The following is a 103,793-nucleotide window of genomic DNA, read 5'->3' on the forward strand; positions in this document are numbered from 1 at the left end:
ATAAAAAGTTATCATTCAAAACTTCTCGACATGCTTTCCTGGCATCATTTCATCTAATGATTATAATTCACTTTTTGTCTGTACTGTCTTGTAATGTAAGTGTAGTGTTTCGTGTATCATTGCTGTAGATTTGTGTGTGTGTGTGTGTGTGTGTGTGTGTGTGTGGTTCTGTTCTTACATCTTTATATTGCTTCATCTCTTTGTTTAAAAAATATGAAAATGATTACCACTAATGTATTTTTTTAATGCTTACCTTGGTCAGCTAGATTTTAAGAACATTTTTAATTCCTCGTTGGCTGCTTCCCTTCAGCTTATCATGTATTGTATATTCCATATAGATCTGTTTTTACTCTCTGCTATGTCATGATTGTTTATCAACGGTCATTCTTTGACTTTTTTTTTAATGCAGAACAAATAAATTCAATTCGATTCAAAACTCACCTATTGCGTAATCATACCGCTTCAATAGTTTTTATAAAGTATATTTCTACCGTACTGCTTTTTCATCCAAGTAGTTGACTGTGATAGTGGTACATGATTGTCGAGTGTTTCTTAACGTAAGAGTTGTTGCGGGTCAGTGGTGAGGACCACGGACTTTCAATCATAGAGGTCCTAGGTCCGTGTCCCTGACAGCAATTGCACCCCTATAGGCAAAACCCTTTATCCTCATTGCAGAGTCGCCGCCGGTCCCTTAATTGCTTGCTTGATGGCATTCATGACTTCGTTATGCCATGTGAACTACAGAGTAATCCAAATTCATATACATTCTATAAGAATGCATCAATGGTGGACAAGGGCGCCGAAAGTGTGGGGGGAGGGGGAGGGGGCAGAGGGAGCACTTGCCCCCCCCCCCCCCTTAAAGGTATACAAAGAATTAATCAAGTATTTAAAGACCATAGCGAACATTAAAGGCACTTTTCTTGTATAAAAATTTTCAATCTCACACCTGACAATGGGCACTTACACTAAATTATAAGTAAATTTAGTGTACAGATGGTAGTCTCACGTCCTTCGACGAGTGTACCCCCTGAAACATACCTTTAGTAAACCCTTTCAGTTTTCCTTTTCTTCTAAGCTTTCTAGCAATAATTATAAGAATATTTTTCATTGCTTGAACAATGCGATCATGTTTAAGCTTTCAATGAATACATTTCAGACTAAAACCGAATGACAATGTGAAAATGGCTCAACAATGCAAATGTGTATAAATAAATGTTTGCGAAAGCATATTGCATGACAAATGTGACTGCCATTATTCTGAGTCAATAATAGCGTAATACAAAATCTGATTGATCAGACGTGAAAATCTATATACTTTTCGAAGCGCTAGCTCGTGCACTCTGCTCGTACTTAGTAAAATTAATAGTTTTCGTAAGTTATGATCATAGTCCTTTGCAGTGATTTTTTTTTTAATCATGTTTAATTCCCTATACAGAAATGTGTTTTTAGATGCTCTATAAACGCGATTTTTATACTCTGTTTTTAGTCCCTACCGTACCTCCCCCCTAGCTCCCACACCCTCCCCCAGCTCGGCCGCTTCGCTCCCTCGCCTAGGATCTCACACCATTGCACACCGTCACTGTAACGAGCCCCCGTCGAGATTTTGCCACCCCCTCCCTCCCCCAAAAAAGCAAAACAAAACAAAACAAAAACAAAAACTATAAGTGTTCTGGCGCGCTTGATGGTGGAGGAAAAAGAAATCTTCGCCCAATAGAGCCTTCCCTATATACACGTACACCACAATTATGTTTTCATATTTGAAGGTGGAGGCCAAGACGACAGCATTTCATTGAGAAAAAAACAAATAAAACAGGTCAAGCCATAATTGGTGAACTCGTGACTTGTGACTCCAGTCAGTGATATAGTGGAAGTAATAATCAGGTCAATAAAGCTTTCGTGCATAGCATACAGAGAAAGAATGTAATGATTTGTTTGTGTACAAAATAATCGGAAATATTTGCAGTAGTTTAGCATAATGTCTCCCCCTCTCGCTCTCCCTCCCCCCCCCCCCTCTCCCACTCTTTGTGTGTGTGTGTGTGTGTGTGTGTGTGCGTGTATGTGTGTGTGTGTGTTCATGCTAATTGGTTGCTTCTCCATCTCCTTGTACTCAATTCTGAATATAACTCTAAAGGAAAATTAAATTCTTGTTGTTGGTGTGGGTTTATTTTTCAGTATTCGATAGTTCCCTTTTAACTACTTTGCATCATTCCTGGACATTGGCCCGAATTCACGAAGGTGGTACAAATGAAACCATTGTTTAAACCATGGACAAAAACCATGGAGCGCCAAGTGTCACATGGAATATTTCGTTACGAAATCAAGTCCTTCCGTCGATGAAATGATTATTTTGTAACGAAACGGCAACATTTTGCAACTAGATGAAAATTTCGTCCACGAAATGATAATTTTGTTAACGAAACGGTCATTTTGTCGACGAAATGACCAATTTCGTAACGAAATATTTCGTGCTACACTTGCCGCTACATGGTTTTTGTCCATAGTTTAAAGCCATGGTTTCATTTGTACCACCTTCGTGAATTCGGGCCTTTGTGTATAATCTAGCTGCGTACGGGAGGGAGAGGGGGATATAGCGCACTTAAAGAATCGTGTTATGTCGAAATGGGAATACCTCTCTCTAAAGCGTTGTCACTGTTGTAAGTGACTCCATTTCCACCATGGGTCTCATCAAATTATGTCGTCCTGTTTGGGTTGGTGGAAGGAATTTGGATCCTTTGGCACTATGTCACGCAGCATTGTGATAGACGATCACATAAGAAAGTACATCTTTAGGTGCTAATTTTCATTAGTCCTCATCCGGTGGAGTGCAGTGGAATCTCCTTCCTCCACAAACCACAACAATCTTTAAAGGGATGATGTAGTATTGGCTGAGGTGAAGATTTAGCTTTTAACTTTTTACGAGATACTTAGAAACACTACATAAAATGTTAAAGAGCATACAATTATACGAGGAATTTAAAGTTTATTTGATGAAAATCAGTTTTGAAATGGCTGAGATATCTGAGATAAACTTTGAATTCCTCTTAAAATTATATCCTCTTTCATATTTCATAAGAGGTTTCTCATTATCTCAAAAATGATCATCAAAAACCCAAACTTCCCAACTATTCTGATGTTAGAGGAAATAATCTGAAGTTTGACCATCCCAGCTCTCGTTTGAATAGGACTTTCCTATTTTTCTTGATAATCATTTACTACACATTCCTATGGAACGATATTCAATGACTCCATCATTAACATCATCATGCTCAATGTCATCTTAATCGTCACAATTGTAGGCCTATTCAATCTTTATATTTATTTATTTATTCGTTCCGTGTTAATTTAGCGGATTTGCTATGAAGAATTGCATTGTATGTGATAGCAGTTTGAGGAGGGTTTGTACTGTGGAGCATCATGGCATGCCATATTATAAAGCAGCCTGTGATTAACTGATACACCCCCACACAAACACAATCCGAACAACATGCTCTGCCAGATACGCATCGACACCAACACACTAAACCCTCTTATTCCAATCGTCCTAAAAATCCGGTTGACATAGTATATAAACATGCTACCCATAGTCATGATAGTACTCGAACAGTTAATGCACTTCAAACAATTCCTAACAACACATGTACTCAAACACACTAATAGTCCAGGCTAGGCTCCATAGAAAGTGCACCTATCCTTGTTTTTTTATACATACAATTTTTGATGGTTTCTTGTCAATTCGAGGGTGCTGATTCCAAATCCTATTGATGCCACTAGCATAACCTTGAGCATTTTCGGCAAAATGCAAAAATCCAAAATGGCCGCCAGATATGCTAATTTGGCCATGATAATCCCAGTTATGTCAATTTTATGACCAATTATTGAATATTCCATCAAAGTTTTTTAAAATTTTGTTCCTTGAGTAATTCTACTTCCACATGCAAGAAATTTTTCATTTGAAGAGGTACATTTAGTATTTTAAGCTTATTTTCAATTCAAAATGGCCGCCACTCCTATACACATGTACTATATGAATGGCAGAAAAAAAAAAATATGCATAGAACTAGAAGACGAATTTTCAGTCACATACCTACGCTTTTATCAAGTTATGCATGTGCCAATGCAAATCTGATGAGTGCCACTAGCAAAACAAGCAAATAAACAAGCAAACAAACAGAAAACTTATTGTATTTAGGCTTCTTATATTCTTCTTAATACAAAACTTCAAAACGGATGCCACTCATATACCCCTGCACAATATGAACGGCAAAGTGTACATGGAAATAAACAAATCTTCTTTTTGTTTCTGTCACTCAGGTACACTGCTTATCAATTTGTGTGCTGATTACAAATCAGAAGGTTGTTGGTAACAAAAGCTGTTTTATTTTTTGACGCAAACATCCAAGTTTGCTACATCAATCTGAATTTTTCCCTAGGAATTTGGAAAAATCCACCAAAGCTTGAATTGACGCCAACATCAAGATTGTTTATCAGAAATTATTAGATATGAACATTTGATACTTACTTGCCTTGATATGTTCAACATCATAATATTCACTCTGATTTCATGAATTAAAAGGATTCTGACACAAATGAAATTTTCAATTACCTGTCCTGTTCTACGTTATCTAAAAGCGATATTATACACACTTTTCAGTTCCCTTATCCGAGAAATAACATGAGGCAGGGGAAAGTGGAAAAAAGGGACCACCTCACTTCCTGTCGTCAAATCTCTGAAATGAAAACAATGCCCAAAAGTTTTACATGTTAACCCACATGAATTATATGATATGGTAGATGAATGTTACTACCATTTTTTTTTTTCGGAGTGAATGATGTCAAGGGAGACTCTGAGATCTGTACACTGCTGCCTCATTCTGAAAACAGTGTTATAACAACTTCACACTGCTTGTCTTTAATCTTCATTACTTGCAGATTCAGGATTGCTCTAGGTAACCAGACCAGCTGTGTTAGGACTCTGAATGATGGCCTCCTTAATTGTAGCTGTAAACTAACTCCACTAGAGCTGTTTTTAACATATACATGGTGACATAACATTCACTTCACGTAGGAAGTTTGCAGATGATCTTGCCTTTACGTCTCATAGAAAGTCCTTGGATGACATGAGCCGAGTACTGACCCATCTCAAGACAATAGAGGAGTACTTCACCTTTTGGAGACTTTACCCCAACCTTTATAAGATTCTCATCAGACCCATGCCTTCCATCTTAGTAACCATCTTGCCAACGCTATGTTCAAGGTAGCCCTCTGTGGCAAGCCTTCCAAGCATAGGCTAAGGAAGTCTACCCTCCTTCACTGGCACTCGATCACTCTCCCTCACGCTGGAAGGAAAGGATGGCAAGTGTCACCAGTGCTAGCCTTTTGTCAAGGCCCTCTCGCTGTAATGGGCGAGCGAAGCGAGCCCAGCCGAGCGCGCCAGCGCGAGGGCCTTTTGAGATCTGCTTCACACATTATTATTCATGACACGTGAACCCTTCTGAATACTCATTTTAATGGCTTCCGGTCAACCAATGGAATGGCGCGCTCCACGCATCCTCAGCCTTGGTGGTCATGCCTGTTCGCATGCATCACTGACCACCCGAGGAGGTCTGCCACGGAACTCTACACACTCTGTGTGTAGAGTTCTGTGAGGTCTGCGGCAGCGGCGTGCATTCGCTCTATTCAAATCGGGTTCGAGCAGACAGACACGCTGATTGGACCCCGACTTTTGCTCCCGAAATCGGGGAGCAAAAGTCGGTAATTAAAAAGGGCTAACAAAAGGATGCGAAGCAGATCTCAAAAGGCCCTCGCGCAACCCCACTCAGCCGGGCTCTCTTCACCATACAGCGAGAGGGCCTTGACAAAAGGCTACACCAGTGCCGTCAACGCATACGCTGGAAGGAAAGGATGGCAAGTGTCACCAGTGCCGTCAACGCATACCCTGACCTTCCAAACACAATAGCATGGGGCATTTCATGAAGCGTTTTGTCTGACAAATTTGACAAATTTGCTCTCAGCCAATCAGATGCAAGGATTTTAGTAGCTTGTAACAGTTTGTCAAAAAGAAAAGATGTGACAAAACACTTCATGAAATGCCCCCTTGAACAACCTGTCATCAATGCGTCTGAAATCCCACAAGCCTAGATTTCCCTCCCGTAACTTGAAACTTTGACCCCAAAACAGGTTGGTGCAGATGCCGGTCTGATGTCATCTCTGATACCACCCAGGTTACCTACAACTATCTCTTGCCTGGCAACAAAACCATAGGGCTTTAACGGGTGGTGATCAAGCAAGTCTTCATGTCTTCATTCTGTTTCTATGGCAAATAATCGCCCTCTGACCCCTGAGGAAGTGCTGAACATCACCAGATGTGGTTGCAATTAAAGCAATTGCAGGACTAATATGCATCTCTAGCCTGAGAATTCTGCAAATTTGGGGCTGATGTCGCCTGCTGCCAAACATCCAATTAATAGAAATGACAGTTTTAGTTTTAAGACAAGACTGAATGAGATCATGATGTCAAAGTGTATATTATCAACACCTGGGAACTGTGAGAAAACTGAAAGAGGTATCTCACATTGTTCCTTGGTTGATGTTTAATGAATAGTTTGTACGGTATTGCGTTTAGACAGTTTATGCCTTCACCAGTTTTTGTTGTTGTCTTAATTCAAGAAGAAAATCAAGTTTGCTCGATAATATCAAGGCGACACTTCTAAATTATATCATACCAAAGTGATGGAGGTTATGATCCATTTCAAACTCGCATCAGGACTCCTCCCTCCCCCCAACTCCTTGCTGGAAAAAAAAAAAAATCTACAATGTAAAGGGTTTTCAGTTGTGTCATTAATGTCCGATGTGTTTTTGTCTGCACCCATGTATCTCTGCACTTATTGTAAAGGATTTTTCTGTGCTTTGTTGATATGGTTTTAGGGGAATGCATATCAGAAGCTTTGCTTTCTAGCTTCCCCTTCATTTTCAACATTATTTGATAGATACCATGCACATAGGGTTCTTAATATATTGCGTTAGTATTACATTTTTATATTCAACTTGGATGTAGAATATGATGGTACATTGATTTCTTACGAGACGTTTAGTGAACTTATATTCGTTGTTGAGACAAAATGAAATATACTAGTATAAGAAATTGTGTTTACATCGTAAGGTTTATGAATATCAAATGCTCAAATATACATGTAGGCCCATTTTATTGTAAGTGACACCCAACATATTTGTATTACACATGCAACACTTCATGACAGCGTAGGTACGGGACTGGAAATAGAGTAAATTTGTTCTAAATTTCCATGCATATGTTTTGCCATTCATATAGTACATAAGCATAGGAATGGCGGCCATTTTGAATTGAAAATAAGCTTAAAATACTAAATGTACATTTTCAATTAAAAAATTTCTTGCATGTGCAAGGAGAATTACTCAAGGAACAAAAATTTAAAAAACTTTGATGGAATAATTGGTCATAAAATTGACATAACTGGGATTATCATGGCCAAATTAGCATATCTGGCGGCCATTTTGGATTTTTGCATTTTGCCGAAAATGTTCAAGGTTACGCGAGTGGCATCAATCGGATTTGGAATCAGCATCCTCGAATTGACAAGAAACCATCAAAAAACATTGCATATATATAAAAAAAAAAAACAAGGTTGGTGCCTTTTAGCCTGGACTTTAATGCATATTTAGATGTAAAGTTGCAAATTGATGAAGACGTGACACGTTTTACATTCATGATGAAAGACAACAATGATTGAAATATCAAATAAACTATTTACCGGCAATTTCTCGTCGATGCCAGCAACGCCCATAACACACAATGGGTTGATCGGTGCCTTTCGCCAATCAGGGGCCCGTTTCATAGAACTTGTCATCAGTGACAAGTTGTCATAGATGTGACATGCTACGGAAATCCTTGCATCTGATTGGCTGAGAGCAAATTTGTCATAGAAATGTGGCAGTTGTCACTGATGACAAGTTTTATGAAACGGGCCCTGCAGGGAGTATGTTTTCTGAGCTAATTATGCCGGGTTTCCACGCTGTAGTTTGAGCTGTTCTTTCTGCCGGCGATGAAATAGTTTCTGTACATGTACCAAGTAGTCCTACATTGCTTTCTTCACCACAAACGAAGATGTTTAGAAAGACTTCATGAATTGACCTGAACAAATGTTTCTCACCGTCTTCTTTATTTCTTTTTTCCTTCAAATCAACATTATGTAACTGGGTTGTCTAATAGCTTCTAATGGACGGTTGTGATAGCGCCACACTGAATAATGGAATACATGAAAACATGAATAAAATAGCAGAATAAGTAAAGAGGTGGAAAAATGAAAGATATAAATTGAGTGGAACAATAGCGACAATCGAAATATTTATTAAGGTCAAACATAGCTCAAAGTAATGTGCTCGGTATTGTTCTAAATAACTCACATCCAGGGAAGTAATCGTGCTAATAGTTCACAAAACGTGGTTACAATCACTCATCTCAACTGCATAGAGATCAGTGGTTACAATCCATGCTCGGCGCGTCAATCATTCTCTGTCTGCAATGTTGCGCATGCGTGTTGAGTGTATAAAATGAATGTTACCGCGGGAGCGTTTTGAAAGAAGGGTTGTCGGGGTATTAAATTTCGGAATAACTTCATGCATTTTCACGAGAACAGCACTCCACTTCCCCGTACTTTACACTACAGGCGCTTTATAGCAACCTCAGGATATTCAATACTTCCGATATTGATGTTTGTTTCTGTATGTTTCTTTTTTTGTTTCTGTATGTTTCTTTTTAACATCGTAAGTTTAGAGTGACCTGGGGCCCGTTTCATAAAACTTGTCATCAGTGACAAGTTGCCATAGATGTGACAAGCTACTGAAATCCTTGCATCAGATTGGCTGAGAGCAAATTCGTCATAAAAATGTGGCAGTTGTCACTGATAACAAGTTTTCTGAAACGGGGCCCTGCGCTATTCTTTCGCCAAGTCAATGCGCCAGTGCTTATTTCAGTAATACATTACACGTGTTTCAAGTTTAACTTGCGTTCATTTTTCGAACATTTGCTTTGCGACTTCTGAGTAGGTTCTGGGGTACTCTGGCTTGGCGTTTACCCTGAATGAAGACTCGCCATTTGCATTTCTTGCTCTCCGCTGCTATCTGGTGGTAGACGTACTGGTTTTGAGGGTTGTCGACGCCGTGGACGACGTACGGACGATGACATGGCTCGATTGCCAGCGACGACGAATTCGTGGTCGATGGGTTGACGAAATTTGAAGAGTCGACTGGATAAACCCCCGCGAGAGAAGCTAGGACGCCGAGGTAAGCATCTTCTACTGGGAACGGGTGTCTCATGGCTGCTTTATGTACCACATCACTGAGGGTATGGTATGAAAGAAGGTATCCGAATCCACTAGCGTAGGGTGGATAGCGCATATGTGGGTAGTCCTGGCGAGAAACGTACCACCTGTGTGTGGGGTTGCGATGGACCTCGGCGTTCTCGATTTTGCATCCGACATACAGATGATTCTTTCTCCACGCCGTCGAGTCTCGGAGGGCTAAGTCACCTGCGATGACATCAGGGTCTACAAAGCAATCATCATCCGTCTTCAGGTAATACTTCGGTCGGCAGTGGCGCCATACCCATGACATTCCGTGCAGAACTTTTAGCGATAAATTGCGATAGGTATCGACATAATTTCCGATCAGTATATCGCCATGAATTTTGCTCTCCGATTCGACCGATTCTAATATCGATCCATTGAGCCCCCCTCTGCCGATGAGGAAGAACGTCCGGTACCTGGGAGGGTTGTCTTTTAAGGAATCTTGTCCCCAAGTTCCACGTATGGCACTTCGACGTACCACATTGCCAGGTGACGATACCACCACGATATTCAGAAGTAATCCTCGCTCGCAAGCCGGAGACAAATCGGTGTCGGTGTCCTCGTGATATTGGTCCCTCAAGACATCGAACACCGTGTCGTTTGCATTCATACTGTCTAGAAAGAGCATGTCATCGTCAATGCTCATTCCGCCAACAGACGATTCGTCAAATAAAGTCCGATCAGGTGCGACATCGATGTTTGCCGTTCTGTAAACACTGACCATGACGACGAGCAGGAGAAAAGACGAAACAAATCGCAATGGGTTGAAGAGCAGTCTTAGGAGTCTCCATCGCAAATTGATGGGAACCATATTCCTCTTCGTTTATCAGTCCGACAGATTCGAATTTTTTCGGATAGCTTGGGCGAAAAGGAATCTTGAAAAATCACTGGGAGAAATAATTACCGTTTTGTAGAAAATTTAACTACACACGTCCGGGCCTAGAAAATGTTTCCTTCAGTCTGTTTGCTTGTCGGCTCGTTGCTGTCATTTCAGACAAAATCATCCTCTCACTGGCACGAAATTACACAATTCCGGTGCTCACTCGGTCTTTCACTTTGAGTGTTATACAAAGATAGGCCACGCGAGAATACAGCACTGATATAGTGCTAATAATATTGCGTAAAGCATAAACGATTGAGGTTTACTCGTATACCATTCACCGTGAAGAATCACATCATCGTAAAATCCATGCACAAAAACACGCGAGGTGTTGGGATATGTTTCAACATCATGACCAACGTTGCGGGATCAACTTAAGGCGGTAGCCTTAAAGCACCATATTATGTAAAATAATGCAACGAAAATTCCTGAAAGATTCGAGTTTCGTGAAGGTTTCAGTGCGATGTTACATGCTCACGTGATCCCCTGCTGGTAGGGACATTATACTCTCTAGTACGAAGTAAAGCTGTATGCAAGAAGATGCGTCAGCGTGTTAGGGAGCCGCCGTACTCGAATATTTCACTTCCGGAAGAATCGGTGACTGGGAAGAGTGTTGGATTGCACAGATTACACTATTTCAGCATGACATACGTCGTTATACACAGTGGAAAAGCCGAAGTGAATGCGACGACAAAATCTTGCATACGAAATGTGCAGGACAGGGCAAGCACGTTCAACCGTGGGCTCGATTGGGCTATTAACGATGAAACACCGTCCCGCCAGCGATTAGCCGGCTTCCTCTGGATGCTAACATACCTAGAAGGGCACGAGAAGCTTTAATAGTCGTATGACCCTAGGAGCTCAAAAGGAGGGCGTATAAGAAGGTTTATTGTGCGTGTGCCTTCTCTCTTAAGGAGCACGTGAAGGCGGTTTCCGCGACTTTGCACAAACCAAGCCTAGTGGGCAGAATCGGTGCATCATTAAATTATTAACACTTCAAATAAGATCGAGTGGCACATAAGTCTCACGGCTACACAATTGTAACTGCGAGTATTTTACAAATCATAATTGATGAAGCACTGATAAACTTAACCCCTCCCCCCCACCCATCACCCCCCCCCCCCAAAAAAAAAAAAAAAAAACAAAAAACAAAAAACACCAATATGCTGCGTAATCATGCTTTCCTTGAAAGGTAATCAGGAATTAAAATAAGAGTGAAAATAGATTCGCAATTACGAGGGGATAATTCTAATTTTCATGTAATAATGATAACATAAAATGGAAACCATAAGGTTCCTATCTGTAAACAAAATTACCCAGTTACATCAACCCACTTTCATGTATTGTGAATAAATAAGTAAACGCGTTAGTGAGTCAAAAGTGAAAATGATGATGAACGACGCGTGTGGGAATGATTTTCTGCAAACGTGTCTAAATATAACAGATCCTCTAAAACCACGAAACATAACAATTGAAGACAACCGCAGCTGTGTAAAGGGTAACCGTGTTACGGGACATGAGTCAAACCCATCACGAGTCTCTTGCCCACCAATGTGTGCCTAGTGCACGGGAAGGTGAGATAGGGGTTCGGTGTCTGGAAATAAAACCCCGAGGATAATCGAATAAGGAACAGCTCCCAGACGGATGCTACGTGCCCTTGGGTATGCAGGAGATAGAGCTGAGAATTATTCGTTGACTCCCGAGTGATACAGGCAAGAACTACAGGGCGAAGACGGGCGGCGGCACAGCGAACGACAAAGAGCATGATGTCACTTGAGGGTGAAATTTTGCCACTTTTGCTGCAACTCTTTGCTAAGACTTACGCAAACATGCGGCATTTACAACTCCAGCATATTTCCCGACATTACTGCAGAGACATCTCGGGTCGATCTTGAATAACGGACTTCATTAATGTTGTTTTTGCACACTCCTTCCTGCCCTGATCCTGAGGTTTTCTGCAACTGACTACAATCATTGTTCCAAATCTATTGGAACTTCCTTTTTGTTAATTAAGCCTTGCGCATGTAGCATGTTGCATGTACTGTACAAGTAGGCCTACGGGAGAATCTCCTGTCTCCTACTTTCCCTCGACAGAAACATTGTTGTAACGCAATTTCCTCATCTTTACACATTTCTTTCATTCTACTAGGGTGATATGCACACTATTAAAAAACATGGAGTGAGATAATAACACACACACACACACATATAATATTTATAATATACATACTCCATGCTATTTTCTCATATAAGCTATAACTCAGAAATATTGGACAACACTATACAAAGATAAATATGATTAGTTTACATGAACTCGATGTTATTTACTCATATAAATTGCAACTGAGAAATACTGGGCAACACTACATAAAGATTTTTGTTTCTTGATATTTATTTATGAAACACATCAATACCTCTTTGTGATGCCAGTTATGTTTTGATCGATGAATAATAAAGTCAAAAGACAGTCCATGAAAAAAAAAGGCAACTGCAATCTTTTGGTGAAAATTTTAAACATACACAAGGTGGGATTACACACAAAAGAAAAAATCTTGCACATACCCTAGTGATGTAATAAATCAGGTGTATATGTACATCATATATATGCATTTATATATAAAACACAATATATTTGTGTAATTACACTTTAAGTTTCTAGACCGAGAATGACACAGAGACATGCATTTATGACAGTCCATTACACTGTGAAGCACAGTCAATGACCATGCAGACATCAATTCTTGTCACGAAAAATGCATTTTTCACATAATGCAAACGTAGGAGATCTTCAACTTGAAAGTTTCAGAGACTTTTTGTAAAGTCACTTCTCATCAACAATCCACCATGAAAGGATGTACAGTACATCTAAAATATGAAATCATACTGACAAAAGGCACAGAAATGATCACAAGAAACTGTTCAGTAAATGTTTCAAGTATTTGCATAAATCCTGGTAATTGTTTATCATTTAAGTTTATTTCTAATGGCTTTCAGATATCAAGAGTGTCACAACATTATTACTCTATACTTCATTTGTTTTTACTGCTCTGGCTTTTTTTTTCTCAAACCATTTCATCAAAACATTTATTCTGAGTTGCATTCCCCTAAAAGAAATGATAATACAAATGTGGGATTTGCTTCACTGTAGGACCCACTGCCCCATAGTGTAGATTGGTGAAATTTGCTGGTTTCAACTCGTGTGCAGTATTGGGTATTAGTTCACACTATGCCAAAACCCAATTCGTCAGATATAGACGTATCATTGTCATATCGATACTTGTGTCTTCAAGTTGCATTCTCAAACACATCCAATGTCATATATTTCACAATATGTAACTTAGCAGAAGATATCAATTCATCTTTGAATTTAGGGGGGGGGGGTTAAAAAAATACTGGGCCAATCACACTTGCAGTAAGGTCAATGTCTTTTTAGGGGAGAGGAGAAGCGTGCCTATTCTGCTTGAGAACTATCATGTCTGTACCCAATCTATTTCATCTAACTCTGAACTTACCAGTTACTATGACAACACAAGTGCAACAGTCTGTCTTGCATCAACTCATCACTGAAGCCACATATCTCCAAAGATATCCAACAAAGATATTCCCATATCAACAGTTGTACTTCATCACACTTACTAAATATGTCTATCTCAAAGTCGTTTGTCATCCAACCATGATCAACAGTAAATGAAAACCATACAATGGCAAAGTAACAATGCTCTGCTTATGATGTAGGTGATGCAATAATTGACATTCCTGCTCTACAACCAAGTGTAGGATTTAGAAAACAAAACAAGAAAAAAGGAAAAACTAGATATATCGCTACGGCGACTGATATGCCTCCGCCATAATGCATGGTTCTCCTAATAGGTCTATACGATGTAGTACAATGTCTTGGCAATGTGTGATGACAGTTTCACACAATTGGCAAAATATTAAAATGACAGGTTTGCCACAAATGTGCTGAATGTTCACTTTCCTAGAACTAGGTTCAATTGGATGAATGATTAAAATGTCAGAGTGCAGGTATTTGGGGAACTGATGATTTTTACTTGACTTTTGACCCTTTTATAAGTTTATGCATGGAGTAATTTTCAAGGTATTGAGAAAAAGTATAATTTCAGTATCAAATGGGAAAATAGCATTATCTAAACCTGGCCTTTGACCTTTGACCTCACAGTTCCAAAGAGAATCACTGTTAGGTTGAACATGCATAAATATGTAAGTTTCATGATGATACCTTGAGTTACTTTTGAGATATGGAGGAAGAAGTGCAATTCAGCACTTTCACTTGACCTTTGACCTTTGACCTTTTGGCAAGAAACTTTCCACAGAATATATATTGGGTAATACATGCATACATCAAGTTCAAAAAAAAAACAAACCAAAAACCTTCAGGCTTGCATAAACATAAGGAAAGTAGTGATATTTTGAGGAGTTGACCTTGACCTTTGACCCCCTGACCTTTGAACCATGACCCCCAACTTCCCTACATAATCACTGCCCATTGGAACAAGCATATATTATACTAAGTTCCATGAAGATACCTTGAACCATTTGCGAGATATGGAGAAAAACATGAATTTTCAACATTTTTTTTTCACAAAATAACCCGTGACCTTTGACCTTTGACCCTGTGACCCTAAAATCCAAACAAAGTATTATCCCCCCAGGATATACCCTCATACCAAGTTTGATGTAAAACCACCACACGGATCTTGAGATATCGACAAAAAGAAAACGGGACGGACGTACGTACGGACGGACGGACGGACGACCCGAAAACATAATGCCTCCGGCCATTTCGTTGGCAGAGGCATAAAAAAAACCTGCGAGAAATCTTGGGCAGTATCGAGTGTAATCGCTGCAACAGTTGCACATGAGCACTTGAATCGTGCTGTCATATGATGCCAAATGACATATCAGTGACAATTCATGCTGAACCACAGTTAGGATATCCATCCTTTTGGATTGTTTGTTTGTTTGTTTGTATGTTTGTTTTTTAAAAGTTGCACATGTGGAAGTCTCATGAAACCATGAAGAGCCTGGAAATCATACTGCAGACCGGTACCTTTGAGGTCGTATATGATGGTGACAGGCTGTGCAGATCAATTGTACATACCCTGAATCAACCCTCCTTGCACTTTATTCCTAACTACCATTCACATTTTTCGAGAAAACTCACACATCACCACAGTTATGTTAAATGGGGGTTCTTGCCAGTCTGTCTCTCCCAGGATCGATGATATACAGTATCATACGCTGACAGCAATTCAAACTTGGAACTACATCTCCTGTGTTACTAATACGCAGCACAAAATACACATAGCAGATGGGGTTTACATAATACATTGTATGTCACATGGCATCGTCACAGTTCTTGTTTGGTTTGTTGATTCATGCGTGCGTGCTTATACATGTAACTTTAGACATACATACATACACACACACACACACACACACACACACACACATACATACACATATACATAATAGATTACGTACCTGTACAGTGTATCTTGTAAACAACTCTATCATTTTTACACCATTTCAAAAAGGCATGGGTTTTGGCGTTGGCTGTTCATGGAATCTAATGACGTGACTATTGATACATTAAGCTACTCAATTTAAGGTAATCTTGCAGAATTATTAAATGACTCTTTCTTTTCCAAAAGCAGGCAAGCTGTGCATCAATTCTACAGGAAACTGCAGTATCGCAGAGGCAACCAGTTAAAATCAGCGGCACCCAGCACATGTAATGCGTTGGCGTTGACATCTTTGAGATCGTGCCCAATGTTTCAGGTTGAATCATGTGGTACTACATGGCAGCCATGTTATAATGTTATAACGAGGACCTAAAATCCACGACAATTGCCTTCTTACAGAGACCATGGTTTCTCACTATCTTGGGGTAAAAAAAAAAAAAAAAAAAATATGATGAGGTGGGATCTGCAAAATTACCTTGTTATAAGAGACATTAGTCTATACATCTGACCTCTTTATACTGAGATTCCACCCTTTGGTGTATGTTATAGGCTCACAATACTATTGCACCACAAGTGATGTTATCATACAACTTCTTGTACATTGAATCAAATATATAATGTGGTTACAAAACAGGGATTGCACATTTTTAAATGCAGAAGACACGTTGAATACTTCGATGAGTGCAAATAATAAAAGCGATGAATGCGCTGAAAGAAAACAATAGCACGACAATTGCTGCTATGGCTACTACTGTGCAATCTATAACATATTTTGCATACTTCCTCACAATGCAATAATATATGAATAGTTAGTGTGTATTGCATATGATATATAGGTTAATATTACATGTCTATGACTGAATTAAAGAAGCAGTTTTCAAGCACCATTTTGTGACAATACTCTGCGGCCCAATTGTGGCACGTGGCAAAATCGGTACACAAGGATAAATTGATCGTTGGGAGACATTCCCAACTGGTACACATATATATCTGAGGCAAACATGAGCAATTCAGCTTCCAGAATGCCATCAGTACATTTGCAGGATACAATTATTATGGATTCATAAGATTACCTGGTACATAGTCATGTTCAATACCAATACATACTCTGCATTACTTTTGAGCATAGAGGAGTGTTACTATATCCATAAAAGGCCTAAATGATAAAGACAAACATTGTCATTACTTGACATTTGAATCAATATCTAAACAGTATATTATCTCTGGGGTGACAACACTTTGTATCTCAAATTCATGGATTTTCAGGAGAGAAAAAAAAATTGTCATCTTTTTGCAACATTTTTGCAAAATATAATCAAGTGTGATGTCAAATAATGTACAACAATGGATTTAAATTGCATTAATAGCTGTTCTGTTTTAAAACTCACATCAGTGATTTTGATGCTCACAATATATGTATTTTTTAAAACAAAATGTTATGCCAACTGAGCTCATAAGATCTTGTCACCCCCGAGATGAATGTGCATTTTACACATTATCTGTTTGCATAACACTTTTTGCTATTAGGTGGTGGATTTGAAAAACTGAATTTATCCACAATTCAACTGGTTAACACTCTGGCTGTTGTTGTTTGTTTGTTTGTTGTTTTTCGAGGGGGGGGGGGGTAATTGTCAGTTCTTGGAGAGGGATGGAGGTATGGTATGGCACTAACCAATGGCAGATAAAGGGAGGCCATATGCTCTAACAGAGCACAGTCTCTCCCCTACAATGTTTTACTCTTTGCAGATAAAATTCTGTTAACTCGTTGAGGACGAGTCCTGAGTTTACTCAGGAAGGTGTCTGTGGGAAATGTGTGTTGTAGCAAAATCAGTCCATCCTCAACGGGTTAATATACAGGTGATTCATCAATTTTACTCACCTCATTCTACAGTGTAATTCAAATGAATGCCTCGTTCATCAATTTCTTGCTATACATCCATGAATGTTGCATCAACACGGAGAATCAAGTTGCAACCGTCAGTCCAAAACTGTGTGACATGTGTGACGCCTCACTGCAAATTTTTATCAATCATCAGCATTGATGTAAGAGTCTTACTTCAGACCATGTCATTATTATCACCCTGCAAACACTCAAGTGTCATTTATATTGATAGGGATTCAAAATGAGAGAAAATATTTCAACTGTAAATAATTTCTAGAACTTGTACCTATGAAAATAGTTTGTGATGATGACACATACATAACCTTTATCAATTATTTCACTTCTAGAACAACATTTTTATTTATATTTTTAAACACAAGTTTTCATGCCAAAAAAAAAAATCAACAAAAAATACCCAGGAAAGTAATTTCAAGAATCATTTAAAGCTTATTTCAAACTGTCATATATGGCCTTTCTCAGGGTAGATAAAGTTTGGACTTGGGCCAGGAGTTTGTGTAGATTTTCATACAATAATCATTCAGCCAAGGGGTAACTTCAAGTGTGCATTCGTGTACAAACTCTTTTTTTTTAGGGTACTGAAAAATAGCATTTGACTTTTCCAGTGGGAGTTCTAAACTAACTAAGCATAGAGAAAAACTACTGTATGCTCAAACAATCACAGCTGCATGCATATATGCTCACATTGTGCATGGACAAGACAACAATCACAATCCACTATAACACACTTGATAAACACATCAGTTCTTCCTCTACATCATGCAATATATCATGGCATACGAAACATACATTTTGAAGAAATACAGCTCAACAATAGACTGTCCAATGAAGTGCACCTTCAGATACATCACACAGAGATCATTACACGTCTCCATGTCTATTGGCAAAGGCTAAACATCGAAAGGGATGAAATGTAGCAATGGTGCTTTTTGTATCAATGTATCACATACAAATTACCATTACAGGACAATATTAGTTGTGATTGAGACTTGTAGTTAAGATACAACTCTGCCATACTGACCTTCACACACTTGTGTAGAAACCATGATTATTGGTACATTCTAATGGTATGTGTGATATCTGTCTCTGCATATCCAGTTTGCAAAAAGATTCAGATTTTGTTCATGTAACACCAGAATGCTGAACAAATGTCTCCAAACATCATGCACAGAGCATGATGTGGACAATGGCCCATGGTACGTGACTTCCGTACAGTGTGCATGTGAACATATGCACTAGAGAACAGTACAGGGTATTGACAAAGAATTACAGAACGCACAGCTGACAGACATGATTTATTCACTATAGTTGGTATCTATAACAGACCTTTTTAGGGTTCTCTCAACATTTGCTGTCAAAAAAGTTGGTTATTAAAAGAAAAAAAAAACTCATTACAGGGAAAATATTTTTTTTCCTAACATTGAGAAACATACTACAGAAATGGACTGAGCAAATGCCATTCCTGTGAGAGATTTTCCTCACTTTGGACATGTTAAAAGATTTTAACAACTTCCTGTACTAAATGTACATGTCAAACTGTGTTCAACTATTTAAGCATACCACTATCAACATACTGCAGATTGGCTGCAGCTAATCTATGCTATAACATTTTGCCATATAATGACACGTAACAAACTTGTATAGAGAAATAATTTCTTTGATGTGGAAAATATGCAGGTATCAACAAAAAATTTTAAAAAGGGCAAGACATACATTAGAATCATTTGTTCATCATCTCATGACACTCTGTTTTGAAAAAAGGCACTGAAATAGAATCAGACTGATTTGTTTCAATAGCTCCTCTCAGCATTGCATAATGTGGCAGTCACTGCATAACATGTGTCCTCCCTCACATAAAGAAAGGAAGAGACTACACTGAGGCATCATTCTTTGAAGGAGCTTCAGGTCTATTCCCTGCTACTGGTATCTTCACCTCCAACAACTCACTCTAAATCTGAGCTTTGCATGGTATCCTTCACAATGAGGCACCACTACATATAATAAACGATGCTCCTCTTCTTCAGAATCCTATGTGCGATTCTCACATACACTAACCTGCACAGGATGAGACCAGCACTAGACATATCATCTCAGGTCACCACGCATCTCCATGCAGATTCTGGGGAGGGTGTAGCCGTGCCCCTGTTGAACATGAAAGTGACTGATGAGCAGGTCTCTCCAAAAGAGCAATTGAGGACACCAGCCATCTTCATTTATGCTGATATTTTTCCCCAAAAGCTCCTTCCACAATAAATTCAGCATCTGAGCAGGAGCTCCAGCCGAGAAAATAAGCAAGTGCCCCCAATTTCATTTGGATGGGTCCACAGCCCTCTTTGGTTGGGTCCCTCAAGCCAATGTGAACCCCTGGGTGTGTTCTATGGCTGTGAGCAGCTTTTCCTTGAGGACCTCCTTGGTGGTGTACATGGGCAGGTCCAGGAGGTTGAAGCAGGTGTGAGCTACGGGGTAAAACTCCTCACCCCCTTTGACTGGTTGGATGATCACCTGTAAACTCTTCCAGCCTTGGATTGGGATGTGATCGTTCCCTGTCAAGAAGACTGAAAAAAAAAAACAACACCAACAACCTGATAACAAAGTGCAAACCAAAGTCATAAATGCACACCCCATTGCCGGTTCAATAACAAACTCCAATCTTAGGAGAAACAATAAACACTTAAAGCCTACGATGTAATGCATACTGAGAATATAAATAATTCCTATATATCATAATGCATCTGAATAGTGCACAACCAGAAATATTCATGGCATGAAAATTCTGTGAATAAGGACCTACACTTGTATGGCCTTTTTCCAGCATTAAAATTTTGCAAATTGCTGACCATGAAAAATTAAATGTACAATGTATTCATAATACAAAGATTTCTTGAACACACACACTGAGCACTGGTCAATGAGAAACACAACAGAACTGAATACACACTACTAAACACACACAGTTCGAAAGTGCAGTTGCAATCTTATTTGATCGCACGCTACATGTTGTAGATCGAACTGTTCTAGCAGCAGCACAAGTCCACTTACTTCACGAGCATTCAATGCATTGTCTACACTTTTGCATGCATTTTAAATTTGCGAATATTGGCTCCTCACCAAGTTTGTGAAAGTTTCATGTACATGAAAAATTTCTGGTTTTATAGTTCATGTGATGAGTAGGCCTACGGTGCACTCCAGTTATAAGGAACGCAGTTAAAACGAAATTCTGGTTACAATTAAATAAAAATCCAGGTCGCAAAATTATGTATAGGCAAAAACCTTGAACAGAGAAAACAGATTAAGGGTCTCCACTGTAATACAAAGCTCATAATTCACAGAATGGTCATGTCTCAGCAGGAATGCAAGTTAGAATGAAAAAAAGAGAGCCTCAAATACAGCTACATGAGGCTACTTTGTACATGAAAAGGCCTGAACTTTGATACTACCTGGGCCTGAATTCAGGCTTTTGCCTGATAACTGGTATCCCTGCGTCAGCTTGATGACTAATGATACTCCATGCATCCTACATCCAACTATATCCAACTACCAGCTGGTTCCATGATAAATGCGCATCTACACATTACACAGTTTAACACGCCAACATGATTCCTTTTTCATACTGTACCTAAAAATTTCTTCTTGGCTTCCAGCGGCATCTCTCGGAAGACTTGCCAGAAGAATCTGATAGTTCGATGGCCCGGGTAATACTGTCCCTTGTACTCCACACTCTGTAAACACAAAACAGATAATCGACACTGTTACACCCTGGAGGCTTTGCGTGGAAGCTGCAAGAGAAGTCACACATAGAATTGAGCTCTACACCGAAACACCTTACACTTCAGTGCCTGGTTACTGCAATAATGGTTAATGAGTTACTGTAAAACATGATATATTCGTGGCATGAAATATTCGCGAATTGGAGCAGATGGCCTCCTTCGCGGCATGAAATTTTCGCAAGTTCCCACTGGCATTCAATGCACATAGTGTAGACAAGAACTTTTGCATGCATTTTATTTTCGCGAATCTTGGCTCTCGCAAAATTCGCTAATTGAAATGCATGCCAACATTCCTCATTTTACAGTACACTTGCCTGTTGGGTACATACAAATCACTGAGACTTTTTAAATATTGTTATTATTATTATTGTGCTTACAGGAGACCTCCAGCTGATTTTCAGACTTTTACACTTGAACAACTACAAATTATTCAAATTCATGAATTTCTTCCGTCGAGATGTTTTCATTGCAACTGATTGACAAATTGCCCTACATCGACGTAAATAAGCACTGAATTGATCAGTGTTTTTAGTAGTAGCCATGATAAAAAAATCATGGGCGTACATACTCGAGCAGGATTCGAACCTACGACCTCCTGATCACCGGACAGGCGTCATCTCCACTAGACCACCGAGCTTTCGCCCGACAGCAAGTGTTGGTTCTAATCCTTATAGCATGCAGCGGGTACTGCTTTGTTATTCAAATTCATGAATTTCTTCCGTCGAGATGTTTTCATTGCAACTGATTGACAAATTGCCCTACATCGACGTAAATAAGCACTGAATTGATCAGTGTTTTTAGTAGTAGCCATGATAAAAAAATCATGGGCGTACATACTCGAGCAGGATTCGAACCTACGACCTCCTGATCACCGGACAGGCGTCATCTCCACTAGACCACCGAGCTTTCGCCCGACAGCAAGTGTTGGTTCTAATCCTTATAGCATGCAGCGGGTACTGCTTTGTTATTCAAATTCATGAATTTCTTCCGTCGAGATGTTTTCATTGCAACTGATTGACAAATTGCCCTACATCGACGTAAATAAGCACTGAATTGATCAGTGTTTTTAGTAGTAGCCATGATAAAAAAATCATGGGCGTACATACAATCAGTTGCAATGAAAACATCTCGACGGAAGAAATTCATGAATTTGAATAACAAAGCAGTACCCGCTGCATGCTATAAGGATTAGAACCAACACTTGCTGTCGGGCGAAAGCTCGGTGGTCTAGTGGAGATGACGCCTGTCCGGTGATCAGGAGGTCGTAGGTTCGAATCCTGCTCGAGTATGTACGCCCATGATTTTTTTATCATGGCCACTACTAAAAAACACTGATCAATTCAGTGCTTATTTACGTCGATGTAGGGCAGTTTGTCAATCAGTTGCAATGAAAACATCTCGACGGAAGAAATTCATGAATTTGAATAACAAAGCAGTACCCGCTGCATGCTATAAGGATTAGAACCAACACTTGCTGTCGGGCGAAAGCTCGGTGGTCTAGTGGAGATGACGCCTGTCCGGTGATCAGGAGGTCGTAGGTTCGAATCCTGCTCGAGTATGTACGCCCATGATTTTTTATCATGGCTACTACCAAAAACACCGATCAATTCAGTGCTTATTTACGTCGATGTAGGGCAATTTGTCAATCAGTTGCAATGAAAACATCTCGACGGAAGAAATTCATGAATTTGAATAACAAAGCAGTACCCGCTGCATGCTATAAGGATTAGAACCAACACTTGCTGTCGGGCGAAAGCTCGGTGGTCTAGTGGAGATGACGCCTGTCCGGTGATCAGGAGGTCGTAGGTTCGAATCCTGCTCGAGTATGTACGCCCATGATTTTTTTATCATGGCCACTACTAAAAAACACTGATCAATTCAGTGCTTATTTACGTCGATGTAGGGCAGTTTGTCAATCAGTTGCAATGAAAACATCTCGACGGAAGAAATTCATGAATTTGAATAACAAAGCAGTACCCGCTGCATGCTATAAGGATTAGAACCAACACTTGCTGTCGGGCGAAAGCTCGGTGGTCTAGTGGAGATGACGCCTGTCCGGTGATCAGGAGGTCGTAGGTTCGAATCCTGCTCGAGTATGTACGCCCATGATTTTTTATCATGGCTACTACCAAAAACACCGATCAATTCAGTGCTTATTTACGTCGATGTAGGGCAATTTGTCAATCAGTTGCAATGAAAACATCTCGACGGAAGAAATTCATGAATTTGAATAACAAAGCAGTACCCGCTGCATGCTATAAGGATTAGAACCAACACTTGCTGTCGGGCGAAAGCTCGGTGGTCTAGTGGAGATGACGCCTGTCCGGTGATCAGGAGGTCGTAGGTTCGAATCCTGCTCGAGTATGTACGCCCATGATTTTTTTATCATGGCTACTACTAAAAAACACTGATCAATTCAGTGCTTATTTACGTCGATGTAGGGCAATTTGTCAATCAGTTGCAACTACAAATTAGTTATACTGAATACATAGTTTCAGAATTTACAGTGATTGGGATAAGGAATAAGAATGTTTTCAAAATTTGAAATTGCAATGAGCAAGAATGATGACATAGTAGCCTCACCATTAGAATGCATGAGTTGGGGCTCAAGGAAGCAGAACAAAAGAAGGCAGCAGGCATAGATTCTACACAGGTGAACTTGTCAAGCAAGTGGTATTGTAATGGAAGTACACTGCTACATTTCTGAAATATGTGAGGCTCCCATGTCATCAGCACTGTTCAGTGTAATTTGATTACCAAAAACTTTTTTTCAGAGTATTTGGTGTCTCTGCTCAAGGACCACAATCAATTCCACAAATCTATGCATGGAACTGTCACTCTGGAATGCCCCTTAAAGGCAAAATGAGCTGGGAGGTGACTTGAACCAGTGGCTTGGGATGCCCCGGGTCTGACCTTTTCAAACTCGTCCCAGTCGTAGTTCTCGTCTCCCACCACCATGGCCATGAGTTCCTGGGGGTGGAAGAGATCCAAGACATGGCCTCCGCAGACTTCTAGGAAACCCTCGCTGAAGGCTGTGAACTGTTGACCCACAGAGGTGTTCAGGGTGTAGTCGACGTAGGCATCCACGTACTCTTGGCTGTGATAATGGACAGAAAGATTTCACTGCACTCAAGGCTGATTTACACATACATGTACATGTAGCTAGCCTCCTCTGCTAAGCAACATGCAGACATTGACCTTTCACAACTTGTAATAATGACTTTGCTCAAAGGCATAGGTACAAACACTACTCTTACTCGAGATAAATGTGTGATGGAGGATTTGAAATACAGCATGAAAGAGGCAGGTCAAAAGGGACCAATTTACTCATTTCACTCTGGAACAAAATCATTTTTACAAGCATCTGTTGCATCACTGCAAATTCAGTCAATGAAACAAATGACACAGATCTGTTCAAAAGGAAAAGATGAACACATTTTGAGAGATTTGACCATACCACCATCCACAATTTGTTCTATTACAGTCTATCCTTGGGAAGTTTAACAATCTTCTCAGCTTTAAATAGACCGAATGCACATAGAGATACAAAAGGATTAAAGTCAACAAGAATAACTGCATGATGTATCAAATAAATTTTGGACAGACATTTTAACGACAGAATGACAAAGTCTTTGTCTCTCTTACACGACATAACGTCATCTGCCTGCAAGAAGGGCCTGAACATGAAATTTCAACCCAAAAATCACATTCTGATTCGTGACATAACGACTCAACGGAGTTTTGAAAGCTCTTTCATATGATGAAACCATCATCGATTTGTGATATTTCGAGCACACAGGTCTTTAAAAGGGCCCTACTGTCCTGCAGGCAATGATCATATGTACTATAATACTCATGTCTCTTGAAATTACATCTGATTCATATCACATTGTGACCCTAAAGCTTTGCTCAATACTGCAAGCACCAGGGTTTTGAGCAGTACAGCCAATACATCAAGACAGATACTACAGCCTCTAGTATCTTCATGGAATTTTGCAAGCATTGTAATGTCAATCCAAGGGAATAAACTCTTTTCAGAGACAAAGAAATACAAAGGAGATACATGTGAAAATGCTATCATGATAATTTTCCAAGACTAGGGGGGGGGGGGGGGGGGTAAGGGGAGAGCAATTTCACTGTAAGTTTGATGGATGCCAGTTTCACAAAGTGCGAACTAGAGATTCTTTACTGTTATTTATAAACACATATCTACTGATATTTAGAAGATAGAAATTTAATTTAGTACGATGCAAGATTTACACTAAGACACTTCAGGCAAAAATTTACATGTGTGTGTGCTTGCGTGCGTATGTTTCTATGTGTTTGTGTTTGTATGTGTGTGTCTTGTGTCCATGAGTGTGTGCCCAAGATCGAAACTGTGACTCCACCACATTCTTTGTGGTAGCAGAGGAAGCCTAGTACAGTAGTGACTTGGTTTAGGATGGAGTGCTCAATTACCGGTTCTTGGCCGTTACTTCTTTCTGCCCTCCGTTGGGGACGAGGTCCGTGGTCTGCACCTGGCCAAAGTTGTCCTCGTCGATCTGGAAGACGAGTGGGAAGGTGTCGCTGAAGCTCTCCTCATCTTCGTAGTCCAACATGGCCTGCAGGTTGTGGGCCACTTGAGGCTCTAGCTGCTTGAAGTCCTCTAGGGTCGTCTTCCTGGAGAGGCAAATGGCACGAGACCTTGAAAAATCACCAACTGCATCTAAAGACACTGATGCACATCCATCACAACAGCACTAACTGGGCAAGCAGAACAAATAATTAGTTCACATAGCTTACCACACTGGCAACTACTGTAAAAGGAGAAATATTCGCTGCATGAAATTTTCACAAATTGGAGCCGACAGTCTTTTTTGAAGTATGAAATTTTCGCAAAGTTTCACAGGTATTCAATGCATACAGTGTAGACAGGAACTTTCGCATGCATTTTAATTTCGCGAATATTGGCGCTTGCAAAATTCACAAAATCAAAAATGAACGCGAAAATTTCTGGTTTTACAGTGCGTTGTATCTACAAGCCACAAGGAATGGAATGTGTTAATTCCCTGATCATACTAGATGGCTACAACTGCAAGTATAATTCCAGAATCTGAAAGGTTATGAGCACTTTGTCATCAGTGCGGGTAGCGAGTGCTCATTCTCTTTTCATGCCAATATCAAAACTTCCTTCTGGCGTGACTGATACAGTATAAGTCATCCGCACGATGGATGCAAGTGATACCTACCTCTTGAGAAGTTTCTTGTAGAGGGCGAGAGGGAAGGGCAAGGAGATAATGATGTGGTTGTAGATGGCAAGTCCACAGACCAGACCAACCAGGCGGAACATGACAGGGTCCTCAAATGACTGTGGATGGAAAATGAACAGTTGAGACAGCAGGTTGTTCAGAGTTTGGCGGTGACACTACATTTGCTCCAGTCTTATCTTCTCCTAGGACTTAAAGGGATGGTATAGTTTTGGTTGAGATGGAGCTTCAGGTTTCAAAGTTTTTCGATGATAATTTTTTGCCATAATGAAAAACCTCTCATGAAATATAAGAGCATAGAATTCTAAAGGGAATTCAAAGTTTATTGAGTGAAAATTGCTTTTGAAAAAGCTGAGATATCCAAAACAAAGCAATCCTAATAAATGGTAGGACCCACATTACATTAAGATTGCTTTGTTTTGCTTTGTTTTTAGATATCTCAGACATTTTGATACCAAATTTCATCAAACAAAACCTGAACTCCTTTTAGAATTGTATTCTCTGTATCATTTCATAAAGTGGTTTTTAAGTATCTCACAAAAAGTTAAAAGCTGAATCCTCATCTCAACCAATAGTAACTATACCATCACTTTAAAGATAGGGTTAGGGTTGCCATAGGATTTTAGGTTTATCTTGATGTGAAGATAAGGAGTAGGGTTAGGGTTATGTTTGTGGGTAGAATTTGTTTGACATAGCGTACAGATATTTCATGGAAGCAATATTGTCGCAGGAGCAAATGTCATGGAACCATGTTTGGCATCAGAAACGAGCACAGGAAATGAGGGAATTTATATCTCAGTTTTGTGTCACAGATGTGTAAGTGATAAAACATATATGGTGTTAAAAACAATTATAAATATTTGTTGCAAACATCTCACAAATTGAAAAGATGTGACTTGTATTTCTATAGTTGTCAACATTGATGGAGATCTGCTCAAAAGAATGCATTATTTCATTTCATTTCATACATAACATATATTTGGCACCAAGTATCTGCACTGACAGCCTCCTTTTTCAGCTAAACATGAAATACAAAACAGCAAATTTCAAAATGACCCATGTGCCCATAATATTACTTTTTTTTTGATTTCTTGAAAGAAATGGCCTTCTCATATTTCTCGTAGAACATAACAAGACAGAAGGCACACCTCCACAGCATAGAACGTAATTCTTACGATGCTTTGAAGCTAACAAAATAACAACAAATGCCATGTTTATGCAACCTTTGATGCCCACAACATTAAGCTGGGCCATCAAGTTGACATTCCACCTCAGAGAAACCATAAATATTTACATAAAAATAAGGATCAACCATCAACTGACCTGTTTTGAAAGCATTCCAATGTACATATGTATTTCAACAGACATGGTATTTGATACTAATTCTAACCAACTGATTTCAACTCACATTTGTGCATCCTGTAGATTTTCATGGATAACTGATACAGCATCACCCTATCAATTTCTATCCACGTGTATTAACGATTCCTTCAATGGTAGGAATTTCATTCGTCACTGCCCAAGTGTAGTGTTTTGCATCTTTATACTCTTCTAACTGTACATGTATGTCTACAAAATGGATACAAGGAACAGGCAATTAATGAAAATGAACAGCCTTACCTTGTTGTTGAACCATATTTTGCCTGAATCTTCAAAGTACCTGAACATGCCATACTTTGGATCTAGAATCTCCCTCATTATCAGCATGAAGAATTCCTGCAGAATGAACAAAAGCAAATGTAAACAAATAAACAAAGGAAAGCATGATTTCAATTACACTTTATAAACTTCTCTTTACACAGATAGCACATCATTCAAGCTTTTCTAACCTATCAAGAAACACAAGAAACACTTCTTCTAATTCATATAACAGTGTCTTTTTCTACAAGTCAGCACATGGTAAGAAGAGTATAAAAAGGTATTACATATAAGAAGCAAATGATTTGCATGCTTTTGTTTTTCGTGCTAGCTTCATATGTTTCCATTTTCCCACTTTTATAGTGATTAGATATTTTAATGAGAGGCAAGCTCTTAAGAACATGTATCCCACCTTCCGGACACCCCCTGCATCCACCGCCTCCTCCCCTATGAAGACAACTTTCAGGGGCTTCTTGAAGTCACTATGGAAACACTTGCTGAGTTGGTTGATCGTCGATGGCACAATGGTCTTCCGGTTGATGCACAGCACCAGGCATGGGTTCACGGGGTCAATCTGAGAGGAAATCATCCTCTCAAGATTCCTCTGACGCACCTCCTCGATTGCAAACTGCACACACACACACACACAAAAAAAAAAAATACAATTCAATTCAATTCTATTATATATTTTGAATCAAATTTTAATTCCAATTTCACATTTTTGGGCCTATACGGTTTTCAAAAAATAAAAATAAAAAGTGTAATACTAAAAAATATGTAAACAGATAAGCAAACCTCTGAAAACAATCCTTTCTGAAACAAAAAGTCATCTCTTGGCTTTCATTGCACATTTAACATTTAAAGAATACATATCGTCACTGGGGGGACAAGACCTTGTATCTGAAATTTTGGAGAAATAGACTTTCTTGGATTAATTTCAAGATAATCAGTTAAGTGGCATCCTGTCCAAATCCTAGCTCTCTTACCCCAAAATAGAAACCAACACAGCGTGCCAAAGGAAAGACTATCGGATTTGATACAGTGCTTTGGCTGCCATGTTTTTTGCTCTCCTGAACATTTGACATTTTGTAGATACGATGTCTTGTCGCCCCAGCGACGATATACTACAGAGTATGTTATAGAGTCACAAACACACACAAGGTCACTATAATGTCCTGTGAAATTGTAAGACCGGTAACATGACAGAAAAAGCTAAACTTAATCTACAAAAACAAATACACTTTAATAGTAACAGGGAAAACACTCTTGTATCCCATACCAACCACCATGAGAAACAGTGAAAAGATTTCACCTTGAGAGGAATACTGACCTTCATTTGAAGCAATGCATCGATGTGAAGAAGCTGTGTCTTTGTGTTGGTGTCAAAGACGAAGGGATAGTCACAAAATGTGAAGGAATGCACATCCTGGCAGAGACAGAGTGAGAGCAACAAGGGGCATTCTAAGTGAAGAGTTTCACTTATTCACAGAAAAATTGAAAATTAGACTTCATTTGTGACAAACTATCTCAAGGATTTTCTTCTCATAAAGCAGTTTTGAGTGAACATGAAAATGCCACCAGCTTTGTTTACATGTCTAGCATTTAAGAAAAAGTGCACAAAGATGGAAATCATTACTAATTGGAAGTAAAAAATAGCGATTTGTCAATTATTCTGCTTACCCCACGTAAATACAATGAAATGAGATAACACTCAAATTTCTCGTCACTTTTTAAAGCAAAACTGAGCTATTGCCTTCCCTTACATACACCAGGCAAATCTTTCCAGTAAATTTATGTTATATCATAACTCTGGATCAGTAAATTCTAAGTCTACGGTGTAGATTCAGACGGCAATCATGTATATCTTTGATTAGAGTACACCTACATGTCCTAAATCTCCGGCATAAGTGTGAGTAATACCCCCACATTTATTTTTTTTTTAAAAGCCCAAACAAGGAAAAGTAGAAATTACGCGGTGCGTAATATATGTCCCCGCCGGAAGTAGCATTTAGTAGCACAATGTACAATATAGGTAAAAAGATCAAGGTCAAAGGTAAAAGAAGTCAAAGGTCAAAATTTTGAAGCCCTCACCTAGTGCCATCACATAAGGCAAACGGAATCGAAATCGGGTTAGAAATGGGGAAGGAGTAGCATTTTGTAGCCAATGTACAATGTAGGTAAAAACTCAAGGTCAAAGGTCAAAGAAGTCAAAGGTCATAATTCTGTGTAGAAGTTTTGAAGCCCTCACCTAGTGCCATCACATAAAGCAAACGGAATCGAAATCGGGTTAGAAATGGCGAAGGAGTAGCATTTGGTAGTAATATGTACAATACAGGTCAAAAATCAAGGTCAGAGGTCAAAGAAGTCAAAGGTCAAAATTCTGTGTAGAAGTTTTGAAGCCCTCACCTAGTGCCATCACTTAAAGCAAACGGAATTGAAATCGGGTTACAAATGGCGAAGGAGTAGCATTTTGTAGCAAAATGTACAATATAGGTCAAAAATCAAGGTCAAAGGTCAAAGAAGTCAAAGGTCAAAATTCTGTGTAGAAGTTTTGAAGCCCTCACCTAGTGCCATCACATAAAGCAAACGGAATCGAAATCGGGTTAGAAATGGCGAAGGAGTAGCATTTTGTAGGCAATGTACAATATAGGTCAAAAATCAAAGTCAAAGGTCAAAGAAGTCAAAGGTCAAAATTCTGTGTAGAAGTTTTGAAGCCCTCACCTAGTGCCATCATATAAAGCAAACGGAATCAAAATCGGGTTAGAAATGGCGAAGGAGTAGCATTTTGAAGCAAAATGTACAATATAGGTCAAAGGTCAAGGTCAAAGGTCACAACTGAAATTCTGTATAGAAGTTTCAAAGCTCTCATGTAGTGCTATCATATAAAGCAAACAGAATCAAAATCGGGTTAGAAATGGCGAAGGAGTAGCATTTTGAACATTTTGATCACACACGGACGCACGGACGGACACACGGACACACAGACACACACACGTACGGAGCCCGTTTCATAGTCCCCTGCTCGAACTCGTTCGGCGGGGACAATTACACAATATCTGTCACACTTGTGTTCTCAAGAGTGGCAATAATTCATCCCAGCACTACACAATATTGTTGGCCCTCCTTGAATTATTTCCACTGGATGCATTGCATCCTCATTAGCGTTAGATAATAGGCCCAAAAAGTTGATTTCATAAAAACAACAACAACAGAAACATGCACTGTTGCCTCACTGATACAACAACTGCCACAGTCTTAGTTTCAAGAATTTGAAAGCAAGTCACGGCGACGAGTTTCTTACCCCTGAGCCGACCGTTTTCTGAAGGAAAAGGAGAAAATGCTCCTGGATGTTGATGTATTTCCCAATGTCTGGGATGTAGAACATGTAGTAAGGAAGAATCTCGCCATGATTGTTGTTAACCTGCAGAGAAATCCAAATTTGAGAGACAAAAATGGCATACATTTAATATTAAAAGCAACAACAGTGAGAGCCATGACAACACAAGGCATCAAACATGAATTTCAATACAGTGCAAATCATTCACTGCTAATACCGTGTACACCACATACTGCATGTTTGTTAATGTCTTTATTAACCACATTTTGGCATTCGACTTCTTTAGAAGTTGGAATGGGAATTGGAAATGTTTCCATACAGTCTGCACTATTAATGCTGCAAGCAACCTTCAAGGAAAAGACAACAATGAAGAGAAAGAAAAAAAGCAAGGAAAGATGAATGCACATAAAAGGAAATATATAAAGTATCGCACACAGACACACACTATATATACATTCAACACAATGGCAATTCCTGAGTGCCTAGGATTCAATGCTCAATTGTGCAATAAAAGGTCCAAGGATCAAAGAATGCTTCATAAAATCATATTCATTGTATACACAAAGAGTTGTGTTCACCCCCATTACATTTACAGGCTCAGGTAAAATCAGACTGCAGTGCTCACACTCAGTGGTGTCTCTCTCTGCTTTGCTATAAACTTTTATGATCTTCACAATCTAGCATGGCACATACATGAAGGGGGGACATATCCTCTTCATATAGGAATCCATTCTGAGGGGTCGGGATACAAATTTTTTAATCTATTCGAGCTATTCCCACTAATCTTTTGTAGAGCACATTGGTATTGCAAAGGAACAAAAGATACCAACAATGGGCATCTACAGGTATGTTGCATGACTATCACCAGGTATAGACTTTTGATTCTGCCTTCACTAAACAAAAAAATGGAGGCAAATTGTGCAAATATGATTTCACACGAACAAATCTATAAACAAAATAGCTGAGCACCACAATATTAAGGGTTGAAAATTAAAGACATGAGGGTATAATGCAGCACCGCTACATCTTCTATTAATTCCATATTCTCTTCATGGAGATTGTGCAAGCCATTTGATGATTTCCAGGTTCATGTGCCATCAATCAAAGACCAACCAACTTCCTCATGAGACTACAGACTGTCTTCATTGTTCTTGCAAATCTAACCTGTTGAGAACGGAAGGACAGACGGACGGAAGGACGGATGGACGGACAACCCGAAAACATAATGCCTCCGGCGACACTTAGTGGCTGAGGCATACAAAATGATACACATTTAATAAATCAACCTGGTGGTCCAACTGTATTTGTAATGAGGACCCACACAATCTATGCTCCTCAATCACAGAAAGAGTTAGACCAAGCCTAAAATAGCAGAGGATACAATGAGCTTTCCTCAATGGCTGTCCTCATGGTTCTTGCCATTTCAACAAGTTGTTCACTGGGGGTGCATCTTCAGAAAAACGACACACATCTAATAAATCAGTCTGGTGGTACAATTGTATTTGTAATGAGGACACACACAATCCGTGCTGGGCTCAATCAAAGCAAGAGTTTGATCAAGTCTCAAGTTACAGACGATACAATGAGCTATAATCATGTATGTTACAAGTTACCTGGCAACAGCACACTGCTCCTATACAGCAGTACAATGTCAAGGCACTCCAAGGAAAATTTCAATACATTACTCCACACCCCCTCAGTACAATTAGGGGAAGTCCCTGCTGCACCCTAGGTGTGTATTTAAGAAGAACTATGATACAAGGTCCTGACAGGAACGGAATACATTGCAATTATTGAACATTCTCAGAAGCCAGGGCAGATATTGAAATCAATCCGTTTCATGGACTCAACTCTTCTTTGAGAGCTGCTGCATGACATGAATATTTCATCCACCTTCAACATCTGCAAAGTGTGACATAGCAAAGGGTAAGTCCGAGAATACCGACACATTTTCTCCACTTTTTGCCGCTTTCATTAGCTGCTTTTTGGAAATTATTACCTAGCAGGAGTGTCAACTCACCCTTTACAGTCACATGAAAGATTTTTATGCACTGCAGGCAGCATTTTTTTTTTTTTTTTTACTTTCCAAGATTGAAAAATTCTGACTAAAATGGTAACATGTACAAATATCTCCAAACACAAAATGAGCAAAGCTTGCAAATAATGTAGCAATTTTGGGTCAGAAACTTCTGGCTGGCTTTGGGGTGATGCTAGCTGCAAATTAATAATCAATGAAACAACCCCTTTGATAACCAATGCAATCATGAAAAACAAAGGTTTTAAAACTAGTGGAAATGGGAGCATTGCTAATTTGTGAGTGTGCATTCATAAGTTAAATAGTTGCTTTTTTTTTCAAATGAGAATAGAAATAATGATAGTAATATTAATCAACAATGCTTACATAGTGCATAACACATAGCAGTGTATGTCCCCATGCAATCCAGAATGAAGGAAATGGCCAATATCAGTTCAAATCTTTGCATGATATGATACTATGTTGGAACTTATTTGTCAGAACATTGCTTTGCATGCTAGATTCTTTAAAGTGGATTCAAAATAATTAAACAAGCTAGCACTTGCACTCAGTGTAACTTGATCATTTATTGATCACTAAATCCATTGTTTCAACTTTACCACAGGCTATAGGTAAACCCATCTGTCACTTGTATCCCTCATCCTTTGACCTATGACACGTCATAAGGCATATCTCAAACCCATGAGTAATTTTCCTATCATAACTTAAACTTTCAAAATATCATCTTCCACATGTTACTAGCATAACCTCACATGGCAGTGTTGTTGTGTTACGCATTCTTCTCCTTTAAACCCTGACCTTTGATAGTTCTACCCTTGAATCATTTTTATAACTTGTTCCATTACATATGTTGTATGCTTGCCATATTACTGTTGTTGACCTGTACTGGTAGACACAGGACAGTACGACTATGACAGGAAATTTTCTGATTGGGAATCTTTTGACTTTCTGTGCATGGAACAGCTCATCTCCTTGTCGACATGGGATGTGGTTCATCAACCACTGTACCAGCCACAGTCCCAACATGCAGCACACCCCTTCCCAACATTTCCAATCCCTCAAGCCTCTCCCTGACCCCATCAAGCCTCCACATGGAGAATGACAATGATGTCCAGGATAGGGATGAAACCAATGTCGAGGACAGGGATAATAACAATCACGATGTGGAAGAGGCACGCGCGGCGATTATGAGAAGGATGATAGCCCAAGAAATCTTAACACAAGCATTGATGCAAGAGCTCCTCAGGCCCAAAATTATCATTAAAGAAGAAGTTGTTGTGATACCAGCTGTGAGGAGAAGTGGACAGATCACCGAAGTCGAGGATGAAAACTAATCTGGCATGAATACATTACTCAGAGCAACAGCCAGTATGGACATGAAGTGTGATGCTACACAAACTGCATCAAGTAGTCGTCATGGCAATGGAAGAGTAGAGATTGACACTGACTCAATACATGGTGATGATGATTATGATCACAATGCTGACGAGGCATGCAGGGAGATTAAGGGAAAAGCCACTGCATACAAACTTCTGAAGATATACACACTGTAGGAGTATTATTGCAAGCACTTCCCAGGCCCTGGTGGGTGGCTGATTGATACATTTTCTGAACAAATGATGCACATTGCCTCAATGAAGATGATGAAATTGTTTTTAATGGGCACTATGCTTGAAATTGACGCCATTAACAGTGGGTGATTTCAAGTGCAGTGCTAGTGCTAGTGCTAATGCTATCTCAGCATTAGCACTGACGATAAATCCGAACTTGAAATCAGTCGGGGTTGGGAGGTTGACCTCAAAATTATGACATATAATTTCCGGATGCTGGTGCTCAGCTCGGTGTTGAACGTCGTCTGCTGAACTGAGCCACCGTTTGTGTTAGCAATTTACATGCTTTTTCCCCACTGGCTAACAATAGCCCCTAGGGATTATCATCTTTGTCATTTCAAGTTCAGTGCTTTGTTAGCGTTGCACTACGAGACCCACATTCACTTCCATAATAGATGCACATTTTACATGCAAAGTCTATGCTAGTGCAATGGTTGCCCATCTGTTGATATTTGACACTGTAATCACACGCAATCACTTCTTTCATCGCGCAATTCCCGCGGACTTTGCGGTGCTGTGATTCCAACACCCAGTGCTGGGGATCAATAATTTTGATCGGTATCGTTGCGTTAATCTGACTGTGGGTGTTATAGCTCGATTTAAGGCCATTGTTTGCGAGATAGCACGAGCACTAGCACTAGCACTAGCACTAGCACCATACTTGAAATCACCAAATGACTATGGAAATGGTAACAATCATTGCAATGCAACTCAAGAGTGATTGAAAATCTTCATCAATCATGTAAAACATATCTTCAGAGTGTATAAAGATGTACAAAACTATCGTTAAAGTGAAAGTTATAATGTGAAGGGTGATCTAACTTGCAGAGCATAAAGGCATAACCATGGCTCTTTTATAAGAGTAACTTTACCTGCTGAGTGAAAAGTACATGTAATCTCACAAAGTGATGAAGTATACATAGGAAGTTCTTACAAGCAACATAAAAATGTTTTCACTGCAATTGCTCAGAGTATTAAGAAGTGCAGAAAGCTATTATTTGCTATGTTTCAGTACCATATATCAGAAACTGTTAGACAAAAGCCAATCTCAAAGAGTTAACCCTATATTAACTGGGGGGGATCAAATTGACCCCCCCCCCCTCGACATTTCGCGCCACGATTCCGCAACATGAAAAGATGGCACCGCATCATTTCATGACTTTTTTCATTGAAGTCTTCGGCATATTTTGAGACCAAATTTTCAACGTTCGGGTACACCTAATAATTTGCATATGCATGTCAACCCAAAAACAGCTCATTTTCACGATATCGTGTGCAAATCCAATGCAAATTGTGTTTTTTTTTTGTTGTTAAATTGGTATAACTTGGATTATTTCCACTTTTAATCGTTGAAATTAATCGATTCTAATGTAGATAAGCTTAAAAAGTGCCTGCAACAAAATTTGGTCAAAAAACAATAGAAAACAAAAGGTCGAAAAATCAATAAAATACATAAGAAATTATAAAAAAAACAATAAAAAACAAAAGAAATTGATTTTGATTGTGCTATTTTTTTTACAAGAAAATTGTTTGATGTGTCTTAAGGAATTCTCAAACAAAAATTTAGCAATCATTCAGTCTTTTTAATGGAGTTACAGGTGAAAATATGAATTTCATGCATAAATTTACATAATTAATATACTAAATATAGAAGATCAATATTTTTCTACTGTATGACCATGTAATCTTGTAGTTGACATCCGGCTCTATGTTCAGGCAAAATTTTGCGGCGATCACGCCATCGGTGGCGGCCCGAGATCTGAAGGGGGTTGGATCCCCCCCAGTAAAAACTTGTTCTCAAATAGCCCAGTTAAAATGAGGTTATGGTGCTTAAGGTTGATGTACATGTAAACATGTGCTATCCCTGAAATGAAACTAGAAAATATTTGACTTCAGATAATGAAGTGGTACTGGAGGTAGTAGTTGCATTGTAAGATGTTATTAGTGTTTTGAGTTAACTACATGTACATGATATGTAGATTTGTGAATGCCATTTCCTGGAATGCTCTACAGTGTAAATACCATTTCCAGCATAATTCTCATTCTTTTTTGAAGATAGAAGATAAAATATCTATAAAGATCTGCTTCTACAGTTCAAGAAAACATGATTGACACTCATAACATGTATCTGCAGCAGAAACTGGTGAATGCTAAAAGCATTCTGTAAAATGCACAGCTTTTACATTCTACCTAGACAGGATATATTCTTTACCCCTGATTACCTGTATTTGAACTGCGTAATAATGGTTATCTTTAGATAAACTAGGAATGTTGCTATGGCAACTGGTATGCCTCCGCCATAATGCATGGTTCTCCTACCAGGTCTGTAGTACAATGTCTTGACAATGTGTGATGACAGTTTTACATAATTGGCAAAATATTAAAATGACAGGTTTGTCACAAATATGCTGACTGTTCACTTTCCTTGAACTACAGTCAACCTCGCGTAAGTCGACATAATCGGGACTGAGCAAAACACGACATTTTGTCGACTTATAAATGAAAACTAATTTCCCCTGTACAGAGTAAGATTTGGATCACGATGCGGATCGCTACCCAAATCTTACTCCTTTTGCCGCCAAAACATGCCTACTGACATCGGCAACAATGTTTTAGTTCATGCATAAATCTCACGCGGGTTAGTAACGACAACGCACAATTCCCAAATCTCTAGAGAGATTTTGAGAGAGCAGGATCGGAAACCTAGGCCCGTTTCTAGACACTTTACGTTTTAAACTTGATTTGAAATATCAAACGCAAATTCCCCAAAATTGCATTAAACTTTGTGATTTAAATTCAAGTGCGTTGCTGCGAAGATATGCGTGGGATTTGGCATGATGGTTACAGCTCGTTATTCCGATGGCTCTTTATTCCTAAGATTCGTTATTCCGAAGGTTCATTGTTCGGAATTTCATTTTCGGATTAACCAATCTTCGGAATAACGAACCTTCAGAATAACGTCACAAATTTTCGGATTAACAAACCCTTTTTCATTTTCGGATTAACGAACCTGTAGGTATAGGGAATTTGCGTGTTTCGGATTAACGACCCGTTGGAATAACGAACCTTCGGAATAGCGCACCTTCGGAATAACGAACAGCACCCGGCATGATTCTGTCGAGATAATTTTTCAGTGCCGACTGAGTTGAAATATGTGTGATTTTCCTTCCCTAAGTCGCCATATTTGTTCTGTTTAAATTTGTATTGCCATACTCTGAAAATGAATTGTTCTCGCGCTCCGATTCGTAACATTACCGCTCTGTACAGCGCGGGCCCGTCTGAAATAAAAAGAAGAAGAAAAATTTGTTTGAAAACGACATCTTTGGGACTACTATAACCTTCGTAAAAACAAACCTCTTTCCAATGTCGGACTAATTTATCTTTGGACTGAGATTTAAACCTTCGGCATAGCGAACTTTAACAATAATTCGTTGTCATTTTGTCATTGACATTTCGTGAAGCAGCATCGGTAGTTTGAAACGTGTGAATGTTGCGATGTCTTTCCCCTGCGAGTGCAGACTAAGTTCAGTCATGGCGAAAGTTCCGTTATGAAATAAAAAATAATGCGAGCCTTTTCAACCAAAGCTCACTTCCGTAGATTTTTATGCATAGTTTCGGAAAAAACCCGCAAGTCTTTTCTGCAACGCTTTTGCTTTTGGAATACAGCATTGCTTGTGATTTGACGGACTTGCATTTGATTTTTAGAGTTGCGTTTAAATGCAATTGAGTTTAAATTTCATACAATTTTCTAGTTTCGTGTGATTATCAAACGCAAGTCTTTTCAGCGTTCCGTATGATTTGATGGACTTGCATTTGATTTTCAGAATTGCGTTTGATTTTCAATTTTGCTTACGAAATGAAAAATAATGCAAATCTTTTAAATAACACACTTTCGCAGATGTTTAGAGATGCGTTTAAACGCAGTTTCTTATACATTGTAGTTTCGTACAAAAACCGCAAGTCTTCTCTGCACCGCTCTGGCGTTTAAATACAGCGTTACGTGTGATTTGATGGACTTGCATTTGATTTTTAGAGTTGCGTTTAATTTCTAATTTTGCTTACGAAATAAAAAAAGTAATGCAAGTCATTTCAACAATAACGCACTTCCGTAGATGTATAGAGATGTTTTTAAACGCAGTTTCTAGTTTCGTACAAAACTGCAAGTCTTCTCTGCAACGCTCTTGCGTTTAAATACATCGTTGTGTGTGATTTGATGAACTTGCATTTGATTTTTAGAGTTGCGTTTAAACGCAATTGAGTTTCAGGTTCGTACAATTATTTTCTAGTTTCATATGATTATCAGACGCAAGTTTTTTCAGCAACGCACTTGCATTTAAATGCAAAAACTGCGTGTGATTTGATACACCTGCATTTGTTTTTTTTGAGTTGCATTATTAGTTGCATTATAATAAATTTTTCTACAAAGGGCCCAGGTTTTAATATCGCTTCGGAATAATTAACGTCAGAATATTCGGATTTACAAAAACATTTCATGTTCGGATAATGAATACCTACTGAGACATAGTTAAGCGTAAAAAATTTTTGCGTTTTGAGAAAAACGACAGGGAGAAAAGGGGTAAAGTGAACTGCCTTGGGTACTACATGTAATACTCCAGTGTAAATGAGTGTATGCCCTTTCTATTCTGGCATACAAGACAATGGACGAATGGTGCGAACGCTACCGCGCCGTACGCTAGCGAATTACCGAGTAGAAATGCAGCGAATCGGAGCGGGAAAACAATTCTTTTACAGAGAATGGCGATAAGATTTTGAGCGAAAAATTATGTCGACTTAGACGAGGGAATTAACACGTATTTCAGCTCAGTTGGCACTGAAAAATCAGGTCGACTTACGCGAGTTGTCGACTTATAAATGTCGAATAAGACGAGGAAATTTTCAAGGAATAACAAAGGCAAAAATCGGGACTTTTTTATCGTGTCGACTTAAGCGAGTTGTCGACTTATGCGATGTCGACTTAGGCGAGGTCTACTGTAGGTTTAATTGGATGAATGGCTATACTGTCTAACACTTCCGGTATTTGGAGATTTGAGGATTTTTACTTGACTTTTGACCCTTTCATAAGTTTAAGGAAGAAGTGAAAATTAGCGATTTCACTTGACCTTTGACCTCATGGCAAGAAACTTCCAAGAAAATCTCTATTGGGTAATACATGCATACACTAAGTTTCAAGAAAAATCATGCAGGCATTGCATAGATAAGAGTGAAATAGTGAAATTTTGAGGAGTTGACCTAGACCTTTGACCCCCTGACCTTTGACCATGACCACTACATTCCCTGGATAATCACTGGCAGTCAGTGCATGCATGTGTACTAAGTTCCTGAAGATACCTTGAACCATCTGTGAGATATGGATAAAAAAGTGAAATTTTAACATTTTCACTTGACCTTTGACTTCACGACCTGAAACTCTCTCTGGTGAATCTTTATTTGGTAGTTCATGTAAACACTAAGTTTCAGGACAATACCTTTCAGGCATTGCATAGATATGGGGAAATAGTGAAATAATATGCATTTGATCTTGACCTTTTGACCTTTGACCTTGAGCATGTGTGCCTAAAAGTTGATAGGCACAACTTCGCCCACTCATACATTACACATGCCAAGTTTCATTAGGATACCTCAAACGGTTTTTTAGTTACGCTGTCCACAATCTTGACTACGGACAGAAGGACAGATGGGCGGACGGATGGACGGAAGGACAGATGGATGGACAACTCGAAAACATACAGCTGTAATGCCTCTGGCGACGCTTCGTGGCGGAGGCATAAAAATGGTGGGTATGGTATCATCTATCATAAATATATTGTATCTTATCTACCATGTTGTAACTGCTAAATCCTTTTGCACCAAGGATCACCTAGACATTCTTTGTGTGCGTCTGATTGGCAGTGTTGTATGCTGTACCATTTTCAGGGATTTGAAATGGCAACTATAAGTACTGTATACAGTGTAGGTAAACATATGCATGGACGCAGGCTGAACTTGAGCGTGAATAAAAAAATGATTGAAAATTCACTAAATGACATGGCACATACATTGTATGTTTAATGAGTGACTGGCATCACAATGGTATGCCACTGACAGAGAAATATATAATGTGGCAAATAAAGCACAGTTGGACATTGTCTTTGTGGGCATTCATTCTCAGGAGCCCATCACCCCATTTGGAATTGACACATCACGGGCAGCCTTCGAAAATGGGGTGAGATCAGTGTGACAATTTAACTGATTTGTCACGATTGCTGAATAACTGAGGGCTAATATTCCAAGGTTCTTAAACCTTTAATAGTGCAGTATTAGATCACAGACATGCTGAACAGATACTTCATTTATTCACTAAATGTAATGCAGGGCTCTGGTCTTTTGTGAATATTCCATGCAAGGGACGTCAACAGAGACTGTCAAAAGGTCCACAATAAAAGCATCTTTTCATGAGATGAAGACAAATGTTCAGAAGCCACTATCCAAACACTCTCTAAAGTTTTCTTACATCTGTAGACACCTTACCTTGCACAGTTTGTCCAGGACTCTCATGCACACATCCAGAAACATTTGATCCTCCTGCCGCAGTTGTCTGAAGGAACCAACTTGGAGCATTGCCATGACGCCATCCTTGTGAACAGTGAGGATGCGGTTCAAATGCCGCGGCTGAAACCCGGCCCACCAGTGAGCTGTACAAGGTATAGGAATGCCAACAATTATGTGTAGACTTTATTTTCTCTCTAAGCAAGACATAGAAACAAGAGTTAAAAACCTGCATTTGAGATTCAAGCTGGGCTTCATGAATCTACTTGAATTTACATTCGTCACACAATGATTCCACAACAGAGATGTGTGACAACATGATAAGCGGCATTTTAAATTCTGCCATAAAATTAGAAAAATGGCAAGTGGCAATGCAAACACAAGGGATTATTCCCCAACATTGAATGCCAACACGAATTAAAGTAGTTACAGTTGAACCTCTCGTATCCGGACAAGTCGGGACCGGGGCTCATCCGGATAAGGGATTTGGCCGGATACGGGAGACTCAATGCTTTATACATGTACATATACATACACATGTACTGATGTAGCCCATTGTAGTACCACATGTAGTAATGTGTATACTGCAACCTTTTCATTGTTACACTTAGTAACAGACCCCAAAATAGAGGTGTATGTTAATGTTGGAAGTAATATGTAATTCATGTGTGTTTGTGTAGGAGTTCTCAAGGAGTTGGGAAATCCCCTTTCCTCCGGTAATTATTAAAAAAAAAAAAAAAATCACGGCGAGATTGCGTCCGTATAATAGAGAGATCCGGATAAAGGGAGGCCGGATAAGAGAGGTTCAACTGTACGTACTAAAAGTACATTCCACTTATCTCTTGGTGTCGCACTGCAACTCACTTAATATTTTGTCTGCTGCCCCTTTCAAGCTACAGAGTGCATTCCCCAGTTGGCAAATGGTATGTCTGCACCATCTCTCCTGCGGCCTGCTGAGGACGGGACATTCCATTAGCACTAGGTAGAGTCTGAGGGCCTCCACATCAGGAGGGGACTCTGGAAGACTCGGCACTAATGTTGATGTGATGATTTCTGAAATCTAGCGAAAAAAAAACAATAATAATAATGTTGAATTACAAATTATCTGATTATAATGACAGGATTTCAAATGTCTGGTGCTAAGCAACTACAGTGGTACACATGTCACAAAATTTACAATTAATCTGCTATTCAACATAATTTCTATTACGAACTGCTTACTATCTAATGTTTGAAGGACGCTTCCTACATTCTACCCCATCACCAACAGCTCCTTTTACTTTAAATTATTTTTTCCCCCTCTTGAAATTCTAATGTAGGTCTGGAACAAGTAGAGGCTAATGACTACTTAAACTGATAACTCACCTGGCAAGCATAGGACAACTTCTCTTCTTCTCGTACTATTCCTGTTAATCATCATTCTCAGCTATACTCATCTTAAATTTCAACAGAAGCAGATGAGAAAATACCTTGTAGGGTCTTCAAGTCTTGTTTTGGATTATAAAAAAAAAATCTACAAAAGATTCCCTACAAAACACTTTGTCTATGAATAGATATTCCAAGAAACATCTCTATTTCTCCCTCCATAGCAAAACTGAGAGAATCGTTGATCTTAAAGGCATAATTTACCATTTGCACATGAAACAAAAACTCAGCATCGGTGCTTTAAAATAGTCCTAAAATGCGAATAAGGGATAGAAACAACCACTGTAAAAATTTGAATCCGTATAATCAATGTTAAGTGTTGTTAAATACACAAAAGGTAAACGATAGTTATAATAAGAATGTTTCCCGACTAAACCGTATACAGTTACGGTTTATTGAGAAAAACACTAATATCTCCTTATGTTTTAGGCTTTATTGCAAAAAATTTATATGGTAGGATGTTTTGTGACACAACAGACCTACACATATGCATCAAATGTGATATCTTGAACGTTTTTGAAATCACTGCTCCCAAAGGTAAACAGGACCTTTAAACAACAGTCTCATTCTAATGCATAATGCTTTTGGTCATTGAAGGGTTTGCATAACACAGCTACTACTTTGGTAGTTATGATGAAATCAGACTACTGTAAACTTCAAGGCCCTGCCACTAAAATTGATGCTCACTCATGACCTTCTGACTCTTCAGTGGTCACCAATCTCCTGACACTGGTAAAATCCGCTATATCTGAGCTTCCATGTATGAATAAACCCATCAAAATCTTACTGCTTGCCGAGTTGAACTATCAACCAAGACATGCTCTGGACAAATACAAGAATACCTATCCAGCCTTTGTAAAAACAAAGAAACAAACAAAATCAATATAGGAACTCACAATTTCAAGGATCATGTTCTTGTCTGAGAGGTGCTTAAAGGCAGATCTTGCAGCATCAAGGTCCACTCCGTGGTTGGACTTTCCGCAACAGTAGTGATCATCATTTCTGGCATCAAAACAGTTACATCATACGAACAGTCATTTTCACGCTTATACACATACACTGTACACAGTACCATATATCATAATACCAAGTGCACTATTTCATAAGAGCCATGACCATCACACTGGCAAGTTAAATTGATTTACGATCAGACCTATTTAGAAACTTCATACTTTCTGCTCAGGCTTGTGGCCCATATCATTCTTTGTGAATAAAACATTACAAATGCTAAATTGCAGCCCTACACTTAACTTATAAAGTAAAAAATAGAGAAAAGGGGAAATATCACTCAATTAACAAACTTTTCATTAAACTTACTGAATTCTTAAACTACAAATTATACACGTCAGCAGCACATATCACACAGAAAATAAGAAATCTCTGAACATGATTTCTTTTTTTAAGTAGCTTAAATACAAGCAGACTATCCTTCAATATCATTATTCCTTCATTTCTACTTTGTACTGTTCTCGTTTTTGAGAATCTATATAATCGCTTAAACCAATCTGTCAAATATTAGTCATAAGTATAATCTGTCTATTACAGTACACAAGTTTGGCAAACAAACAAACAACCTTGCTTTATTTCATTCACAAATCAATCACATTCTGTGTAGTGCTTCATTTGTTCATCCACAAGGACATTTTGAAATTACGAGTCAACAAAAAAGGAATGACATAAGACTTCAAAGTCCCTATCATATAACAATGATAAGGGTATATACATAATGTTAAATCTACAAGAAAAGAGCAGCTTCGAGCCAGTTGCAGCTTATAAAGTGCACTAGAAGACAAATGATTCAGCACAGCCTGCATATATACAATATATACAGCATCATCACACTCACGGCTTTAAGAAAGATGCATTGAGGCATGCAGCAGACGAGAAGACCACCTCTGCAAGCTTTCTGGCTTTGGGTGGTGGGGAGGTGTTGGGCACCACGGAGGCCAGGTCCCTGAGAAGCTTAGCTGAGAGGGCAGCAGGCTCCTGGTGGGGCACCGGATCCCTGAAATCCAGCGGCAGATCTAGATTCTACACATTAGGAAAGATACACAGGTAATACTCACTCAGAACAGCAATCTCTTACAAAATACTCAGATTATCAGACTTTTTCTCACTGCATTATTTTTTTTTTCTGACTCAATATTGATTGTTTGAACAGATCATCTATTCACCAGCATACTTTGTGTATGTGTGATTAGTCAATTTTTAACGAGTGCACATGTAATAGTCGTCATAGTAAACGTGAATGTTCATGCAATAATAGGTGCTTGTAAGAATCAAAATTTCACACATCATCATAACACTATCACTATAAAATCATAATGAGTTTTTGACAAAAAAAAATACATTTGTCTTTTGTACATCATAATGAGTTTTCGACAAAAAAAAAATACATATTTGTCTTTTGTACTTCTGCCACATTCTTTTATTTTTTCTTAGTCATCAATACTTTACAAGTTTCCTTTAAAGAGTTTGATATGCAGGCATAATCCTAATTTCAAAACACAGATATCTCAAAAAGCAATACAGGTCTGTCCACTTCCGAAGTTCTTGGGCGTCTCTTTGACAGTGCATTGTATCTCATTCATAATGGGGACTCACTTGTGTTACACTTGTGACCGTACAGAAAGATTGACCTCCTCCGGCGCATATGCATCTCACAACATATCCCTCTACCTCCATGTTCTCCTCTGCTGTCGAGTACGGGACCCATGGGCCGGAAACTTTGGCGGGATCACAGTGGGACTCTGTATCCCCTTGGCCCAGCTGGCCCTGGACCCCGAGACCAAATGCATACAGTCGTCCACTCACCCCTTCAAGGACCAGTGTGTGGTGTCTGGATGGGCAAAACATTTTTTTTTTTCCACACAATCAAGCTTCTTGTACTCCATCCAATAGAAACACAACTTTGAGATTTCCATTGCTTTGTTATTACATGAACATTATCTGCTTTAGTCACACTGATGTGGGAGTGATGACTGTTTGGACTTTCATTAGTTTCAATGCAGTAAGAACGAACAATCGATACTGACAAAATAGCTACAAAACCCTTTCTCCATGAGATTAGAGCAAGTTATTACAAGACATGAATTTTGCCATAATGTTCAAAATTTTCAATTCCACTCACACTAAGTGATTGCATGGGGGGGGGGGGGAGGGAGGGGTCGGAGTGGTATGATAAGTTAGAACAGAAGGAGCAATAATAATGTGACCCGCTACAACAAAAGGATCCTAAAGTCGCTGACGGCTGAGCCGAGAAAATCGAGTTTGAAGTCACATCATCAAAATTGGTATTAAAATACAATCACATTTCTGTTTTCAGCAGAATTTTGTGGTCTCATGTTTTGTCTATCATCTGCCGAAATTTCGAAGCTAAATGATTAAAGGAAAGGCAAGAAATCAGCGTTTTTCTGGGCCATGATTTTCCGACTTTCAACGTAACAGAAACTTGTCCGAAGATTTGGATTTAGCGCCCCACCTGGACTCCGCCCCTAGCAACAAGGTAGTGATCTTATTGGTCAGTGCGTGCCATCCTGATTACTGATTGGTCGTGCGTAGACCGCTGGCGCTAAGCTTGAATGAACATCGCGGAGGTCGCTAAGAGCATGCCTTCTATTGTCAAGCGGTGAAAACTGTCTCACCTACCCTTGATCATGTTAGCGTTGGAAGGAAAACTTTGAAGGCGTTTTTCTCGAAACTCTGATTTCATCAACCACTTGACATGCGCTAATAAAATCATCGATATCTCCACAACCGAGTACTTTTATGAGTTGTGCTATGTATAAAATTTAAGTAGAAGAGTAAGGGAATAATGTCATGACATTTTCAGAAAATTGTCCTCCCCCGACTTTCGGATCCTTTTGTTGTAGCGGGTCACATATAGAAAAATGATGCATACACCAAACTTGGAATCTAGAGTGGGAAAAATCACCAACCTTCCACACGCCACCTGTGTGATGGTGGTCCCCATCAGGTCAATGACCTTTCTTGGGTTGAGCTCATTTGCATCTGAACCATGACCCAGTTGACCTTCTGACCCCTGGCCGAAGAGAAAGACGCCACCATCCTGTGTGGACAAATTAAACAAGAAGAAGAAGAATAAACCCATAATCACACTTTACTGGACATCCATGAAATAAGTGGGGCAGAGTGTTTCATGGTAGTATTTTGGTATGACTTCATCATTGTCTTTTGTGAAGCACACAGAAAAATCATCTTTTTCCCAGCGCCGATTTCAAATCATGGTGACAGCATCATACAGACACTGACGTTGTCTCACATAGAGCTAATGGGGATTACATCTTAATCTCAGGGTTATGTAAGTGTTGCATTTGAATGTATCGATTGATATCCATTGTATTACCCAAGGTTAGCATACATAGGCCTTTAAAAAACAACAACTCTACCTTTGATAATACAGAGCTCATAAGGGCAATTCGACATGGTGTTCTGCCCATTATGAATGTCTCCTTTCTGAAATGAAACAAGCAATCACTGATACTGTAAAACAAGAAATATTCGTGGCATGAAATTTTTCTGAATCGGAGCCAACGGCCTTTCTCGTGACATGAAATTTTTGCGAACAGGCACTGGCATCCAATGCATTATAGTTTTAAACAAGAATTTTCAGGTGCACTTAACGAATCTTGGCTCTTTTAAAATTGCCTTATCCGATATGAAGCCAATCATGAGTGGCAACTATCTAGACTAAACATACCTCAACAATAATGTATGATATTTGTGATGGCACAGAAGGCTATTTGGAATACTACTTACAAGAGTAAGCAGGGCAGTATGGTCTTGTCCACATGCCACATATCTCACTAATTGAGATCGGAGATTCCTGAGTAAAGTTGGAAAGTGTTTGTCTGCAAGAAAGGAAAAACAAATATGAAAGTGAAAGTTCTGCTAAAGAATTCATTGCTACTTGTAGGGACTTTATCCAAACAGGATATTTGTTATTCTATGCCACAACTGTAATATTCATCAAAACAAATACATTGTAAATATCAAAGTACCATATTTTTTTTTCTCTCTACAAACAAAAGCCAACTGCCGAACAGCCAGAAAGGAATTTACTTTGAAACTTCAAGTGGAATACTACCTCTTATACAGAGCAATGCAATATGACACAACACATCATAATGCCATTCAATACAATATAATACAATAAAAGACAATAACATACGAAACAAATACGACAGCAACAGTTGAGTGATCTGATACATGTCAAACAAAACAGCTTCGCATAACACACTACCACATTAAGAATTTCAGACATGACAAATGACTACAAAAGTGACCTACGCTCTCTGTTGCCAAGCCCAAGCTGCCCAAAGTCGTTTTTGCCCCAGCTGAACACTGACCCTGAGACGGTGAGGGCAAAGGAGTGTGACCCTCCACAGGCTATTCGCACAACAGGCACACCCTTGAGAGACGTGAGCTCCGTTGGCCTGTCAACTAGACTTAACCCTGAAGGACCGATGCCCAGTTGACCGTATGTGTTGTCACCCCAGGTGAATACTCTTCCGTCTGCCAAAGTGATGTCATCAGATATAACACAGGGAAGATATGCCACATTAATAATAACAATCATCATCATCATCATCATCATCATCATCATCATCATCATCATCATCATGTATATTGCACCAAATCCACTCTGTAAGAATGCTCAAAGCAGATACTACACTGTATTGTTACCCCGGTGTCTGGATACATTATTTCCCACCAGCACTGACAGTGCTCACTCTCCACTCCCTGGGGAGCATTCCAGTCCCCATTTTACAGGTGCACACATTCTTCAGCAAAAAACAAACAAACAAAAAACAAACAAGAAACAGCAGAGACCATGATACAGATTAGACAGAGATGCTCAAGTACAGAAAACTAACATTCACATCAAAATCAAGCCGTGATAGCTTGATGACATGAAACGGTCATTCACCTGATTCACGTAGGATAACATTTCAGCTTTGTTTTTGTTTCTTTGATATGGGTGCTTCTACAATATTAAAGTGAAAGGACCCACAACATCATCTGATAGGAACATCAATCTAGAGAAAAATCTCCTTTGGTACAGGGAATAAAATGAACTCTGATCGAGACATTCCAGCACACATGATGTAAAAGGAACAGACCTAATTATGAATAGTTGCTCATGTCAAATACTTTGCATTCAGCTGAGACAGGCATGAAAGAAAGTGTAGCTGCAGGAAAGAAGTGATCTATGGGAATGTGCTGCCCAACTTTTCTGGGGCACAGGAGAATTTTGCCAGTTTAGAGTACTGTATATCTTTAGTTTTTCTGAAGCTTGATCACATCGTCGCTGTCCTGAATTTCGACATGAAAGATCATATTACCTCTCGACAATGCCATGGAATGTAATTCTCCACAGCAGACCTTGACTACATGGTGGGATCCCAGATGTCTCAGGATCCTAAAAAGAGGCAGAGAGAGAAAGAAAGAGAGATTCAAAGAAAGAAGAGATAGGGACAGAGGGACACAGAGAGACAAAGGGAGACAGAAAAAAGGTGTGCTTGTTAATTACCTCTGCCAAGGGAGGAGGTTATGTTTTCATCGGCGCTGGTTTGTTTCTTCGTTTGTCCGTGTGCAAAATAATTCAAAAAGGTGGTAACGGATTTGGATGAAACTTACAGGGAAGATTGAGAATGAGACAAGTAACAGATGATTAAATTTTGGTAGTGATCCGGTAATTCTTATAGATTTTATGAAGGATTTTCAATATTTTAGCAGGTAGGGTCATTGAACTTGGGAGTTCAAGCTGCATTTTTTAGGTCTTCATACGCACACTAGAGTGCATGCTCTAGTTTCTGGTCCAGGGCAAGGCATGCTGTGCAGCTGACATTGATGACATAACAAAAGGTTTCTATGTATTGGGAAATCAGGCAATTTTCAGCATGCCTACGTATGGGTAGTTATCACTGATCTCTATGGAAGAACAAGATCAGTGGTTGGAAATGAGCTGCTTGGCGGAGGTCTGCGCTCTCAGAGTGCTTCTCTAGTTTAGTTTGCAGCTGCTTGATTCACCATCTACAATAACATCTGACACTCAACAAAAGCTTACAAAATGTGCTTCAAGCAAATGCTTTTATTACAAACTATTTGACACACATCAGAGGCACAGCGATCTCGTTTTATCAACATTAAAAACGACATAAATTGTAATACTGGTACATCGCAACCTCTTATTCATGCCTGATCAAAAACTGTTTGCCCATTGAATGATTTAAAAATTGCAATGAAAGATTGTTATATGTTTCACAGCTTTTCACAGTCACTTCTGCATGAATGCATGTGTTGTCCAAGAGAGTCAAACAATGGCCACAAGTTTCCTGAGAAGAATTCAGAATGTTCTAGTAAGCTCTACATATTCTTCTGTATCCTTTGATAGTGCATAGCTTCCTCACTTGAACTTTGATGACAAAGACGGGGCAATCTTAAGAAATCAATGGTATCATACTCATCCATTCTAAAAAAAACATAGTCAGAAAAAGATCAAGCAATGAATAATATACAGCAACATTGTTCTTATTACACCTGTTCTTCTTCTTACTTTGGTTTGTGTTTGGCCTCTCTGGTTCCAGTTCCCAGGCCACACTGACCCCTGTCATCACGCCCCCATCCAAGGACTTGACCCCTGTCTGAGACTGCCAGTGTGTGGTCGCCCCCACAGCACACCTGAGATATTACAAAAGTCTCCAGTGCACACACTTGCACTGAAGCGTAAAGAACAATTAGCATGTTAGGGAGTGATTTAAAGCATGTGGGTGGAAAAAAACAAACAAACAAAAAGAGCAAATACCAAGTAGTAGCAATATCCATGCATATTGGGCATCTCCTCAGCATGCCAACAGACCAGTTTACAAAAATATTGACATCTATGGATGTTTCTTCCCATCCTGACATAGTAATGAGCTATTCTACTGACCTGTACACACTTGTACCTCAAAAACACTTTTCAGTACTTGGGATCCAGTTTGCATACAATGGACATTAGTTATTGCTACATCGGGCAAACCTTGGGTAAGCTTTCAGGTTGTCAAGAAAAACCATTGTCAGAAAGGCATGCATAAAATTTGAATATTAGTATTCAGTAAACCAGTCCATTGACATCCAACTGTACACATTTAATCTCGATATTACAATTTGGTCAAAATAGGCCCAATTACACTGGCAAAAACATCAGGCCTACATTTGAACAAATCTCGGTTTTCAGATCTACCATCTACATTGGGAGTACAACCTGTATAATCAAAACCCTTGAGGCTTGCAAGCCCTCACAACTCTTTTCTGTGTTCGTTTTGGTTTGTGCCGCTGTGTTTGTGCATGTACAAGTAGTGCATGGGTACAACATGTCACTTCTACAAGTGTACATGGCAGGTGTCCAGAACACCAAAACAGGTGCTGGATATTTAAACACTGGTAACCATTCCCTTCAGAACTGAATGGAAAATGATGATTAAAGAGTACCAGGTACCGGTATTGCAAGAATAAAAGGCTCAAGCTGTTTCTTCAACCACTTCATCACTATACACAAGTATTTACAAGGACATACACCATGTAAGGTGATGTCTGATTACACAAAAAGTACTGTATTCTACCATAAAAACAAATCCCAGACTTGCTACAATCATCCAACTTCATCTATGCAAATTAGTGCTACCACCATCAATGCCACTGGTCACTATAATCATCACTACATTTTGTACTACCATCCACATCACCACTATGTGGACACTTAGTATAGGAATAATATCAGAGTAATAATGATCACTATCATCATCATAAGAAGGAGAGGAATGAAAAGAAAAGTGATGATAACAAAACCAATTTATGTCTACAGTAGCTTCTATCTTACCATATCAATAATCTTAAAACAACACACATTATTACTATTAGAAGCTCACCTGGTCTACTATGGCTGCGATCCTGTCCAAGTTGTCCCATGTCGTTAGCCCCGCACATATAGACAGTTCCTCCCTGGAGCACCACACCAGTGTGACGCAGGCCACAGCCAACTGCCTGCACCCTCTGCCCCATCAGAGTTGGCACTTCTTTGGGTAACACCTGATGGGTCTGGCTGCTATGGTTACCAAGACCAAGCTGGCCTTCTCTGGACGATCCCCAGCAGAACATGGCTTTTGTTCAGTGGCACATATGTCAGCACTTGATGGCTCTAGTATGGGTAACCAATGGTGCAGAATCAGAATATGACATTAACATTAATCACAAAATTCATTAAATGTTATACAATAATACAAAAGAGGAATGATAAGTTTCTCCTGTCCTTAGTCCTACATGTATCTTGAATACTATCGTACAAATACTCCAGGTAGGACTAGGGTTATGCAGACAGGGTCAGTATTGAGGCAACAAATAACAATACTCTGTGTTATAGAGCTACATTATTATTTTGTTGGGGTCTACTATAATTTCTATTGACATCAAGTATCATCACTGTATAAGTGATGGGTATTTACCAGGTACATTGACACATCAAAAACTCATTCATAATATTATTACCCAATCTCCAGTTTTGTTCCAGTAACTTCCGCTTGTTTGGTGCAACAAATGTCATGCCACATATCAGCTTATCATTTCCTTGGAATTCCCTACATTTTCTAGCTAGGTTAGTACAGTGCATCAGCAGTGAGAAGTGGGGAAAACCAAGCACAGCATTATCACTGTTTGTCAAGCACTCAATCATGATTTTCATATTATGTCAAATACCCACTATCATTACGAGTCTACAATTTGTTGCAGATCTAGTAGATTCAAAAGCAAGCCACCCACAATTTAACCATTTATAATGCCATACAAAATTTGACCACCTGGGGCCCTACTACTTGTAAAACCTACATGGTTGTTAATCACATGTGGTCAAATTTTGGCACAAGAGGTTGAACCTTGGTGCAGGTTTTTTATCAAAGGTTTCTAAGTTTGTCAACTACAGTGCGTGATCCAAAGAAGTGTTGCCAACTGAATCAAGTACCGGTAAGTAATCAAAGGCTAGGTAAGAAACGTTAAGTACCGCTACCGGTAACCGCACTGGCGACCCAAAAAGGCAACACCTTCGTGTTACTGGTTACAGCGCAGTGGCGGATCCAGGTGGGGGTACACCGGGTGTGTGCCCCCCTCCCCTTTTGATTTTTGCTAAAACAAAATAAAAACAATAAAATGGGGGTTGCATGCACATCACCCCCCCCCCTTTAATTTGTTATGGCGCCCCTCCTTTATGGAATTCCTGGATTCGCCCTGCAGCGCCCTAGGCCAGAGTTAGGTAAGATTAGAAACAGAATTCTATCACACTCACTTAACAGTAATGTAATTAGGCCTACACTAAAAGATTATACACAAAAATTTGCCTGTCCAGAGGAGTCTGTTACTACTAATGACTTTTATGGCTCTCCTCCATAACAGTTTAGAGTTAGACAGGAGGGGATTCTGTGAAGCCAGAAATAGTATCCGCAGAACATATCCCCGACATTGGCGACAACCAGGTCACAAATGCAGACCAGTCTTTCACAGTCAACTTAAGATCTACTCAGTACACTTACAAAATATTACAGGAGAGTAGCACATTGCAACTTTGGTGAGTTTTGGTAACTATACTTTAGATCTACACACTAGACTATATAAATCACATGGCTCTAACGTTATAACTATACACAGCCCAGTCGCTGTTACGTAGATACGTCGCACAGCGTAGTACTACTACTAGTGATACAGCGTCTGGTCGGGCTGAGTAATGGCTCTATAGGCCTAACCAGACATCTTCTAGAAATCTGTTGAGTGTTTAGTGTTACTGTTTAATAGAGCAAAAGCAAGTGAAGTGATTATTAAACATTCCACAGCACGCACAGCCTGGGAAACTGCTACACTTTTGTTGTTTTACACTGGCACTGCATTAGACGGTTCTACAGCACACCAGAATTTTGTTACGGGCACAGCGTTGTTTGTAAATGATTTATAGAATTCTATGATATAATTTAGAACCTCTGATCTACAATTCATGCACACAAGGCCCTCTTGATCACGTTGATCCGCCCTTCGTTTACCTATTCCGCCGATTGTTTTGTCAGGTTCTCTCCACCAGTAGAGCCAGCACTGCAGCAGAAGGTTGAGAAGGCCCGACCATACACACTTTAATAGGCCTACTTGTCCAAGGGCAAGGCCGGCAAAAAGACATGAAAGACTCAGAGGTGGCAGACAGACACAATTTTGGCAATCTCCCTCCTCTAGACTCCACAGTTTACAGTAGATACCGTATAGCACTGACCTCAACTGCAGTGCTTTGCTGCTCAGCTCAGCTCACTGAGCTATAAAGTTCTAACAGTTACTGTACAACTACTCTTTGCTATCAGGCTCTCTACGATCTGCTGCTATCACGATAAGCGCGACGATCATGCGCGAGCTCTCGAATAACCCAGGCTGGTACAGTATGGAGAGACCGTATAGGCCTACTCCGTATCTAACTACGCAGCTCCTACCGAAGCGCTTCCCCACGGCCCCCGGCGTATGCACGTACATTTTGTACATGGCGTATTGTAAACTCCTCTGTAGTAGTATAAGACAAGCGCTCTTTCGTGTTTCGTTTCTCGTTCCAAGACTGATTATGAAAGTATTCATGAGTGCGAGTGCACATGCAGCATCCATGGTGCTCATGTGTGTCAGATAATTATCTTCGATGTCAAAAGCGTTGAAAAGCTAAAGCCTGTAGAAATCAGACTAGCAAAATATCAATTTCTTTTATCAAATTGATAAATTTCGTGCGGAACACAGCGATTATCTTCAACTCTGATATCTTTAAAATCATGCATGTTTTTAGCAGACTAATAAGCCCTACACACTTGTAACGTATGTCAGCCAAGTTGGGATGATATCCAGAATAGAGTGGCTGAAAAAAAAAGACTAATTGAAAAATAACGACGAGTTTATATCGGTTGTTTTGGCCTGGAAGTTTCCATTTAAATGAGCCAACAAGTCTCCCTGAGTAAGAATTGTGACTCGGAATTGCAATAAATGAGAGTTCGAGATTTCGTGATCCCTGTTCGTGATGTCATAGTTTGACGATTTGACACAGTACGAAACAAAACATCGGGCGATCATGATTATTAGAAATAGGGCCTTATATTGTACCGGTATAAAACACTGGTTCTGTGAGTAATGAATCTGTCTGACAATAATTGCAGAATGCAATAATGATGATGATGGGGATGATGATGATGATGATGATAATTATGATGATGATGATGATGGTGATGATGATGATGATGATGGTGATGATGATGATGATGATGATGACGATGATGATGATGATAACCAGGGGCGTCACCAGCTTTTTTTCAAGGGGGTGCGTTTTGACACTTAGATATGTAACCTGCAAGTTTGTTTGTTTTTTTTATTTGATTATGATTGGCTCCTGTATCATCATGTACATTTAATACACTATACATTGTACATAATATATGGGATTGTACACAAACATTGCTATGGGATGTGAAATTGTGAATGTGCGATCTGGTGCACACTTGAAAGAGTATCTTTTTGAATATACCTAGAGACATTATCTCTTTATTCAGTATTGGATACGAACTGTCACAGGAGGTTTACATGGAACTGAAAATTAGCCATGGTTTAATTAAACACACAAAGTAACACACACCCACCCACAAGCGCGTCGGAACACTGCTGGTTGGGGGGGGGGGGGGCAAATCTCGCGCATTAAACGATGTGAGATCATCGGCGAGGGAGCGAAGCGCCATCGAGGGGGGAGGGAGGGTGTGGGATGATGGGGTATGATACCCCCTCCCACGGTAGGGACTTTTGTAAAAGCAGAGTACAAAAGTCGCGTTTGTAGAGCATCTAAAAGCAAATTTTTAGGGAATAAAACATAGATACCCCGTCCCAAGGTAGGGACTTTTTGTAAAAACAATTAAGGGTGTAGGAAAGTCGCGTTTATAGAGCACTTCAAATCAAATTTCTAAGGAATTAAATAAATATAGTTTAAAAAAAATCACTGCAAAGGACTGTGGTCATAACTTATGAAAACTATTCATTTTACATATAGTGGAAAAAATCATTGTGAAGGACTATGATTCTAACATATGGGGGTACATTATGTAACGGTCATGAGATCCTCGGCGAGGGAGCGAAGCGACCGAGCGGGGGAGGGTATGGGAGGGGGATACCCCCTCCCACGGTAGGGACTTTTTGTAAAAACAAGGGTGTAAAAGTCGCGTTTATATAGCATTTTAAATCAAATTTCTAAGGAATTACACATAGTAAAAAAATCACTGCAAAGGACTGTGGTCATAACTTATGAGAACTATTCATTTGACATAATGGAAAAATCACTGTGAAGGACTATGATTTATTATCATAATGGGGGTATACATTATGTGACGGCCGTGAGATCCTCTTCGAGGGAGCGAAGCGACCGAGCGGGGGAGGGTATGGGAGGGGGATATAATACCCCCTCCCTAGGTAGGGACTTTTTGTAAAAAACAGAGTATAAAAGTCGCGTTTACAGAGCATTCTTAAATCAAATTTCTAGGGAATTAAACATATTTAAAAAAAAAAAATCGCTATGAAAGACTATACGGGGGGTACATTATGTGACGGTGTGAGACCCTCGGCGAGGGAACAAAGCGACAGAGCGGGGGAGGGTGTGGGAGGGGGATACCCCCGCCCACAGGAGGGACTTTTTGTAAAAACAAGAGTGTAAAAGTCGCGTTTATAGAGCATTTTAAATCAAATTTCTAGGGAATTAAACATAGTAAAAACAAATCGCTGTGAAGGACTATGATTATAACATACAGGGGTACATTATGTGACCGTGTGAGATCCTCGGCGAGGGAGCGAAGCGCCACCGAGCGGGGGAAGGTGTTGGAGGGGGATACCCCCTCCCACGGTAACGGTAGGGACTTTTTGTAAAAGCAAGAGTGTAAACGCCGCGTTTATAGAGCATTTTAAATCAAAGTTCTAGGGAATAAAGCATGGTTTTAAAAAAAAATCACTGCAAAGGACTATAATGACCATAACTTATGAAAACTATTCGTTTCACTATAAGTACGGGCAGGGGGAGCGAGCTACTTCCTTACCTCGCCATTCGTCTGAAATGTATAATCAAAAGCTTAAACGTGATCGCATTGTTCGAGCAATACAATAATAATGTTCTTATGAGCATAGAAGCATAGAAGAAAAGGAAAAATTTAGGGTTTACTAAAAGTATGTTTCAGGGGGCACACTCGAGCCCGCGAGGCTACCGTGATATACACTAAATTTACTCATGATTAAATGTTAGTGTATAGATGTAATAATGTATATTGTTAGTGCATTGTTCGCCCTGTTATGTGCGAAAAATTTCGCATTTTCAGTTACGAAATTGACAACTTTTAGACGAAAAATGTGCCTTTATTGTCCCCCTCCCACGCGACGGAGCTTTTGCATTTTCAAAATTGAAATTCAGCAATCCGTTGCACAATGAATGAAATATACCGTATACGGATACAGTGTAAACACTGTAGAATACATGCAGTAGATAATGTATAACATCAGTGCTGCCAGAGTCCGGGGTGCGATTATTATTTTTTCTCCTTTTTTTGTTCCCGGTGGAAAAAAAAAAAATTAAATAAATAAAAGTAATAAAAAAAGAACAATTATTTAGCGTCCGGCGTTGAGGTCGCTCGCACACGGAAGTGTGTGTGTGTGTGTGTGTGTGTGTGTGTGTGTTTTTTTAATTAAGGATCTGAAGGGGGGTGCGTTCGCACCCAGCGCACCCCCCCACCCCCCCCCCGTGACGCCCATGTAACAACAACAACAATAATAATAGTAATAATAATAATAGTAATAATAATAATAATAATAATGATAATAATAATAATAATAATAATAATAATAATAATAATAATAATTATTATTATTATTATTATTATCATTATTATTATTATTATTATTATTATTATTATTATTATTATTATTATCATTATTATTATAATGATAACAATAATAATAATGATAATAATAATAACAACAATAATAATAATAATAATAATAATAATAATAATAATAGTAATGATTAGCATTATCTCTCGTTATTTGATGAAAAGAAGAAGGGGAATAAAAGAACAATCACAGCAACAGTAGATATGATGACATGATTATATTCAACAATGAATAATGATAATGATAGATAGTCGTTTTATATACCGCATTTCAAATAAACTGATCAATGCGATTTAGATCCAAATTCGTCCCAAAAGAATATAAGAATTTTTTTTCAAATTCTCTTAAAACCGATGGTGATGAGTGGAATTCCCTTTGGCAATTGTCATGCCTTGGCCAACAAAATGAGAAATGCATGCATGCGCCGTGAGATACCCCCTTAACTTTTAAGTCATTTTTAACACGAATAGTGCTGACTATATGAGATTGTTTGTAGACCGACTGATTCTTCTTGCAGAACAGATGCCTTGAGCAGCATGCATGAGCATGCAGTTACTCTAGATAATGTTACAACTATAGTATTCGATTGCTTTAGATATTTATGATAAATTTGGAAAAAGGTCTATAGTTTTGTTTTTGTTTTTGTTTTATTTTCCAACTGAGTGATCCAGAGATAGGGCTTTTTAAGACAGAGAAACAATTTATAGCCTGTAGGTTTGAGCCTTATATGCCGAAAACTCCACAGTTTTTGTTTTTGTTTTTGTTTTTTATTTTAAATATTATTTACTAGTATTTTATACTTTTAGCACGGTCTCACACACACACGCTGAAACAGTCAACATAACACGTACAGTTGGAATGGGCTAGCTGCGTATGTATAAACGACAGCGTGGGAATTACCCACCACGGCTACACATCCGTTATTGTTCCTGTTGAGACAGTTGGTGAGTGAGTGTCGAAATCACACGTGGAGAATTAAAGGCAAAATGACATTGGAAGATTTAATTGGCATGTTATGTTGTGATGTAGAATAGAACCCTTACTATGATGGAGTTCATCTTACATGTCATGATCATATCATCAGACAAGCAAGCTCACCCGGCCCCCGCCATCTTCCCAGTCCCACCTGCGTTAATTTATGTCACCAGCGATATTTATTACTGCCACTTATATACTGCATTTGATTTGGTAGGTGTTCCTAAATTATTTGATACTTTTTGTGAAAACGAACAATGAAACTTGAACCGTATCTTCGTGTAGTAGCATTAACAAGTTAGGCCGATGTTGTGCAAACTGTGTAGGCTGTACCTGTAACTTTGCCGTTGTGGTAAAATGGGTAAAATACAAAACATTCTAAAGTTAGAACTCTAACGTGAACGGTTAGACTAGTAGGTTCTACTAAGATGTACTATCTAGCTAGGCCCTAAATTTGCTAAAGGTGCATTTCTTAAATTCTACGTAAACTACTACACTACATCATCTACATGATTACCTAAACTTTTAGGTATAGTAAGTGTCTAGATCTACTACTCTGAGTGTAAGCTGTATTGTAACTGCTGTAGGCCCTAGACACAAAGTTAAAAAAAAAAAAAAAAAAAAACACTTTTCCTCTCCCTCGTGGCTCTTTCTCATTCTCTCTATCCAAAATCTACTTACCCAGGCCCGCAGCGCGCAAGCCGCCCATGATTCGACCACCTGCTACATGCACAAACAATGAAACATACACTAGCTGTATCTATAGGCCTAGGCCCTAATTAATAAACCTTTGGCTTGGCACGCGAGGTCGAACCTTAGATTTTTGGTGCGGGTGTCCATACTACTTTACTTATCCTAGCCATACACAAATTAAAGAAGTGTGTAAGTTATGCAACTTAAGAAGAAAAACAAACTAAAAACATGGATGATGGTAAAAATTAGTAATTTATAGTACAGTTATTTTGCATATCATTGGTACACCGCAGATCAAATGTATTCTGATTCACTGCAATTTAAAGCAAGCTGCCACAGTGCTGTCCAAAATTTGACCATGTTGACTGCCTGCTACATGTAGAAACCTATATTTTTGCTCATGGTCGAACCTTGGCACGGGAGGTTGAACCTTGGTGCAGGTGCCATATGAATAGCCTTTCACAGTGTTACCAAACATTTATGACCGTAGATTGATTGACTAACTCAGTATTTGGTTGGGTTACAATTGACAGATTGTATTGAAATACCAAATTGGAAAGACTTCCTTGTGTCCCTTCCCCCATAACCAGTTTACACTACCCTACCCTTATTTCATAGCCATGCATGGATGCATGCTGTCCCCACCACTTGCCAAATGTGTGCATACATCCATGCATAAGCTAATATTACTAACTGGTAAGATAGTGTAGAATGGTTATTGGTAAAATCGGGGGGGGGGGGGGGGGAGGAGGAGGACATATCTTGGGGGAAAACAGAAACAGGAAAAAGTGGTAAGTTCAGTGGCAGATCCAGGGGGTAGTGCACCAAGTGCCCCCCCCCCCCCTTTTATTTTTTTTTTTTGGTTAAAAAAAAAATGGGGCGGGGGGCATGTACCCCCTTTAATTTTGAAAAGGTGCCCCCTCTCTACAGAATTCCTGGATCCGCCCCTGAAGTTGTGAGTAATATCCCAACAATGATGTGTAAGTAACTCTTTCATTTGTAGCATTCTTGCTTTATACCCAAGGCCATGTATTTGTCATTTTAAGTGAATTTTGTGACAAAGGACACAGATGTATAGGGAATATTGTTCCAAGATTAACGAATAAAATTATTTTCTATCTGCTGTTCAGTAGTGTTAACTTTTTTTCTTTTTTTTTTTGGCGGGGGGCAATGATAGGAGAGATTGATTGTTAACATGAAGTTAAAATGATGTAATTATTTTGAATTCCAAACTGTTTACATACAAGCCTGAGTTGCACACATTGTGTTTTCATATGAGTGAATACAGTTGATTGTATGTGATAGAAACTTCTCTCTTGCATATACATGTACATGATATTGTATGTGAGATGAGGCACACTTTCACAATGAATATTACTGATACTGTGCCTGAAAGGGCAGTGCTGGGGATGTGTAACCAGGTACTGTTACCAATCCCTTCATTGGAATGACCTGCCTTTCTTTCTGTTAGCTGCCATGTAAAGTATCTTAGTCTTTTTTTCTGTCAACTTGAGTATAACAGAGCTTCACTCTCTTTTATTCCCTCTTTTCTGTGTAATTTTGCTTTTGACATACTGTATATGTATGGAGATTGAATGTCCAAAATAATGTTTTTGTTGTTGTTTAAGTATGTTATCAGGCGTTAACCTGTCTGGCAAGAATGCAGCCCAGCGAAAAGTCATTCATAGGATTATGCTGGTGTCAGATGCATATATCTCTTATGCTCAAGGCCATATTATGGTTATCCTGTTGTCTACAGGAACGCTTATGGGTCTTTGACAAAGACTAGTGGAGTTTTGGGAATCACGAAGAGCATAGGAACACAATTCATCTGCCATTAGGCATAGTGTTTTATATTTAATCATTCTTTAAAGGTGAGGAAGGCATGCTAAACTAAAACATTTTTGCATTTATATTAGCACAGCATTGTAGTACAGTAGTCTCCACATAATGGAATGCATCAAGGTTGACATGTCAGTAAGATGGATAGAAAATTTCCAGACAGGCCAACATTAATACTTTCCTGCAAGAAAACCTGTATAAAATGGATGCAGGGCTCGACCGTAGCAGTGGCCCGGATGCCATTGGCCACCTAAGATCACAGCAGGCCACCTAAAATCGCTGATGAGGCAGCCTTACTGGCCACCTAACATTCTTGCCAAGGGGTTCACCCAAATTTTGCAGTCAATTTTGCACCATGAGGATGTTTTCAATTTCATTATTTCCCAAGAAATATAATTTTGAGGCATCCTTTGAACGTAATTTCAATCTGTCTCTGGGCAACACAATAATCTGAGAGTGCAGTAAGCGACATAAGTCTCCAATGTGTGTCCACCTCCTTGTGCAGGCTTTAATGATATAGACTTGTGGTGTACACAGAGTTCACCAAGGCACCACTATACAGTTGTTTGACGAGCGAAGTTATAATGAAATAGATTACTCGTATAAAGTGTAGAAAATAGAAATAGATAGCAATTTAAATAGATATATATATCTATATATACATAAATCTATTTTTGCTATCTATGACGATATCCATAAATCTATTTTTGCTATCTATTTCTATTTTCTACATTTTTTACAAGTGATCTAGTCATGGGGAAGTTACGAATATTTACAATTCCATAAAATATCAAAATGGTGAAACAAAACAAAACTATATTAAATAGACTTAATATTGAAAACCTTACATCTGCTTACACAAAAATGCATGTTATACAGAAGATGGAAATAATTTCCCTGTAAGACAGGGAGGCATGTGTTATTATAAGTTGCCATTGTTCATTTTCATGGAATAATCTTGCTGACCTAGACATAACCTTGTTCTTTGAAGTTAAGGAAAAGAACAACAATAACAACTAACAACAAAAAAGAGATAAAGCAAAGGTCAGTTCTCAGGGTTTCAGCTTGCCATTCCAAAGGCTCATTATTCTAAAGGTTTGTTACTCCGAAGGTACTGCTATTCAAAAGCAAAGGTGTGATAGTCCGAATATGGATAGATGTTTGTAACTGCGAAAATAAAAAATGGTGCATTCCTTCCTCCAAAAAATGAAATGCGTTCATGTATTTTGAATGCAAAAATCCTGTTAATTTGAAAATAAAAAAGGGTTTGGCAATCTGAAAACATTTAAAAGGATGGTATAGTTTCAGGTGAGATAAGTATTCAGGTTTTAACTTTTTAATGAGATAATTTGAAACCACTTACATGAAATATTTAAAACCGATTGAGGACGGACTGATTTTGCTGCAACACGCATTTCCCGTAGACACCTGCCCAAGTATACTCGGACTCGTCCTCAACGGGTTAAAGAGTGTACAATTATAAGAGAAATCAAAAGTTTATTTGATGGAAATTCACTCGGTTTTTAATGGCTGAGATTTCCAAAAACAAAGTAAGATAAAGTGGTCCTAATAAAAGGCGGGACCCACCTGTTTTTAATACTTCACCAGAGAAATTAGTAACAGTATTCTGTCTCTGCCCCTCTAACCTACCCCCCCCCCCCCAAAAAAAAAAAAAAAAAAAAAAAAAAATATATATATACTCCATGGAATAGTAATAAAAAGAGAAATTAAAAAAAAAAGACAGCGTGAACACTCCTTAAAAATCTTCAAATTTGAGCTAATGAACAAATCTACAGAACATTGATTTACTGAAATTATGTCGAGAGTCAAAATGATAGAATAGGGACCTGATTTGAATTTTTGTGAACTCGATATTTTTAATGCAATTTCTTGTAATCAAATGTCCTTTGCAACCAATTGCCATGAGTGTGTGGTGGAGGAGGGAGTATCTGTATGGTGTCATGTCTGTGGTAGAATCCAGATACTGTAAAGTAGTGTTCACTGTTTGTTTCAAAAATTGATGTATATTATATTTGAATCGTTATTGAACTAAGCCAGAGTAAGATTCCAAACTGATCCCTACAAAGGCTTTTTAATGCAAAAGAACCACATGCCAGTCATCATATTACACACTGACTTCAACATAGTGATTATTACAATGAAATCTATGAACCTCTTTAAAAAAAAAAAAGGAGAAAAAAAAATATATATAGATAGATAGATGGATAACAGTCTTTACAAAATCCAATTTGATAGATTTTAGTTTATGATAGCGACAGACTATCGTAATGAAGTCTGTTACTCTGTCTTCGTACTGGGCATCCAGACTTTTTTTTTTATCTGACTTTATTCCCAATTTTTTCCCCTTTTTGCATCAGTTCATTTTCTAGTGACATTCTGTATCTGAGGGGCCCACAATCTACATTTGTACAAGCATTGCCTTTTTAGTGGGTCCCTCCATTTTTCGATATTTTGTGTAATGTTATATCAAATCATCTATGTCACTTCAGTCAATTTTCATTACAACATTATTTGTTACCCCAAGGTTCCACAATTATGTTTTCTCAATTTAATTTGTTTTGATTATATGTAACCTTATTCTCTGTTACCAAAGAAAGTGAAATGTTTATGTTCTTTTTGAAAAATGAAATGAAGTTTGAATTGAATTGAATTGAAAAAAAGTATAGCGTTTTCTCTAGAACAGTTATATTGATTGCAACTACATAATTTGATTTGAATGTGAGTGATTATAAGATTGTCTGAGCATAAATCTGTCGATTTATGCAGTGGAATATGAAACTAATTTAGGAGGTTAGTAATTCAGTAACTTCAACCTCCTCCATTAAAAGTGATAATTGCTAAGTTCCATTACTGTGTTGTCATGTTATGTGATGAATTAAGTTTGTTTCATTTTATTTAAAAAAAAAGAAAAAAAAAGTAGATGAAGATTTGTGTGCAGGTCAGTTTGAGCCATGGATGGTTATCATTTCCTTATATCCAATTCATTTGTGACTAATAATGTTATTTCGTGAAGTCTTGTGAAGTGTTAAAAATTCCAGAACTTTATAATTTGATGTGTAGTTTGAATGGTAAATATTACATTGAACTTCTACTGTTCTCAGTTTGTAATACATTTGTACCAAGGATGTTGAAGAGAATGGAGTCACAGCCATCTTTAGATTTCCTTTTGCTGGATGTTTCATGCCACCACTCAAAAATATTTGAAGCATGTGCCAAAATGGATCTGCAGTGCAGATAGGAATAAAGACAATTGACTCATGTATTTTAATGTGTAATCACAAGCTACTTTCTAGGGAAGATATGGATGTCTTTTGTGATGGTAATTACTTTTCACCATCCCTGCTTCCCTACTGAAGATATGTGAATGGTATAAAGACATGAAGGTGCACGAATAGAAATTGGGCAAAAAAATGATGAAATGAAAATAGAAATTACTTGACTCGGCGATATATCTATCAATAACGAATAATTTGTGTTATTCCATATCATTAGTTTCATTTGTGGGAATTCAATGGAAAGTGATAAAACTGCCTTTCCAGGATGGTACAGGTTCCAAAACTTTCACATAATACAGCTCTGATTTACACTTTTGCACAAATTTCTGGACAGGATTGACTAATTAGGTGATCCGAGTATCCTCTCGGATCACTTTTTGTATCTGTACTGATTCTTTGTTCTTCTTCTTCTTTTTCTTCTTCTTTCTCCGCAAAAGTTGTGTATCGCTAATCTCGGAAAGTCCTCCTCCTATCAATGTCAAAATTATACCATACATGTATCATGTCCCAAAGACGATCCTTCAAATAAAATCATAGTGATTAGTCGACCGTGACGTCACTATGACGCCATTATATGAAAACACATTCTCAATCATATCTCTTTAATGGAATGAAAATTTTCAGTGAAATTTACGTCACATATATTTCAAGTCAAGCGCATTATACTCATATAATCAAAATTCATATTTTCCCTTCAAACGTGCGCGTACGCGCGTTGAAATATTTGTATGCTCACATTGAGCTCAAATTTTTTTTGCACACGTTTCAGACCAATTGGAGCATTTTTTTAAAAATTAAAAAAATTGGACGGGCGCGTACGCGCGCGCACATATACGCACGCACAGTTCATACGCAATAGAAATTTCCCGTTTTTTCACACTTATCGGATGCCTGAAATGTCAAGGAATATTGCTACCAAGTTTCAAGTCAATCCGACTCAATATGACGTCACACGAGCCCGTCAAAGTTGAAATTCCGCGCGCGCGTCAATGGCGATATACAGTGCAACAATGCAAAAAAACCGCCAATTTTAAATCCGATTTTACTCGTCAGGATGGACGATGACCCCCCATTTTCTTTACATATTCTGAAAGCTGATGAGTTGTACATGTCATTTCATGGGTTGGCGATGCTGGAAAAATGATGAAAAGGTAGCAAATTTCTTAATAAAGTAAAAAAAAAAGGAAATTTTCAAAATGACGTCATCAAATTTTAAGTTCACTCAAGCGTATCTCACTTATTCTTTTGTTGATTTTCGTCCAAATTTCAATATGTTGTAGCTTATTAAATGGTCTTTCAGTCATATAATAACAACATTTTGATTGGATGACGGCATCACCTCGTAAAAATGGATTAACAGTAACATTGTCAAATTTGACCAGTTTACGTGTTATCTCTATGGGAGTGCAGTTTTTCTGGAAATGAAAACTGACATGACTATCTTTATCGAGCACTAGCTCACTTATGCTTTGGTGAATTTCTCCCATATTTTAGTATGTTGTAGCTGAGACTTTGAGCTATCGTAAGTGTGCCCTTCGTTTTTTCATACGGAGTCGGCATCACGTCCAAAAACTTGGTTGAAATTACAGTAAAGCTTATCTTTGATGTATTGAAATATTTCTTCCTTTCTGCAACTTTCTTTGCAATAACTCAAGAAAAATATATCCTATCACCACCATATTTTGCACATGTTTAGTTCATGTCACGTACATTACTTCACAAAATAACAACTACTTGATCAGACACCATCTTGGGTATGTAAATTAGGGTCAAAGGTCATTAATGTTTTATCCTGTATCTTGGTGAATACATGTCCTTTCTTTCCCATATTTTGCACACGTAAAGGCCATGTTACAAGGATCATTTCTCAAAATAACCATTTTTAGCTTAGAGGCTATCTTGTCTGTGCAAAGTGGGGTCAAAGGTCATATGTACTTCTTCCTGTATCTTCGTTATGACGTGTTATCTCTATGGGAGGGAATTTTTCTAGATGTGAAAATTGACCTGATTGTCTTTATCGACGACTAGCTCACTTACCCTTCGGTGAATTTCTTCCAGATTTTAGTATGTTGTAGCCAATTTAATACTCTTTAAGTTTTGTTCAATCAAAGTTTTAATCGGATGATGTCTTCACCTCGTGAAAATAGATATAATGTAACCTTGTCAAATTTAACCAGTTTACGTGTTATCTCTATGGGAGGGAATTTTTCTGGAAATGAAAATTGACATGACGGTCTTTATTGAGCACTAGTTCACTTACTCTTCGGTGAATTTCTCCCAGATTTTAATATGTTGTAGCTGAGACTTTGGGCTATCGTCACTGTTTTCTACAATTTTTCATACGACGCCAAGATCACGTCAAAAAACTTGGTTGAAATCAAACTTATCTTCGATGTATTGAGATATTTCTTTCTTTCTGCAACTTTCTTTGCAATAACTCAAGAAAAACAGCCCCTATCATCCCCATATTTCGCACATGTTTAGTTCATGTCACATACATTATTTCATAAAATAACAACTACTTAATCAGACACCATCTTGGGTATGTAAATTAGGGTCAAAAGTCATAAATGTTTCAACCTGTATCTTGGTGAATACATGTCCTATCTTTCCCATATTTTGCACACGCAAAGACCATGTTACAAGAATCATTTCACAAAATAACCACTTTTTGCTCAGATGCCATCTTGGCTGTGCAAAGTTGAGTCAATGGTCAAATATACTTCATTCTGTATCTACGTTATAGTGTATACCGAATTTGGTACCAAAGATGGCAGACCTGACTCTCTTTTCTAAATGAGAATCCAAATATCACACGGCCAATGTCTCTAAACAAGGATGAAACCTATATGGTCATGCCTATTGCGATCAGGACTCGAATCATTGATTTTTTTTTAAAAATCGGATCACCTAATTTGTCAGTCTTGACAAATTCCGAGTCTAGTTGTTTTATATGCTTTATCATTGAGTGAGATTTCATTTCATTTGATAACTGAACAAGCAAAGTATAGCCAACGTTATATTAACGTTCAAAATGAATTTTCAGATTGCTCAGCGAGATGGCGGCATGGAACATTGACCATCAAAGGCACAAATGCACCCATGAAATTCTTTTGTATGTGAATAGAAAGTTGACAACTGTTTGAATAATTACAGCGAGTTAGAACTCCAACTCTTAAACCTGGGTAATAGATGAATCCGACTAGAAAAGCACTTTTTGCAGCCCAAACTGGGGGGCTTCCAAAGGAGAACAAAAGCACTTTCAATGGGTTATGCCATGAGCCTGGTGCATCCTACGTCAGTGCATGAATTATCTTTTGTTAGGCATATTTGAAGCCCCCCATTTAAAAATTACCATTAAAAATAGTACCCAAACCAAATTGGCCTATGCTTGAAACATGCAGTGACATTTCACTGTGAATTGTTTGCAGTGTACATGTTGTAGTTGCATGGGGGGGGGGGGGGGGGGGGGCAGTATTTTGTTATTGAGTCATTGTGTAAATTTGTAAGGAATGGCTTTCAGGATTCACTGTATGTGTTTCTGGCTCACGTCGGTGGATTGCTGACACTTGCTACTCCGGAAGCTCATGTTTCGCAATACCCTTCTGTTGACATGAAGCTGAATGAACACGAGTGGTTTATCCTGCAGAAGTGCTGAGGAAGGTTTCAATGTATGAATGTGATTTAGATGAACTTGACATGATCTGTCAGGCAAGAATGCTTTCTCATTGGGCCAAGGAGACATGGTAGCATACATATCTGCAAAGTGTGCTCATCCTCTAATAAGCTGCAGCAGAACATTCCACAGACAGGATTTGGGAGAGACGCGATTACGCAATGACGTGACCAGAGCTGGCATGGCATTTCAGCATAGTCATGGGTCAGCACCTGTGAGCAGCGTTACTTGGCAAATGAGTAAAACTTACAACATGACAAGTGTTTGTGGCATCTGACTGCAGGGGTTATGCTGGCATGGTATTTCCTGTTTTCCTTCCTGAAATATCATCTTGAGATGTGTTTGTAAATTGTTCCCATACTCTGGATTCCTGCAGTGGACACATGAGTTGTCATCCGCTGGAAACAAAATGCGCCGGCTGAGAGAGCCTCACAGTAGCATGCAACATACACACTGAGCATTAATGATGAATATTAATGATGTACTACCAAGGTGTCATCTTCTGTCTTGGCTGCATCAGTAGTGCCATCGTGTGAGCTTGTATACATTGAGTTGGATTTGATTACCTCATTTTGTGGGTGTTTTTTTCCCACCTGAAGGAGGTGTATGATATTTAAAGGGCGTGAACAGTTCTGGTTGAGGTGAGGATTTAGCTTTTAATGTTTTGCAAGATATTGAAAAACCACTCTATGAGATGTCAAAGAGCATGCAATTCTAAGGGGTATCAAAAGTTTATTTGATGAAAATCGATTTTGAAATGACTGAGATATCCAAAAACAAGGTGAAACCAAGAGATCCTAATAAAAGGCGTGGCCTGTCGCCTTTTATTATTATCACTTTTTTGGATATCTCAGCCATTTGAAAACCAATTTTCATCAAATAAATGTTGAATCCTCCTTAAAATTACATGCTCTTTCATATTTCATCAGAGGTTTCTCATCATCTCACTTAGGAATATTCAAAACATGAATCCCCACCTCAACAAGCCAGTATCTGGTTTTAAATTACTCTTGTTGATCTATGTTCAAATATCTCATATCAATCCAAGAGCTGTAGAAACTTCTCAATGTTGATTTTAAAAGGAGAAGAGGTTAATGGTATGAATTTATGAATGCATTAAATGTTGGTCAAGTTCATAAGTACCAATTTGCATTTTCGTATCTATATTTAGGTTTGTAAGAACAAAATAATACCTTTTTTTTTATTGTATTCATGATTCACAATTCCCCTTTTAAATGACCACTAGGGAATAGGGCCCACTGTTTTGGCCTCCATGGAGTGGGAAGGCTGGCCCTGCTCAAATTTTATATCTGAGAATGCCGTTAAAGAAGTGCTTTATCACAGTTTATCTCTATTTTAAGTACACGCAGCCAAAGATTCTCAACTGGAGTAGACTGTTACCAGTGAGCGTGCTCTTCGATGCACATATCACTGACTGGTGCTGTATGTGGATTTGGAATGTACCCCGATGGACTGTGAATGAATCGGGCCTCCCACGAATCTCCACACTACCTCGGCCCCATTTCACAAGAGATGTTAGGAAATCAGCTCTTGCTGGAATGGCAACCTCCCATAGCAACAGCCAGTCAGGAAGCTGAATTCTTGTTATTACCATGGCAATTGCCATTCCAGCAAGAGTTGCTGTCATATCAACTTTTTATGAAATGGGGCACTGTAAGTTACCCTGTTTCATAAAGCTGTTCATAAGTTACGAACAACTTACGAGTGATCAGTTCTGATGTGCTATACAAATTGTACTTATCAGAATTTCCATAATTCAGCACAAGAACTGATCATCAGTTGCTCGTAAGTTGTTCGTAACTTTACGAACAGCTTTATGAAACACCCCCCGTCTTTAAGTATAGATCTGGATTTTTTCCTGCTTCTTTCATGGCACTCTTCAATACTCTGATGCTATCAAAAACTTACAGTACAGGGATATCACAAGCGGAAGAACTGATGTGAGATGCCTGTATTCAGTTGGGGCTCAGCCACTGAGGGCCAGTTGGGACTGAGCCGTGATGAGGATGCAGGATGTATCGCCGTAGTGACAGAAGTCTCCTTGCCCTCGGACCAGAGAGTCCGCAGCATCAGCTGCGGGTCACAGCACACCTGCGTCCTCCTGCAAGATGGGACTGTTTTCACCTGTGGAGCAAACAACTGCGGGCAGTTAGGTCGCCAAGGTGACCACTTCAAACTGGGTAAAAATTGTTTTTACTTGCCCTTTACAGTGTAAGTTTACATGTAAACTGCTTCATTGATGTCATGCTTTTATTCACTTGGTGTTGCAAATTAAGAGGAGGAACAATTTACTAATATCAAACACAGATTTTTTGTCCAAAGTACCCCACGTTTTTAAAACAAAAATGCTTCACCATTCAATCTGCATGTTTATGTTGGATTTAATTCTTCCACAAGAAATGAATACCTGTATTATGCTTGTTTACTCTGCTATGTCCCATATCATTTTTATTGCTAAATCACTCTCATTTTTTAATAAACCTTGGAAACTGCAACTGTTTCATAATGATCTTTTATTTGCTCAAATTATTTGCACTGTTCAGAATTTGCACGTATAAAAAGTGATGTCATGAAATGTGACGAGTGTTGATATCATTGCCGGGGTAGTATGATAGTAAAACTGTAAGTTAATGTGTAGTAGTAGAAGTAGTAGTAGTAGTAGTAGTAGTAGTAGTAGTAGTAGTAGTAGTAGTAGTAGTAGTAGTAGTAGTAGAAGTGGTAATGGTAGTAGCAGCAGCAATGGTAGCAGTAGCAACTGCAGTCATAATGGTAGTAGTACAGCGTATCATCATCAGCATCAGTGTCATCATTGTAGTTGCCATGTTATTTTCATGTTTATCATCATTATTAAAAAAAAACCAACAACTATGCTTTACATTCAAGGTAACATAAATGAAGTAAGTAAAGTCAAACAGTCTTTTGATTAATCTCCCCCACCCCCAAATTCATTTTGATGGTTAAAATTGTTGAATGTATTGTTAGGTACAGAGGCTAGAAATTGATCTGAGACGATATTGTGATGCCCAAGTGACGTTCAGCGTGTGGTCAGTGCTGTTAGGTATTCATTGTGTAATCCACCTTTGAGTATTTTCATCACAGAGTTGATGAGTAATGCCATGGGGAAACTGACGTGTTTGTATGGCCAAAAATCGTACTGACTACAATCAGGTGGCTTGTCTTTTTTCAGTCCAGGTACTCGCCGTAGAGACCTTGGTCATCTGCCAAGTGTCCTGTGGAGATGACCACACCCTTGCTGTTTCGGACAAGGGGCAAGTCTTGAGCTGGGGTCACAACGACAGAGGTCAGTGTGGTATGGCCACGGGAGATCAGGATGATAAGCCCAAGCCAAGGTGAGCCTGATGAAAGACTACTCACAAATAGAAGGAATAGGCGTGTCATTTTGCAGCACAATCTATGCAGGAGTGAACTGAGAGTGAGATTTGGATAACTGTTACTCCTCCATCGGATAGTTGGTACATAGGATGGGTTTGGGGGCTTTCAGTAGAGTTGAAAATTCACAACTCGTGTGGGCGTGGGAATTCATGTCCGTACTGCACGTTTATTCTAATTCATATGCTGTGATGAAAGTAGGTGCAGATTTTGTAGTTGTAGATGGGTAGTATGTATGGAATTGACAAGAATTCACTAAAATAGTGAAAAAATATTCAACCTAGTGAGTTACCTGGAAAAATAATGCAAAAATTGTTGCTGATAGTTATATCTCGCCATGAGTGTCATAACCTTTAGGAATTATGAAATATCCCTCTTTGACCATTCAAACAATAGTGGTCTTTCAGCAGTTGATACCATGTTATCATTACTTTCATTTTGACAATTGAAGAGCAAAAATCTGGAAGCTTCTAGATGTTCTAACAGCATGCTTGTTTCACACACAGAATTCTGAAGTCTCTAGGGTCCTACCACGTTGTACAAGTGTCTTGCGGATCCAGACATTCGTTGGCTCTCACCAGAGGTACGCTCATTATCTCACAGTCGGGGCACTGTCACTCAAAAGCTGACATAGACCTCAAAATGTTACTATGACAAAAGACATTTCCCCACCCACAATTTTTCGGTTTTCATCAAACACAACCTTTCTCACCAATGGACATCTACCATGCTTTTTGTTTTTTGTTTGTTTTACTGTCCTGTTTTTCGTGAAGTTAAATTCATCCCAAACTGAAGTTGCTGCCATTCTCATGCTTATCAGGTATAGGGATGTTTGTCAAAGAGAATCCAATCCTTTCATTTGTTTGTTTGCTTGTTTGTTTGTTTGTTTTTTTTGGGGGGGGTGGATATCAGACCTCCTACAACAAAAGTGCTGTCTCATGCTTGCATATTTCTTGAGGAAAATTCACAGGCTTGGCTGAGAGTGTTATTTCATGATCGTCCAGTCTGGCAAGTATATTTGTTTTATCAACATTGAATCAGATCAGTTTGTCTGTCCCTTTAATACTGTGCTTTGTTTGCTATTAGGCGTGTCGCCTGGAGTGCCATCTTTGTCAAATGGTGTCAATGTCTTGAATAAAACTGTTATGGTTACCTTATTCCTGGATCCCTGTTGTCCCATAATAGCCTTTATGAAGGACTGGGCCATTGCAATGTCCAGAATTATTGTCTAGGTGTAGCCAACAAAAAAAAAAAAAAAAAAGGCTGCTGAAAACTGCTTATCCAATAGTGGCGAGCCAATGGAGTAAAATGGAGTCAAAAGGGGCCTGAGCTTTTGATCCTAGCAGAATCTTGGTCAGAGGCAAAATGACAAACGGGCAGGGAAAGCAAACACATAAAGGACTTCACACAACAAGAACAATTAGGGACAGGCTAGGGACACAGAACAAAGAAAAAAAAAGAAGAGGGTAGGAGGTCATGGGCAAGGAGCCCGACAGGTAAAGGGAGGGGGGTTAGAGCAGGATTGTGGGCAGACATCCTTACCAAGCTGTGCTAGATGCACAATGAAAGGGACAAAAAACAGGATGTAAGCCACCAGGGCAACAACAATGAAGGGATTTCCAGATTAAGCTGAAAATGAGCAAGCTCAATTAGCACATTCTGTCCATAATTAATGCCAACTTTCAAGGCAGTAGCATTATTCTTTCAAAAGATAATTAGAGTTGAAAGTGAAGAGTGTGCAAAGGATTTTCAAGAAATGAAAAGGGGCCTCTAAGATATACCTCATCACACTGTGGTACCAAAAAAAAAAAAAAAAAAAAAACCACACACACACACACACAAAAACAAATGGATGTAGAAAAATGCTGAAAACACACTTTCCAATTCATTTTATGATCCCAAACTTAGGAATGATGGAGAGAAAGAGTAGTTCTTTCAGAAAATATGAAAAACTCAAGATTGACTTGGTTGGCGGGTTTCACCTTTTTTGAAACCACACATAAAATCAAGAGGTGCGCCTTTCAGTTTGTTTTGTGATGCATTGTCACAGTATATATGGATTATAATTTCAATGTTTTTTGTTATTTTGGACACTTGTTTGGTTTTTTCATTTTGTTAAGCATAATGTGTGTGTATTCATGTCCAGTTTAATTTCTGTGCATATTTGAAGATGGCAGAGTCTTCTCCTGGGGCGATAACTCTGTCGGTCAGCTGGGCATTGGGTCAACCACGCCGCTCTTCAGTGACTGCCCCCTGGTCATACGTAAGCTACGAGGGCTCCCCATCACTCAGCTATCATGCGGTGGCTCGCATTCATTTGCTCTGACTGTCTCAGGAGCACCCTTTGGTTGGGGGAAGAATGACTGTGGTCAGCTTGGGATCGGGGCCCCTCTGAGTAAGTTTGTCAGGCTGCTTGAAATGGAGAGGATAACATACACAAATGCAAGCAGTGGATAGGCATGTAAATTTTTGACACAATCACATGTTTTGCAGTTTTTCTTGAGGACACAAAGTAGGTGAAAAGGGTTATCTAGTCAACTTTTTCTTTTCTTGAGATGTAATATTTGTCAATGATTATCAGTATCCTTCAGCTGAAAAACTTGCAACCTTTGCAACCTTTTCATCTCCATTGCACTCTTCTTCAGATGTCCTTTCCCCACAAATACTGAAAAGTCTCCTGTCCCAGCGGGTGAAGTACATCGCCTGCGGACAAGACCACACAGCCATGCTTATAGCAGTATGTATGATCAAGTATTTGCTGTTTAAAAGTTGGTCAAATTCTCGCTATCGCCAATGACGTAAAAAGTACCCGGATGTGGCTTTTTCGTCAAGATTTAGTGCACTTGGTAGCAAGGGCACTTCCGGCGCGGGGCATAATTTGCACAACGCTAGCGTGCGCGTACGTGTACCTTACCTATAGCGCAGCGCCGACCACGGATACTTGTACAGAAGGCCGCTGTACCGCCCGAGCCAGCGAGTGGCCAGGCCTGTCATACTGGTACACTGTAGTCCCCGCCGCCGGCGGCCGGCCTTGCATTTTCACTGCACGCAGCGCATAAGCTAACACATACCGGTACAGCGTACTGCTTGATCATGCGATCGATGTGCACATCACAGATCAGTCATCTCTGCATACGCTGAAAATATGCTGGAAAATATTCACCCACCTGGATATACAGTATATCGTCATGGAATGCCCATCTTTTATTTTTATTTGTTCTCTGTCGAAATGTCGCGAACACAATCGGGAACGAACAGTGATCTCGAACTTATCCTGTCTCCGAAGCAATTTCTTCCAAGTAAGTATGTACAAACAATGTACGTCGGCACTAGGCCTAACAGTTACTACCTAGTGCTACTACCACTACTAGTAAGTCGCGCGTGCACGTAATGCGCTGTGGAGTCACCCGCAAACTTCACCCACGCGGCCACGTCACGTCTCGCATGCCAGTAAGGGTCCTATTTCTGCAGATTTTTTTCATTTATTGTCGTGCGAATAACACATGGCAGCTTCGCAACAACAACCAATAGTCGTATTAACAGCAATTTCTTAAGAATGGAGAAATTTCAAACCATATTAAAGCTGTAATTCAAGTCGAGAAAACCGGAAGTACACGTAGAATACAGTCGGTTGTGTGTGTAAATAGCATTAGTCACGTATCACGCGCGTACGAACGGAAGTGACTTTGCTACCGGACTATCCAATAATGCACCGTAAATGACGCTTAAATCAACATCCGGGTACTTTTTACGTCATTGGCGATAGCGAGAATTGTGTTGATGGTGTATTTTGTACAACATGTATTCATGAACTTGTGGCTGGTTGTTGTTGTTGTTGTTGTTGTTTGTGGTAGTGGCGGTGCTGCTGCTTCTGCTGATGTTGATTTTGTTGTGTTGTTGTTATTATTATTATGTATATATATATATATATATATATATATATATATATACATGTATTTTTTTTTCTCTCTTTTATTCCTGAGGGACCTTGTCTTATATACTAGCTATGCTTCATTAAGGTCTCCTCGTTTGCCTTTCTCAAAATATTGTTACCCTTTCTTATCATTTCACATACACATGTAATTATATATTTATGTATTTGCAAAATTTTAGTGTTAGCTGTTGTTGTTCCTATATACTCCTGAAAGAAAGTGTCAGTGTTATTGTTATGTTATTGTTATATTGCTTATTGTTGGAAGAAAGACAAATGAATAAATAAACTTGAAACTTGAAACTTGAAACTATTATTGTTGTTTAAACTGAACCCATCACACTACTGGGCACACCCTCATAAATCTATTTTCTGTCAAATGATTTTGTTGGACCAATTAAACATCAAACATATTTCCTCTTTCCCTTCAAGTTGGTAATAATGGAAAAAGAAAAACCTTCAATCACAATCACTGCAGACAGCTTTTGCTGGTGTCACAAGCCAATGCCATCATGCTAAATACTGATACATGCATGACAGCTGACATGTGTTCAGCTATTGGATTCTCATACAAAAGTTTACAATTTTTTTTAGATAGTAAGTTTAGTGTGGGAGGGGACAAGTTCAATGCTAGACCAAAAGGATATGTATGAAGTTTAGCCAGTGAACACTGGCAGCATGCATTCAATGAACCTCCAGTGTGCCACACTATTTTGAGACAGCAGTGCATGGGCTTTTTTGGGAAACATTTTCTGTTTTAAAGCCATGTATTGTTTTATGGAAGCTTTTTTTGCCGGAAATGCAGAACAGCAAGTTATAGAGAAAATGGCAACCTTTACCTTGAATGTAAATTTTGTGACAAAGTTATGGCTATGACGCTTTCCATGCACTGTGGCATATTGCAACTTATCAACATGGTTGTGCTTGGTTGTTCCATTGAGCAAAATATGCAGAATTGACAAGTTGTCAGCGGAGTCTGCTTGGCACACAGAGTGTAGTGAACATGGTTAATGCATCAATTGAATTTCTCAGTTATCAAACATGATTATGATGTCCTCAACTCAGTAAGTTATCTAATAATAATAATAACATCAACAATGATGATGGTGATGATGATGATGATGATGATAATAATAATAATAATGATAATGATGATGATAATAATAATAATAATAATAATAATGATAATAATAATAATGATAATGATAATAATAATGATAATAATAATAATAATAATAATAATGATAATAATAATAATAATAATAATAATGATAATAATAATGATAATGATAATGATAATAATAATAATAATAATAATAATTGCATTTATATGGTGCTTTATACAGGTGTTTTTAAGTGCTCTGGTGCTGTTTATACACAAGAAAACTAAATCTTGAATATTTGCATTTTCAATTTTCCCTGGCCATAACAGACTGGCGGTATATTTCTCTTTGGATGCGGGATGCAAGGTCAACTAGGTCATGGGTCAAAGGACAATGAGAGCAATCCCAGACAGGTCCTTGACCTCATGGGAAGTATGGTCACACAGGTAGCCTGTGGAAGGTATGTGATATGAGCTTGGATGCATGAATTGACAGATTCAATTAGGTTGGCTGTATGAATTGACATATTGGGCCATATATGCATAAAAGGTAGCAATTGCTTGCAAGCAATTGCTTCAAGCACAAGCACAAGCTTGTTAAGCAAAAGATCAAGTTCAAGCAATAGCTTAAATCCATATGCATATCCTCTTACTTGAAATGGCACTCGTAAATAAACACACACAGATGCACACACACATTTATACACACACACATACTGGCTGATTCCCATCACTGCTTTATAGTAGTCCGGATCTGCCAGGTCGCATGTGGAGAGAGGTCTCCTTGCTCTCCACAGATGTCAGACATCCTACCTGTTTCTCATCACATTTTGCATGCTAACCACTGGACATTCCCATTGTTGAAACAAAACAAAACAAAAAGTTTCTTACACAATTTCTTGTAGATTTTTTACCACTCCTGCACATGTTTGGTCTTTCTCTTATGAATATGAAAATGATACTTAAAAGCAAATGTTCCAGTTAAGCAAAAGCTCAAGCACATTTTACACAGCTTGGAATATCAAACAATTGCTAGCAAGAACAAGCAACAGGTCCGTTTTAATGCATACGTTTTTCAGCAACTGTTTGGTCCCTGAGCAAGTGATTGTGCTTGCTAGCAAAAGCTTTTGCTTGCAAGCAATTGCTTATTTTTATGCATACAGATTCAAGCAAAAGGCTTGCACAAGCGATTGAGAGTTTTTATGCCTCCGCCACGAAGTGGTGCCGGAGGCATTATGTTTTCGGGTTGTCCGTCCGTACGTCCGTCCGCTTTCGTTTACGCGATAACTTGAGTAATATTTACTGGAATTTTACCAAACTTGGTCCAAGTATGAAGTATGATGGGGCAACGATTTGATAAGATTTTGGGTGAAATCGGCTAAAGGTCAAAGGTCAAAGGTCAAGGTCAAATCATGAAATTGTATCCGTTTACGCGATAACTCAAGACTGTATGGAGCAAATTTCACCAAACTTTGTTGGAGGATGATGTATGATGTGACAATTACTTGATTAGTTTTTCAGTGAAATCGGACAGAGGTCAAAGGTCAAAGATCAAGGTCAAATCCTAAAATTTATCTGTTTATGTGATAACTCAAAACTGGATGAAGCAGCTTTCACCAAACTTGGTCCAAGGATGATGTATGATGGGACAATTAGTTGAGTAGATTCTAGTGACATTGACAAGAGGTCAAAGGTCAAAAGGTCAAGGTCAAATGCTAAAAATGTTGCTATTTCCCCATATCTATGCAATGCCCGCAGTTATTTTCTTGAAACTTAGTGTAGACATGTACTACTGCGTAAGGATTCTCCAGAGAGAGTTTCATGTCATAAGGTCAAAGGTCAAAAGGTCAAAGGTTAGGTGAAAATGTTGCAATATCACTTTTCTCGCAAATGGTTCAATGTATCTTCATGGAACATGGTACATATGCATGTACTGACTGGCAGGGATTATCTAGGGAATTTAGGGGTCATGGGTCAATAGTCAGGGGTTCAAAGGTCAAGGTCAACTCCTCAAAATGTTACTACTGTATTTCGCTCATACATGTATACTAGTATATGCAATGATTGCATCATTAGTTTTAAAAGTGTTTAATATATGTACATGTATTACTTGATGGAGATTCTCTTGGAAATTTCCAGCCAGAAGGTCAAAGGTCAAAGGTTAAGGATCAAAGGTCAGGTTTAAATGAAAAAAAAATATTTTGTACTGTAATTACACTCTTTCTCCATACCTTGAAAATTATACTCAATGCATAAACTTATAACAAGGTCGGTCAGAAATCAAGTAAATATTTTCAATTCCCCAGATATGTGTACCTGCACTCTTTAATAGACAATTATAGCAAACCCAGTTCGTGGAAAGTGAACATTCAAGATATTTCTGACAAACCTGTTATTTCGATATTTTGCCAGTTATGTGAAACTGTCATCACACATTGTCAAGACATTGTACTATACACCTATTGGGAGAATCATGCATTATGGCGGAGGCATCAGTCGCCGTAGCGACATTTCTAGTTATGCATCTAGCCTATTGTAGCAAATGCTAACCAGTAGTAGTATGCTGTCGTGATTTGAAAGAAAGATAAAAGTAATTGAAGGGCATCTATTATGAGAATGAAACAAGCAATTATGATACCGGCAGGACCTTCTGGAAAAGCAGTTACTATTAAGCTGAAGCTGAGTTCCATACAGTGTAGATGGAGATCCTTTTGATATTAATAATGCAATGAACCAAATACTTTGTACTGCAATCTTGAATTTTTTTTTTATTTATAACTGACAATATATCTTTGGTGTTAACGTACAGCAACATACACTTGTTAAAAGTTGTAGCTACAATGCCTGGTAATCCTCAATGAAATAAACAAGATAATAAGACTCCTGTTGGATTTGGTGTAAAATCCTTTTTCCATGTTTACAGCATAGTCAGGTCACTCACACTGTTTTCTCTTTGCCTACTCCCCCTCAACAGACACCACACGCTCGTCCTGGAAGGTCACACTGGTAAGATGTATTCCTTCGGTGAAGGAAGCGGTGGTCAGCTGGGTCTGACCTCCACCAAGTCGCACTCAACTCCCATGCCAGTTCCAGGACCATGGAGGACCACTGGACGAAGCAAAGAAGACTCCGCGACGGAATGTGCCATTCTGTCCATTCATGCTGGGGGTGATCAGTGCTTCTGTACTGTCTCAAGTTCAAGTGTGAGGAAAAAAATAACAACAGAGCATTAGGATGATGGTGTGATTGCTGATGACAATGACAATGATGATGATAATGATATTTAAGAGATGATTGTGATGAAGATGGTATCAATAATGATAATAATGACAATGATGATGAAATTGGTGGTAGTGATGATGATAATAATGGCATTGATATTAAGGTTAGATGGTGATGATAATACAAAAGATGATGATGTATGGTGGTGATGATGATGATGATGGTGATGGTGAAGATGATATTGATAATGATGATGATGATGATGATGATGGTGTTGATAATAATGACATTGATGATGATAACAGTACTGATGTGGAGGATGACCTATGGTGTTGCATTGTAGACCTAGCATTCCTCTGACCAGGTTCTGTCTGTGCAGTGTATTCTATCTGTCCACCCGTTCCCCAACAGGACTCAGAAACCCCAAAGGACTTCAGGGAACCTATTCCAAGTCAGCGGCCGGTCACTCTCACCAAGAACCTCCTCTTAGAACTTTCTACTGTCGTCCCCACGGCTTCCCCTCCTCAGAGGGCTAAAGAGCTAGCGGATATCTGTTTCTCATCAGCTGCCTGCCTCAACGCATCCTTCCTCAAAGAGTAAATGATATTCACTTCTCTTCACTTATTCAGTCCTAAAACTTGGCATAGGCTTCTAGAAGGTTAACTCTGATGTCTTTTTCTTATTCAAGCCCACTGTGCCTTAAATCTGTCTCTCTTTTCTTTTTCTTTTTCTTTTTTTACTCAGATTATCAGTGTTTAAGGGGTTTATTGCCACTAGATGTGATATCAAATGGTCCACTTCCCAGTTTGTGGAACACCTCTATGGCTAAACTCATTTGGTCTACTGTCAATTTTGTCTAATGTGTGTTTGGTCCAATCCTCACTTGGTCTAATGCCCAATTTGGCTTATTATCATTTCGTCCAGTGATCAGATGGTCTCATTGCGATTTTGTCTACTTTGATATTTTATTTTTTCCATTTCGTCTTTTAAACTGTAAGTATTAGACAAAATGGGCATAGCCCATCTAGAAGTGGACCAACTAGCAATGAGGCTAATTGTCAATTGGACTGAATAGTCAGTAGACGAACTGGTTGTAGACGAAACAGGATTAGACCATGTGGGTTGAAACTAAATGGCTATTATCTGTTGAGGACGGTTTGATTTTGCTACAACACGCATTTCCCATAGACACCTGCCCGAGTATACTCGGGACTCGTCCTCAACCAGTTAAGGGGAGTTAAGAGACCCTTGTATTGTCCACATTTTGTCGACTGATGTGTGTATTCAACATTCCACCTCAGAAAGTTTTCCCCCCTGCTCTTTATTGTCAGAGGAAAAGACATACAATTTTGTACAATGTACATGTACATGGGTTTTGACCCTTCCACATATGGTTCCTCAAGTCCATCCATGGGAGAGATTGCTCCGCCCCTCAACCGAGGTGAGAGAGCAGAATGGTGCAATATGTGAACTTAGTTGATCCCAGTGGGGCTTGAACTAGCCTTTTGTCAAGGCCTTCTCGTATGGTGAAGAGAGCCCAGCTGAGTGGGGTTGCATGAGTTCCTTTTGAGATCTGCTTTGCATCCTTTTGTTTTATAGTCCAGTGAAGAGAGCCCAGCTGAGTGGGGTTGCATGAGTTCCTTTTGAAGTCTGCTTTGCATCCTTTTGTTTTATAGTCCTTTGAATTATCGACTTTTGCTCCCCGATTTCGGGAGTAAAATTTGACCAATCAGCGTGTCTGTCTGCCCGAACCCAATATACATACGGGGAATGCTCACCACAGACCTCTACGGGTGGTCAGTGATGCATGTGAACAGGCATGACCACCCCAAGACGGAGGATGTGGGGAGCGCGCTATTCCGTTGGTTGACCGGAACCCGTTAATATGAATATCCAATAGGGTTCATGTGTCATGAATGATAATGTGTGAAGCAGATCTCAAAAGGGCCTCATGCTGTCCTGCTTGGCTGGTCTCGCTCTGCTCGCCCGTTACAGCGAGAGGGCCTTGACAAGAGGCTAGGCTTGAACCTGGGATTATTGTGTACTCCCTACCCCTGCTCTAAAGTCAATTGACATCAGTCACATCACACTTTCGAATCAGAATTAAGGCAAAGGTACACAAGTTGTTGTGTTTATATATATTTTTTTCACTTCTTTGTTTTCTTATTCCTTTGCATAAAAACTAAGCAGAGACACTGACCAGAGTGACTTCCACGAGATTGGGGCGGATCACGAGGTGGATCTTGATGCTGCCAGGTCAGCTTTCCAGCCCCTATCCAATAAGACATCGGTTCTGCAAATGGTAACCAATCTTCATGCAGTATTAGTGTTTATTGTGAGCTGAATCAGTATTGTTGTTGATGCTGCCATTGTTGTTGTCACTATAATGCCCGATAAATTTGCTTCTGCTTTCATCTTGATGAACCCTACAATCTCAGGAGTAGAATACTGGGGTTTGGTAATTAAGTCGTACTTCGCTGTTGGCAAACAACCTGTCACAATCAATTGACAATTATCTTCTCCTTTATTTCAATCTTCCTCTCTCACTAGCTGTGCTTCAGAGAATTCTTTGGTCTATCTGCCCTCTGATTGATCGTCTTGTTTTATTTCACCAATTTTATTTTTGTCTCTGGCAATTTGTATTGTATAAATACAGTGGTGGCCCGTTGGACTTGATTTTATGAAGTAGCTTTCATTATAACACAGGTAACATTTAATTACAAAGAATCTATCACTTTCAGTGTTACACAAGAATAGATGTATATCAAAGAACATGAACAGTACAGTGCACTCCCATTAAAATGAACACAATTATAATTTAACCCTTGTTTCAACAAACAGGTCCCAATTATTTATAGATACATCTTTTTATACGTAATTGTTCTGTTATAATGAAATTTCAAGACAATGTATGACAACTTCCGATCCTGAGGACTTTGTTACAACATGAGTCACCTGTAGTACATATTTGCTGAATGTAGTTGGCTTGTAAATTTTCCAGAGTGAAAATGCCAACCCCAAAAATGGTGAAGATGCTCAATGGAAACATACTGAATGAAAAGCTGCAAGTAGCAAAGAAATGGAAAGTACTGTGGTGCAGTGCAGGAGATGGTACAGAGAAGATGCAGAGTGTATAGATATGATATCAAGGAAGATATGCCCCGTGCACATATACATGGAATGGGGTGTTCAAAGAAAGGACAAGACATGCTTGTTGATACATAGCTATAAACTACTTGCTACATCATTACATTCTATAACATTTTAGCACACACTTACAGAGTGTAGGCGTAACAAAGCATATAAATTGGCCTTTCCTTTCCCTCTCCATTCTGTTTCTTTCACTTTTATCACAGCATATTTTTGAATGTGTGGTATAACATCATTAAAATTCGAGCCGCCTTGACTTGACTGCCTCCACCCCAGATCTCAGGACTACTCAACACATACCTGCTTCCCAGCCTCATGCAAGCCGACGGCGCCTTGTCTCATGCAGAGTCCCTCAGGCTCTACCTTTTGCTAATGGAATGTCCCGTCCTGAGCAAGCCCAAGGAGTCGTGGTGCAGAGAAACCATCTCTAAACTTGCAAGAGCCTTTTTGCACCAGCGGAGTTCCGCTCTGGACACCATCAGTACGTACACCGTCATTGTCACGCCATAAGAGAATTCAAGAGTGTGATGTCATAATGCCATAAGAGAGTACAGAAGTGTGATGTCATAATGCCATATTAGTGAGCAGAGAAGTGTGATGTCATAATGCCGTAAGAGAGTACAGAAATGTGATGTCATAATGCCATAAGAGAGTACAGAAGTGTGATGTCATAATGCCATAAGAAAGTACAGAAGTGTGATGTCATTGCCATTCATTGCCATGGAAACTGGTTTTAAACACTGGTTTTAAACAACCTCACCTGGCTTGAGTGTTTATGCGTGCACCTGGTTCCAACCCAAGCTGTACTAAAAGACTGTGACATCATCATTTCAGTGCTCTATGGCAGGATAGGCCCATTGAGAAACATTTTTTTCTTTTGTTTTTGTTTTTGAAAGAGAAGTTTTATCAGTCATTGCCTCATCATATTCAGTACTTTTGTTGTTTAATAAAATCACATGTCTACTATTATTCCATTAGGGTCATAGTGCTGTTTTGGTACTGAAACACTTTTCCCTGTCTGATTGTTTTTTCTTGAATATGCTCATGCCAATTGCTTAACACTGCACTATCCCCCCCCCCCCCCAACTAATAATAATAATAATAATAAGGTCTTGTTTACCCAGAGTAGCCTCTTCAGTGTTGCCACTGCTCTACCAGAGGGCCCTGCTATTATTATTACCCTAGCGGTGCCAGGTACCCATTTATACACCTGGGTCGAGAGGGACATTGTGGGTAAAAACATCTTGTCCAAGGACGTAAGCACTGGGCGGGATTCGAACTCTGGTCCTCGGATCGGGAGTCGGGAGTCTTATCCACTATGCCACAGTGCCCCCACTGTGGCATAGTGGATATATCAGGATTATACCTTTCTTTTTAGGGTGACTTTTAAAAAAACTGACATTATGCCAGTTTCCTTTTTATTGTGTGTATTTTTGTTTGTTTATTGTATATGAATTTGCACGACTATGCAATTTAGTGATTATCAGCGAGCTATCATGGAACTGGCAGCTATGTGTACAAGTCCCCTGCAAATGAAAAGGGGAATGAGTATGAAGTGCAATGCCTCTTACAGGGCTTCACCAGTACTGGCCAGCAGACCCAAATTAGAAACCTACAGATTGAGAAACGACAATCTGATATACTGAGCCTCATCAGCTCCAGTGAATTATTTGTTACCTCATATATTGTGTCATTTATCTGTCTCAACCTCATAGATATTGTGCCATTTATCATGTATTCAAGGAAAAGAAAATTGTTTTCTTTCGTTGTTTCACATGATAAATGAAGTTGTAGAATAGAATTACATGAAAGGAAATTAAATGAATGGAATTTAAAGTCAAATTTGATTCCAAGGTGAGATCTTGCGTTCTGGTTTTCAAAGGTGTGTGGTGGGCGGGGCTTCTTCCGCGGCATCTCAACCGTATCCTGACAGTGCACAAGGACTGCGTCAAAGTTCTGCTGGAGAAGGGGGTGAGGCAACCAGTCAGCAGCTCGGCAACGGAAGACACACAGACACGCCTCCTCTGCATGAAAATGCTGCACATGTTGAACACGGTGTGTTGACGAAGGGAATTTCATCCATGCTTTCAATCATCCGTATGTTTACTATTGACTGATGTATTTGTTCAGGTATTCATTCAATAATCACTGTAACACACATATCTTTAGAGGGGAAATGATGCTAGTGTACTTTTGTTCCTGATATACTTTGTGTTACAAACTATGGATATCTAATATCAAAGATGAGCTTCAGACTACGACTGGAACGTTTTTTCAGTGGTGTATAATTTTTGATCAATATAACTGATTTATTCCGTAGTTATTATATCTAGTCAATCATTCATCAGTTTTTAAATTCTTATTCATCGGAGGTGACCTCTTCAGTTGTCAAAGCACTGTTTTTCTGTGAAGGATTTGGGGCCATTCAAGACTTGTTTCAACCAGAGTTGTTACAGCACCAAATTTATTTCCACTTCCTTTTTACAGTCAAACCTGTCTTAGCGACCACCTGTCTATAGCGGCCACATGCAGTATATGGCCACTAAAAGCAATTCACTCCCAAAGGAAAAAAACATGTGAAAGAACCCGACTTTAGCAGTCACCTGTCTATAATGGCCGCTTTTTTTTTTTTCTTTTCATCTCACTTGGGTGGCCGCTATAGACAGGTATGACAGTATTTTGAAAAGCAACCATTCCAGTCTGTAGCTCTGGTATTATGAAGACATGTCGTACTATGCTAGTCTGCTATCAGTCAACCATTGCTGCCATGGTTACACTGTCTCTTGGAACATCATCAACAGGTGAACTGTGAGCAAGGGGAAATTCTGCCCTACTACCTCTTCCACATACCGGACCTGGGAAAGTCCATTGAAATCCATGACCATTTCAAAGTCTTCATCCTGAAATCAATGGGAGAAATGGTGAGTCATCTAAATGCTGAGATTTTCATGGTACCTTCTGTGGTACATTAAAGGGAAAATCCAGTCCATATATAAGCTAGTCTGATTTAAAAAAAAGAGTAAAATCTTACATGTTCACCGGTAAAATTTGACTGAAATCGGACAAAAAGCAAGGAAGTTATGACATTTTGAAGTTTTGCTAGTTTCTCCAAAACAGTTCTTGTACAGTGGATATGAATATGCAAATGACTGAGCTAACCGTGTCATACCGTCACAATTTTCCATTGATCTTGTACACAAAAATGATGAAAATTCAATGTTTCTGTCATTGAAGTGTGAAACATGACATTATTTCTGGGTGAATCACTTCAGAATAGTGATCAGTTAGATATACGCGGATTTGAGCCTCTGGCATAACTGCATTTTAATGAAAAACTGGAAGTTTCAAAATTTTAGGTACAAACTATATGGCAAGTTGTGACGGTATGACATGCTGACCTGTGCAAAATATATCAAGTATACATTTTCTGTCTATTTGCCTTGTAATAGACTTAAATTAGAGTTGATTCACTTCAGTGACATAGATTCATGAACTATAGTACTATTACTGAATTAAATATATGTTGTGGTGTAAGGCATAATTATTAGAATGTTCCTGGCAATTGAACTCAAAGGCCCAAATTCATGAAGGTGGTACAATTGAAACCATGGTTTAAACTAAGGACAAAAACCATGGAGTGCCACGTGTCGCACGGGATATTTTGTTACGAATTCTGTCACTTCGTAGACGAAATGATTATTTTGTAATGAAATTACAAAATTTCGTAATGAAATGAACATTTCATTGACAAAATGATAACTTCGTTAACGATATGATGATTTCATAATGAAATATTCTGTGTGACACGTGGCGCTCCATGGTTTTTGTCCATGGGTTAAACCATGGTTTCAATTGTACCACCTTTGTGAATTTTGGCCTATGTGAATGGAAGGGTGCTCTTGTGCCAGTCTAGTGCATGAAATAATTTCCTTTAAATAGTCATTTGCTTGTTTGTCCGTTTTTTACAGGCTGACGACATGTTTACGTTCTGTGACTTCCCATTCGTCTTCAATGCCGACATGAAGACCCAGCTGCTTCAATTGGACGCGTACCTACAGATGCATGTGAGACAATGATTATTTGCATGAACATGCCGTGAATGATGAATTATGATGGACTGTTTCAAAACTTTTGCGAGGCATTCCACAACAATGTACCGTTTGAGACAAGACTGTGGCAGGAGTGTGCCAACTTTGAATATTTTCAAAATCAATAACAGTTGTAAGGTTTATACCTTCATACCCCAAAATACTTTTCACTTTCTCATTAAACTTCTTGCAAAACTTCCCACTCAAACTAGGGAAATTTCCCACACTCCCCACAAAATTTTTGATATTTGTGCAGTTTGAACACTCACAACTGAAACTTCACAAGGTTTGTCACATGACCAGTCCACCACCTGTTTCTGGGCGATGCCTCCGCAGCACGCACTCATTGGGATACACCTGTATCACAATCATTATCTGCCAGATGCCGCACTCTTTCTGCTTTGTTGTGCATGCAAACCATTGACCCTGACTTCAGCACTGAACATTGAGAAGGTTGGCTGCCAGTGTGGACAGATGAGCAAACTTTTGTAAAGACCTCTCAAAGTTAAATTTTGCAATCTCTTGCCAGTATCACCATTGCTTATATCTCATCCTTTTATTCCTGGCATTTTTTTTCTCCCCTTCCACCCCCCCCCCCCCAGTTTGCCATGGAAAGTACGCAGATGAGATTTTTCCACGATTTGTTCTTCGATCAAGTCAATGTCACCCAGCCGTTCCTCCTCCTCAGCATCTTGCGAGACAACATCGTGTCATCCACCATCGACCAGCTCAGTGGCCTGCCTAGAGAAGACCTCAAGAAGCCGCTGCGAGTCATCTTTGTCGGCGAAGAGGGGGTCGACGCGGGTGGAGTTAGAAAGGTATTGTCGAGAAAAAGTGGTGTGAATGAACTGGGAAATAATGCCCCCTGTCCTCAGCCTGTGCTGAAGAGAAACCCCAAATACAAATACAAATGTAGATTGAGTTGAAGCTGCAATGTGAGCTTAACACATCTGTGACTATTGAAGGTTATTGCAATTAGGTTATTGCGATCGCATTTGGTATACCGGTAATCAGCATGCAGTTCAATTCTGTATTAGCAGAAAGGACACAGAACCTATTGTCTGTTCACAGTATTTTTCTTTGTTGCAACATTGTACTCGTTATGTGTTACTATGTGTGATGTTTTAAGTTGTCAGAAATGAAATAAATGAATGAAAGGAAAATGAAATGAAAGTTTTAGGAAAATGGGTCAGTTGATTCCTAAGTTTTTCAAGGAGACTACCTCAGTTCATGACACCATTATGGACCACAGTATATAGGAAATATCAAGAAAATTCAACATAAATTCACATTCGTAGCATGATGAAAGAGCAGTGGATTTGCAAGGGGAATAGTATCACCCTTAACCTGTTGACAACGAGCTGATTTTGCTACAACACGCATTTCCCATACACACTTGCTCGAGTATACTCGGGACTCGTCCTCAGTGGGTTAAAGTGTGTCAGTAACAAGTCGATGGAACATGTACTTTTCATAAAATGTGAAATTTAGCTGAATTTTCTTTATACTTTATGTATATTGTTGTCCAAAATGACGTCTTGATCTTCTTATCCAGTGATGGCAGCACCGAAACTTTCAAAATTCATAACGTTCGATTTGACTGTCTCATTTTCATCAGACCTTCACTGATGTGTTCTACTAATATTGTTTAACTCAATCCATGTTTATATTTTGGCTTTGGTTACTTTAAAAGCAAAGACTCTTAATCTGATGGTTTGATGTTATTTGCTGCCATTGAGCATGTACTGATAGAAGCAAAGCTCTTGGTTTGCACAGCCAACATGTTCTCAGTTGTGTCATGTCAGAAAACTCCAGCTTCATCAAGTTTTATGGTACAGAAATTAACTTTGACAAGTGCACTGGAACTGCATCAACATGCATCAACATCAATAGATGAGTGTGAATCTGATATACTGAAGGCTGGTGCATCTAGGGAAGAAGATGACCTGAATTCAAATTGTTAGATTACATCTTTCTTGCCAAGAATCTGTGTTGGACTGCAGAGCAGTCCAATGTGGGCTTTGAATTTACTCAGTCCGCAACATGTCTACCTCCAGATCCAAAGTACGTGGGTTCAATTCCCGAGTCTAACTGAGCTATTTTGCGTGTAATCATACTGTCCCCTAGTAATAAGGGGGCAAAACACTCTGTTCTTCAAACAGGACATAAAATGGAGGTCCCGTGTGTGAGAGAGTCACAACTCATGCATGTAAAAGATCCAACTTTATTCATTCATTCATCATAAAGAGCAGGGTGCATAGCCCAGTGACATGGTCCTGCCTCACAGCCAACTGGACCCCATGGAAGACCAGCTATTGCAGCTGAATATGGGCTCTACAGCCATCTTCTCAGATGGAAAATAAAACAAACAAGCATGGTATATTCCTTTGCACATGCAGAATACTTCTATAAAACAAAACATTGCATACAAATGTATCTGTTAAAGACAATGAGTAGCTATACTTGGCAAATTTATGGAGTATGTGTACAATGTGTAGATTGTTTTAGCGATTTTTGCTATTTAGTAGAATGTTCTTTGCCAAGGTAAAGTAACTGGTATAAGCATGACAATCAAAAATTAAAGATTAACATTAAATTTGGTTTCATGTTCGTGAAGGAGAAATTTTCATGCTTTCCAAGTCTTTAATAATGCAAATGTCTCAGTAAAGCATCTTTATTGCCTTCATTCTTTTCTTTTTCCTTCTTTTTTTTTTTTCACCAGGAGTTCTTCATGCTGATCATGAGGGAATTTCTGGATCAGAAATACGGCATGTTCAAGACATATGAGGATTCCGGAAAAATCTGGTTCAACAGCAAGGTGAGAAAATCATAAATTACAATTAATGTGATATCTATGCACACAAAGTTGTCAGTCTTCAATGTATAAATTGTATTTGATATGAGATACATACAAACCAATGAAATGGTTAGTTGCCATGCACGAAACTCTTATTCAAATCACAAAACATTGAATGAAGTTACAATGTTGTATATGCAGAAAAGTTGATGATTTCTTATGAACATATTTTTCTTTTTACTTGTGTACATACATTCTTCACTTATTGTTTGACAAGTCTTACAGACGTTGTTTTATCAATATCAAATAAATCGTAGGAAATGAAGAAGAATGTGAAATTTTTCATTGAGCTGTTTGATAATCACTCATGTATCTGCAGATAGAATCTTTGCCTTCTATTTCAGGTTGCATTGTTGCTGCTATGAATAATTTATTAAAAAAGAAAGAAAAAAGAAAAAAAATGAACATCTTGTTTCAAGCAGTTTGACAATCAGGCACTGTATATGCCCTGTGTTTAGCATGTCTAATTTTTTCACAAATTGGGACTTACCAACAATTTTACAAGCGGTTAAGTTCACTATCGTGGAGTACAGTAGTGAACAGAGAGATGTAAATGTGTGTGTTACATTCTTATCAGGATCAGAGTTTATTTTACTGTTTTTACAGAGTTTTTTTTTTTCATTGTTTATAATATTTTTGCATGCTATTAAATTCACAAGTAGCACCTAACTGGCAAAATTCGCAAAAATGAAAGAACCTTACAAAATACTGTTTACGCTGTGCATTTCACAAGGTTTTTATTTTGCAAGTTTTGCAAGTCGGGTGCTATTTGCGAATTTACCAAGACAAGAAATTATTCATTCTGATCTTCACGTGAATGTGACATGTGTGCATATTTCTCCATTCGTTGCTGTTCTCCATGATTGCAAATTTAGATGCTCACAAAATTGTTTGGAAGTCCCAATAAGCGAAAAAAGGTTCCAGGGCAATTACCCCCTGGACAATTACCCTTCCCCTGACCCTAACCCTGATCCTAGTCCTAACCTTCCTCAAACTCTAACCCTAAACCTAACCCTAACCCTAATCTTTACTCTAACCTTATCACTAACCAGTATCAAATAGCCAGGGGGTAATTGTCCTGGGAGGGTATTTGCCCTGGTACAACGAAAAAGTAGACTCGCGAAATATATGCAGTATACTCTATACACCATATATTTAGCAAGTCTAAATTTTCGGGAATCGTGACTTGCCAACAATTTCGCAAGTGGTTAAATTCACGATTGTGGAGTACTGTACTGAATAAAAAATGTATACGTGTGCGTCACGTTCATATCAGGATCAGAGTTATTATATTTGCATGTCTTTAATTTCGGGAATAGCTCATGACTCGTGAAATTCGCGAAAATAAAGACCTCTCAAAATATTTGGCATATACAGTATGGCATATTCAGTACGTAGCTGCATGAATGATGTAACAAACATTTACTGATTACTGCCTTACTGACACCCAGCAATGCTACAATATCATATCTCACTCTAGACGTTTGAAGAAGACAGGATGTTCCACCTGGTGGGGCTGGTCTGTGGGCTTGCCATCTATAACCACACCATCATCTCACTTCCCTTCCCTCTCGCACTCTACAAGAAGCTTCTTAAGAGGTAAGTGTGCCCAAAGTGAGCATTAATACCTCCACCAAGGGGGGCGGTTATGTTTTCATTACCGTTGGTTTGTTTGTTGGTTGGTTGGTTTGTTTATCCGTGTGCAAAATAACTCAAAAGTTGTGCACGGATTTGGATGAAACTTGCAGGAATGGTCGAGAATGACACAAGGAACAGATGATTAAATTTTGGTTGTGATCCAGAAATTTTTATGGATTTTATGAAGGTTTTCCGATATTTTGGTAGGTAGGGTCAATGAAATTGGGAGTTCAAGCCGCGCATTTTTTAGGTTTTTATACGCGCACTAAAGAGCGTGCTCTAGTTTCTGCTAGGGCGAGGTGCACCATGCAGCTGAGATTGATGACTTAACAAAAGGCTTCTGTGTTGAGAAATCTGACAATTTTGAGCATGCATATGTATGGGTGGAAATTACTCTATGGAAGAACAAAATCATTGGTGGAAATTAGCGGCTCAGCATAGGTCTGCGCTCTCAGAGTGCTTCTCTAGTTGCTACATACTTTCCGACAGATATTCTTCTTAATAGTTGGGCAGGTGCATTGAACCCGTGTCAATTTCATCATTCACATCATGCCTTTACTTCCATACCTGAATACCAGTCAATGGTCTAATGCTCTGTTTGTTATGTTGTGGTTATTCTTCCTCCAATACATTTTTTTGTCACATTGGGTGACTTCAGACTGCTTTTTGCCATTTATGTTATTTTTATTGTTGTTTACTATCATCATTTCATTGTCATCATGATCGCTGTTGTTGTTAAATATTATTGTTGCTGTTATTGCTTTCATCATCATCAGTAGTAGTAGTAGTAGTAGTAGTAGTAGTAGGAGTACGTAGCAGCAGCAGCAGCGGTAGTAGTGGTGGTGGTGGTGGTGGTGGTGGTGGTAGTAGTAGTAGTAGTAGTAGTAGTAGTAGTAGTAGTAGTAGTAGTAGTAGTAGGTAGCAGCAGCAGCAGTGGTAGTAGTGGCGGTGGTGGTAGTAGTAGTAGCAGCAGTAGTAGTAGCAGTAGTAGTAGTAGTAGTAGCAACAGTAGAAGAAGAAATAAAAATAGTTTGATCATCATCTTCATCATCATCATATCCGCTAACCACACCCAGATGACTTTGCACGTACATTCAGATGCCCCTAAGAATAGCTGGTACTTGTTTGCAGTGCAGGTATATGTAGAGCCCACAGCCTGTGCTTGATGTAATGCGACACTAGTTGTATTTGCCTCTCCAGGAAGACGACCCTAGAGGACTTCAAGCAGCTAGAGCCTCAAGTGGCCCACAACCTGCAGGCCATGTTGGACCACGAAGATGAGGAGAGCTTCAGCGACACCTTCCCACTCGTCTTCCAAATCGACGAGGAGAACTTTGGCCAGGTGCAGACCACGGACCTCGTCCCCAACGGAGGGCAGAAAGAGGTGTCATTCCAGAATAGGTATGACGTCATCCATTCTGATATATTAAAGGGATGGTACAGTTTTGGTGGAGATGAGAATTGGGCTTTTAAGTTTTTTGCGAGATACCAAGAAAACACTTATGAAATAGTACAGAGCATACCATTTTAAGAGGAATTCAAAGTTTATTTGATGAAAATCGGGTTTGGAACAACTAAAACATCCAAAAGCAAAGTAAAACAAAGCGATCGTAATAAAATGTGGGTCCCACACTTTATTAGAATTGCTCTGTTTTGGATATCTCAGCCAATTCAAAACGAATTTTCATCAAATGAACGTTGAATTCCTCATGGAATTACATGCTCTTTCATATTTCATAAGAGGTTTCTCATTATCTCACAAAAAAAATGTTAGAAACCTGAAATTAGGTCTCAACCAAAACTATACGATCCCTTTAAGCCTTCATCGTTATTCTACACTCACTTGTTGTACTGCGTACAGAACCCTGCATACCCATTCAAAAATTCAATATGTCATATATGCCACATATCTTCTCACAAATACTAAAAGAACTCTTGCATAGAAGAGCTGTGGATGTATAGTAAATCTCATACAAATCCCAGGGGTGACAAAACCTCATAACTCAAAAATAAAAAAATTTTCTGGAGAGTGAGAAAAAAATTGCCAATTTTCACAATGTTTTCACACAAAAAAAAAATTAATCAAAGTTCATGTTACATAATTTTGAAAAACTGGTTTGGATTACATTAATAATTGTAATGCTTTGGAATACAAATCAGTGTGTTTGGCATTCAAACTCAGTTTGGAGACATTTGAATACATGCCAACTGAGATATGCGGTCTTGTCACCCAAGGGACGATAAGGAACAATTCAAGAGGAAACTATAAACCGATCTTGGTGTAGAGTAGTAATTCGTTTGACATTTCTCGATGAACAACTTGAGACATTTGCCTCCATAGTGGAGGGGCTGTATTGTTTGTTGGCATGTGCGTGGGCAAATCAAACACCTGGAGCAGCCAATAAGAGGTGACTTCTCTTGCTGATCCCTGCTATTTAGTTCTGTAAGCACAATCAGCACGAACATCCAGATAGTATATACAGGAAGGAGTAGTTTTACTGTACTTGCACTGAAGACCTCAGAAAAAGAGGAGTTATAAGCTACTCTTTCAATGACATTTGAAAGCTTAGCAGACCCCTACAAAGACTACAAACTGAACACAAACCTTAAAATGCTGATAGTTTGTTTTTGTTTTGTTTTTGTTTTTTTCCTGTGTGCAGTTGTGAAGCTAGCAAGACATACTTCTGTTCCTGGAATATCCTACAAAAATTGTCAAACTCATCTTGTGTTGCTGCTGCTACCTCTACAGTGCAGTCACCTGCTTTTTGTGTTGTGTTTATTTAGACAAAACTACAGGCCTCTCTTGTCATGGCCTTTAAACCACACTACCGATCCAAATTAGATTTTATATAGGTATATCAACTTAACTTACGTAACTGTAGCACAGTAAGTGTTGATAAACTCAAATATTTTCATTCATCTGATCTGTCTCCCCCAGACAGCAGTATGTTGATGCATACGTCGAGTACATGCTGAACGGGTCCATCCGGGAGAAGTTTGAAGCGTTCAGTACCGGCTTCCTGGATGTGGTGGGGAGCCGCGTCCTCAGGTTCTTCCATCCCCAGGAGCTGATGTCGATGGTCGTCGGGGAGGAGGACCTCAACTGGGAGGAATTTGAGGAGGTTTGTCATCTCAGTGCATCCCCCCTCCTCTTTTTTCCATACACAGGGAAAACTCGATATAACTTAAAAGTCGGGACCGAGTCGTTTTCCTCGTTATAGCCGATATCTTGTTTTATCAGTAGGCATGAAACAAGCATAACATGAAGACATTAATTTGCACATGTGGGATTACATTATCATGTTTCCAACGTTAATACTGATAACCTGGTAAATTGTGTGAGAGAATGTCTCACCTTTATGGGTAAGAAGGTGTTTTTCGCCAGTGAAGTCCAATATCAAGAATGTGTTTCTTAACCCTAAAGGGGCCGGGCTTTTTTGGCTATGCTATGTGTAACAAGACACAGTTTTCGTCACATCAAGCTTTACATTCTTCAAACTTGATCATACAGGCAAAGTAAAGCTTTACTTGAAGAGATTTTCCTTTACCTCGTTTGATAAACTATGTTTTCCTTTGTTTGGAAATCACAAAATTCTTCTCTTTATAGCACTTATTAGGTGATCCGAGTATCCTCTCGGATCACCTTCTGTATCTGTACGGATTCTTTGTTGGTTCTTCTTCTTCTTTCTTTATTTCTGGACAAATTTTGTGTATCGATTAGCTCAGAAAGTATTCTTCCTATCAATGTCAAAATCATACCATATATGTATCATGTCCCAAAGACGACGGGTCTAATAAAATCATAGTGATCAGTCGACCGTGACGTCACTATGACGTCATTATATGAAAACACATTCTCATTCATATCTCATTAATGGAATGGAATTTTTCAATGAAATTTACGTCTCATATATTTCAAGTTATGTGGATTCTACTCATATTCTCAAAATTCATATTTTCTTTTAAAACGTGCGCGTACGCGCACGTTGAAATATTTGTATGCTCAAATCGAGCTCAAATTGTTTTTGCACACGTTTCAGACCATTTGGAGCATTTTTTGAAAAATTGAAAAAAATGGACGGACGCGTACGCGCGCGCGCATATACGCACGCACAGCTCATACGCAATAGAAATTTCGAGTTTTTTTATACTTATCGGATGCCTGAAATGTCAAGGAATATTTCTACCAAGTTTCAAGTCAATCCGACTCAATATGACGTCACACGGGCCCGTCAAAGTTGAAATTCCGCGCGCGCGTCAATGGCGATATACAGTCCAACAATGCCAAAAAACAGCCAATTTTGAATCCGATTTTACTCATCAGGATGGACGGTGACCACCCATTTTCTTTACATATTCTGAAAGCTGATGAGTTGTACATGTCATTTCATGGGTTGGCGATGCTGGAAAAATGATTAAAAGATATCAAATTTCTTAATAAACTAAAAAAAGTAAATTTTCAAAATGACGTCATCAAATTTCAAGTTCACTCAAGCGTATCTCACTTATTCTTTTGTTGATTTTCGTCCAAATTTCAATATAATGTAGCTTATTAAATGGTCTTTCAGTCATATATTAACAACATTTTGATTTGATGACGGCATCACCTCGTGAAAAGGGATTAAAAGTAACATTGTCAAATTTTACCAGTTTACGTGTAATCTCTATGGGAGTGCAATTTTTATGGAAATGAAAATTGACATGACTATTTTTATCGAGCACTAGCTCACTTATGCTTCGGTGAATTTCTCTAAGATTTTAATATGTTGTAGCTGAGACTTTGGGCTATCGTGACTGTGCCCTTCAATTTTTCATACGGTCCCGGGATCACGTCCAAAAACTTGGTTGAAATCAAAGCCTATCTTCGATGTATTTTCATATTTCTTTCTTTTTCAAACTTTTTTTGCAATAACTCAAGAAAAACATACTCTATCACCACCATATTTTGCACAAGTTTAGTTCATGTCACGTACATTATTTCATAAAATAACAACTACTTCATCAGACGCCATCTTGGGTATGTAAATTAGGGTCAAAGGTCATAAATGTTTTATCCTGTATCTTGGTGAATGCATGTTCTATCTTCCCCATATTTTGCACAGGTAAAGACCGTGTTACAAGGATCATTTCACAAAATAACCACTTTTTGCTCAGATGCTATCTTATCTGTGCAGATCGGGGTCAAAGGTCATAATGTACTTCTTTCTTTATCTTCGTTATGACGTGTTATCTCTATGGGAGGGAATTTGTCTAGATGTGAAAATTGACATGATTGTCTTTATCGAGCACTAGCTCACTTACCCTTCGGTGAATTTCTCCCAGATTTTAAAATGTTGTAGCTGAGACTTTGCGCTATCGTACGTGTTCCCTTTGTTTTTCATATGGTGTCGGGATCACGTCCAAAAACGTGGTTGAAATTAAGGGTTATCTTCGATGTATTTTCATATTTCTTTCTTTTTCCAATTTTCTTTGCAATAACTCAAGAAAAATAGCCCCTATCAACCCAATATTTTGCACATGTTTAGTTAATGTTATGTACATTATTTCATAAAATAACAACTACTTGATCAGACACCATCTTGGGTATGTAAATTAGGGTCAAAGGTCATAAATGTTTCATCCTGTATCTTGGTGAATACATGTCTTATCTTTCCCATATTTTGCACACGCAAAGACCATGTTACAAGAATCATTTCACAAAATAACCACTTTTTGCTCAAATGCCATCTTGGGGGTGCAAAGTGGGCTCAAAGGTCAAATATACTTCATTCTGCATCTTTGATAGTGTATACGGAATTCGGTACCCAAGATGGCAGGTCTGACTCCCTTTTCAAAATGAGAATCCAAACATCACACGACCAATGTCCCTAATCTCAGGTGAAAACTCGAATCATTGATTCTAAAAAAATCAGATCACCTAATTTGTCAGTCTTGACAAATTCCGAGTCTAGTTTTGTTTTTGTGATAGCCGATCTCACTGTAAGAGTAGCATTTTACATAGACTTGTGTGGAAGGAAATTTGGGACCAGGAAAGTTTCCTTGTAATAACCGATATCTCGTTATATCAGTGTTCGTTATATCGAGTTTCCCCTTTACTAAAATGTCAGCGTGGCATACAGTCTGCTCTGCCTTCTCATTTCTGAGGGTCTTGCGCATTGCAGTGTTTGCATCTCTCTTGGTCTGTGTGTAATCATTGTTGAGAATAAAAGAGTAATTGTATGTGATTGGTTTTATATATATTTCAAATTGATGAATTCTACAAAGGGATGCAAAGTCAAAGTCATTTGACCAAGTTGGTGTATCCATAGGATGCCGTGTTGAATGATATGTGAACTGTCTTAACTCTTTTTAATATATACTCTTCCAATACTGCCCATACTTTTGCAGATCTTTGTTTTGATAGCATCTATTTCATTTGTATTATGCCTGTTCTATGAAGATTTCCCCTTACATCCACTCTGAGGTTAAAGAGACATTTTCTGTATGAGCTGAATGAGATAATTCTCTCACCCCCTGCTAGTGCAACGGCTGTAAACTCAATGATTTGAAGGGTACTTCCCCAAAAATTAACAGAGGTCTGTTACTTCTCACAGCAAGTTCATATTTGTACAGTGTATGTAATGATATCATTTGCCGCTTGTTTATTTTCATTCAGAGTGTTGAGTACAAAGGGGAGTACCATCCCTACCATGAGACCATCAAGCTGTTCTGGCAGGTCTTCAGAGAGATGTCTGTTGAATACAAGAAGAAATTCCTGAGTAAGTAGATGTTCAAAGCACACGGCAGTGACAAAAATATCGCATTTTGAGATCCGAAAGGGTGCTCGTACAGATGTATGTGATTGTCTGCAGATTGAGATCAAAGGGTTCGACCAAATGAGCCTTTCAAAATCTGTTTCTGTTGATTTGTTTGTTTGTTTGTTTGTTTTTTCTGTATTTCATGCGCTCATTGCAGTGAACACTCTGCTTTGGCTCACCCTCTCTCGTGCCTGTCACACTGTATTACTGCCCAATTTGAAGTGCTCAATGTGTGGAACACATCATTGTAGGTTTTTCAGTAGCCTTTATATCTATTTGACAATGATATACAAATAATGAATGTTTATGAGTGCAATGGACAGAATATTTTATGAGGTGAAAGATGAAATGATCCATTCAACGAGGTGCAGCCGAGTTGAATGGATCAAACATTTCATCTTTCACCGAATGAAATACTCTGTCCATTACACGAATGAAAAACATTTATTATTTGTTTTATATAACGCCAATAATACATCCATGTCATTTGATGTTTTATTAATTTAGAAACAAGAGAGACACTGAGATCGCGAGAGTGCAGTGCTCACTTAGCGCTTTACGCTGGCACGCTGTCGCATACACACACTGCAAACGCCAGTGCATTTAACACGCGTAGTGTGCCGGGTGAGCTCGGCAAGCGTGCAATGGAGCAAATCGTATGGATCCAAATTGCACTGTAAATGGAGCCACAATTGCACGGATGATGACGTCATAGTGAAATGGGCTGAATGATCAATGTTAAACAACCAATCAAATGACAAGGATCTCCTCAGGCATTATATAATAGTGGTTAAACTACCCCTGGCCAAGCTGTTAATTGATTACTCCCCATGAATAAACAAACAAGGAAAAATAATGTATTGAAGTTCTTATACTCATTCTCGCAATTGATTTTACATTTTGTTTGAGCAGAAGCAACAAAATGTACCATTCAGTAAATGATGATACTCCCCTGTTTTGAGTAATTTTCCATTAGGATCTGTAGATTGTTGTCAAAGGTGATTTGAACATTTGTCATGTAAAACCAGGTGATAAATCTGAGGGTTCTGAACAGCATTTATGTCTTTCTAGCTCTCATCATTATTAGGGGATAGTCAAACATATGTGCACTTGTCAACCTCAAAGTACCGATGATGATGGTTTCTTTTCCTTGTATATCTCACCAATCTTTAACACAACAACAATAACAGCGTTTCTGACGGGCAGCGACCACGTCCCAATCCAGGGCTGGAAGAGTCTGCAGGTCATCGTCCAGCCCGTGAAGGGAGGTGAGCAGTTCTTCCCTGTGGCCCACACCTGCTTCAACCTCCTGGACCTGCCCATGTACACCTCAAAGGAGGTCCTCAAGGAAAAACTGCTGACAGCCATTGAGCACACTGAGGGATTTGGGTTGGTCTAGACAAAAGGAGGTGGATCATGCCTCTGCTGAAAGTGAACCAGGTGTCGATCACACCACCGATGGACTGCGAATATGCTGCTGTGTAATGTTTTCGTGCCAACAATAGTGGGGCCTGCATGGATGAACCACCACGGATTGATGCTATGGCACCGTTAAGGTCGTGACACCTACCGTGGAAATCTTCAAACCTCTTAGTGACCTTTTTGTGCTGGTGTGTTCAGCCCCTGGCATGCTTGATGAGCTCACTGGCAAAGAAATCTCGAATGTATCTGTCAGTGAACAGTGATAAGTTTATCCTCTTTACTTCCAATGTATGACATTGGGCTCAAGGGACTGTTACATTGTCTCCCCACACTGACTTTGTCCAACTTACATAAGCACCAAGAAAAAAGAGCCAAATGGCATACAAGAGTTTGGTAAGTTGAAATTAAGTGCGTTTTCACATAAACTGATAAAGGCTTGTTATTCAGCATGTTTGGTTTTTTTTTTTTTTTCTTTCTCCCTCTTTTTACTATCTTTTTATTCTCTTCTTGTTGTTTTTTATTGAGACATAAGTCAGTGTGTGACAAGGAAGGGTTCACATATCCATTTCAGTTATCAAAAATCTGTTCAGATGACTCAGCATATTTTCAAGAACTTTCCCTTTCTGTTGATCCTCTTAACTAGATGATATCAGTTTGTTCAAACAAAACTGAACAAAAAAAAAAAAAAAGGAATCACACCTGTGTCATATTCTGTTTCAAATTGGTTTAGGTTGTCATACAATGGGCATCAGAGTCATGTGAATGAAATGGCTGATTCGATGTACCCATGCACTGGCGAAATTAATGATTTCTGGTATTGAAAGGCTTATAAAAGGTTCTTTTCACTCATCCAATGTCACACAAAGCTTGACTGATCCATAGCATATTATCACACTGCATCTTTTCAGGACTGCCTTTTCTTATGGTTTAGCTGCCTCTTTTGTGAAAAATATTATGGCTACATTAAAATAACAATGAGTGATGGAAAAAATGAGTGTTTCCAACTTAAAATATTTTGTTTTCATTCGTATGTAATGTTAAATTAAAGTCTGTACTAAAAAAGAATGGAGAATGAATAAACAACAATAATGACAAAAGTAATAGTAGTGCTAACAAAACTACATTAATGACAAATTATATGCATGTTGATAATGAGATTAACTAAAGACATTGTAGGGAAACATGTAAGTTGTGCTCAGATGAGGGGAAGGTGCATCCCAATGTCTTTTGCTAAGCATATCAGTACTTTGCGAGTGATTGACAGATGATGTCACTGAAAGATTGGTTTGGAAGGGTTTTTGTGTGTGTTTCCAAGTGATCTGAAAAAGAATAGTAGAGAAATTATCGTAAAATATATGGCACATGTTTAGATTATTCTTGTGGTCGCAGTCGCATATGTGATGATCAGGGTACCCCTAGATGCTTTGTCCCATTTAAAAGAGACAGAAATCAAATTAGAGAATTCATTCACAGCATGCTCTTACACTTCAAAGGAACTACTGCCTACTTTTTGTACATTTGTGGGTTGTTGTTTTTTTTTCCATTTTCTTCGTTTCCTCTGTTCTGACATTGTCAAATGAGGACTGCTTCTTTACAAATTTCTTGAGAAGAAAAGTTGTATATCAAACACTTTTGACAACTTGAGAAAACTTCACTGTATGCCTTGTTGTATTATACAGCAATTCAAAACAGAAAGGAAGAAAACTGAAATCAGATTTTTCTGCAGATTTTGCATTCAAAAGAACATTTCCGGTCATTTTCAGAAAAGAGTTGTAGTTTGAAAGCTGAATAGATACACCAGATTATGAGTTTTGTGTTTAATGTGATCAGTACTGTGCATGAAGCTGTGATAACTATGATGTTGCTGGTTTATATTTCTGTAGATAAGATCAATTTCAGACTGAAATACACTTGTACATGGATATGGTGTGGATACACGTGTATTCAATGTGTTGACTGATTTTGAAAGCTAGAAAGGTCATAAGTAACCAAGCGAAAGGAAATACGTGACATGTCTTAATCAGAGGAGCTGTTTAACAATGTTCTACTTCAAAAAATCAGATCAGCATTGACCTCCATGTAACTTTAACAGTCTCTGATATTGTGTGAATACTAAGCTTAGGAATGATTTCCGGCAGCATTTAAAGTACGGTAAGCACTAAATGCTTTGCGGAAGTTAGTGACCCTATATTTCCATACTTAACATTTTCCAAAGACAGCAGTGTTGGAATATATCATTCAGAAAATGGTTGATTATTACTTGGTTGTGATATGGTCATTATATCTCTTGGTAATGACAACATAATTTTCAAAGTAATTTTATGGAAGATTTTTTTTTTTTCAGTCATTTAACATCATCATACAGATCAGTCAGTGAAGTTGGGCAATTTCTGAAATTCAACCAATGTGTAGGAAACCATGGCCTCCACATAGGCGGTCAACTATACACGTATCCTTGTTACAGATTCTTAGAGATACCTTCTTCAAGGATGCAAGTGGGGTAGATTTGACCCCCTATAAAAAAGGGCTTCTGGAAGGGAAGCCTGCTGGCATAGGTATGTACAAGCAATCTAACTTACATGCGGTGCATGTGCAAAAAAAAAAAAAAAAAAAAAAAAAATGTCCTGCAAAAAGGCCAGCCAGGCATGCTTTGTGGCAAAACATACACAGTATGCACATATGGGGGAATTGGGCAAATACCAAGAAACCACACGACACCCTATTTCAGAATTTTTAGGGGATTTGAAATCAGCCAAACCTATTCGAGACCTTATTTCAGGATTTTGAAAAAAAAAAAGATTTTGAAAACTACCCCTAGTTGAAAGTATTTCAGAAAAAAAGAAATACTAAAAGACCTCCAATTACAACCATTTTTTAGAGGTTTTTCCCCGAATTGTGCCCCTAAAGTATACCCCTTTTCCCGAAAAATCCAGAAATGCATATGCGGTAAAGATGAAGACGCGAGTGGGAGGGGGCTGGGAATTGAATAAGTATCTTTTGCCCCACCTACTGTGATCTGGGTATGCAAAGTGGCTGTTGGAAAACTTTGTGCTTGAATATGTTCGTTCATCTTCATCTTCTTTTGTGGGTAGTTCATAAACTACAGAAGTGTATAATATTCCATACATAATCAACTCAGCATGTAAAATAACATTCAAATATGGTTGAATGTTTGAAACAAACACTCAACACCAAGTGCTCCACTGGGAAACTTCATCTGACTGAGTACATCAGAACTGCTGCCAAGGATTTCACCTTTGTAGTAAATGTACTACATTTTCAGATATTATGAACACTAGTACCAGCATGTGTATACTTACTAAAAAAAAAATGCTATGCCAATGAGGAGTTTAAATGCTCTTGCCTCTTTCAGAACAAATCAACTGATCAATATGTTAACAAAGAAAAAAAAAAAGTGGTACAACTGTACTTGAATATTTATGTATGTATGTTTGTTATGTATGGTTCTA

General features: G+C 38.9%; 2 protein-coding genes across 5 annotated transcripts; one reads left to right on the forward strand and one right to left on the reverse strand.

The window, feature by feature from the left end:
* Nucleotides 1-19,928: 19,928 nt before the first annotated feature.
* LOC140229147 (probable E3 ubiquitin-protein ligase HERC4) lies at nt 19,929-54,412 on the reverse strand. Its single transcript, XM_072309413.1, has 21 exons — nt 54,335-54,412; nt 52,184-52,452; nt 50,830-50,992; nt 49,616-49,692; nt 48,561-48,785; nt 48,030-48,121; nt 47,189-47,319; nt 45,855-46,089; nt 45,097-45,281; nt 44,147-44,252; nt 42,690-42,885; nt 41,808-41,971; nt 31,599-31,718; nt 29,628-29,723; nt 28,710-28,925; nt 28,280-28,375; nt 26,642-26,760; nt 25,872-26,072; nt 24,327-24,510; nt 21,263-21,365; nt 19,929-20,201 (listed from the first exon to the last, which is right to left on the reverse strand). Exons 2-21 carry the CDS (start codon nt 52,410-52,412, stop codon nt 19,993-19,995), a joined length of 3,147 nt encoding a protein of 1,048 aa, XP_072165514.1. The 5' UTR covers nt 52,413-52,452; nt 54,335-54,412; the 3' UTR covers nt 19,929-19,992.
* Nucleotides 54,413-59,116: 4,704 nt separating this feature from the next.
* Nucleotides 59,117-100,783, forward strand: LOC140228611 (probable E3 ubiquitin-protein ligase HERC4). 4 transcript variants are annotated; one of them, XM_072308849.1, is made up of 21 exons: nt 59,117-59,167; nt 70,637-70,906; nt 71,914-72,076; nt 72,623-72,699; nt 74,287-74,511; nt 74,762-74,853; nt 77,480-77,610; nt 80,124-80,352; nt 80,783-80,967; nt 82,559-82,673; nt 83,798-84,002; nt 85,404-85,576; nt 86,323-86,442; nt 87,490-87,585; nt 88,212-88,427; nt 90,332-90,427; nt 91,947-92,065; nt 93,305-93,505; nt 95,043-95,226; nt 98,760-98,862; nt 100,092-100,783. In XM_072308849.1, exons 2-21 carry the CDS (start codon nt 70,672-70,674, stop codon nt 100,298-100,300), a joined length of 3,174 nt encoding a protein of 1,057 aa, XP_072164950.1. In that variant the 5' UTR covers nt 59,117-59,167; nt 70,637-70,671; the 3' UTR covers nt 100,301-100,783. The 4 variants fall into 4 exon arrangements, with proteins under 4 accessions (XP_072164950.1, XP_072164952.1, XP_072164953.1 ...); XM_072308851.1 differs by having other exon boundaries at nt 82,562-82,673; XM_072308850.1 differs by lacking the exon at nt 59,117-59,167 and adding an exon at nt 69,224-69,346.
* The last annotated feature ends 3,010 nt before the right edge of the window (nt 100,784-103,793 follow it).

Source organism: Diadema setosum, chromosome 5 (assembly GCF_964275005.1).
Source record: "Diadema setosum chromosome 5, eeDiaSeto1, whole genome shotgun sequence".
Lineage (NCBI taxonomy): Eukaryota > Metazoa > Echinodermata > Echinoidea > Diadematoida > Diadematidae > Diadema > Diadema setosum.

Excerpts from the sequence above, each read along its gene's own strand:
- LOC140229147 (XM_072309413.1), bottom strand. The coding sequence starts at position 52,412 with ATGTTCTGCTGGGGATCGTCCAGAGAAGGCCAGCTTGGTCTTGGTAAC. Across the intron at positions 31,719-41,807 it reads TCCTGGACAAACTGTGCAAG|GTTAACAACAATCATGGCGA; the intron begins GTAAGGTGTCTA and ends ATTTCTCTGCAG. Across the intron at positions 24,511-25,871 it reads GAAGTAACGGCCAAGAACCG|CCAAGAGTACGTGGATGCCT; the intron begins GTAATTGAGCAC and ends CCATTATCACAG.
- LOC140228611 (XM_072308849.1), top strand. The coding sequence starts at position 70,672 with ATGCCTGTATTCAGTTGGGGCTCAGCCACTGAGGGCCAGTTGGGACTG. Across the intron at positions 88,428-90,331 it reads ACGCGGGTGGAGTTAGAAAG|GAGTTCTTCATGCTGATCAT; the intron begins GTATTGTCGAGA and ends TTTTTTCACCAG. Across the intron at positions 98,863-100,091 it reads ATACAAGAAGAAATTCCTGA|CGTTTCTGACGGGCAGCGAC; the intron begins GTAAGTAGATGT and ends CAACAATAACAG.